Genomic DNA, 144,179 nt, shown 5'->3' on the forward strand with positions numbered 1-144,179 from the left:
ATATTAGATATCTGTAAATACTTAATATACAATCGTGACACTCAATCTAAACGTTGATGATATTGTATTCAGTTTCCCCTAGCATCTAATAGTGCTAATATTTCACATAATAAGCACATATTAGATACCAGTATATACTGAAAATTTTATTGCGTCTTTATTTCTAAATATTGGTGTTTTTTATACTCAGTTTCTCCTAGCATCTTATAGTGCTAATATTATATATAATAAGCACGTATTAGATACCAGCAAATACTGAAGTTTTAAATGTTGATAATATTGTAGTCAGTTTCCGCTAGCATCTTATAGTGCTAATATTTGATATAATAAGCACGTATAAGATACCAGTAAATACTGAATATTCAATCGTGACAAGCAATCTAAACATTGATGATATTGTAATCAGTTTCCCCTCTCATCTTCTAGTGCTAATATTCCATATAATAAGCACCAATTGTTACGAAAAAATATTGAATATTTAATGGTGTCACCGAATCTGAATGTTGATTATATTGTATTCAGTTTTTGCTAGCATTTACAGTGCTAATATTGTAAATAATAAAAATGTTAGATACCAGTAAATACTGAATATTTAATCGTGACACCCAGTCTACGTGTTGCTGATATTGTATTTAGTTTCTCTTATCACCTTATAGTGCTAATAAACATAATTAGATACACACAATAACTGAATATTCTATCGTAACACAAAACCGAACTGTTGATGATATTGTATTCAGTTTTCTACTAGCACCTGATAGTGCTAATACATATAATGGAATTTCGATCATGACTTTAACATCATTTTGAACAGTCAAATACTTACCCCGATTTTTTAGATTGTCACATTGCACGTATTTCTTTAAAAGCTTTCAGTAATTCGCCATGATTGTTTTCATTTTTCCTTCTCGTTATATATGGTCAGTTGACATGTTTTAACTTTGAATTCTCTGTCATCTTAAGAGTTATTGTTAATTGATTTGTTTTTACAATGTTTATTGTAGTGAAGTATGTCATTAACGAGTGTATTGTAATTCAATCACGGATAGTTTTTTTATCACTCACTGATGATGTACATTGCTTGCTAGTAAATGTGTCAGTATTCATTATCATGGCTTACCTAATACCATAGATAATTAGCTCGAAGTTTGTTATTTGAATTTGAACTACCATTTTAAAAAGTCATGTTTGATAATATATTTTAAACATTTAAAAACATTTCTTCCTAATTCTAATCAATATTTTCTCAACTTTTTATCGTACTTGTCATTAATAACATTTTGAAACAATATCTATAAAACCTCTTTTTATTGGCCTAGAAATACGACAACTAGATGAAGAGGTGCGCTAGAAAATCCTCATTCTAAAGAAGCAAAAAAGTGAATTTCGCAAAATATGCCAGATACGACCTTTTGACTCCCCACCGACGACATATTATATAATTTAATATTATAAAATATAAGGTAAAAAAACAAATCAGGGACCCACAAAACGATTAATTAATATTAATAGTGAATACAAATATGTTCAATATGTGTTTAAAAGAAAACATCTGGTAATGTTTGATATCATTTATTATGTATAAATTGTTCTTTTCTGTGCTGCTGCTGGCTCTACATTCTCTTTTTGATAGTGCACATTTGATAATGTTTGATATCATTTATTATGTATAAATTGTTCTTTTCTGTGCTGCTGCTGGCCCTACTTTCTCTACTTGTTTGATATCATTTACTATGTATAAATTGTTCTGCTCTGTGCTGCTGCTGGCCCTACTAACTCTTTTAGGCTAACCTTTAGTAGGGGAGAGTCATCCACAACAAGTAAAACTTTTAATGGACAACATACTGCATATGGAATGTTTACCCATATTCAAGTTATTAACATGTTTTAAGACTAAGATTCTGCCGAAAACTATAGCCTCTATCGCGTTCACAAGGTTTTCAGGGAAAAATGCATAACTCCGGTACGAAAATTTGCGGAACGCTGAATATCGATATGCCTCACACCAAATGATCCCTTGCCAGTTGGAATTCAATAAAAGTTTAGGCTGCAAAATTCTCTCTCATGATAATTCGAAAATATTGTATAAAACCGGCAATACTATATACCGGAAAACAACCGGAAAACACCATTTTATACTGAATACCGGAAAACACCGGAAAACCACTACATACCGGAAAACACCCTAAATAGGTAACCCGGAGCCTGGTCCTCTGTGTGCTCCGGGTTACCTATTTAGGGTGTTTTCCGGTATTTAGGATGTTTTCCGCTATTTAGTGTTTTTCCGGTGTTTTCCGGTATTCAGTATAAAATGGTGTTTTCCAGTTGTTTTCCGGTTGTTTTCCGGTGTTTTCCGGTATATAGTATGACCCGTATAAAACGTTTCTTGAAGGTTCGCGACTAATCTAGACTTTTGTTGATATCTTTGTGCAGTCTTTTTGGCCAGCGCAGCTGAACGCGCTTTCTTTACTTTGCCAGTCTTTGGATTGCAAATCGTGCAAACTTTTCTCTTATTATTAATTAAAGTCTATTCTTTTATTGAACCAATTTGATCGTGTTTTAACCTCTATTTATTAAAAATCGATGTAATGTTATAATACAGCAAACCCTTCATTGATGAATACAATACATAATATACTAAATCATTGATGAATACAATACATAATATACTAAATCATTGATGAATACAATACATAATATACTAAATCATTGATGAATACAATACATAATATACTAAATCATTGATGAATACAATACATAATATACTAAATCATTGATGAATACAATACATAATATATTAAATCTACAATCTATAACATATACATGTATATAGACAATTGGTGTTGGGTTCCGTCTTCCTTAGCTGAATTGGTGCACAACAGTAGGTCTATGTCTCCAAACTTATTTCATTTTTTTTTAAATGTCTTCACCCATTTCATGGGTGGAATTTTTATACGCCCACATTTCAGTGTGGGTGTATTATGTTGTCACCCTATCCGTCGGTTCTCAACAATTATCTTGCGAATGCGATAGAGGCTAGGGTTTTTGACGGATTCTTTTCAAATTTGGTGTGAAGCATATCGATATTCAGCCTTCAGCGAATTTTCGTACCGGGGTTATATCTTTTTCCCCGAAAAACTTGTGAACGCGATAGAGGCTATAGTTATCGACAGAATCTTCGTATTAAAACATGTTAATAACTTGAATATGGTTAAAAATTCCAAGACCTTTCAAACAGTTCATATCACTACATTGACGTTTAAACTACTGAGATGGTTCTGTATGTATAATATTATGCAATACTATGAACTATTGTTTCACACAATGCACCCAAACGCAAAAAATATCGTCCCGTGTGCACAAAAAAAAAATTGCACGAGATGCACATGAAAAACCCAATATTCACATGCAGCATTGTGTGTGAGCCCTTTAAAAGCCTGTTTTCAACTTAATTTGCAGTACATGAACTGTGAAACGTCAATCTGTCGTAATTTGTTATTGGACGTGTGAAGGAATCGAGCTAGATATGCCGAGACTTACTGAAAATCAATGGAATGAAGCCACGGGAAGGTCCCGGGCTGGCATGTCTACACATGCTATTGCCAAACACTTCAATTGTCATCAGTCCACTATTGTAAAGTTGGTGGAATGTGTTCGAGTTACTGGATCAACACGTGACCGTCAACGTCCTGGTCCACAACGCGTTACAACCCAGACTCTAGACCGCTACATCCGGGTCACTCATCTGCGTGACATATTCCGCCCAGCGACTCGAACAGATGCAGCAGTCGTCGGAAGACAAGGACCAGTAAGCGCCAACACCGTAAGGCGTCGTCTAAGAGAAGTAGGACTCCGTGCACGACGACCTTATGTTGGAGCTATCCTCAGGGACCATCACCGTCAGCGGCGTTTGATATGGGCTCAATGACACCAGACATGGAGAAGAGTAGACTGGCAAAGTGTGCTCTTCTTTGTCACGCTGATGGCCGTCAACGTGTGTGGAGACGTCTTGGGGAACGTCTTGCAGACTGCTGCGTCTTCGAAACGAATCGATTGGGTGGGGGAAGTGTAATGGTGTGAGGAGGCTTCACATTTCATCACCGGACCGCCCTACACATTTGCAGGGGTCGCGTTAATGCTGTAGCCTACCGTGATGATGTCTTGCAACCAATTGTTGTTCCGATGTTTCGAGCGCACCCACAACTTCAGCACTTCCAACAGGATAATGCACGTCCGCATACCGCCCGTTTTAGTATGGACTACCTGGCTGCTAACAACATCAATGTCTTGGACTGGCCAGCCATGTCTCCGGACATGGCACTGATAGAACATGTCTGGGATGAGATTGGACGCCGTCTGTATCGGAGACCACAGATGCACACCGTTGCTGTTCCGATGTTTCGAGCGCACCCACAACTTCAGCACTTCCAACAGGATAATGCACGTCCGCATACCGCCCGTTTTAGTATGGACTACCTGGCTGCTAACAACATCAATGTCTTGGACTGGCCAGCCATGTCTCCGGACATGGCACCGATAGAACATGTCTGGGATGAGATTGGACGCCGTCTGTATCGGAGACCACAGATGCACACCGTTGCTGCTTTAGAAGCTGCTTTTGTCCAAGAATGGAACAATTTGCCCCAGGCCTTCTTTCAAACATTGGTTAATTCCATGCAACGTCGCTGCACAGCGTGCGTAAGAGCCCGTAGAGGACACACGTCTTACTGACATCTGTGTCATACTTTTGGTTTTGACCCCTCTGAATTTGTACCGTTGATTACAGATTAAACATCCATAAGTGTGCAAATGTGTTGTTATTGATGTGTTCACATTTGAATATTGTTCACAATAAGAAGCAAAATAAATAAGATATGTTTACAGGATCATTTTGTTATACGAAAAACTAAGTGATGCGTTTTCAATGGCGCTCAGTATATATGCAGTATGTTGTCCATTAAAAGTTTTACTTGTTGTGGATGACTCTCCCCTACTAAAAGTAAAGTAAAAGTTAGCCGAAAAGAGTTAGTAGGGCCAGCAGCAGCACAGAGCAGAACAATTTATACATAATAAATGATTTCAAACATTATCAAATGTGCACTATCAATATTAATAAATGGTTGTGTGGGTCACTGTTTTGGTTTTTTTTACCTGATATTTTATGATATTAAATCATATCATATGTCCTTTTATAAGCCCCTTGTCATTTAGGCTTGTGTGATAATTTGTTTTGGCGCCAGTGAACCAAGTTGAATACTTGAAAATGCATGATTGACACATATCAACATTTTACACTCTTGGTGCAATTATAGCTGATTAACTCCTTGTTTAATCCAGGTATTAATCAGCCGTTAATAAATGTAGTTCAAATTTAAATAACAAACTTCCAGATAATTATCTATAATATTCGGTAAGTCATGATAATGAATATTGGGACATTTACTAGCAAGCAATGTACATCGGTGAGTGAAAAAAACCTATCCGTGATTGAATTACAATACACTCATTAATGACATACTTCACTACTATAAACATTGTAAAAACAAATCAATTAACAATAAATCTTAAGATAACACAGAATTCAAAGTTAAAACATGTCAACTGACCATATATAACGTGAAGAAAAAATGAAAACTATCATTCCATGGCGAATTACTGGTGACAACTATCCATGAAAGCTTTACAGAAGTACATGCAACGTGACAATCTAAAAAAATCGGGGTAAATATTTGACTGTTCAAAATGATGTTAAAGTCATGATCAAAATTCCGTTATATATATTAGCACTATCAGGTGCTAGTAGAGAACTGAATACAGTGACATTAATATCTAGAGTGTATCTAGAATATTCAACATTTTCTTGCATCTGATATGTACTTATTATATTGGCACGACACAATGCTAGAGGAAACTGAATACAGTATCATCAACAGTTAGATTTGGTGTTACGATAGAATATTCAGTTATTGCTGGTATCTAATGTTTATTAGCACTATAAGGTGATAAGGACAACTGAATACAATATCAGCAACACTTAGACTGGATGTCACAATTAAATATTCATTATTTACTGGTATCTAATACGTGTTTGTTGGTATCTAATAGTGCTTACTATATGAAATATTAGCACTATAAGATGCTAGCGGAAACTAACTACAATTTCATCAGCATTTAAAAATTCAGTATTTGCTGGTATCTAATATGTGCTTATTATATAAAATATTAGCACTATAAGATGCTAGGGGAAACTGGGTATAAAAAACAGTATTTATAAGTAAAGTTGCAATAAAATTTTCAGTATATACTGGTATCTAATATGTGCTTATTATTTGAAATATTAGCACTATTAGATGCTAGGGGAAACTGAATGCAATATCATCAAAGTTTAGATTGCTTGACACGAATGAATATTCAGTATTTACTGGTATCTAATATGTGCTTATTATATAAAATATTAGCACTATAAGATGCTAGGGGGAACTGAGTATAAAAAACACCAGTATTTAGAAGTAAAGACGCAATAAGATTTTCAGTATATACTGGTATCTAATATATGTGCTTATTATTTGAAATATTAGCACTATTAGATGCTAGGGGAAACTGAATACAATATCATAAACGTTTAGATTGCTTGTCACGATTGAATATTAAGTATTCACTAACTGACTACATTATCATCAACATTTAAATATTTAGTATTTGCTGGTATCTAATACGTGCTTATTATATAAAATATTAGCACTATAAGATGCTAGGGGAAACTGAGTATAAAATAAAGCACCAGTATTTAGAAGCAAAGTCGCAGTAAAAATTAGATATAATGTGTGCTTATTATTTGAAATAATAGCACTATTACATGCTAAAGGAAATTGAATACAATATCTTCAATGTTTAGATCGCTTGTCACGATTGAATATTCAGTATTTACTGTTTCCTTATACGTGTTTATTATATAAGATATTAGCACTATAATATGCTAGCTTATTATTTGAAATATTAGCACTATTAGATGCTAGGCGAAACTGAATGCAATATTATCAACGTTTAGATTGCTTGACACGAATGAATATTCAGTATTTACTGGTATCTAATATGGGCTTATTATATAAAATATTAGCACTATAAAATGCTAGGGGAAACTGAGTATAAAAAAATCATCAGTATTTAGAAGTAAGATCGCAGTAAAACTTAGTATCTAATGTGTGCTTATTATTTGAAATAATATCACTATTACATGCTAAAGGAAACTGAATACAATATCATCAATACACAAAAAACACATACTTATGGAAAAACAGCTACTTATTTATTTGGGCGACGTTTCGAAGAGTATTCTCTCAACAGAATTAAAACGTATAGAACCCTGGCGGCCAACCTACCGACAGAAAAAACCCGCAAAATTATTGAGGCCATACACATTAAAAGAAACAGTCCAGACCTCAACCGCGACACAGGGATATTCCTGCCTAGTGCTTATGATGAACTTATTAAATATACCTAAATTATGTGTTTTCCATCACCCCCACTCATTCTACAGTACAGTGGATAAGAAACCTTAGTGAATTTTTATGAGTTTTATTATTTTTCATTTTTCTAATATTATTATCAATTTATCAGTTATATCCACTCTATTTCTTAGAATTATTACACATATGGGTTACTCTAGTCTAATTGTACATTTAATCACACAAACATATAAAGTTAATTACCATTATCTAAACAAACCATGGTATATCATAATTGTATTGTAGGTACTATCCCATTCTGTCGGTAGTATTGTATCTATCATCATAGCTACCTAATTGCTTAACTATACTCAATGGCTACTCTTCACACTTAATTAGTTTTTGTAGAATAAACCCCTTTGATCTTGTTGTTGTCCTGTATGGTTTCATGAATTGTTGTTACAGTTTTCTGTATATATTGATCTCATTATTCTTGTATTACTGTATTAGCTTGATAACGTTGAGAGAATACTCTTCGAAACGTCGCCCAAATAAATAAGTAGCTGTTTTTCCATAAGTATGTGTTTTTTGTGTACTGCTCTACCCAGTTACTAAATGCCTCTTAAAGATTAATATCATCAATGTTTAGATCGCTTGTCACGATTGAATATTCAGTATTTACTGGTATCTTATACGTGCTTATTGTATAAAATATTAGCACTTTAAGATTCTAGCTTATTATTTGAAATATTAGCACTATTAGATGCTAGGGGAAAGTGAATGCAATATCATCAACGTTTAGATTGCTTGACACAGTATTTACTGGTATCTAATATGGGCTTATTATATAAAATATTAGCGGTTTGTTCTCACTTTCCCAGCAGATTAACCATACTAATTAAGCGGATTAGGGATTAGTTATAGATTAGTGAGTTATACTCTGTTTTAATTATTGCACGAAACAGTTCAATTTAACCTATGACATGTATGAACTATAAATCACTGTCTGATTTTTCGTTCATATGTCAAAGGGTCGAAGGTGTAGATATAAGTTTATGGAACCATTTCTACACTGAAGGTGCAAGAACAACCAAAAATATGTTGAAAGTTGGCATTCAAAGTTAAAGAAAGTAACGTCAAACCACCCGAATATTTTTAGATTCATAGAACTACGTCAGAACAGGTTTACACAGAGTTACAAATTTTACAATATGGAAATGGAGGCGTTTCAGTCCAAACAAAAGAAAATACATAGAATTAAACAGAAGAATACATGATGAAAAACAAAGATTATGAACAGGTTTGACGACTTTATATGAATATGGAAATTCGATATCACATTAAGTGTGATTTTAAATATACATGTACAATACTAAATTTGTTAATAAAATAACTTGTATGTAAAGTAGTTAATATTGATATGAAAAATATATATGTACATGCTAAATTTGTTAATAAAATAACTTTTATGTAAAGTGGTTAATATTGATATGAAAAAGACTATAGTTTTAACACCATTGTTACCCTAATTAGTACTGGATCAATGATTTTACCTGGAAAACAATAGCTGCTGGGAAAGTGAGAACACCCCATATTAGCACTATAAGATGTCAGAGGACACTGACTACAATATCATCAACCTTAAAAAAATTCAGTATTTGCTGGTATCTAATATGTGCTTATTATATAAACTATTAGCACTATAAGATGCTAGGGGAAACTGAGTATAAAAAACACCAGTATTTAGAAGTAAAGACGGAATAAAATTTTCAGTATATACTGGTATCTGATATGTGCTTATTATTTGAAATATTAGCACTATTAGATGCTAGGGGAAACTGAATACAATCTCATAAACTTTAAGATTGCTTGTCACGATTGAATATTAAGTATTTACTGGTATCTAATATGGGCTTATTATATGAAATATTAGCACTATTGAATTATAGTGAAAAATGACTACAATATCATCAACATTTAAATATTTAGTATTTTGCTGGTATCTAATATGTCCTTATTATATAAAATATTAGCACTATAGGATGCTTGGGAAAACTGAGTATAAAAACAGTATTTAGTGGCAAAGGGGCAAGCATTCATTCGTTGACTTCAGTGATTTGCATGTTTAGGAAAATATCAAATTTCTTAAGGTATAATCGGTGCTAATAGTTACTCAGATTGGTTATTTATCATTTATTTATGAAAACAAAATCGAAATATCCAGCGTTTGGTCAGATATAACAATTCATATTAAGTGTGCAAGTCAAAATGTTTTGTTCTGGGTAATGGACCCGGTCATGTATTTTTACAAGCAAAAAAAGCAGAATAACTATTTCTTTCATTGTCATTTAATTAACAAACCTTTTGAAAATATTAATTTACAAATATTATATAAATGATGTAAGTTGATCATCTTAATATATTATGCTTTTTATAAAATTATTTTCTATTGCTAAATGAACATGGATGAATATAATAATATGAATATTCAAATTACAAAACTACAACATTGCATAACATCCCTTTGTGTAGTGCTTTTAGCTTGCTCTGATTAAGGACAGGAACAATATTTTTACATTAAAATGAACAAATTATTTGTTATCACATAGAAAATATCTAACAGCCATAAAATTATTTATAGCATTTTTCTCATAATAAGCCACCACCATAAGTTAAACAAAAACAAACAAAACAGATCCCAAATGAACAACCTATAAAACATTTTGCAAAATAAAACTTTTTAATAATAACAACCTAAATCCGACAACAAAAATAGTTCATATATTTAATGATTGTATGAGACAGCATTATTTCAATTACTTGATATGGCGGAAATATTCTTCTTGTCTAAATACATTGCTAAAATAGATAACAGGGCTGGTTTATAATAAATCAAAGTTTTATGTACAATAAAAAAAACAACCAATACATACTTTTTTATAATTTTTAGCATTTAATACATCTTTTTGATTTTTAACAACTCAGTTTTCAAAAACGTTTAGAAATATATGGTAAAAATGAAGATGGTCTTTAGGAATGTGTGATCTAGTGACACCATTTACATCAATAGGTTATAATTTAGACAGTTCATCCATATAGGCACCCATTAGTTTGATCTGAAAACAGAATGTTCTATATAATATCAGCAAAAAGCAAATACTGGTTTAGTTCAATATGACAATTAAGTTTAATGTCGAACTTTGTTCTCGAGAGAATAAACATGAAACAATTACAGCTTTATTGCCCATCTTTAACCTAAGGAAAAGCGAAATCTGTTGTTGCATAATTATTCTTTTGTGGATAACTAAAAACCCATTAAGTAATTATCAGTAATTATCAATAGGTTTCTTCACATAAAAACTATGTTTTAATCTGAAATCAATTGCAAAATAACTTTAGCTACTAGAAGATCCACAATAGTTTTAAAGTGACCAAGGGCAATAACTTCGAAAGTACTTCTCGGATATAAGCACTTTATTATCTTGAGTATTCACCCATATTTTCAAAGAAATCAAAGTCAATAACTCTAGAAGCAATTCTTGGAAATTGTTGAACATCATGACCTGAAATACTGTATAAATTTCAATTGGATGATAATTTTACCATTTTGAACACACACCAGTTTTGTCAAAGACACCAAGGTTAATAACTTTGCAAAAAATGAATGGAAATGATTGAAACCTGCTGGCATTAATTCAATATATTTATTTTCTTCCTTACGCCATTAATTTAATTCATTCTATCAAATTTTTCATTCTGTGAATGAGCGCCATCATCACAGGCACCAACAGGAAGTAACATAACATTCTTTCCAGTAGCTTCCTGAAACCTCAAGTTCACTGGAATACTTCCTTATTTCCGGGTCAAATCTGTTTCAACACCAAATACTTAAATTGAAACAGAATTATTAAATGTTTGCCTAATATATACAGTAAATATATTTTAAATCATATTTTAAAGGATAATTTCAATTGACTATTTCTCGTAAAATAGTCATCATGGTTGGTACTTGGGACTCATGGTTATAAATAATCTCAATCTGCTTATTAAATGGACATGTTAAACTGGAATATAAAATGAATTAACCAATAGACAGTAAATTAATATCTAATATATTCAAGCAAATCCATAAAAAAACACATTTCAAGGAACTATTTCACACCCACAGCGATTACTTAGTGGAATTGCTAATAAATACGTCTCATAAATCGACGAATATCCACTGCTAAATATTTAAGGGAAATAACCCTTCCTATTTCTGGGTTCATTCTTCAGCTTGCATTATGTCAAATAATAAATTCCCAGAACGTTAGAAAACACCAAAATTATTAGAGCAATGATGGTGGCATGGATGGCAATTCTTCGAGCTGCTTTCACAGATATATATCTTCACCGTATGACTTATGTCATTGTTGTTTCAATACATTTTAAAACTTAATTGCCTAGGGTCACTTTATGCTCTCTATATCATAATTCTTTGGGAATCGTCTTCACAGAGTAATATCTAAATTAGGATCATTGAAATCACTGACCCAAGGTCGACCACCATGGGCATTATATATAAATTCAATTAAGATCCATATTTTTATTGTAACCTGACTGGCAATGTAAAAGTAGCATTATTGTTATTAATTTATAAAATCAAAGAAAGTTTATACTCAGTATCCCCTAGCATCTTCTAGTGCTAATATTTTATATAATAAGCACGTATTAGATACCAGGAAATACTGAATATTTAAATGTTGATTATATTGTAGTCAATTTCATCTAGCAAATACTAAATATTTAAATATTGATGATATTGTAATCAGTTTTATACTCAGTTTCCCCTAGCATCTTATAGTACTAATATATTTTATATAATAAGCACGTTTTAGATACCAGCAAATACTGAATATGTAAATGCTGATGATATTGTAATACGTTTCCGCTAGCATCTGATAGTGCTAATGTTTTATATAATAAGGACGTATTAGATACAAGTAAATATTAAATATTCAATTGTGACAAGCAATCTAAACGTTGATGACATTGTATTGAGTTTCCCCAAGCATCTAATAGTGCCAATATTTCAAATAATAAGCACATATTAGATATCAGTATATATTAGTGCGTGCTAATATTTGATATAATAAGCACGTATAAGATACCAGTAAATACTGAATATTCAATCGTGACAAGGAATCTAAACATTGATGATATTGTATTCAGTTTCCCCTAGCATGTAATAGTGCTAATATTTGAAATAATAAGCACACATTAGATACCAGTAAATACTGAATATTTGACTGGGACTTTACTTCTAAATACTGGTGATTTTTTATACTTAGTTTCCCCTAGCATCTTATAGTGCTAATATTTTATATAATAAGCACGTATAAGATACTAGTAAATACTGAATATTCAATCCTGACAAGCAATCTAAACATTGATGATATTGTGTTCAGTTTCCCCTAGCATGTAATAGTGCTAATATTTGAAATAATAAGCACACATTAGATACTAGTATATACTGAACATTTTACTGCGACTTTACTTCTAAATACTGGTGATTGTTTTATACTCAGTCTCCCCAAGCATCTTATAGTGCTAATAATTTATATAATAAGCACGTAATAGATACCAGCAAATACTGAATATTTTAATGTTGATTATAATGTAGTCAGTTTGTCCTCGCACCTTATAGTGCTAATATTTTATATCATAAACCCCGTTTACATTACAAATTTTAAGCGTGTCAGGAACGGTACCTGGCACGGAACGGTTATTTTTTTGTAGTGTAAACGGGTCAAACATAAGTGTGCCGTACTAAGTACCGTTGCAAATCTGGCCCACTGAAATGAGGTGGTCTCGGCACGGTGTAAAGGCTATCCGGTTTGGGCACGGTTTTAGTACAGATAACTCCGCATGTGCGAAACAAACTTTGACCCTTTTTCCCCGCTAACTATGACAGTTCTGTCATCAGTTCTGTCAAAATGACTACTCAAACTAAATCCACCATCATAACTGTTTTCATCTGGGTAATTTGTATAGGGACTGAAATTAACTTTTCTGCGAAGAGTTCCACATTTGACGTGCTTGGCATGGTTCTGAGAGTCATTTAAACGGGTCAATTTCTTGAAAATATCGCGGCTTGGTACCGTCCCCAGAACGGCACGCTTATCACCTCCAAGTGGAAATGGTCCTATAAAAACATACCAGTAAGTTCACAATATTCAATTGTGATACTATTTATAAATTCAAATGATACTGTATTCAAATTCCCCTAGCATCTTATAGTGCTAATATTTTATATAATGAGCACGTAATAGATATCAGTAAATACTAAATATTTTATGATGTTACCAATATAAATGTTAAAGATCTTGTATTCAGCTTCCCCTGACATCTTATAGTGCTAATATTTTATATCATAAGCCCATATAAGATACCTGTAAATACTTAATATTCAATCGTGAGAAGCAATCAACGTTGCTGATATTGTATTCAGTTTCCCCTAGCATCTAATAGTGCTAATACTTAACATAATAAGCACATATTAGATACCAGTATATACTGAAAATTTTATTGCGACTTTACTTTTAAAAATTAGTGTATCTTTATACTCAGTTTTCCTTAGCATCTTATAGTGCTAATATTTTATATAATAAGCACATATTTAATACCAACAAATACTAAATATTTAAATGTTGATGAAATTGTAGTCAGTTTCCTCTATAATTCTATAGTGCTAATATTTTATATAAGCCCATATTAGATACCAGTAAATACTGAATTTTCATTTGTGACAAGCAATCTAAACGTTGATGATTTTGCTTACAATTTCCGCTAGCATCTAATAGTGCTAATATTTCAAATAATAAGCACATATCAGATAACAGTATAAACTGAAAATTTTATTGCGTCTTTACTTCTAAATACTGGTGGTATTTTATACTCAGTTTCTCCTAGCATCTTATAGTGCTAATATTTTATATAATAAGCACGTATTAGATACCAGCAAATACTGAAATTTTAAATGTTGATGATATTGTAGTCAGTTTCCGCTAGTATCTTCTAGTGCTAATATTTTATATAATACGCACCGATTGTTAAGCAAAAATACCGAATGACACTGAATCTGAATGTTGATTTTATTGTATTCAGTTTCTCCTAGCATTTTACAGTGCTAATATTGTATATAATAAACCCGTATTAGATACCAGTAAATACTGACTATTTAATTGTGACATCCAGTCTAGTTTCTCTTGTCACCTTATAGTGCTAATAAACATATATTAGATACCAGTAATAACTGAATATTCTATCGTAACACCAAATATAACTGTTGGTGATATTGTATTCACTTTCCTCTAGCATTGTGTAGTGCCAATATAATAAGTACATATCAGATACAAGAAAATGTTGAATATTCTAGATACACTCTAGATATTAATGGCATTGTATTCAGTTTTCTGACATCTTATAGTGCTAATATTTTATGTAATAAGCCCATATTAGATATCTGTAAATACTTAATATTCAATTGCGCCAAGCAATCTAAACGTTGATGATATTGTATTCAGTTTCCCCTAGCATCTTATAGTGCTAATATTTCAAGTAATAAGCACATATTAGATACCGGTATATACTGAAAATTTTTATTGGGACTTTACTTTTAAATACTGGTGTTTTTTTATACCCAGTTTTACCTAGCATTTTATAGTGCTAATATTTTATATAATAAGCACATATTAGATACCAGCAAATACAAAATATTTAAATGTTGATGATATTGTAGTCAGTTTCCTCTATAAATTCTATAGTGCTAATATTTTATATTTTATATTATATACCAGTAAATACTGAATATTCAATCGTGACAATCAATCTAAAAGTTGATGATATTGCTTTCATTTTCCCCTACCATCTAATAGTCATAATATTTCAAATAATAAGCACATATCAGATACCAGTATATAATGAAAATTTTATTGCGTCTTTACTTGGTGGGTTTTTTATACTCAGTTTCTCCTAGCATCTTATAGTGCTAATATTTTATATAATAAGCACGTATTAGATACCAGCAAATACTGAAGTTTTAAATGTTGATGATATTGTAGTCAGTGTCCGCTAGCATCTTATAGTGCTAATATTTGATATAATAAGCACGTATAAGATACCAGTAAATACTGAATATTCAATCGTGACAAGCAATCTAAACATTGATGATATTGTATTCAGTTTCCTCTAGCATGTAATAGTGCGCTAATATTTGAAATAATAAGCACACATACTGAAAATTTTACTGCGACTTTACTTCTAAATACTCGGTTTCCCCTAGCATCTTATAGTGCTAATATTTTATATAATAAGCACGTATAAGATACCAGTAAATACGGAATATTCAATCGTGACAAGCAATCTAAATGATGGTGATATTTTAGTCAGTCCCCCCTTACATCTTATAGTACTAATATTTTATGTAATAAGCACATATCAGACACTAGCAAAATGCTGAATATTTAATTGTGACACTTATACAGTAAATACTGGGTACAGATCAGATACAAGCAAATGCCGAATATTTAATTGTGACACTTACTCTAGATACTGATGACAATGTAATCAATTTTCCCCTAGCATCTTCCAGTGCTAATATTTTATATAATAAGCACCGATTGTTACGAGAAAATACTGAATATTTAATGGGGGCACTGAATCTGAATGTTGAATATATTGTATTCAGTTTCTCCTAGCATTTTACAGTGCTAATATTGTATATAATATACACGTATATTTTAAATGTTGATGATATTGTAGTCAGTTTCCGCTAGCATCTTCTAGTGCTAATATTTTATATAATACGCACCGATTGTTACGCAAAAATACCGAATGACACTGAATCTGAATGTTGATTTTATTGTATTCAGTTTCTCCTAGCATTTTACAGTGCTAATATTGTATATAATAAACCCGTATTAGATACCAGTAAATACTGACTATTTAATTGTGACATCCAGTCTAGTGTTGCTGACATTGTATTCAGTTTCTCTTGTCACCTTATAGTGCTAATAAACATATATTAGATACCAATAATAACTGAATATTCTATCGTAACACCAAATCTAACTGTTGGTGATATTGTATTCACTTTCCTCTAGCATTGTGTAGTGCCAATATAATAAGTACATATCAGATACAAGAAAATGTTGAATATTCTAGATACACCCTAGATATTAATGACATTGTATTCAGTTTTCTGACATCTTATAGTGCTAATATTTTATATAATAAGCCCATATTAGATATTGTATATAATATACACGTATTAGATACCAGTATATACTGAATATTTATTTGTGACATCCAATCTAAGTGTTGCTGATATTGTATTCAGTTTCTCTTATCACCTTATAGTGCTAATAAACATATAATAGATACCAGCACCAGCAATAACTGAATATTCTATTCTAACACCAAATCTAACTGTTGATGAAATGGTATTCAGTTTCCTCTAGTATTGTGTAGTGCCAATATAATAAGTACATATCAGATCACCGTAATTTGCCATGGAATAGTTGTCACCAGTAATTCGCCATGGAATGATAGTTTTCATTTTTTCTTCTCGTTATATATGGTCAGTTGACATGTTTTAAATTTGAATACTGTGTCATCTTAAGAGTTATTGTTAATTGATTTGTTTTTACAATGTTTATGGTAGTGAAGTATGTCATTAATGAGTGTATTTAATTCAATCACGGTTGGCAAAGAGTTATAGTTAAAATTGATTTGTTTTTACAATGTTTAATGTAGTCAAGTATGTCATTAATGAGTGTATTGTAATTTAATCACGGATAGTTCTTTTTATCGCTCACTGATGATGTACATTGCTAGTAAATCTAAACGTTGATGGTATTGTATTCAGTTTACCCTGGCATCTAATAGTGCTAACATTTCAAATAATAAGCACATATTAAATACCAGTAAATACTGGAAATATTATTGCGACCTTACTTCTAAATACTGGTGATTTTTATATACTCGGTTTCCCCTAGCATCTTATAGTGCTAATATTTTATATAATAAGCACATATTAGATACCAGCAAATACTGAATATTTTAATGTTGATGATAATGTAGTGCTAATAGTTTATATCATAAAACGTACCAGTAAATTCAAAATATTCAATTCTGACACTATATATATAAACTATGTATTCAAATTCCCCTAGTATCTTTTAGTGCTAATATTTTATATAATAAGCAAATATTATATACCAGTAAATACTGAATATTTAATTGTTGCACGAATATAAATATTAAAGGTCTTGTATTCAGATTCCCCTGACATCTTATAGTGCTAATATTTTATATAATAAGCCCATATTAGATACCTGTAAATACATGTACTTAATATTCAATCGTGCCAAGCAATCTAAATGTTGACGATATTGTATTCAGTTTCCCCTAGCATCTAATAGTGATAATATTTCAAATAATAAGCACATAATATATACTAGTATACACTGAAAATTTTATTGCGACTTTACTTTTAAATGTTGATGATATTGTAGTCAGTTTCCTCTATAATTCTATAGTGCTAATATTTTATATAATAATCCCAGATTATATACCAGTAAATACCGAATATTCAATCGTGACAATCAATCTAAACGTTGATGATATTGCTTTCATTTTCCCCTAGCATCTAATAGTGCTAATATTTCAAATAATAATTCCAGATTATATACCAGTAAATACCGAATATTCAATCGTGACAAACAATCTAAACGTTGATGAGATTGCTTTCATGGTCCCCTAGCATCTAATAGTGCTAATATTTCAAATAATACGCAGATACCAGTATATACTGAAAATTTTATTGGGTCTTTACTTCTAAATATTGGTGTTTTTATACTCAGTTTCTCCTACCATCTTATAGTGCTAATATTTTATATAATAAGCACATATTAGATACCAGCTAATACTGAATTTTTAAATGTTGATAATATTGTAGTCAGTTTCCGCTAGCATCTTATAGTGCTAATATTTAATATAATAAGCACGTATAAGATACCAGTCAATACTGAATATTCAATCGTGACAAGCAATCTAAAAATTGATGATATTGTAATCAGTTTCCCCTAGCATCTTCTAGTGCTAATATTCCATATAATAAGCACCGATTGTTACGAAAAAATATTGAATATTTAATGGTGACACTGAATCTGAATGTTGATTATATTGTACTTAGTTTCTCCCAGCATTTTACAGTGCTATTATTGTATATAATAAAAACGTTAGATACCAGTAAATACTGAATATTTAGTCGTGACACCCGGTCTAAGTGTTGCTGATAATGTATTCAGTTTCTCTATCACCTTATAGTGCTAATAAACATAATTAGATACCAGCAATAACTGAATATTTTATCGTAACACAAAACCGAACTGTTGATGATATTGTATTCAGTTTTCTACTAGCACCTGATAGTGCTAATACATATAACGGAATTTTGATCATGAATTTAACATTATTTTGAACAGTCAAATACTTACCCCGATTTTTTTAGATTGTCACATTGCACGTATTTCTTTAAAAGCTTTCATGGATAGTTATCACCAGTAATTCGCCATGGAATGATTGTTTTCATTTTTCCTTCTCGTTATATATGGTCAGTTGACATGTTTTAACTTTGAATTCTCTGTCATCTTAAGAGTTATTGTTAATTGATTTGTTTTTACAATGTTTATTGTAGTGAAGTATGTCATTAACGAGTGTATTGTAATTCAATCACGGATAGTTTTTTTTATCACTCACTGATGATGTACATTGCTTGCTAGTTAATGTGCCAGTATTCATTATCATGGCTTACCTAATACTATAGATAATTAGCTCGAAGTTTGTTATTTGAATTTGAACTACCATTTTAAAAAGTCATGTTTGATAATATATTTTAAACATTTAAAAACATTTCTTCCTATTTCTAATCAATATTTTCTCAACTTTTTATCGTACTTGTCATTAATAACTTTCTTTCTCCAACAAGAACCTTTTTATCATTTGATTCTTTCACATCTATTTTACATTTACATCATAACTATTGTTTTAGGTTGTTTCAACCATTTTTAGTTTATTGTTAAATCAAATCACGAATGCACGTTTTGTAACCACAGTTGAATTTTGGCTTAACGGCTGATTAATACCTGGATTAAACAAGGAGATAATCATCTATAAGTGCACCAAGAGTTTAGAATGTAGATAGCTGGTGTCAATCATGCATTTTCAAGTATTCAACTTGGTTCACTGGCGTCAAAACAAATTATTACACAAGCGTCAAAGACAAGGGGCTTATAAAAGGACATATTAAATAATTTAATATTATAAATTATAAGGTAAAAAACCAAAACAGGGACCCACACATGATGTAAATGTAAAATAGATGTGAAAGAATCAAATGATAAAAAAGATTTTTGTTTAAGAAAGAAAGTTATTAATGACAAGTAAGATAAAATGTTGAGAAATGTTGATTAAAATTAGGAAGAAATGATGAAATGTTCATAAATGTTTTAAATTATCAAACATGACTTTTTAAAATGGTAGTTCAAATTTAAATAACAAACTTCGAGATAATTATCTATAACATTCGGTAAGCCATGATAATGAATATTGGGACATTTACTAGCAAGCAATGTACATCGGTGAGTGATAAAAAAAAAACCATCCGTGATTGAATTACAATACACTCATGAATGACAAACTTCACTACTATAAATATTGTAAAAACAAATCAATTAACAATAACTCTTAAGATGACACAGGATTCAATGTTAAAACATGTCAACTGACCATATATAACGAGAAGAAAAAATGAAAACTATCATTCCATGGCGAATTACTGGTGACAACTATCCATGAAAGCTTTAAAGAAATACATGCAACGTGACAATCTAAAAAATCGGGGTAAATATTTGACTGTTCAAAATGATGTTAAAGTCATGATCAAAATTCCGTTATATGTATTAGCACTATCAGGTGCTAGTAGAGAACTGAATACAGTGACATACATATCTAGAGTGTATCTAGAATATTCAACATTTTCTTGCATCTGATATGTACTTATTATATTGGCACTACACAATCCTAGAGGAAACTGAATACAGTATCATCAACAGTTACATTTGGTGTTACGATAGAATATTCAGTTATTACTGGTATCTAATATATGTTTATTAGCACTATAAGATGATAAGAGAAACTGAATGCAATATCAGATGCACGATTAAATATTCAGTATTTACTGGTATCTAATACGTGTTTGTTGGTATCTCTAATACGTGCTTACTATATAAAATATTAGCACTATACGATGCTAGCGGAAACTAACTACAATTTCATCAACATTTAAAAATTCAGTATTTGCTGGTATCTAATATCTGCTTATTATATAAAATATTAGCAATATAAGATGCTAGGGGAAACTGGGTATAAAAAACCCCCAGTATTTATAAGTAAAGTCGCAATAAAATTTTCAGTATATACTGGTATCTAATTTGTGCTTATTATTTGAAATATTAGCACTATTAGATGCTAGGGGAAACTGAATGCAATATCTTCAAAGTTTAGATTGCTTGACACGAATGAATATTCAGTATTTACTGGTATCTAATATCGGCTTATTATTTAAAATATTAGCACTATAAGATGCTAGAGGAAACTGAGTATATAAAAAATCACCATTATTTAGAAGTAAAGTCGCAGTAAAATTTAGTATCTAATGTCTGCTTATTATTTGAAATAATAGCACTATTATATGCTAAAGGAAACTGAATACAATATCATCAATGTTTAGATCGCTTGTCACGATTGAATATTCAATATTTACTGGTATCTTATACGTGCTTATTATATAAAATATTAGCACTATAAGATGCTAGCGGAAACTGACTACAATATCATCAACATTTAAAAATTCAGTATTTGCTGGTATCTAATATGGGCTTATTATATATATAAAATATTAGCACTATAAGATTGTAGGGGAAACTGGGTATAACAAACACCAGTATTTAGAAGTAAAGACGGAATAAAATTTTCAGTATATACTGGTATCTGATATGTGCTTATTATTTGAAATATTAGCACTATTAGATGCTAGGGGAAACTGAATACAATATCATAAAGATTTAGATTGCTTGTCACGATTGAATATTAAGTATTTACTGGTATCTAATATGGGCTTATTATATGAAATATTAGCACTATTGAATTATAGTGGAAACTGACTACATTATCATCAACATTTAAATATTTAGTATTTGCTGGTATCTAATATGCGCTTATTATATAAAATATTAGCACTATAAGATGCTAGGGGAAACTGAGTATATGAAAAAACCACCAGTATTTAGAAGTAAAGCCGGAATAAAATATTCAGTATATACTGGTATCTGATATGTTCTTATTATTTGAAATATTAGCACTATTAGATGCTAGGGGAAACTGAATACAATATCATCAACGTTTAGATTGTTTGTCACGATTGAATATTAAGTATTTACTGGTATCTAGTATGCGCTTATTATACATAAAATATTAGCACTATTGAATTATAGTGGATACTGACTACAATATCATCAACATTTAAATATTTAGTATTTGCTGGTATCTAATATGTGCTTATTATATAAGATATTAGCACTATAAGATGCTAGGGAAAACTGAGTATAAAAAACCCCAGTATTTAGTAGTAAAGTCACAATAAATTTTTCAGTATATACTGGTATCTAATATGTGCTTATTATTTAAAATATTAGCAGTAACATTTAAATATTCAGTATTTGCTGGTATATATTATGTGCTTATTATATAAAATATTAGCACTATAAGATGCTAGGGAAAACTGAGTATAAAAAACACCAGTATTTAGAAGTAAAGACGCAATAAGATTTTCAGTATATACTGGAATCTAATATGTGCTTAATATTTGAAATATTAGCACTATTAGATGCTAGGGGAAACTGAATATAATATCATCAACGTTAAGATTGCTTGTCACGATTGAATATTAAGTATTTACTGTTATCTATTATGGGCTTATTGTATAAAATATTAGCACTATAAGATGTCAGGTGAAGCTGAATACAAGATCTTTAACATTTATATTGGTGTCACAATTGAATATTTTGAATTTACTGGTACGTTTTTATGATATGAAATATTAGCACTATAAGGTGCGAGGAAAAACTGACTACATTATCATCAACATCAAAATATTCAGTATTTGCTGATATCTATATACGTGCTTAGTATATAAAAAATACTAGTATTTAGAAATAAAGTGTCAATAAAATTTTTAGTATATACTGGTATCTAATATGTGCTTATTATTTGAAGTATTAGCACTATTAGATGCTATAGCGGAAACTGAATGCAATATCATCAACGTTTAGATTGTTTGTCACAATTAAATGTTCAGTATTTACTGATATCTCATACATGCTTATTATATAGATTATTAGCACTATCAAATGCTAGCGGAAAATGACTACAATATCATCACCATTTGAATATGCAGTATTTGCTGGTATCTAATACGTGCTTATTATATAACCTATTAGCACAATAAGATGCTAGGGGAAACTGAGTATAAAAAACCCCCACCAGTATTTAGAAGTAAAGACGGAATAAAATTTTCAGTATGTACTAGTATCTAATGTGTGCTTATTAGTTGAAATATTAGCACTATTACATGCCAGGGGAAACATAATACCTTATCATCAATGTTTAGATTTCTTGTCACGATTGGATATTCAGTATTTACTGGTATCTTATACGGGCTTATTATATAAAATATTAGCACTATAAGATGCTAGCGGAAACTGACTACAATATCATCAACATTTAAAAATTCAGTATTTGCTGGTATCTAATATGTGCTTATTATATAAAGTATTAGCACTATAAGATGCTAGGGGAAACTGAGTATACCCCCACCCCCTCCCAAGTATTTAGAAGTGAAATCGCAATAAGATTTTCAGTATATACTGGTATCTAATATGTGCTTATTATTTGAAATATTAGCACTATTAGATGCTAGGGGAAACTGAATGCAATATCATCAACGTTTAGATTGCTTGTCACGAATGAATATTCAATATTTACTGGTATCTAATATGGGTTTATTAAATAAAATATTTGCACTATAGAATTATAGTGGAAACTGTCTATAATATCATCAACATTTGAATATTCAGTATTTGCTGGTATCTAATACGTGCTTATTATATAAAATATTAGCACTATAAGACGCTAGGGGAAACTGACTACAATATCATCAACATTTAAAAATTCAGTATTTGCTGGTATCTAATATGTGCTTATTATATAAAGTATTAGCACTATAAGATGCTAGGGGAAACTGAGTATACCCCCACCCCCTCCCAAGTATTTAGAAGTGAAATCGCAATAAGATTTTCAGTATATACTGGTATCTAATATGTGCTTATTATTTGAAATATTAGCACTATTAGATGCTAGGGGAAACTGAATGCAATATCATCAACGTTTAGATTGCTTGTCACGAATGAATATTCAGTATTTACTGGTATCTAATATGGGTTTATTAAATAAAATATTTGCACTATAGAATTATAGTGGAAACTGTCTATAATATCATTAGGTGTGTCACAATAAGACATTTTTTTTACAAATCATTTCAGGCCAGCAATTTCCAGAGGCGAAATTGCTAGCTGAACACGATTTTTAGAATTTTTTTTTATCTATGACGTCATTTTCGGTTGGGGTTTGTCTGATTTCCAAAATGGCCGCCAAAAGTTGACGTAAAATGAATTTCCAAATAGGATGGGTGATTTTCATGCAAGGTATGGCTTGTAATATATCATATATAAGGTTTTTGTTGTAATTGAACTGAAAAATAATCTCTAAAACTAGTTTCCCCAAATCCAAGATGGCGGAAATTCAAAATGGCGGCTAAAATTTACCTAAAATGGCCGATTTGTCAGATTAAAGTCATTTCACAGTTTGATTTGGTTTGTAATATGTAATCTAAAGGGTTTTCACTGTCACTGAACTTAAAATTAATCTAAAGAAAAAAAGAGTTTTCAAAATCCAAGATGGCGGAAATTCAAAATGTCGACCAAAATTTATCTAAAATGGCCGATTTGTCAGATAAAAGTCATTTCACTCTTTGATATGGTTTGTAATACGTAATTTAAAGGGTTTTGAATGTCATTGAACTTAAAATCAATCTAAAATAGAGTTTCTAAAATCCAAGATGGCGGAAATTAAAAAATGGCGGCCAGATTTTCTCTAAATTGGTCAATTTTTAAGATAATCGTCAATTTTCTGTTTGATATGGCTTGTAATATGTCCTCTATTAAGTTTTCAGTCACTGAATTTGATAATTGTAGATGATTGTTTCAGAAAAAAAAGGGACAATCACCAATCTTTCTATTGAATTGGTTTATAATAGCAAATTGTAATAGTTTTTTTAGGGCAACTGAATTTGATCTGACCCAGGAATCTACCTTAATCTAAAGAAAAAAAGAGTTTTCAAAATCCAAGATGGCGGAAATTCAAAATGTCAACCAAAATTTATCTAAAATGGCCGATTTGTCAGATAAAAGTCATTTCACTCTTTGATATGGTTTGTAACACGTAATTTAAAGGGTTTTCAATGTCATTGAACTTAAAATCAATCTAAAATAGAGTTTCCAAAATCCAAGATGGCGGAAATTAAAAAAATGGCGGCCAGATTTTCTCTAAATTGATCAATTTTTAAGATAATCGTCAATTTTCTGTTTTGATATGGCTTGTTATATGTCCTCTATTAAGTTTTCAGAGTCATTGAATTTGATAGGGGGGTTGGATGGCTGAATGGTTAGCATGCGCGTGCTGTATCATAAAGTCTGTCATTGAGTCGACTGGCGTGATTTTGAATCCCCGGTTGTATGTGGCAAGGAGTAGGGTCGCCTGTCCAACCTCGTGGGTTTTCTCCGGGTCCTCTGGTTTCCTCCCACTGCTAAAGACCCCTACGCACAAGCCAATTATGTAAATAAAATTAAACCATATGTTAGTCCCGAAATGACCTAGTTTGTGCCGAGTGGACGTTAAGCCCCATTTCTCTCTCTTTCTCTCTGAATTTGATAATTGAAGATGATTGTTTCAGAAAAAAAAGGGACAATCATCAATCTTTCTCTTGGATTGGTTTATAATAGCAAATTGTAATACTTTTTTAAGGGCAACTTAATTTGACCTGACCCAGGAATCTACCTGTCAATAAATAAACCATGTGCAGAACTTACCAGTCAGCTAATTAGAATTTCAAAGAATTTAACCTTAAGACACAATAAATGTAGCTTAATTGTTTTTATGCATAAAACCCCCATAACAATACAACGGGGCCAACTGACGCATTTTTAATTTCATCTCCTTTGTCTTTGCACCATTTTACCGGAGTGAGAATCATTTGTGGTATATCCAGTCGTTAAGAATTTAAGTTCTCCTATTCGTTCAGAAATGGTAATGTGGTCCGTTTTTGCATCGAAGACTCCGTGTCCAGTAACTTTTGTGGTATAGTCTAGATGTTGTATCCACAGGTCATTTTCGTCAGTTACGTATTTCACAACAAGTTCTACATGTAAGAACAACACATAAGAAAAGAGGAAATCGTGGGGGATGACTTTTGGGATACCTAGTCGTAAATGCATTTCCAATTATTTTCGTGATGATTATTTTTAACTTAGAACTTGGTGTGCATTACATTACAGACGAATATGATCTGTTGATACCATACCACACAAGTTGCGGACACAGAGACTTCGATGATTCATTTTACACTTTTCACTTTATGAAATACATGACTGACAAATATGAATTCATCTGTCTAGATGATACCACAAACGGTTTCCGGACATAAGTCTTCTGAACAAAAGTTAATAAATATTGATATTCGTCAAGCAGTGTGCTATGAGGAAAATTGGCCCAGACAGTGGTACTATGGTGTACTCTTATTTCGAATTCCAACTGTCTAGGGTTCTTGTATGCGCACGTCAACGTGTACATATAAACCTGGTTTCTCGAGAAGCCCCTGGTGCTGCATCCTGACAAGGAGAAACCACACTGGAAAATCCTAAGGTACTTTTTCAGCAAACATAGGGATCGAACCCCAGATCTCGTTCTTAGCGAGTCTTACTCACTGAACCACTATTTCGAACCATTTCTGAATAAACAATAGATAAATTCTTAACAACTGGATATATATACCTCACTGTTTTGCTGGAATAATATTAAATCTTGTTTATGTGAGATCCAGTATAACAGTTCCAGTTACCATCAAAATAACTACTACTCTTTGCTATTACAAGCCAATCCCATAGGAAAATTCACGATTGTCCTGTTGTATTTTTAAGCAATCATCTACCATCTTCAAAATTCATTTTTGATGTAATATTCATTTTCAAAATTCATTTTTGAGGTAATATTCATTTTCAAAATTCATTTTTGAGGTTATTTTCAAGTTCGTGGACTTTGAAAACCTAATAAAGGACATTATTACAAGCCATACAAAACCGAAAAAATGACGATTATCTGAAAAATCGTTCATTTTAGGAAATTCTGGTCGCCATTTTGGATTTTGGAAACTCTTCTTTTGAGGTTGTTGAGTGACACAGAAAACCCTTTAAATCGCATATCACTCGCCATATCAAACTTAAAAATGACGATTATCCGAAAAATCGACGATTTTAGGGAAATTCTGGCCGCCATTTTGAATTTCCGCCATCTTGGATTTTGGAACCCCGTTATATTTAGATTAATTTTAAGTTTAGTGACACTGAAAATCCTTTAAATTACATATTATAAATCATATCAAAGAGTGAAATGACTTTTATCTGACAAATCAGCCATTTTATATTTTTGTATTTATTGATGTCAGTAAGATGTTACTATGGAGAACGTAAATTTCAGATTATACATTCCAGACTTCGTAATTGTAAAAGTGCTCTAAACTTCCATAGATTTTTAATGCATATTTCACATAACCCGACATGCAGTTGTGGTCATACTCAAGAAGACAGCGACCATTATTTTCTGCACTGCCCAAATTATTCGTCTCAGCGTATCTCAACATTAAATACCCTCCCATTTAAATCCATAAATACAAAAGCGTTCCTATATGGCGATACCAACGAAAGTAACCCGTTCAACAAAGTGAGTTTTAGTAAAGTTCACAAGTATTTAAAACTAAACAAGCGCTTTGAATAGATAAGGTAATTGTCAGGCGACGATGATTGGTGTTAAATAGTGATGATGACGATGATGATGACCATGAAGATGATTTATTTATATATTTATTTATATACTAGAAGAATGCCCGGCTTCGCTCGGGGGTCATAACTCCGAAACCGGAAGTGGTAGACTAACGCCACCTGGCCTATGTTACTCCCCGGTATGAGCTACCCCTATACCCCAAATTTCAGACTCGGAAATGACAACGTGAATGATGGATCAGTCGAACGACAGAGTGAATGACAGGAGTTTTCCAGTCGAATAATAAAGATAATGGCAACGCTGGTCATAGCATATCTGTTTATAATATATTTCATATAAATGTTTATACACGTATTTGAAAAATACATTTAGGTCTACGTGTAATGTTGAATGTATAAATTCGGAAATGTTTTGATCTCTTGAACTGTATTATTTAAAATACACGATTAACGTATTAAATTGTAAATAATGAATCAAGCCAAGACATGTATTAAATGTTTTAAATGTTTTATTGAATTGGAATAGAAACTGAAAACAGATTAACACCCTGTGTGAGATATTTCATTCAAATATTGTGAAAGGGTTGGTAATAAAATTAAAATTGTCATTGTGTCATTTTAATAACATTGAATCGTCCTATTCTGTTACGTAGTCGTCTCAACATATTGTTGTCATGGGTTACTTCTGCTAAACAACTCAATAGAAACGAGTAAAGTATTATAAACGAAATTATGTCTAAAGAGTTCTTCATGACATGTATTGACTGTAAGACACAAAGCGTACAGGATCTAAGTGTGATGTTAAAGGTCAACACGTAACTAGTGAACTGATAAATATTGTACAATTTATCTAAAGAGTACATTTATGAAAACGTGGTACTTTTCTGATATCTAGTTAAATTAACACTTACCCAGATCTTGGCATAAGCATGACTTAAAATGATCACGGCTAAAACACTTCCTTGCGAATCAAGAATTCTTTATGTAAGAATAGAGCTTTATAAGACCGTAAATGCACCACACATTATGTCTCCATAAAATAGTAGCTATATCAAACTTAAAAATGACGATTATCCGAAAAATCGACCATTTTAGGGAAATTCTGGCCGCCATTTTGAATTTCCGCCATCTTGGATTTTCGAACCCCGTTATATTTAGATTAATTTTAAGTTTAGTGACACTGAAAATCCTTTAAATTACATATTATAAATCATATCAAAGAGTGAAATGACTTTTATCTGACAAATCAGCCATTTTAGGTAAATTTTGGCCGCCATTTTGAATTTCCGCCATCTTGGATTTGGGGAAACTAGTTTTAGAGATTATTTTTTCAGTTCAATTACTAAAAAACCTTATATATGATATATTACAAGCCATACCTTGCGTGATAATCACCCATACTATCTGGAAATTAATTTTTCGTCAAATTCTGGCGGCCATTTTGGAAATCAGAAAAACCCCCAACCGAAAATGACGTCACAGAAGTAAAATAATCTCATAATCGTCTTCAGTGACAAATTTTGCCTCAGAAACAACCCGACCCCAAATTTTGTTCCGATTGTGACACCCCTAATATCATCAACATTTGAATATTCAGTATTTGCTGGTATCTAATACGTGCTTATTATATAAAATATTAGCACTATAAGATGCTAGGGGAAACTGAGTATAAAAAACACCAGTATTTAGAAGTAAAGACGGAATAAAATTTTCAGTATATACTGGTATCTGATATGTGCTTATTATTTGAAATATTAGCACTATTAGATGCTAGGGGAAACTGAATACAATCTCATAAACGTTAAGATTGCTTGTCACGATTAAATATTAAGTATTTACTGGTATCTAATATGGGCTTATTATATGAAATATTAGCACTATTGAATTATAGTGAAAAATGACTTCAATATCATCAACATATAAATATTTAGTATTTGCTGATATCTAATATGTGCTTATTATATAAAATATTAGCACTATAACATGCTTGGGAAAACTTAGTATAAAAACAGGATTTAGTGGCAAAGGGGCAAGCTTCATTCGTTGACTTGAGTGATTTGCATTTTTAGGAAAATATCAAATTTCTCAAGGCTTAATCGGTGCTAATCCTACTCAGGTTGGTTATTTATCATTTAAAGTAGCTAAGTCTCTAACTCAATATCATCCTAAATCTTCAACATTTAAAACACGATTTATTTGTCAAATTAAATCAACATTGATGTTGTGATCTTACCGGAATAAGATGGGCTTTTGATATCCAATATTTAAGACAAAATAAACATTTTACCATTGGTACACGAATCGTGTACCATAATGCGCTTCAGCCCCAGTTGTAAAAAGAGACTCGAGGGACGAGGCTAGACACATTGCACACAAATCGAACGGCGTACGTAGACTGGAATAACTAGACGCTAGAAATTTGCACTCGATTGAGACTGCTGGCTTATTTCGCCGAACATAACTGATTTGAAATTGGAGTAAAAACGGAAACCATTCAATGTAAATCAGTTTATATACATTCATATTACAGTATTATATGCGTTGCGACCCACTTTTGTCAATTTCTAGGTCCCAAATGTTAGCGATTTAGCTCCTTTAATTATGAAAACAAAATCGAAATATCCAGCGTTTGGTCACAGATATAACAATTCATATTAACTGTGCTAGTCAAAATGTTTTGTTCTGGGTTATGGACCCGGTCATGTATTCTTACAAGCAAAAAAAAAAGCAGAATAACTATTTCTTTCATTGTCATTTAATTACCAAACCTTTTGAAAATATTAATTTACAAATATTATATAAATGATGTAAGTTGATCATCTTAATATATTATGCTTTTTATAAAATTATTTTTTCATTGCTAAATGAACATGGATGAATATAATAATATGAATATTCATATTACAAAACTACAAAAATTGCATAAAATCCCTTTGTATAGTGCTTTTAGCTTGCTCTGAATAAGGACAGGAAGAATATTTTTATATTAAAATGAACAAATTATTTTCTATCACATTAAACATCTAAGTTTCCTAACAATCCAGAAAATATCTAACAGCCATCAAGTTATTTATAATTTTTTTCTGATAATTTATTATTTTAATCCACCATTAGGTTTAACAAAAACAAATAAAACAGATCCCAAATGAACAATATCAACCTATAAAACATTTTGCAATACTAAAACCTTTTAATAATAACAACCTAAATCTGCACAACAAAAATAGTTTATATATTTAATGATTGTATGAGACAGTATAATTTCAATTACTTGATATGGCGGAAATATTCTTCTTGTCTAAATATATTGCTAAAATAGATAACAGGGCTGGTTTATAATAAATCATATCGTTATGTACAATAAAAAAAATACCAATCCAACCAATACATATTTTAGATGATTTTTAATATTTAATACATCTTTCTGATTTTTAAGAACTCAGTTTTCAAAAACGTTTACAAATATGTGGTAAAAATGAAGATGGTCTTTAGGAATGTGTGATCTAGTGACACCATTTACATCAATAGGTTATAATTTAGACAGCTCATCCATATAGGCACCCATTAGTTTGATCTGAAAACAGAAAGTTCTATATAATATCAGCAAGACAACAAATACTGGTTTATTTCAATATGACAATTAAGTTAAATGCCGAACTTTGTTCTCGAGAGAATAAACATGACACAATTACAGCTTTATTGCCCATCTTTAACCTAATGAAAAGCGCAAATTCTGTTGTTGCATATTTATTCTTTTGTGGATAACTAACAACCCATTAGGTAATTATTAGGAATAATTAGAAATTGAATGGATTTTAGCTGTTCCGAGTTATGGGAAATTGTTGAAAATCAATAGGTTTCTTTACATAAACACTATGTTTTAATCTGAAATCAATTGGAAAATAACTTTAGCTACTAGAAAATCCACAATATTTTTAAAGTGACCAATGGCAATAACTTCGAAAGTACTTCTCGGACATAAGCACTCAAAAGATGACTTTATTATCTTGAGCATTCACCCATATTTTTTCAAAGAACACAAAGTCAATAACATCAAGGTTAATAACTTTGAAAACAATGAATGGAGATGATTGAAAATATACTTTTGTAGAAAAAAACCAAAAACCTGTTGGCATTAATTCAATATATTTATTTTCTTCCTTACCCCATTAATGTAATTTATTCTATCAATTTTTTCATTCTGTGAATGAGCGCCATCATCACATGCACCAACAGGAAGTAACATAACATTCTTTCCAGTAGCTTCCTGAAACGTCAAGGTCACTGGAATACTTCCTCCTTCCCGGGTCAAATCTGGTTCAACACCAAATACTAAAATTGAAACCTAATTATTAAATGTTGGCCTAGTACACATGCAGTGAATATATTTTAAATTATATTTCAATTGACTATTTCTCATAAAAAAGAAACCATGGTTGGTACTTGGGACTCATGGTTATAACTAATCTCAATCTGCTTATTAAATGGACATGTTAAACTGGACTATAAAAATGAATTAACCAATAGACAGTAAATTAATATCTAATATATTTCAAGCAAATCCAATTGTATGTAGTTCATAAAAAAACACATTTCAAGGAACTCTTCCACACTCACAGATTACTTAATGGAATTGCTAACAAATATGCCTCATAAGTCGAGAAATACCCACTGCTAAATATTGAAGGGAAATAACAAATAACCCTTCCTATTTCTGGGTTCATTCTTTTGCTTGCATTATGTCCAAGAATAAATTCCTAGCATGTTAGAAAACACCAGAATTATGACTGATTCATTGTTGTTTCAATACATTTTAAAACTTAATTCCCTAGGATCACTTCAATTTTGTGCTATTTATATCACATTTCTTTGAGAACCGTCTTCAGAGAGTAATATCTAAATCTAAAAGTGATGGTCTATAGTATACTATACCTGTTTTCATGGCTTTACGTCCAGCTACATAATTGGGATCATTGAAATCACTGACCCAAGGTCGACCACCATGGGCATTAGTTAACCTGAAAAACATATATAAATTCAATTAAGATCCATATTTTTATCATAGCATGATTGGCAATGTAAAAGTAGCATTATTGTTATTAATTTATAAAACCAAACAAAGTTTTGGCATGGAGTCAAAACATGCTCTAGTGTGGTGTTCTATAATCTTTCACTTTTGTAAATTTCAATGTTTGGAAACTGATTCTTAAATTTGTTGGCCACCAAAATAATGTTTGTTTACAATAAGGGCTGTTGTAGAGAGATAAAGAATAGGCATTATCTAAGATTATGGCTAGTACGGTACCATAGCTTCAACTAAGAAGCTAGAATATCAAGCTCTTACAAAATTTCAACTATAAGTAACATAATAAGTGCTACCTGACTGGATTTGGACTGCTTGATTCTGTGTGTATTCTGTTGATATGTTCTCGGACCAATTTTTCTATTTCTGCTGGTTCTTGATCTGGTACCAAACGGATTGAAAATTTACCAATGACTTTTTTAGGTATGACAGTTTTACAACCACTTTCACTGAAAGCTCCTTCAATTCCTGGAGAAATATATAAAAAATGTAATGTTAATGAATCAGTAAAATTATCTATAAAACACTGAGTAACTGGGATGTTTATCGAGGCATTAGAAAACTGGTAGTGAACTAAACGATTATCAAACAGTTGGTGAACTGAACCATTAGCACATACAGTTGGTTTGAACTGTTAGCAAAGCGTGGGCGAACTGAACAATTACAAAACCATTGGTGAACTGAACCATTAGAAAACAGTTGGTTAACTGAACCATAAGCTAACAGTTGGTGAACTGAACCATAAGCAAACAGTTCTTGAACTGAACCATTAAGAGATAGTGAACTGAACCATTATTAGTAAACTGTTAGTGAACCATTAGTAAACTGTTGGTGAAATGAACCATTATCAAATAATTAGTGAACTGGGCCATTAGTAAACAGTTAATGAGCTGGATTATTAGTAAACAGTTGGAGCTGACCATTAGCAAACAGTTAGTGAACTGAACCATTGAACCATTAGTAAACTGTTAAGAAGCTGGGCCTTTAGCAAATTGTTAGTGAGCTAAGCCATTAGCAAACAGCTAACCACTGGCGAACTGGCTGACCATTAACAAATAGCTGATGAGATGAATGATTAGCAAACAGTTGGTAGGTAAAGTGAACAATCGGCAAAGAGTTGATAAGCTGAACCATTAGCAAATATTTGTAAATTAATTACCGTGAAGGGAGAGGGATGGATATCTCCAACGATGCATCAGTGTTTCAGCTTTCGTAGAATGAATCAATTTCGTGGCTCCAATATCTTTTTTATAATCATCCTGAATAAATTAATATACATTTAATTCCCCAAGACACCAGTATAAACGGTAATCATAGAGTTTAAGAGCATAGCAATTAAAAGTATTACCATAGTGAATTGATAATCCAGGTGATTACTTAGAACCATAACTCTTGACATAGAGGTCATAATAGCCAGTTGCGCCCTAAAATAGAGACTGGTCTTTTAAACTTCTACTTACTGGATCAAATTCAATAGGTTCGTATAACTGACTTTCTTCTGGAGTAAGCGCTTTCACACTATCACAAACACCAGGAATCAGTATTCTTCCATTTAAATCTACTAAAGAACCCATTAATTTGATTAAATCTGTCATTGCTTCATGGCTACAAAAACATAAAAAATTAAAACAGGTTAATATTTGTCTACATAAAGTTTTTAGTCTTTCAGTACAGGTTTATATAATATACCCTGTAAAAACCTTTTACTCACAGCCATGTGGTAATGATTCTCAAGCCCTTCTAATGTTCACTGGTTAACAACAACTAATTGCTGTACGATATATATTAAAGAAATTTTTACTTACACTGTTCCCCCAAATACACCAGAATGTAGATCTTTAGAAGCACACGTCACTTCTAACATAAAATAACAGATACCTCTAGAAAATAGATAAAGTATGGCATTATCGCTTATTTTAAAGCAGTATCTGAAGTACCTTACATACTACTTATGACATCATAAATTACCAAATGGCTTTATACTGATTGATTTGTGGAAATGGTTGTCATCATTAACTGACAATAACAGTAAATAGTGACCTTAGAAATACATATATACAGTGAGCTACATGTATGAAAACAGTTGAGTCCCAACTTAACTTGCTAGCTATTTAAAGCTTGGCAGAAAATTTGCATGTGCATTGTAAGTAGAGTAAGAAAAGATTATTACATAATTTTCTCAAGACTTATGCTTCCAAAATTGAGTAAACTTAACAGAAACATTTAAAGAATTTAATGCCGGACAGCCAGAACCTATTCCCATTCCCATCAGTCTAAACTATTATGGGCCTGACCAGCAGTCTATCACACTTGTTTCATTTATAAAAAACCTGAACAAACCTGGTACTAAGACTGTAAGCTACACGAATTGCAGCTGGCAGAAGTTTTGACCCTTTTCTCAATGAAGTAAAATACACATACAGACACATGCAACAGCCAAAATTTGTCTTTATGAGAATTAAATGTCAAACAGATATCTCCTCAGTTTTCGCAGTCTGTCCCATTGTCAGTTTTAAATTTTGTGATAGCCCTTACAAAATAAACATAATGTATATGGTTCAATATCTACAGTAATCGTGTAGAAGTTTTAAGCCCTTAAAAATATACTACATCTCTTCTAATGCAGCTGTCACTGATTTGAACTATAAATTTTCATAAATCTTGATCATTGACTGTTGTAAAAATGTACACCACAAGGTTTGGCAAAAGTAAAAAGTAAACCACCTGGGTGGGAAAGTAACAACTATTTTGATTAGTCGACAATGATTGTGGCATATCAACGAAAAAAAGGACCATTATTGTTACCGGATGTAAGAATGTTTGCCACTTATCACTGCTTTATGAATATGTTTTTTCCACCTTCTGTTAAAACTTAAATTAGTTTAAATCCAGTTACCTTAGACCATAAGTAATACATGGTTTCGTTTTTCCTAGCCAATAATTATCAGATATACAAACATAATCAGTTCCCTATAATAAAATAAAATGTAATCAGTTCTCTATAATAAAATAAAACATAATCAGTACCCTATAATAAAATAAAACATAATCGTTTCTCTATAATAAAACAGAACATAATCAGTTCCTTGTAATACAATAAAACATAATCAGTTCTGTGTAATAAAATAAAATATAATCAGTTGGCTAAAAGAACATAAAAAATAAACAGTCTGTAATAAGAATAAAATAAAACCAAGTACGAACAATCCAAACCATTAGACAAAATTCAAAGTCCTAAAAAAACGGTATAGGCAAAATAGTGTAATTAGGCAAAATAGTGTAATCAGCATATGGACTGTTCACCGTGTACAAAATACACGACAAACAGTGGTAACAGGTGTCCGGAAGAGTAAGCTTACCCTGCCTGCGCCACACCCGCCATAGCTGCATCCAAACTATTAGGCGAAATCTCGGTAAAATAGCGTGATTGGCCAATGAACTATCGGTATGCAAAATGCACGTGATGAACAGTGTTAACGATGTAGTAGACAGACATTATCAGGGAGATAGTATACGCGTCAATGAAATATATCTAGAATAATAGCCGAGAGAGACATTTTATATTTACCAATCAAGTCAATATGACGGCCATAAAACTTTTTAAAGGTTTTAATAAGTTTAGTTCGCAAGTATCCCTGTAGTTGAAGCTTAGATGACAAATGCCTTGATCTACTTAAAAATCAGAATAAAATGAACAAGCTCTCGCGTAACGAATTCCCTATTATAAAATAAAACCAAAATTACCACGAAATGAAAATAAACCCAGTGATCTGATGTGATAATTAAATCAGTGATGTAGCAAGCGCTATTTGATTACATTTTCAATTTGGCAGATAAAGTGGAAGTAGTTTTTTGTTTGTTTTTTTAATTTAGTTTTATTTTCTTGCCTAAATAATATTTTAAAAAATGTGACAAGGCTAAAAGTAAAATTTACCTTCAAGAATCCATCTGTTTGTGACATAACAAGTTCATCCAACCCTTCTGATCCGGATTCCTCCATGCCCTCTAACACAAACTGAAATATGAAACAAAATCAAATCATTATTAAAATTCTTGTTTGTCTTATGTACAGATGTTGGATAAACTGGCTGTTTTTTGTTCAGTTTATCATTTCTTTTTTGGCATTTTCTATGCAGCCGATTATCAGGTCTGTCAAAAGTTTTATCCCAGCATTGTTGACAGTTTAACTTCCATTTTCCTTCCAAGATTCTTATACGCAAAGATCCTACATGCAAATGAGCTATTGGAATTACCTAGTTTCTTGTTAAGTGGATAATAAACCTTATTTCTCTTTTTATTCATTACTGTTTTAGGACAATACTTTTACCTTAATATTAATGGGTACATCCATACCAATCTCTTGCATAGCTTCAATACAGTTAATCCAATCTAAGACTGGACCCTGTAAATCAAACATATTTTTATTAGAAATTAGCACAGCAGGAACACACATATACAAGTAATTACAAATACTGCTAAATTGGCACAACATGATCAAATATAAACAAATGATTAAAAGTACAGTTAAATTAGCATAATACGATCACATATATATATACAAGTTACGAGAAATACTGCTATATTGTTTGTTAGCTCAACATCTTAACTATACCTTTGAAAATGGTTAAATTGAGTCATTAATCCTTGACAAACTGAAGACTGTCAGGGATGGGAGAGATCTGTGAACATGATCTAGTAAATTATACCAACTGATTAAGAGAGTAAATATTTGATTTATAAAATCAATAATATAATCCTAATCTCCAGAACAAAATTAAAACCATAATATGTAAAATAAAAACATGTGGCAAGAGAATTAATGGTTTTTACCTTGTCATCTGTAGAACCTCTACCATATAATTTACCATTGACTTCAGTTAAAACAAACGGTTCGGTATCCCATCCATCTTCCTGTTAATATGTCAAAAAAAAAGTTATCCATGCTTAAAGATACATTATGTAAGGTTTAGATAAAGAGCAAGCCATTCTTGCTGTAATAGTTCGAAAATAGATCATGAAGAATGAATTTTTAGATTAAATCAAAATATGGCTGAACCGTTCTAATCTGCTTAATATTCGATGCCATAGAGAGTTGATTATGGCCTGGATCAGTTAATTAATGTCTAATTAATAATTGAGAAAACATTTCAGGCCTCAAGAAAGACCTGCAATAGACATATTTAGCTCTTGCATAATGCCTGTTTAACTATAATCACTATTTCACTGATTTAACCTTTATTCTGGCATACTAGGGGATTTAATTTTGAAGTTTATTTAAAATTCTGATTATAATTTCACTTCTTAACCACAACCTTATCCTCCTGCAATGTCTATTAATCCAAGTGTTAATCCATCCACAAATGCATGCTCTAGGCACGCACTAGGTACTCTATGGTCACTATTTACACACATATCTCGATCTACTCTAGCTAAAATGCTGAATGTTAATTTCAGGATCTGTACTAATACTGGAGCAAAAAATGATTTATATACTAAAAACACTTCATCCATAGTATGCTCTTAGACATTACTGCAGGACAGCTAATAAAGATTGGTCTTCAAAATTTAAATATTTGTACCGGAGAGGGACTAAAAGAACTGATGAAAAAATCCTGATGAACTTTCCCATCCAAGGAAGGCATAGAACACAGGACCTGTCAATAATAAATAATTACCTTTTTAGCTGGCTGAACATCAAGATGACCATATACCAACAGTGTTTTCTTTTTAGGATCACTACCAAGATGAGCAAATATAACTGGTGGTAGAGGTAGCTTAGTTCCATCTGGTAATGTCTGATCCCCTAACTCTTTTAGTTCATAACTAGCACCAATACCTTTTAATTTCTGACAGAAAAATTTAACAAGTATGAATGGTTTCGATAAACAAATATATGGTTGATTCTTGAGATTAAACAATGGGTATTGTTTGAGAATATTGCAAGTGTCGGCACTTAAACTGTTATAATTTTCAAATTAATAATCATCATTTTCTAGAGTGCTGAACATTCCGTCAGTTTGGTAAAATTTTTCTAATGTTGTACAGATCAAAGTTTGCTTTCTTGCAGATATATTGGGCACATATACTTTCATATTTAGCACAGAGTCAAAATATACACCAAGGTTTCTAACACCATCTGTTGGTGGAATATTTATGTTTTTCTTGTTGCCAGTGGTATATGCATATTCAACACTTAGTATGATTAATAAAAACTCATTACACTTTAAGAAATGGTCAAATTATATGGTCTGGGAATCAACAAAGTTTCCAGAAGAGATTATCACTAAAGAATCACATATTGATCCTGGTTAAAAATTGCTTAAAACAAATGTGGTCGATAATGTTTTGAGATATAAAGATTGTCTGAAGCTCCATTGAGTTTCAATTTTTTTTCAACAACTAAACTTTATCCCTAACACTTGCAACAGGTAATGTACATGCAGGGAGTGAACAGATTCGGGAATTATAAAGGCATACACTGTAACACTATATATATGTAAAGATTTTCATAATAAATGATTTACCTGGGCTGTCCATTCCACCATACGTCGAACCTCTCCACGTTTTTCTGGTTCTGCTGAGATACTCTGAATGGCAACGCTCTCTGCTAATAACTTAACATATTTCTCTTCGTTCTTGTCGATACATCTGTGAATAGAAATTAAAATAAATCAATATGCATCAAGTCATGTTCTTCAACAATTTTATGGAATTATTAAAAACCAGCGGCTGCCAGGCAGGATACGCCCACATTTTCGAGAGATGGATAGAGAACAAGCTAACAAGAAAGTGATTTTTCCTACAATCAAGGGCCATAATTCAGGAAATTACAATTCGATATGCGCATATATCGAAAGGAACTGAGATCTTTGTGTTATAAACTTACATTTCAAGTTTCAACAAAATCGGATAAAAATTGTGACCTCTATAGGGTCCACAACCTTGATATACCATATTTTTACGCTATTTGAGAACGAACGACGGCCATTTTGTCTGTCAATTTTGGGGCGATTTTCACAAAATTCAAACTTAACTGTCCTTAGGGTGGAACGGTAATATAATAATACGTTTTTTTAAATCGGATAAAAATTATGACCTCTAATGGGTCCACAAGCTAAAAACATGATTTTTCGTACAATCAGGGGCCATAATTCAGGAAATTACGGTCCGATATGCGCGAATATCGAAAGGAACCGAGATCTTTGGGTTATAGACTTACATTTCAAGTTTCAACAAAATCGGATAAAAATTGTGACCTCTATAGGGTCCACAACCTTGATATACCATTTTCTTACGCTATTTGAGAACGAACGGCGGCCATTTTGTCTGGCAATTTTGGGCCGATTTTCACGAAATTCGAATTCAGTCGTCCCTACGGTGTAACGATGATATAATAATACGTTTTTTTAAATCGGGTAAAAATTATGACTTCTATAGGGTCCACAAGCTAAAAACGCGATTTGCGTACAATCAGGGGCCATAATTCAGGAAATTACGGTCCGATGTGCGCGAATATCGAAAGGAACCGAGATCTTTGGGTTATAGACTTACATTTCAAGTTTCAACAAAATCGGATAAAAATTGTGACCTCTATAGGGTCCACAACCTTGATATACCATATTCTTACGCTATTTGGGAACAAACGGCGGCCATTTTGTCTGTCAATTTTGGGCCGAATTTCACGAAATTCGAATTCAGTCGTCCCTAGGGTGTAACGGTGATATAATAATACGTTTTTTTAAATCGGGTAAAAATTATGACTTCTATAGGGTCCACAAGCTAAAAACGTGATTTTTCGTACAATCAGGGGCCATAATTCAGGAAGTTACTGTCCGATATGCGCAAATATCGAAAGGAACTGAGATCTGTGGGTTTTAAACTTACATTTCAAGTTTCAACAAAATCGGATAAAAATTGTGACCTCTATAGGGTCCACAATCTAAAAACGTGATTTTTCGTACAAACAGGGGCCATAATCCATGAAGTTTCGATCCGATACATGCCAATATCGAAAGCAGCTGAGATCTTTTGGGGATAAACCTATATTTCAAGTTTCGTCAAAATCGGATAAGAATTGTGACCTGTAGAGCGTCCACAAACAATTGTGGACGGACGGACGGACAGGGGCGACGGCATAATACGTCCACATGAAAATGTGGGCGTATAAAAATGACAATTTTACCCTCAAAAGTAAAATGACAGTAAATGGATTTGAAAAGGGTTGATGATATGCAAATGGATGTAGGCCTATTGGTGAATGAATACTTCTTTAAAACTCTATTGAACACATAGTTATAACTGCCATTTTAGAGAACTGTTGTGGTTGTGAATAGAACATTACAGTATGGGCAGAAATATAAGTGAAATATCAGAACATGTAGTTGATAGCTGACCTGGCACTGGAACTGACAATCTGATAATTTCATATCCACAAACTAAATTTCAGAACTTTTTGAGGATTCATACCTGACAGCTATGCAGAATAATTCCATGTAATATGTGTATTAATAAATTTTATAATTGAATCAATTCCAATCATTCAATTAACCAAATTTCAGCCTACCATTAGTGCACATTAAAAAATAAAAGTTTTTATTCTATAATATGTGTAGTGCAATAGAAGACACATTCTCACAATCAGAATGTTTTCTGTCCAACTGTCAGGAGATCCTTAACACAGGTTCTTTCTACCCAATCCAAATGACGAGGGACATTCAAATAAACATATCTAAATATGATATGAGAAGCGGGGAGGAGAAACAGCAGTACTACCTTAAAAACATACCAGAGGATAGACAGAGTAGACAAGAATAGGTAATTCAAAAAGCAGATTTTAAGTTGAATAGATGAAATGAAGAAATAAAATGGGGTTTAATGTCCTACTGTTCTGCTCCTATACTTGGCTAATGAAGACGAGCATACGCCATACAGTGTGCAATGAGGAAAATTTTACCAGGGCAGCAGCACTATGGCCTACTCTTATAGAGCCAAGGGATCTTTTACGTGAACGGCAATGTGTACACAGGACCTCGGGTTTTTGGCACATCTGAACGACGAGACAGCTGTCCTTGTCAGGCCTTACGTCCTGCACTACTGACAAGGGGAAACCACGTCGGAAAATCTTGATGAACTTTCTCGGCCAATGCAGGGATTGAACACGCAACCTCCAGGCTAGCGAGCCAGCGTCTTACTCACTTAGGCACCATGGCTCCCAGAAAAAAAAGATGAATAGAGATACTTTATTCATCATAAGGTTTCAGGTTAAACGACCCGTTTTCAAAGAAATATAACTATGCAATGCTCATATTAATTATCATCAAAAAAATATTAAGACAGGTTTTTTTTTGTCTTTATTATTTGAACAATTTCAAAAACTGTGCTACATCATCTCACTGAATAAAAAATATTTGTTGACTTGAAATTTTGAAGTTTCAGGTCAGTGGCTAGTCATTTAGTTTCAGATGAATAAGCATTATAATAAGAATTTAAATACATATATCATTATAATACCAAATATAATTTCTACATTGTGTTGACCTAAATAACCCCACAAATCTTAAATGAACTTTGTAAGTGTGACCTATTGCTTATTTGTAATATGTTATCAGTATTTATATACTCTTAATGTCATTTGATAATTCCTTATCACATGATGGCAGAAATCTAAGTCAAGATACCTACTACACAATAAGATATATACATTAGCATTCAAGCTACCAACACACTACAAGATTTATACATTAACAGTCAAGATACCAACACTGCACTACATTACAAGACATATACATTAGCAGTCAAGCTACCAACACACTACAAGATTTAACAAGTCAAGATACCAACACTGCACTTTATTACAAGATTTATATACTCTTCAAAAAAAAAAATAGGGGATATTGAAATGCAAATACCTATGCAGGTTGTGATATGATAAATAGTCATGGACACTTGACATGCTTTGAGAGTATGTTCACAGATGAAGAACTTATCGCCCCAACAGAACCACTGAGATGCACATGCGACACGCAATAGCGCCATACATGTGGGATGGGTTCATTGTCAAATTTGACACTTCAAGGAAGGGTTGATGAAGACTGCCACGCGCTGTGTTAGCATTCCTATCGGTTCTTGCATAAGATTTACTGTTTAGCGTATCTTTGCTGGCCTGTTATTAACATACACTGGTTACCTCTAATAAAAACAGCAGTGCATTTCCACAGTTTTGTATTGTTTCTGAATATCCCCTACTTTTTTTTTAAGTGTATATATAAACAGTCAGCTGATTCAGTCTACCAACACTACTCTAGGAGATTTATACAGTCAAGATACCAATATTACACTACAAGATTAATACATCAGTTACATTTCTTGTAACACATACAGTTGGATGTTCTGGGTGATTTCAATCCAGTATTGCAGTTTGACTTTGTGCCCAGTTTGATTATTACCTTCTGTTTTTGGCACCGGTATCTTACCTTTCACATATACAGTATTCAAAAGCCATGAGATAATAAGTTAAAGATTTGTCAATAAAAACGAAAAGCCTTCTAGAAGAGAGAATATTTCATAAAGACAGAATAAAACAGACTTATAAAGTTTAAAAATAGATCCCATAAGAAAATAGTGAACCAAATAGATAGCAGTATTCTAAACAAGGAATTGTCAGGGAAATATAGCTGACATATTGAACTTTGTGTCAGACATGTTTTCATAAGATCAATAAAAATACATAGGAAAAAACAAATCTGTGCCAGAGAAAATGACAGGAACCATAAGAATCATGCCTGAATTTGTGTCTGTCAATGTCTGAGACAGATGTCTTATTTCCAGGAAAGAAACAGTGCCAAACTGCATCATCAGGATTGAGATATAGCAAATTACTAATACAATTTTTCGGAAAAAAGGATTCATGAAAATATGACTGCTGCAAACCTAGCAAACAATTTGTTCATCAGAAAAAGTCTTGTTTGTTAAAGTCACTGTTCTGACAAATTTATTTCAGACATAAGAACAACAAAACTAAACAAACTCAGCCACTATTTTGGGAGTTTTCTTGAATTTTTCATCATTTAAATTTTTTTTTACTAATTTATGCGTGCACTTATTGCTTTATTTCATCAGTCATATGATAGTGAATCATTAACAACAGGAGTTACTTTGATTGACTTATAGTCTATACCCACTTGACTTTACATACTGTAAGTACTCAAATCTACACAACTGATAAATAAACATATCTACACAACTGATAAATAAACATATCTAATTAAATAAGTTCTGATATTTTGCTTTCTTTTCTAGTGACAAAAATAAACCAAGAGCAATGTAACAAGCCACTCCTATCAAATAATTGTGTTCGCCTTGAAGACTGTCATTTTAGATTTAAAGGTGGCAAGTCTTTAACTCAATATCATCCACAGTCATCGACATTGCAAACAAGACTTATTGGTCAAAATATATCAACATTGATGTTGTTATCTTACCGTGAAAAGATGGGCTTCTGATATCCAATATTTAAGAGAAAATAATTTTTTTAAAATTGGTACACGAAACGTGTGCCGGAATGCTTTCAAGCGCCATTTGTAATGAAGTGACCCAAAGAACAAGCCCAAACATACCCCCCTTTGAGAATACTACCTCTGTAGATTGGAATAACCAGATGCCAATCAATTTGAAGTCTTTGCATATTTCAGCGAATATTTAACTGATTAGAAATTACAGTAAAAACAGAAAGGATTGTAAATTGGTTTATATATATTCATATTATATATATGCATTGCGATCCATTAGTGATTCTTTAAAGAATAGGGATGTAGCTCCTTTAAAATAAGTGTTGTCCGATTTACAATTTGAAGATGCATTATGTAAGATTTAGATAAAGACTAAAGAGCTGACAGTTCTCACACTAATAGTTAAAAAACATATAATAAAAAGGGCATATGCTGAATATGTCAGTCTGCTGGGCAGAGTTTGGCCGTTTTAAGAACAGTGTAGTCGCAACTGTCATTACTACACTTGTAATGATAATAAACAAAATCTTGATTATCCATTTTTTAATTAAATCATAAACTGGCATCCATGAATCGTGTTTAAATCCACCGACAATCAAAACCATCCAATGCTTTAGAGAGTAGATTATGGGCTTGGTATGTGAATAATAATGTCTAATTAATGTTTTATATAACAGTTAAAAGAAAATTATGTAAAAACAAAATTAGCCTATTGTTTAGGAAGAATAATTCACACAGGTAATGTGATTTAGCATCCATGACCAAGATCATTACATATGTATTATTCTATTTGTTATGGCCTCTGCGTCTTGTATAGCAAAACATTTGCTGTCAGAAATTTCAGCAGAGTCCAATAAATGGTCTTGTCTGGGTAGCATGAATTACCTAACTCAACCATTATTTCAACTTGTAAGCAAACCAGCGGCTGCCAGGCAGGATACGCCCACATTTTCGAGAGATGGATAGAGAACAAGCTAACAAGAAAGTGATTTTTCGTACTATCAAGGGCCATAATTCAGGAAATTACAATTCAATATGCGCGAATATCGAAAGGAACTGAAATCTTTGTGTTATAAACTTACATTTCAAGTTTCAACAAAATCGGATAAAAATTGTGACCTCTATAGGGTCCACAACCTTGATATACCATATTTTTACGCTATTTGAGAACGAACGGCGGCCATTTTGTCTTTCAATTTTGGGCCGATTTTCACGAAATTTCAACTCAACCTTCCTTAGGGTGTAACGGTGATATAATAATACGGTTTTTTAAATCGGATAAAAATTATGACCTCTACAGAGTCCACAAGCTAAAAACGCAACGCGATTTTTCGTACAATCAGGGGCCATAATTCAGGAAGTTAAGGTCCGATATGCGCGAAGATTGAAAGTAACTGAGATCTTTGGGTTATAAACTTACATTTCAAGTTTTAAAAAAATCGGATAAAAATTGTGACCTCCATAGGGTCCACAACCTTGATATACCATATTTTTACATTATTTGATAACGAACGGCGGCCATTTTGTCTGTCAATTTTGGGCCGATTTTCACGAAATTCGAACTCAACCTTCCTTAGGGTGTAACGGTGATATAATATGTTTTTTTAAATCGGGTAAAAATTATGACCTCTATAGGGTCCACAAGCTAAAAACGTGATTTTTCGTACAATCAGGGGCCATAATTCAGAAAGTTACAGTCCGATATGCGCGAATATCGAAAGGAACCAAAATCTCTGGGTTATAAACTTACATTTCAATTTTCAACAAAATCGGATAAAAATTGTGACCTCTATAGGGTCCCCAACCTTGATATACCATATTTTTACGCTATCTGAGAACGAACGGCGGCCATTTTGGGCCGATTTTCACGAAAATTAAAACTCAGTCGTCCTTAGGGTGTAACGGTGATATAATAATACGTTTTTTTAAATCGGATAAAAATTATGACCTCTATAGGGTCCACAAGCTAAAAACGCGATTTTTCGTACAATCAGGGGCCATAATTCAGGAAGTTACGGTCCGATATGCGCGAATATCGAAAGGAACCGAGATCTTTGGGTTATAAACTTATATTTCAAGTTTCAACAAAATCGGATAAAAATTGTTACCTCTATAGAGTCCACAAGCTAAAAACATGATTTTTCGTACAAATAGGGGCCATAATCCATGAAGTTTTGATCCGATACATGCCAATATCGAAAGCAGCCGAGATCTTTTGGAGATAAACCTATATTTCAAGTTTCGTCAAAATCGGATAAGAATTGTGACCTGTAGAGGGTCCACAAACAATTGTGGACGGACGGACGGACGGACGGACAGGGGCGACGGCATAATACGTCAACATGAAAATGTGTGTGTATAAAAATTTATATCGATATTTGATAATATACCGTTCTTTATGCCAAATTAACATCTTTAATTTAAAATCGGACGAATATAGTCATCGCCCCTGTCCGTCCTGACGTCTGTCCGTCTGTTCGTCCACAATTTGTTTGTGGACACTCCACAGGTCAAAGTTTTTATCCGATTTTGACTGAACTTGAAATATATGTCTATCTCCCACAGATCTCGGTTCCTTTTTAAATTGGGATGTATTGGTCCATAACTTCATGGATTGTGGCTTCTTATTGTACGTGAAATCACGCTTTTAGCTTGTGGATGCTCTTGAGGTCACAATTTTTATCCGATTTTGATGAAACTTGAAATGCAAGTTTTTATACATGTATATTGAGCATGGAGAGAGAGAGAAATGGGGTTTAACGTCCACTCGACACAAACTAGATCATATCGGGACTAACATATGGTTTAATTTTATTTACATAATTTGGTGTGATCTTACTGGGAAAAGTTGGGCTTCTGATATCCAATATTTAAGACAAAATAAACATTTTACCATTGGTACACGAGTCGTGTACCATAATACGGTTCAGCGTAATTTCTAATAAGGGAATCAAAAATCGAAGCTAGGTATATTTCACCAGTCATGTCAGACGGTGATGCCATATTCTTATCAGTTGAGCACTGAGCCACGGTGACTAGGTGGTTAAGGCGCTGGCTCGCTAGCCTGGAGGTCGGGTGTTCGATCCCTGCATTGGTTGAGAAAGTTCATCTGGATTTTCCGACGTGGTTTCCTCTTGTCAGTGGTGCAGAACGGAGGGCCTGACAAGGACAGCTGTCTAGTCATTCGGATGAGACGAAAAACCGAGGTCCCGTGTATACATTAGAATGCACGTAAAAGATCCCTTGGCAGTTGGAATTCGATATAAGAGTAGGCGATAGTGCCGCTGCCCGGGCAAAATTTCCCTCATAGCACACTGTATGGCGTATATGCCCGTCTTCATTAGCCCAGTATAGGAGCAGAACAGTAGAACGTTAAACCCCATTTCATTTCATTTCATTTCGCAATAAATACTATCGGTGTAGACTGGAATAACCAGACACTAGAGATCGCCTTTCGATTGAGACTTCGGGCGTATTTCGCCGAACATAACCAATTAAAAATTGCAGTAGAAACAGAAACCATTGAATGTAAATTAGTTTATATTAAATTATATACATTCATATTAATTACATTATTAAAAATTATATGCGTAGCAACCGATTTGTGTCAATTTCCGCAGGTCCCAAATATTAGCGATTTAGCCCCTTTAACAACCATAGGGCCTATACTTACTTAAATAGCTTATCCATTGCTGTCACTCGATGCATGTAACGTAACGTTAAACGATATAAACTGGGAGTACCTCTACGTACGAGTACAACGGCAGATTTGATTACAGCAGGAGCGGTGAATGAAATCTTCAACATACGGAAACCGAAACTAGCGATAGAAGACTTTTATATCCAGTCCCAAATTATTGCAGAAAATAGTATGGGCTTCGCGCACCTGCTAATCTGTACAAATATAGCGTCCCAATGAGTGACGTGTGCAAAACATCTATTTTTAGAATAACACTTGTTTGTATTTTTATTGAGATATTAGCGTTCTAGGTCAGTAAAAGTAATATTCTGGTGCCACGATAAAGATAATACCACTGTTAATTTGATAATAAAGCATTATCCTGAAATAAATTTAAGATACGCAAGTAAAATATTGACAGCTGTCTAAACATCCGGGCATTAACTCGAAAAAAAAAACATGGCGGATTTCTAGAATGGCAAAATTTGCGATATTTTATTTAATTATTTACAATATATAATGTAGATATTTTTGGATATATTTGTATTTGATCATTACTATATTGTGTAAGGGAAATTATTTATTCTGGTTCAAGCTTGATCCTAAACTGTAGGGTTGCAGGAACCAATGTAACGTTTGGACATTTTTGCTGAGTGAGTGAAAAAGCCCAAGCCAAAGGCTGGCAAAGGGAGAGTTAAGAGTAGAAAGGGGTTGAACACAGTACCAGTCCAAGCAGAGACAAATTTTTTACTGTACCGTACAGATATACATGTAGGCATGTTTGCTAAATCTAAACTCATGTAAATTTCCGAAGTGTATTAGATGTACTTCTGAGAAGTACATCTGGCCTGGAGTGTAAGAAGGATGATTATGATTGCTTGGCCTCTCCACAAATAATTTAATAAGAAATGGAACTTCATTCAATAAGAAAATGAAGTTCTTGTCGGTTTATGCCGCAGATTCTGCTATATTTGTATCTTTTAATTTGCATGTTTAATTACAAAACCGTTATTAAATTGTCATGTTTCCTTGACCTACGGGAACGGCACAGCAAACCATAGTCTTCCATAGGCCTAGTGCTGGGTATCGATAGTGATTTTTCGATAATTGGCATTGAAATGTTAATCCATAATCGATAGTATCGAAACAAACTTATTTTCACGGTCGTAATCAAGACGATTACATGTTTAAAAATCAAAACCATACGATGTTGCGATAGATGTTTTTTGTTCGGCTAATTGATAATAAACTTTCTCATCACATATATATATTGTTGTTTATTTTTGAAATAATGTAGCCTTGGTACCGAATTAAGAAACACCGTTGATTTGGAGGAAACAAAATAAAATGAACACGCATTCATTGAAAACATTGTGTACACGAGCGCGACAAATACTGATATGGCAGACAATTCATTGTTGATTCACATACCAAAAGTAGAGAAAGATTAATAAAAAGCTAGTTGTCACAAATTCGTAAATTGTTTATTATTATTAAAATAATGTAGCCTTGATTTCGAATGAAGAAATACAAGCGTTTTGTCATCCATGAGTGCTATGTCATTTGTACTTTCTTATAATTATGAGCAGACGAATTGTGAAACAAAAAACTCTGAATTAATTACACGTCCGGGTATCTCCGATTTGGTGAATTGCAGGATATGGCGATTCAACAAAAAATTTTTCAAAGTCAAAATATTGTTTAAATTACGGAAAAATTTTTTTCACATTTTTTTTATAATGTTACCAATCTGATTAAAATACAGATCTATATTTCATTTCGTTATTTTATACTTTCCATGGCCTACACTACATTGAGATCTGACCGGTTGTATTGGAAGGTCGCGTCAGATGTTGATGTTTCGAGTGGGTTGTCCACAGTTCCGTGCACCTCACGCCAAAAACTCACCGTAACAGACCGTTTCATTGGGTAATTAATCCCTCACATCATCCAGAATGCGGGTTATAAACCAACTCTTTTGGATCCTGTGGTAAAGACAAGTAAAAAAATGAAATTAAATAGGATCTTTGTTCAAATCAGATTGAAATGCTACATTGATACCGGTACTTTGAAGTGACCAATATATTGTATTATTATATAAAGGAGGGATTAACTCACAGAAAACATCGAGTCAACTCCTATGCACAAAACATAGACAAAGAAAACGATAATGATAGTAACATACCGATAGTGCATTTTTGGCAGTCTAATCGATACTATTGATTTGTATTGATATTTTACCCAGCTCTATTCTTCCATAGACATATTCTAAGTTTACAATAAATTACACTAAGTCCTATCTGTATTTTAATTTCAGGATTTATTAGTTGGAAGAAAATATATTTATGTTGAACTAAAGTGACATTAACAGTTGTCAGAAAGACCGAACAAAGAAAGAATGGAAGTCAATGACATAGATCTTGAAAACATCCAACAAAACCCCACAAGTGAAGGGGAAATGGAAACGGAAAAGGATGCTGTTAATGTAGAAAATACTGATGTTAAAATTACTGAAGGTGTTAATGATGAAGATGAGGAGGAAGAGAGTGTAGACGATGATGAAGAAGAAGATGATAGTGAGGAAGAAGGTTTGTAAATTATAAGCATTTGTTTATAAAAATGTACATGTATCTGTTTAATGTCTGAAGTAGAATTACAAAATATGTTGTAATTTGTCTCTTTCAGTAAAGTCATATGTTAAACTTGTGTTCAAATTTTACTGCTAAATTGACTTATTTAGGCAATATTATACAAGCCATATTTTATTTCCTCAGTTTTAAGATCTTAGCCAAGTATTTCATCTCTTCCATGATTTTAAATTTTCAGGCCAAAATAAAATTTTGGAAGTTTAGTCATTGTACAGTATATATATTGCATTATGGACAAGGGTATGATTCTGTAATTCTTTCGGAAGTTCATAATTATACAAAATCTGATGGTTGGGATGGTAGATGTCATTACTGAAATACTTTAAGATTTAATCTGAAATGCTGGATATATTTTAGATTGGGATTCTGAAGAAGATGGACAAGAAGGGGATGATAATGAAGAGGAGGGTGATGATGATGATGATGAGGAAGAGGATGATGATGATGATGATGATGAAAGCAGCGAGGAGGAGGATGAGGATGGTGAAGATGCTTCTCAAGTTTTAAGTGATTCTGGTGGAGAAGGAGAGGAAAGTTGTCCAATCTGTTTGGGACGATTTAAAGAACAAGATATCGGAACACCAGAATCATGTGATCATAATTTCTGTTTAGAATGTATTCAGGAATGGTCTAAGGTAGGTGAAATTGTACTGGACGGAAACGTGCTATTTTATATTCCATCAAATACGACCATTGATCATCGAACGCCATCATTTTAAATGTACATGATGGTGTAAATTACATCTATAAACCTTCAGTCTGTATATAATGAAACAATAGGCACTATAGCACAATTTATATTCAATTTGACACACAGTTAAGAGCTGTAATTATTTGTAAACTACAGAAATATAGATACATGCATAAAGCCTTAATTTATATTGCTAAAGCCCTGACCATGGTATTCTATTCTCAGTTGTTTGGGATACATGAATTGTAAGATTAGGGTAGAGAATTGCTTTGATCTTTCCAATGCCATATTGTATATTTTCCCAAGAACTTTAAATTTTCTCGGATTTAGACAATGTACATTTCTGGTATAAATGTATATTTCTGGCTTGTAATTAGACAATGTATATTTGTTATATTTATTTAGATATGTGTACATGTATATCTGGTATTTGGATATATGTAGTATATTTCTGGTATTTAGATATGTATAAATATGTATTTCAGAATGTAAACACATGCCCTGTTGATCGTCAAGTCTATCATTTGATTATTGTGAAGAAACCAGGAGAAAATAAAGTTCATTCAAGGGTATGAATAACAAATATTTTGTAAAATAAATAATTTATTCTATCATAAAACCGTTAAATTTTTAAAACTTACGTATAAATAAACATTATACAGTAATCAAATTTATTTCACAATTATAACCACATACATTTGTAAGCTCATACAATACGGATGCTTATGAAGACAGACATCTACATGTAATGGTAAAAAGATGATCGTTTTAAATCCCCTCTTATAGTGCTTTCTGATGAAGACATGCACTAGCCATAAATATCTCTGCATTTGTGACTTTTAAGCTTTATACCTTGCTCATAATTTATATCTGGTCCAAAAGAGTTATTTTCAAGATAGTACATATAGAATTCATAATTTTTTTTGTTAATTTGATAAGATACCTGTCGAAGATAGTAACGCACTAAAAGATGAGGAAGATGAAGAAGAAGATGAAACGGTCTGTGAAGTATGTGGTCGAAGTGATCATGAAGATCGTTTACTACTCTGTGATGGCTGTGATCTGGGGTAATCTAGTCTACACTTTATATTTTGTTATCAAGCGTTGAATTAAGTTATTGAGGAATATTGAAATGAGCCCCATTGACAATTGATTTGGCTGTTGAATTGTCCCGATTTAGTTCCGAAGCATATCATAAATCTTTTAAAAGATAATTATGAAATTTTGCACACATATCACCCTATTATGGTAGTTGTGACTTTCGATAATTTATACAGGCACATTTCACGTTCACTGGCGTAAATTATTATATAAATTGAAATTAAGAGATTTTTATGAAATTTTGCAGAATTTCTTTTCCTGTCGGCAAAACCATGTAAACATTCTATAAGGAAGATGGTTGTACATAGCACTATCTTATGATGTATTTGTTTATACCTCGAATCGTTAAGCAAAGTTATTTGATTATTGTATGATTTATTATAGATATCATTGTGAATGTTTAACACCACGATTGACAGATATCCCAGTAGAAGAATGGTTTTGTCCTGATTGTGCTAATAGACAAGGTGAGTTTTTTCAATCTCAATAATGATTGAATATCAGAGAAAATGGATGCATATATGGAAAAACATTAAAAAATGTAACAGTAACTGAGCAAAAAGGTTCCAGTCATTGTTTTTTGAGGCGCGTGATCGTTTGCGAACGCCTGTTGCACACCCGAATGTCACCCAAGGGGAGGTTTTTCTCTCTTGCCTTAAAATGGAAAATTGCTCTCCTGATTTATAAAACATGTTTTTTTTTTAAATAGAGTGTGAAAGACATTCCAATTGCCGCCATGCTGTCATTGTGAACATTTATTTGGGATATTCGATTAGTGTATAATGTGATTGCACATGGTAATAAAATTCTGATGAATATGTTGCTAAAAATAGATGGCATCTATGCATCATTGATTAATTTAACTGAAATGTAAAGTAGAACTCTGGCGAGACGTGAGAAATTACAAGAGATTGCATGTTGAAATTCTCAATGAAAATAATTCAGGAAGAAATAGATTCTATTTTGATGGAATTTTCGAGCATTTATGATTATATTTAGAATAGGGCTTATGTTTTTAAACAAAATTTATACAAGCTATTTATATTAAGAAATGTCGACAAGTTGAAATACTGTAAGTAGTTTTAGACGATAGCAAAAGTTTGACATGACCCAGGGCTCGAATTAGCGGGCGACGTGGGCGAAATAGTCGCCTAACCCATTGATGACTTCGCCCTAAAAGGCAATAGGGCGAAGTTGAAGTCGCCCTCACTTCGCCGTACATTTGTGCAAGGGCGAAGTAGGTAACAGGCATCGATATCAACGGTAAACAAAGCATTTTCAAAACAACACAACACGTGTTCGCATTGTGAGCTTCGAAAGGAAAACTGAAAATTAAACAAGTTGTGAAAAGCAAAACATGTATTAATATTTTGTTTTTCGACTTTGTCTGTGTTGGCTGTGATAATGTTTAATAGTTTCAATGATAAACATTGTATTTGATGTCAACAGGAAATACAATTCTTTCAAATAAAGCGAAGGAATCGAATCATAAATCTCCGTTACAACCTCTGGCTTCGTCCAGAAATAACAGCCAATCAAAAGCTGCGATGGCCAATATGGCGGCGGATACGATATTTTTCATGTATTTCTGTCTAAGAATAGACACAGTAGCCTACTGAATTGGTCCTCTTTCTTTGAAATAATTTAATAATAAAAAGAATAATAAACATAAAACTTGTGATTGAAAGGTAACGAAAGGTGTACATTGTTGTGTCAACATGGTACAGTCAATAAAGAACAACACATGTGACGAGTGAAAATAGCGTTGACGTACATTTCTGTAGACGAATGGAGATATTAAAACAATTGTTATCAGAATGATTACAACATGTATTTAGAATGTGTTGATAGGTATAATGTCGGGTCGATAATTAAATCTACGTCAATTGTATTAGTTCCACTAATCTAAACACATAAACGTAAAACAAAGAAGGTAAGTGAGTGGTGTGTCAAAAGAATAATTTCATACATAACATTGTCGTACTACGTAACAATATGACTATCCTATTGAAGGCTATTGTGAAAGGTGCTAAAACAATCACACAATAGACCCAGGACTAGTAATTAAATGTATTTAGGCACGAAAGGGTATAAATATTGATGTATTTGATAGAGGGGTATCACAAATCTTATTTGTATTGCTAAAGTCAAGTCTGTCTTAGTACTAGTACATAGTATATGTAATTATTATCACAGTAATTTTGATACCAGTAAGAGTATGATGACATGTACTGAAATAAATATACGTGTGCAGCTAAACGATGTTTGTTTATTTATTTAGCATATTGACTGTGTAACGACTTGGTAAGATTGGTTGCAGCAATGCATGAAATATGACCTCTCCTTCAAGTCTCCCTATGTCTCCCTCACTTCTCCCTATTCTGTCTGTAGGGAGAAGTCACTTCTCCCTAAAATTTGTCCCTAGTTTGAGCCCTGACATGACCATATGAGTGCCATTATTTAGCAGACAATGTTTATTATCATTTATGTAACCAGGAATGACCCCTAACATGCAATTATTGATCTTCAGAACCATTTCTCATACATCCAACTAATCACTCTCCTTAATATCAGATCACTCTCCTTAAATTCTAAATGGGAGATCTCTTTTAGGGGAGTGATTTTTTCAATTTGGTCATTAAGGGGAGCTTTTTTCTGCTCTCCTCTAAAATACAAACAACAATGACTGTGGATCTGCAAAGATGATTTTAGATTATCAATAAAATATTTCTTTGAAAGACCAGTCTTTCTTTATCAAATTTAGTGTGGCATCTATCAATCCAGTTTTTCAACATAAGACAAAAGCAAGTAATAATCATGTCCTGCATTATAGTTGATGAGATTCTTATTTATTCAGTAATTTGAATTGCACTACTGTATAAAATATTGCATAATTAATGACATTTTGTCTTGCCAGATGCTGAAGTTGCTGATGAATTAACAACTCAGCGAAGATTACGATATCAACGTCGTATCGCTAGAACGCGTGCTAGTGAAGTTGTCCGAGCAAGAATACAGCGCCACCGAGCTGAGCGAAATGGACTCTGGACGTCATCAGAGGTAAGTTATGTATCCAAACATTGTTTCGTTTCATGGATATGTGTCTTTGTAGTCAGGGGTTCGACAACAGTTTCTTGGAATTGAAAGCTAGAAAAAGTTTGAATTAAAAGCTAGAAAATGAATATATCATTAAACAGAGTTCAATTTCCGAGCTTCACCCTTCGTACTGCCTCAGGTGTTGTGTTGTGTGATCCAGTGTGATTTCAGTTCAATAAGGAATAATAATATCATTTGTAAATTTTGGATTCAATATGCTAAAGCTCCTGTTGCCATTACATCAAATATGGTATATTTTGGATTGATAATTTCAGGAGGAGGAAGATGATGAGGAGGAAGAAGAAGACGAAGAAAAAGAAGAACAAATAATGGAGGGAGATGCTGCAGAAGGTTCTAGCACATCCATACTGAGCAAATCCCAAACAGAAGCCACTGCATCCACCACCACATCACCAGTGAAAAAAAGGAAAACGCCAACCAAGAAACGCAAAACCAAGAGAAAAACAACAAAGAGAAAAACTAAGTCAACCAAAACAACCAAGAGAAGGAAGAAACGCAAAACAACAAAACGTAAAACAGGAAAAGGAAAGAAAAGAAAATATAAAAGGAAAACTAAGAAGAAAACTAAAAAGGTTGAAAATCTATAATTCTTCTTTGAAATAGATTCAGTAATTTTATTTGCTTGATATCAATGCACACCAAAGATAAATTATCTAAATTCTTTATTCAGTGAAATTTATATATTTTATTGGAACAAACCATGGTGCATTGGGCTACTGAAATTTATTGTCTCCATCGGTTTCAAACTAATTTCTGAACCTCTGGAATATTTTTTTGATATCCGTTCTTACTTCTCAGTGAATCAATATAACCAATTAACATCACTGTAGTACAGGTAATACTTTCATCAACTTTTTCATTGGGTAATGAAATAGATAATTGTGTCAATCATCTGGCACATGTCTTCATAATGTAATCTAAGAGACTGGACATTCTTGTGTATAGCTACTTCCTTTATAATATCTTATATGCCAGATGTTGAGTTCCCCATGGGTTCCCAAGCACTGGGCCACCAAGCACTTTTTGTGGGGTTGTGGTGGACTATGAAACATTTGAAAAAAGGCTGTTTTTAATGAAAAACATAAATCTCTGATCTATACATCTCTTGCCACATTGCCAATCGTCTTTCCTCAATTTTTAAAAAAGTGTAAAAAGTTGTAAAATAAGTAAATCGATAATAAATGTAAATAATGATGACGTTTTATAGTAAAAAATGACTGTTCTTTGAGGGGTTGTGATCAGATGGTGGTTTCTGGAATGGGGTCGCAGACAACAAAAGGTTGGGAACCACCTTGGTTATATTTGGTTTATTCAGACTGAAGATAACTATATATGATTTTACTATAAGAAACAAGTTTGAATTCAAAATATTTTGTATTTTCTTTGCTAGACAACCTCTGTTAGTACACCAGATTCGGCAGGAAATTATCAGGTAAGTCTTATTTCTACCAAAATCATGATTCAGCTTAAAATAAGATTATTGCTTTTCTCTTTCCCTTAGATTATTTTATAAAGCATGAATTTATATTTATAAATTTGAGTCGAGTTTGCTCTTTTACTTCCTTGAAATAAAGATTTTTATGATTTAAAACAATAATTTTTGAACAAGAAGAATAAGTTAGTAGTTAAACCGTATGAAAATATATTCTGGTTCTTAGATAAAGTAGAGTTATATAGAGGACCACATGACCCGTGGATTGCGAAGACAAAACTGCCAATCATTTTATTATTTTTTGTTTTAGTAATAGTATAGTCTGTTGATTTTATTGCAAGTGATTTTATTTGTTCTGTTTAGTATAGTTTATTAAATGATAAATGAGCCGTATTAAATGATAAATGAGCCGTATTAAATGATAAATGAGCCATATTACGTGATAAATGAGCCATATTAAATGATAAATGAGCCTTATAGTTTATAAATTGATGAATGAGCACTATAATGTATCCATACATGTAATCATTATCAAAACATAATAACGAAACGCAGACATAGTAAATGCAAGGCCAATGTAAAGATCCAGGGAGATATGGTCATGCAGTCCTTAAATGAACACTCTCATTCTAGTGACCCATGACGTGAAAAATACCATAAAGATACAGGTAACTGGAACTCTAGAAAGTGTACAACAAATTGTCACTGCTGCGATCGTTAATCTACCTAAAGGCACAGTTGCACAGCTTCCACCAATTAGAAGACACCTCAACTGTGCTATAAGACGTTTCAGGAATACTGTAGGAAAACCACTAACTCCGCCACCAATTCCACAGGCCATCATGTCGTTGGCAGTTGTCCGCAATCAGATGTCCCGCAGGCAAAGGTCCTGTTCCCATGACCCGTGTTTATTTTTTTAAAAGCACACAAGATTATGGATTATATGTGTTCCCATTTCTTTTGTGAAGGGATGCAACTCTTTTTAATGTTTCCTGTTGAAATCAGTGTTGACCATAGGCTCAATTTTGAGCCAATTGACCATTTTCAATTTAATTAATTGTTATTGACAATCATAAATCGTCAGTTGATTTAAGACAATTTTTATACAGCTACATTTATATTTATTTTTATTCAGGTTCGAAGGGCAAGTGATCTGAAAAGGTTTACTACAACGTCTGCAAGTGTGAAAGGTCGAATTGCCCACACTTTGGGATTATCTAAACCCCCTGTTGGTCGTACCATACCTCTACAGAAAAAAACAGGCGATAAATCTTTTGACGAAAAGAGACCAGAAACTGGCGCATCAAATTTATCTATATTAGGACATAAAGATGATTTGATAGAATTTCCGGAGTAAGTTGACATCACAAGTAGCACTAGTCTGAGATTTTCTTGAAAAAAACCTAAAATATATTTTATTTTTGTGGGGCAATTCATCAATCTGTTGATTTTTCAAAGTTAATTAAATAGAAACTCTTTAAAATGCTGAGTAATAAAAATGTATTAATTCTTTAAAAATTAATGATATTTTCTGTATGTTTTTTTCCAGTGATGACATGAATGAAGTTCCTACTGTCGGAGCTGTACCTAGTGCCTCAACTACTTCAACATCTCAACCCAAATATTCTAAATCGGCGTTATTATCCCATCGTCCAGTTCGACTTCCAACTTCAGTTCTTAGGCGGTTAGTTTAAATCCATTTGATAGAGCAACGTGTCAATTTTTTAATGATAATTCTGGTTTTAAAGTAGCTAAGTCTCTAACTCAATATCATCCAAAATCTTCAACATTGAAAACACGAATTATTTGTCAATTTAAATCAACATTGATGCTGTGATCTTACCGGAAAAAGATGGGGTTCTGATATCCAATATTTAAGACAAAATAAACATTTTACCATTGGTACACGAATCGTGTACCATAATGCGTTTCAGCGCCATTTGTAACAAGAGACTCGACACATTGCACCAAATCAACCGGGGCCGCCATATTCTTATGTAGACTGGAATAACCAGACGCTAGAAATTTGCATTCGATTGAGACTGCTGGCTTATTTCGCCAAACATAACTGATTTGAAATTAGAGTAAAAACGGAAACCATTGAATGTAAATCAGTTTATATACATTCATATTACAGTATTATATGCGTTGCGACCCAATTGTGTCAATTTCTAGGTCCCAAATGTTAGCGATTTAGCTCCTTTAAGTAGATTTCAAGTCTTGCTGCCAGTCAATTTACTAGTTTAACCCCAACAATTTTACATTACACATGAACTTGGTCCCACAAATAATTTAATTTAAGAGGTGTTGATCACAAGAAAATCAATTTGTACTTATTTGTCATGAATTGTCTACGCAGTTGTTTCAGCTTCCGAAACCTAAACAGTTCACAATGTCAACAAAGATCTGTTCTTTTGTATATCATACAATTTAGTCATTGATTAGTTTTGAAATTTATTTATTGATTACAGAAAACCCATTCCAAATCAGCAGCCGGCAGTTGTGCCACCAGCACCAAGTAAACCAGCTTTAGGATTACATCGTGGTGCACCTTTTGATATTCTCGGTTCCATTATGCAGGATCAGGGCAAGCTTCATTTACATAGTAAAGATGTAACTATAAATAGAGATGGTAAGTTATCTTTGCTTATTTTCACCAGAATATTAATAATTTTATATATACATCTCAAGTGTATTGACCATCTCCATCGACCAAAGAAATGTTTCAGTTCATGAACCATCTTTCGTGGAACATGTGACAAAACAATTTTATTCAGTGAGCTATTAGATCAGTGTTAACTTGACTATTTATTTCCTCACATGATTTGCTGAATGGGATCTAACATAAGACAACTTCTATTTATTCATACTGTTGATACTTGATCTGTCGTTCCAGAATTGAACTGTTGCAATTGAAGCTAAATAAAATTCTGCCTCTGCCAATCACCATGGCAGATAAAGCTTGATAATGTCATACTCTAACCACACCACATCTGTTATTTGGACAGACAAAACTCTGCCAGAACTCATTTTTTTGTCAAGTCTTGTGTAATTTTATTGCAATTTACATCAATTCTAACCGTTACAGAAATGAAATAAAATGGGGTTTAAATGCCCTACTGTTCTGCTCCTATACTGGGGTAATGAAGACGGGCATAACGCCATACAGTGTGCTATGAGTAAAATTTTGCCCAGGCAGCAGCACTGTGGCCTACTCTTAGATCTTTTACGTGCACGCCAGTGTATACATGGGATCTCAGTTTTTTGTCCCAACCGAACAACTAGACAGTTGTCCTTGTCCAACCCTCCGTCCTGCACCAATGACAAGGGGAAACCACATCGGAAAATCCTGATGCACTTTCTCGGCCAATGCAGGGATCCCACACGCGACCTCCAAGCTAGTGAGCCAGCGTTTTACCCACTTAGCCAACGTGGCTCCCTGACCGTTCCAGACTATTGTTCGAGCTCCCTAGGTATTTTCATCAGATCGAAAAATGGCTTTACTTAACCTTACTGAATGCACAGTGATCATATTGTCATTTTGACAAAAACAAATGTTTAGTGCAGAAGATTATTACAATACAATTTCCTAACATAGAGCAATGTTGTCGTAACAAATAGTTTCTGACTTTATCTCAGTTCTACACTTTTGTCATTCTAGGAACTCTAAGCACCACCAAAGTGGTTAAACCTCCAACATTGAGCAGTAGTGTTGAGAGAATAGGAAGGATAACTCTGAGTATGCCAGGTGGAGCTGTTGACCAAGATGAACCTGTGAAACAACCAGATAACAAGCCTGTGGAAGATAAAGAAAGCAACCCCAAAGCTTTTTCTGAAAAAAACAGTCTTGAGATTAAAGATACAAAGAATGACAGTGATATCGATATTAAAAAGAAGACAGAAGATCTACTGATTAAAATTATGGACAGGAAAGCCAAAGATATGTCACCTACAGATGGAGATGTGCGAATTGTTATGAAAGATAGTGATAAATTAACAAAAGAAAAGGACAACATTTCCAAAATCGATCATCAGAGATATGCAAATGAAAGAGATGATCCTTACACTGACAGTGAAACTGAGTTCGATTCGGAAATAATGAATGTGTGGACAGGAAATAGAAAATCTAAAAAAAGCAATGATAAAGAAAAGATAAAGTTAGACAAGGACAAAATAGAATCTGAGGAAGAAAATGGAGAATTTGAGAAAGAAAAAGGAGAATCTGAGAAAGAAACAGAGCAACTGAAATCTGCACCTGAGAAATGTGAAGACTCTGAAGACTCAATGACTGGAATGGAAGTGGTTGATGAAATTGGAGAAAATGAAAATTCAGATCTGGATTTAGAAGATATAGATTCAATGTATGGTTCACCGTGTGCAGAACTCAATTACGCTGAATTTTCGGAAACTGAAAACAATGAAGAAGAGCTACAGGCTGATTTTGAATTGATTAAAACAGTTGCTAAACCGGTCGAACAAGAAGAAGTTGTAACATCAATTCAGTTCGATGCACGTCAAGTAATAAGGGAATTAATGAAAGAAAAGGAAAAAGCTGAGATGGAGAAAAGGAATAAGGAGTCAAGTCCTAGTCATCGGAAAGACAAGACGATATCAATCGGTGAAATGTTGGATCGTGATAAAAAAGCCAAACGTGTTTATCGTAAACATCGTGAAAATAGTGATAGTGATTCTAGTAGTAGTTCTAGTAGTTCTGACACTGGGGAAGAGGGTGAAGTGCGATCTCGCGATGGTAAGTCCAAGCGTAGAAGACACAGACATCGTGAATCTAGCCATGAATTTAGAGCAAAAGACTCAGAACGACGTCATCGCCACCGGGAAAGAAGCTATGAAGAAAGAGTAAGAGACTCCGATCGGAGTCATCGTCGCGAAGCAAGCAATGACGAGCGAGTGAGAGATTCCGAACATCGGCGACGACGTGAACATAGTACAGAGCGACGAGAAAAAGATTCTAGAAAATCTTCAAACCATAAATCCCCGCGAAAACAAAATAAACCTTACAACTCAGGTGAATATTCACGTTCAGTTTTATCTCGTTTGGATATGTTGGATGGCAAAAAGTCGCGTAGTGAAAAGGATAGATATAGTGAACCCTCTAAACATAGTAGACGAGACAGTCGACGGAGTGATAGGGAGGAAAGACATGAAAAAACCCATAGTCGACATGAAGAGCGATCTCGTTCAGAACGTGATTCCTCGCGACGGAAACATAGACACAGATCTCCCACTGCATCTCGTTCACGAAGTCGTTCGAACTCTAAATCTCATAGACGACATGTACAATCTAGTTCCAAGGATCATCACAGATCTAGATCACGAGATAGACATGAACGATCAAAGCGCAAAAGACGTGAGAAATCAGTGTCAAAGGAACAATCACCATTTTGGGATCATAGGAAGAGATCGCCTATAGTTGAACTCGATTGGAACAGATCTGTTGTTGATTATGATGGATCTCCTGTGAGGGAAGAGGAAAGTGAAACATCCCCCCTCAGAGAAGAATCCCCTATTCAAGAGAGAAGGAGAGACAAATCTACAAAGGAAAAAGCACGTGGAAGAGAAGAGGACACAGAGAGGTCTCGATCCAATAAATCCAAGAAACGGCGGCGGGAAAAGAGCAAGGAACGTGACGTTAGTACAGAAAGAAGCAAGAAAGATAGAAGAGTTGTTGAAAACAGATCATGGTCTCGTTCACCTATACCCGTTCCAGCTGTTGATGATGAACGGGACAAAGAAAATCACGATGAAATGGTGGTTGAAAAATCAGCAAGTAAAAAGAAGAGCAATGAAACCGTAACAAAGAAAAAGGGCAAAGGTAAGGGTAAAGGCAAAGGAAAGGGTAAGAAAAGTAAAAAAGTAAAAGGACCCCCTGTTCCTCCTGGAATGACTTTTAAAAGTGTAGAGGGTGATTCTCTTCTTGTTGGTGAATTTGAACCAGTTGAAATCGAAATAGATGATGAAGATGATGATGAAGAGCCTGAGGTGCCTGAGGTTCCTGAAGTTCCTGAAGTTCCTGATCTATCTGCAGCAGTTTCACCTGGTGCTTCACCAACACCTTTGAGTATTAATGAACCAGCTATCCCATCATCACCCCCATCTCCATCTTCTGAAAATGAAAGCATTGGTTTAGGAAATATTTCGGATGATCCATCTGATTATGACCCTGCACATCCAACCGACGATGAGTTCAAGTTAGCAAAATCACCCGAGGCTTCACCAGCATTGTCTCCAAGTCCAGTTCGCATATCTCCTCTCTATATGTCACCAATACGTCCACCATCTCCAAAACAGACTGATGCTTCGCCTGTACCAGATAAAACAGTTGATTCAGCTGAAGAAGTATCATCGCCAAAATCCACTCTATCTGATTCAGTTAGTAAATCCAAATCCCCACCTGAACCAACCACATCCATTCTTTTAGTTAACCCGACCAAACCAGTATCTAAATCCATAACAGATCCAGAACCAGTTGTTATCACCTCTGTCGAAAAATCACCCATTGCCATCGTTAAGCCTAGTGAAACAAAAATACAGCCAGTACCACCAGTACCACCCCCTGCAATTTCTCAATCCACAAGTCTATTAAATCCGCTAATTCTAAGTCAGCCCCCTCCTCCAGTTGGGCAAGTTTTCCCCACAGTTCAATCTCCAGATCTTTCCTTCCCATTCCGAACAGGAGTTCCTCCAAGTGTTAACCAAAGGCTTTCTAATACTAGTAGTGACTTTTTAAATGGATCCCGATTTGATTCCAAAAGACCATCTTCATCCACCAGCTTAATTTCTTCACTGCCCTTTCCTCCCCTTTCCCAGAATAGTTCATCGCTGATGCCGCCCCCTGGATCCATAGGAAGTAAACCAAGATTCAACCAACTTGCAGAAATTAATCGTCTACTCAACACCCAAGCTCGCCTTGCTGGTATACGACCAGATCCTAAAACTGGAGGAATATTCAAGATTCCTGATCCACCAGACAGTAAATCAGAAACATTGGAAGTCGTTGATATGGATATTGATATGGACAGCAGTGATGTATCATCTCCATCTGATGATGAATGTGAGCTTCAACTACCTCCTTCACCCAAGACCAAGAAACGACATGATGCTTCAAGAAGAGGATTTGACGAATTTCCTTCGTCAGCTATGGACTTGGTTAAGAAGCAAAAGGTGATATTAAAATCTATTTATGAAGTTGATTCTGTAATAATTATTCAAAACCACATACAGCTAGTAAAAAAAATACATGTAATATTAAAAAAATTGATTATTTGCTAACTTGTTTGGTAGTGTTGAAAAGGTTACCAGAGTAGGCTACCCATTGAAGGTTAATTTGATCAAAATATGTTTTGATACCCGGGTACCCTTTGATAGTCGACTGTCAGTGTCTTGCAAAATAACTTTATGCCTTGTCCACTGGGATATATTTGAATCAACATTAACTACAAATGAGTAACAATTGCTGTTAATATTTTGAAAAATAAGTACCATACAAAGTCTTCTCATTCAACTCTCAGCTATAAACATGCTGCAAGATGCAAAAGTTACTTAAGTATTCCCCAGGTTAAGTCCAGTGGTACTTGGGTAGCAAATGCCACAAACCATTTCAACTCTACTGTTTGGTGTACATGTACATTGTATTTCCAGTTATAGCTATTTGAGTATATTGAAGCATGTATACTATGTAAGCTTACAACATTTCGCAGACTGTTTGTTATATTATGTTTGTTTCCCATCCTTTATTCTTTACTAAACAGTGCAGATATCCAGCTTGTCACAGTGAACATTGTGTTGCGTTTACCACTTAAGACCAGTCTACACTACAGTACATGTATGTTACAAACGTACATATGAAAACTTGTGTAGACTGACCTTAATTATTGGTCCATTTTTAAACTGTTTTTAAGTATGTTGTAGTATTGTGTGGTTTGTGTGTGGTGTTTGATTCACCTGGTAAGATTAGTATTAATATAACCAGCTTCTCTTTCGCTTTTAATTTGTGTTAGATTTTAAACTTTCAATTTGTATTAGATTTTAAACCTTTAATTTGTATTAGTAGATTTTAAACTTTCAATTAGATTTACCACTTTTCAATATATACTAGATTTTCCACTGCTAATTTGTTTTCGGTTTAATGTTAAACTTTGTCTTCTTCAATTTATAATAGTAGAGCTAGGTTTTTTCACTCTTAACTTAAGGGTGTTGAGTACTCTAAAATGCACATTTTAAAGTTTTGTTCATAAGATATGAAAAATTATAGAGTGTCTACTTAGTCGGAGCAGAACAATAGGACGTTAAACCACATTTCATTTCATTTAGACTACTCAATGCCCTTAAATTATATTAAACTATTCTACTTTCAATTACAGGTAATAACAATTTATATTAAACCTTTTCCATCCTTTCATTTGATATTTGACTAGGCCTTTACTTCTTTCAATTAAGGGTGTGACAACTAAGCAAAACTTGAACCGGTTAGTCGGCGGCTAAAAAACCGAACCGATTCGGTTTAGTTGGTAATAAAAACTAACTGAAAAATATTAGTCTTCCATAGTCTACAATATACGCTAATATACTGGCCTTTATTAGTTTATATACGGAGCTTAAAACTGTGATGGCGACATACATACAGTTCTATGTTTTATGTGTCCAGTACATTAAAAAAATTTGGTTTTGTTTGTACTATGTAGTTTGTTCAAATCTCCTGTTTAACCTTTTTAATAAAAGTAATAAATACAACATATAAAAAACTTCAAACAATAACGTATTGATCAATATTAGTGATAAACCTACGAGAAAGCGTATCTGGGCATCAGCTCAGTGCGCATGCCTATTGACCTAACCTGGAGGATTGCTTGTTTCTGATTGGGCACTTCAACCATTGACCTTAGCGACGGACCAATCAAATAACGTATTCTTAAAATAACTTCATTAGGTATGCAAAAACACACTCGCTTGTAATCGCGAGAATATCCACGACCGATTACTGAATATAGTATATACTGTCTCGTTATTATTATTGTCGACCATTTATCAATGATGAAGCTTATTGCATATTCGCCCCCATAAATGTCGATCGTTAATACATGTATCTTTTTAAAAAAAAAAAACGTTATAATATTCGGGCGACAGGTTTATATCATGCTGTATTTTTTAGAAGACTATCGATTTCCCGAAACTTGAACCGGTTTGTAGGTAAAACCGAACCGACTCCGACTAAACCGACTAATCGTCACACCCTTACTTTCAATTTAAATTCATGTAGATATTTTGTACATGAAATTTCAATTTTGCGTTAGATTATCTTTAAAGTTGCCTTAAAATTTAGATTTGCTATATTCTGAAGATTTAGATTTATCATACCGGTATTCTTAAAATTTAGATTTCACATATTTTTAAAATTTAGATTTTACATATTTTAAAATTTAGATTTTACATATTTTTAAAATTTAGATTTTACATTATTCTTATAATTTATTCTTAAAATTTAGATTTTACATATTCTTAAAATTTAGATTTTACATATTCTTAAAATTTAGATTTTACATATTCTTAAAATTTAGATTTTACATATTCTTAAAATTTAGATTTTACATATTCTTAAAATTTAGATTTTACATATTCTTAAAGTTACATGTACAAACTAGGTGATTTGATGATATATTTGTCCGAAAATATATTCTAAATAATTTAACAAAAATTTGTTTCAAATCCCTCTTAAAACATTGTATTCGAAAGGAAATATCCTAAGATATAAAAAAATCTATTTTTAGAAGCTATGGTTATCAAGTAACTTGATTGAGGGATGGCCCATTTTCATAATGTATTTGTCGTTACTTACTCTCAATTTACCATACAAATTGAAGCCTAAGTAAATTCTTGGAATATCTTCTGTCAACTGCTCTCTCTGCCATTTAATTGCAGAGTCTATTGTACATTTAAACCCCTCAATGTTCACAAAACCGCTTAATCATTCGATCTAGAAATAACCGCTCCCTAAGTCAAACTGGCAGACAATAAGCCGATGTATCTTTAAATGCACAGTAATAAACAGACTTTCAGACCATAAATATTAGAAAGTATGTGTGTGTTTATGAGAAAGTATAATTATTCAAAAGTTTATAAAATTGATCGACCAAGACTTATAACTCAATTCTATCTGAACATCTAGGTCAAGTGGGCATCTAACCTATATTTTTTTTTATTTAATCCTTTAGATTGCTATCTAAAAAAAAAAAAAAAAAAGAATTTCAACTCTTATTTTAGTTAAATTTAAATTAAGAAAATGGCACTGTCTTCTGGTGCAATTAACCTTCAGAAAAAATACACATGTATCATCTTCATCTTCGCCTGTCCAACCTCGTGGGTTTCCTCGCACTGCTAAAGACCCCTACGCGCAAGCGAATTATGTAAATAAAATTAAACCATATGTTAGTCCCGAAATGACATAGTTTGTGGCGAGTGGACGTTAAACCCCATTTCTCTCTCTCCACTTAATTCCAATACACATGCTCCAATTGAATGAAATACACTTACTTAATGTTCCACCTAAATAAAATACACATGCCCAATGTTCCACTTAAATTATATACGTATGCATGCTTAATGGTCCACTTAAATAAAATACACATGCTTAATGGTCCACTTAATTACGTTTTCTTAAACATGTATTAGGTATTTGAGAATCTTTGTACCATGTTGACATTTCAGAAGTTAATGCCACTTCTAAACTTAACAGAACACAATTTTTATGGGAAACAATCACTGGTTTTATTGAAGTATCATCTTATCATTATCAAGCACAATAGTGATAAGAGTATACATATACTTGTCGAAACATTGTGCTTTTAGAATAAAACCAGTAATTGTTTCCCATAAAAATTGTGTAATATTTATGTGTTTCCCAATCGCTAAATGCCACTTAAAGACACAAACAAAATTATCAACCGATACATGTAGGTACCTAATAATATATGATTATTATCTTTCTAAATAAATCAGAACTGGTTTGTTAACTTGTCTCTTCATTGAGTGTCATTGAGGTCAATGAATTGCATGCATGTTAAATGTAGACCAGTCAAGACTATTGTCATAGTCTATACTGTTTACCATATTTAATCTGAATTACTGTGGAATGATCTCCTTTTACATGTACTTTAGAAATCTTTTGCTTGGCTTTGTTTGTCTCATGTTTTGCTGTGCTTTGGTTGCCTGGTCATAATTGCTCGGCTTTGTTTGGCTTTGCTTGTTGTTGTTTGTTGCTTTCTCTATCTGCATGTTTTCTTTGTTCTTTAGTCAACTTACCAGGTTGTTTCAAACCATTTTCTTTCAGAAATCCAATTCGAAAAAATCTCTTGACCCCAGAACTATGTCTTTACAGTATGTTCGTAAATTACATCTACAAGAACGGGTTGTGGAGGAGGTTAAACTCGCTATAAAACCATTTTATAGCAGTAAGAAGATCTCTAAAGAAGAATATAAAGAAATTTTGCGCAAAGCTGTGCCAAAGGTAATAATAGACACCCAAAAATATGTACACAAACATTTTGTATATCCGAAAATATATAGTATACATATTTACAAGTATGCACCAGTCCCATTGTCGATATACTACATGTATATAAGTTTTGATGTAGCCTAATATATAAGAATTTGACATTTTAGCTCACTATGGCGTAATGTCTTGTCTGTACAAAGCTCACATGCGGTTAGTCATAGCGACTACCTATGGTAAAAAAATGGGTTGAACAGTAGTGATGGCACGATATATTGTTGAATTGATGTATCACAATTGACCGTCGCACATTGGATCGCAAGACACTGAATCGATTTTTCATGATTCTTTTTTATGTTTTTTGTCACTTCAGTAAGTAACCTGTCACTTTTAATTATCCATGCAACACATTATCCATAGGAACACAAATACTCTTAAATTCTTTTGGTCCTTATTTTGATCCACATCAATATCATGATATAAAACAGTTTAATTTCTACGACATCGGTCAGACAAAAAATATCGATTATTCATCTATCCTGTCGTTTTCTTGTTAAATATTGACCTGGTTATGAATCATGATACGAATCGTATTGTAGCACCTGAATCGCAATATCTATCGTATTGTGACTGCAGTGGCAATACCCAGCACTGTTAAACAGTGGATATTGATAATAATGTTCTGGAGGCGGCCCCATTGTCATAGCGCGGAGGAATTGGAATGACCAGATTCACTGTGAGACCAGTTTGGGTATGGGCGTGTGCTTGAAACCAATCTGATAACTACATTCTAAGCATTGATATCAGGCCACGATTTCATAAAGCATTCTAAAATTAAGGTTAAGAATTTACTCAACTTTCAATCACTTGTTGTGAGGAATATCCTTGATCCAGAAACACAAATATTTGAACATAGTTTCTAATTGATGTGGAGCCACGTTATTGCACTATCCTGGAAGTCCCGTGTTCGATCCCTGCATTGGCCGAAAAAGTTTCTTGGGATTTTCTGGCATGGTTTTCCCTCGTCAGTGGTGCAGGAAGGAGTGTCTGGCAAGGGACAACGACAAAAAACTGAGGTACTGTGTACACATTGGCGTGCCAGTAAAAGTTAGAATTCGATACAAGAGTAGGCTGCAGCGTCACTGTCCAGGAAAAATTTCCCTTATAGCACATTGTGTGGTGTATGCCCGTCTTAATCATTCCAGTCGGAGCAGTACAGTAGGACGTTAATTAAACCTCATTTCATTTCATTTCCTATTGATACATTAAAACAACAAATATTTTTGTAAAGGGCTATTTTTTAGTTTAAATAAGGCAACGATTTTGAGTAAATTCTTAACTTAAGTCTGAGAATGTTTTGTGAAACCGGGGCCAAGGCCCACACTGGCTTTTAAGTTTTTTCACCCAAAACTAACATGATTCTTTCACTTTTTCTGAAAAGAAAAAAAAAAAATCAGTGATTGAATTAATTAATTTCTTGATAAAATATCCGCACAACTTTGTCTGTCTAGTAATCAGAATTATCCTATATATTTCAAATTTGTTTGCTTTGTGCACATTAAATTTCAATGATTTCTGATCATCACATCCAGAATTTCTGCCCTAGACCACTTTGTGGAATCTTGTGAATCTCCTGAAAATTGAAGTGTCAGTCCGCCCGTCAATCGAGGTTACAAGAATCCAACTATCTTTTTGAAAGTTTTATCTTAATTTTTGTTTGTTTACCTTTATTATCAGATCTGTCACAGTAAAGCAAAGGATGTGAACCCAATGAAAGTGAAACTTTTAGTGGAGGGATACGTTAATAAATTCCAAGTCAAACATAAAAAGAAACTTGACAAAGCTAATAAAAAGCTAATTACATCACGGTGATGTTAGTAAATTTAGGATTACGGCCTATTATTTATTATAAAAAAAGAAGACAGAAAGAACGGGGCCCAGTGGTTGTTCCTGTAAGACCCAAGTGTGGTTAGTGATGTCATTAAAGAAATATGGAATGAAATACAGCCGGAATTCTCAAACCATAGCCATTTATTCATACATTGTACATGTACCTAAAATGTATATCGGGAAAATACTGAAGAATTCATGTGTGGAAATGAAAAGGTTTTCCCAATCACTTGGTCTAAAACTTTGTTTTTAGATATAAGTACGATTCAGTGGAGGAATAACAAGACTAGTCAGCAGTTGTAACCTGCTTAATGCTACTTACCATTGATGAGTTTTATAAAACTGTTTTTATATTTGAAGATATTCATACCTGTATGTACACAGTCGTGCAACATATAAGTGACTAAAAGAATAGGTTCAACAGTTGAAAGTTATAAGATTATAAAAATGGACAAGGAGATTTACATCACGAAATTTTATTAGAGTATGCACTGTACTGCTGAAGATGATTGTCTAATAATCACAATATCCATGCACATATTAATATATATTCACGATAGTAGTGTTTTAGGTTAGATATATGTGATGTACATACCTGTAAATTATGTGTTTAATGAATCCATGTAATATAAGAATCCAAAAGTTTAATTTGTATCCCATACATTATGGAGACTAATTAATTCTGATACAGATTAACCGATGGTTGATCGACATGTAAACTCATTTATGCATCATCTACAGATTCTTAGCTGTCCATCAACCAAATTTCATTTACATAGGATTAGTTCTGTCTGATTGGTTAATATTTGAAATCGTGTAGCCACAATTGATTTGAATTTTGTTTATCTAGATATACAATTAATGTCTGTTAATGAATTGAAATTGTATTTCTGAATTCATGGATGTACACATATTAAAAAATAATTGAAGATTGGGTCAAATATTGTTCCTTTAAATTTCCAGAAAGCAATTTTATGTACATTTACTATTTTAGAAATGTGTTGGAATTTAAATGCATTGTTATTTTTATTTATCTATAAAATTTGGTAAATAAAACTTGAATACATGTATATTGACATGTATGAACTTTTCATACAGTAATTGATGGATGAATGAAATGAAAACAAAAGACATGACTAAATTTTGTGGAAATTAAAAATTTGATAACAAAAGATTGAGCAAAAATTTCTTTAGAATTAATGTAAGAGTGCTGTTTGTTTTTAGAAAGAGGGATGAATGTACATGATGAATATAGAACTTTTTATACTGTATTTATACCATTAAATATATGAAATGTTTTCTAACCTTACCTCGACTCTAAAAATGAATCAAATTATAAAGAAAGAATTTAGCTATGTTTAGCATTTAAATCCAGTGAGATATAAACATCATTTTTTCAGAATTAACCATTATCGTTCCTACAATTTGTTCATTATATTATAGCCATATATTATCAGGTGCTTGGATGATCATTGTTTAACAATGTTATTAAATATCAATGTCCTGATATACAGACCCAGTATAGGGTAGTACAGCTGTGTTGAGTTCTTACATGTAGATGTAAAGCTTTAATGAAATGCAGGTAGTGTAATCAAACATGTAAGTAATGAAATCAGGACAGTGTTCCCACTTGCAGTTGATTTGCTACGTAAGTGTAAGTGTTAATAAAATGGAAAACACTAAATTATTTTGATCAAAAATAATGTTAGTAGTGTTATTGTTTTCAGTTGGTGTTTAACATGCCCACTGAATCTATTCTTATAATATATATTCTGTATATATGCTATTTTTTGAATAAGCAAGGGATGTTTTGTTTTATTTTATTTCCATTTTGTTTTGTTTTCATATGAAGTACACCTCTAGCACTGTAATAATATTTGATGCCATTAATTAATGCTATACCGGTTATATTGCTAGGTGGTCTCATACCAAGTTTCTTTTTTTAAACTTATTGATCAAATAGGAGAGAAAATAGATAAAGAAAGCATGGTGTGTTTTTTTCTCAATTTTAAAAATTGTAATTATTTTAAACTGCTTCAACAAATTGATCAACATGAATGAGAGAGGACATTATTTTCTTGGTATGTTCTAACATTAATTTCCCCTTAAAGTTGTTGATCGTCTTTTGCATACATGTATTTGGAAAGGATCCAAGTTTTATGTTCATTATGTCTTAGTAAATACTGAACTGAATTGAACAATATTTGGACTGATAGTACTTTAAAGGGACAATAACACTCTTGCTGGCTTGACAGCTCCAGTAAATAAATATTAGCCTTATTCTAAGTATTAAATGTTTAAGTGTCCTACCTGTTGTGTAAATTATCCATTACATCCTATTTTACTTGTCCAGAGGGTTCGAAAATATTTTTAAATCCAAGTCACATTTGAAAAGGTTTACGTTAGGCTTTTAAAATCATTTAGTTGAATTTTTCCATTTTTTTAAATTAGGCGTGTTAAGATGAAATTTGTATCATCAATTAATTGGAATACTGTAAAATAGTACAATTTGTTGACCAGAATAAAGATTGGGACATATTATTCTGTTACAACAAGAGTGGTATTGAGCCTTTAAGATATTTAACTATCACAGTAAATGTAGTGTAATTTGCAAAAGATTTAAAATTCCTTAAATAATGATTCACCACTTTAGCTATAGAATAAATTCAACATTATTTGGCAAGGTACTTATATTACAGAAATAAGATCAACAATATGTGATTATTGTGCTGCCTTGAAGAATATGGGAGTTGTCTATCAAGCCAACATGCTTATTAAAACAAGCAAAGCTAAGTTGGTAATAGAGACATTTTTTTCCTTAATTTAATGTAATTTATGAAATGAATTACTCTTTTTTACTATCATTTTTATTTAGTCTGTGTGTGTGCAGCCTTATTCGTAGTTTATATCATGTAAATAGTATTTAAATATTATGATCAACTATCACCATCAAGTGTGATTATTATGTAGAATAATGTACATAAACTCTAGATATAACTTACAACAGTTGTTTTTCTTTTTCATATCTACAAATATGAATATGGTTTGCTCAGAAGTGATGTTACAGGTGTTCTTTCACTTTCATGCCATATAAAAAAAATATTGTGTTTCTCAGATAATTTCACATCACTTATAAAGGTACACATGACCCATATTTATTAAAAAGAGAAAAAATAGAAACAGTTTCATTCATTATGGCAGGTAAATGTTTTACCCACGTTACAGGAAGTAACTCTATAATAAAAATGAAGTCTGCAACCTTGATAAATATTACTGACAATCAAAAATGATACTGAATAAGTGTCACTGCAAAAAATCCATTTCTGACAGCAATACAAATTCTGTAGACAAAAGCCTTTTAACTTCCATTCAGTTTGAATGCATATGGTATGTAGCTTTATCACCCATCATTAAAGCTGAAATGATGGGTCTTGGGAATTTTCAGTTTGGTTTCCACTTGTCGGTGGTGCAGTATAGTGTATATGCCTGTTTTCATCAGCCAGTTAGTAGTTTGTATGGGATGATAAACCGAGGTTCTGTGTACACATAAAAGATTCCTTGGCAGTTGGAATTCGATATAAGAGTAGGCAGTTGTACCACTGTTTGGGCAAAATTTCCCTCATAGCACACTGTATGGCATATGCTGGTCTTCATTAGCCCCTTCAGAGCAGAACAGTAGGACGTTAAACCTCATTTCATTTCATCAGCCTTGGTGTAAGATGTTAACCCCATTTCATTTCATTTCAAGTGTCTTATTTCTCTGTTATTTACATGTATTTGTCAGCCAAATGACTATTTTGCTTAACAATCAGAATGTCTGGGCTTTTTAATTAAGTAAGAGAAATGGGTTTTAAAATCCACTCAACACCGGCTTAGTTCTTTATTTCAATCGCTGGGCCATATGAGTCTATAGCAGTGGGAGGACAAGAGAAAACCAACAAGGTTAGACAGGCAACCTCGGATCCAAACTACAACAACTGTCCCTAAGCAGACACCCCAATTTGTAATGAAATCGATATTCAAATATTTATAAAACACAACACCCAAAATAATTCAGTTTGCCAAAATGCACCTCGAAACAACAAAACATCAATTTAATTTTTATTGGCCACTTTATTTCAACTAATCTTTTCTAAAAGCACAGATTACATATGGCTAGGATAAAAATATATAAATAAGATGATGTGTGTAGTAAATATATCCTGCTAAATTCTCAATGTGAGTGATATACATACATGTGTTGATCAAACGATAAAAAATATTTTCAATCATGCTAAATGTTTATAAATAACCAAACAAGCACATACAACAATTGTGTACCAAAACATAACTGTTCTAGAGCCCAATCAAGTTAATGGAGAAAATGTGTATATTGATTAAATAAATACCTTTATAACGGGCAAAAAATCATATAAACAACAATATTAAGGTTTGAACATACTTGTTATCTAAATCGATTTTTCGTTAAAATTAAAATTTTAACATGTACATTGCTAAGAACTTAAGTTGGGGTATCCTGTGAAAAAAACTGGATCATGTTAAAAATGAATAAATGCAGAAAGAAGAAATTATACTATGTAGGTAGATTTTTATATTAAAATAAATATGTATAAGAATAAAGATTAAACATACATTATGCAAGAGCTAATTCTGCCTATTGCAGGTCTTTCTTTAGGCCTGAAATGTTATCTAAATTATTAATTAGACATTAATTAAATTATCCAGACCATAATCAACTCTCGATGTCCTCGCTAGCATGTAATGTTTATTGGATTAGGTTCCGATTTGCTGTTCGACTTCCATTCATGATTTAATCATGAAATGGATAATCGAGACTATGTTTTTTATCGTACCGACTTTAGTAATGATGATCAAAACTAGGCCGAAAATTCAATCGCTAAAATCTTGGTTCAGAGTGGATCAATTTGACTGAAATTTTCAGCAAATTCCCTTTACATTATCTAGTTTTTAACTATTATAGTGAGAACTGCCAGATCTTTATCTCACATATTGTATCTTTAAACAAGAATAAGAAGACAGTGAGACTAAATGGCACATAGTAATAGGGAGAAAATATATCTATGTTAAAATAAAATAGATAGATCTAGATTACAGTAAGTGATTTTATAAATGATAATATAATCTATATCAAATAGTAAATAATATACAAATGGAACAAAAAAATCTACATACAATTTAAATGAAATTAAAACAGATGCACATATTTCAGTCTTATTTACAAATGGCAATTTACTGATAAATATATGGGATAAAAATATTGAGAAACATAGTCCTTAGATAAATGCATGGTTTCACTGGCAGTGTTTATTAAATGCAATATTTATGAAATGACACTCTTGAGACTAATAAGGTTATTTTTTCATGAAAAATTGGAAATACCACAATAAACTCTGAACTTGATTTTATTGAAGTGATAACTGATCATTAACATGTAGCTGCTTTAGGTTTTATGTACAAGAGATAGTTCCTGAACGATAGGCAGTCATTAATTACAAAATATATTAAACATTTTATAAATAATTTGAGTATATAGTGATAAAGATACACAATACAAAATAGTATTAAAAAATAAAATGTTAAGAAATTGGTGAATGATACTTATTTACAGCTAACTGATAAAAAGATAGCACTAGAAGAAAATGGTAATAATAGTTATTTACAGTTGAATGACAAAAAGCACTAGAAGAATATAGTAATGGTAGAGATAGCACAAGAAGAATACTGTAGTAATAATGTTTATTTACAGTTGAATGACAAAAAGAGATAGCACTAGAAGAGAATAATTATAATACTTATTTACAGTCCTTGCATAATAAATACAATATTGTACTTCAAATTGAAATTCATTTGTCCATATCACTAGGAATTTTATATACATGATCTAAAACTAGATAATTTGAAAAAAAAAGCATAAATATATGCAACTTTAAAAGATATACTGTATACTAATAATATGTATCTTTCTATGAAACTCAGAAGATACATGTATATCAGAGATTAAGAAATGATAAAAAGAGACAATAAGGATGACAACAATAAATCTTATGTACATAATATATACAATATTTTTTAAAGACTTTTTTTAATTTTTGAAAACAAAACTATGTATTGGTATTTTTGCTGCCTTTAAGAACTCCACATAACAAATGAAACTAATTTGTATAATATTTAATTCCAAATCTTGGTTTAAATGTTTTATACATCTAAACAGAATATCCACAAATTTCGATAACAAGTTTTTTCGATTTATTTTATAAAATATATAAATGTATAGGGTAATATCTACCGTATCACCCCTACTTCAATAAATGTTTTATTTGCCCTTTTGTTTTTTGAAATAAGATAGCTAATAACTTAAGAAATAATATCATAACAATAATGAACAGATTCCTGGTTTAATGGAACTGTAATAAATAAAGATAATTTAATTACGAAAGAAAAACAATTTCCCAATCCTGTACATGAGTACGACAGACGGGACATGGTGCATCCATGAAATGAGGAGCACAATTTGTACAACAACAAACATGTTTACATGGTCGAAATAAAACAACACGAGTTTCAGATAAACAAATCAGACATCTATCGGGATTTACAACTTCAGGGTCGGGTTGATTTATAGCTACAGGGTCAGGTTGATTTTCTCGGTTATTAACTGAAACATGAAATAATCAATAATTAATTTTATTCCTACTTTTAATAAAAACAATGTCTAGAATTTGTGATATTAAAGATGTTCATGTCCTTGTTGTTCTTAGTGTTTAGCGTCAGCTTCCACCAAAGGTGATATCGCAGACAAGTTTATTTTTCATTTTTATTATCTTAGCGCACGCGCAGGGGTCTTTCCTGTGGGAGGAAACTGAAGTAACTGGAGTAAACCCACAAGGTTGAGAAGGCATCCCTATCTCCAAGGTGCATACGCTCACACCAGGGATCGAAACCACAACTGCAAGCCAGAGGTGACCGACCAGCTAGATGTCGAAGCGCAGCACTCTTGACCACTAGGCCATCCCAACCCCCGTATTCATGTCGATGTAGTAATGTTAATCAATTATAACATGGCCTTGACAAAATGAATAAAACATTGGTAAGTGTACATTCTATTGTTGTCATATATTCATGGCCAGATTAAGGTTGGATCTGACCGGGCTGCAGGCCCAATATTAAAGAGATCCCCCCAGATTAGTTATAAAAAAAAATTTGTACCATACCATAGTTTGTGCCAAATAAATCTATCTACATGTACCATACCGATATACAAATTGCAATTGCGTGAGTGTGACTGACAATGATAAGAATATGCCCCCTTTTCACTATTTGTGCAAGGGCCCCAGTGATATTTTTGATGCAGGACCCCCTTGAGAGCTTATTTTTCTCTTATATAAAGAATGACCCTTCGATGTACAGTGTGTTTATAATTATTGATATTTTTGCGTGAAAATGAAATAAAGCCATGTTTACCAGGAAGTTATTAAGAGATCTAAATCGGGGATTTAACTTGATAATAATGCTGTAGGGTTACATCTAACAGAAACATAACGTTCTTAGATTTTAGCAAAACCCAACCCAAACGGTTACATTACCTGTAGATCTCAATCTGGTGAATTCAGTAACTAAATTAGATAACTCTTCCTCATATTTCTGTATTTCAGCCTGTAATTGAGCTGTTCGTGTATCTAGTTCTGTTTGATGTCTATATATCTGTGTCTGTATTTGTTGTTGTAAAGTAAATTGTACTTGTTGTAAGTTATCTTCCCTTGCTTTATGTCTGTCAACAGCTGTCTGTAGTCTGTTTGACAAGTTCTCAATATGGTCATCTTTTTCTCTTATGTGTTGTCTCAGTTGACGTTTGGTGCAGCGATAATGGTTCAGTTGTTGATCTTTATGGTTCAGTTGTTGATCTTTATGGTTCAGTTGTTGACTGGCTTGGTTCAGTTGTTGACTGGCTTGGTTCAGTTGTTGACTGGCTTGGTTCAGTTGTTGATCTTTATGGTTCAGTTGTTGACTGGCTTGGTTCAGTTGTTGACTGGCTTGGTTCAGTTGTTGGGTGTACTGTTGTTCTTTACCATCAATGATAATATTATGATGCTGGTTAAGAGAAGCTACAGTAGCCTTGTAATGCTGGTCTTTAACAGTCATCACCTGATCTAAGTTGTCTAGCTGTTTGTCTTTAGTCTGTAGCTGTTCATCTTTTAGATCTATGATGTCAACATGTTTCTTTAATTCACCATCAGCTAAAACAGCAGCTTTTAACATGTCAACACTTGGATATCTTCCACCTATAAATATAACATAATCATTACATCACAAATATTCTATATTTTATCAAAATTCCTCATCATATGGAGGTCAGGACAGGAGTGACCATTAACAGAATGATGTAAACTGTTTATATCTATCTTTTGTTATCTATAGATGTCTCCCATAATTCCATACACACTTTGCAAATAGCTTGACTAAACTGACCATTTCCTTGGCTAATCGTCCACATCTAACAGAATACGGTTTATTAAAAAAAATTGTCTACATGCTTTTGACGTGACGATTGTAAAACTGATTCAACAATATGTATATCAGATACTAACTAATAAATAGTTGTTGTCTCAATGTAACATATAACTGAATGATGAGAAATTATTCTATTGGTGAACAAATGGTCATTAGAATGTCTAATATTCCTTGAATATTACGTTGAAGACAAGGAGGTTCTGGATGACCTAGACTAATCTACACCCTTTTTAATGGGTAAGATTTCTATACACACCAAACATGAGTTCTCTCTGAATGTGCACCAAGCTCTACTGACAGTCACTTTTTATACAATTGAGATTGATAGTAGCCATGTTAGATATGAGCTTTGTAACAATTTACTAGTTTTTGCACTGCCTTGTGTTTTTGCGGCCCCCTCTCAAATAAAAAAAAATCATGTTGTTTTCAACACTATAGGGAGAGCACCCTCTCAAATAAAAAATCCTTATTGCAATTAAACCTTTTACACTCATTTTTGATTGTACCACCATTAGAGTCAATTAGAATAAAGATGTCCTCCATGTATATTTTGGGTGAAATCAGGAATTTTTAATCAGTTTTCTTTCTCTCGTAATAGTGTAGGAATCAATCAACTTCGCCATTATTTTGGTTTTGTTTGAAACATTAGAGTGTATTGTGCCTGTAATTATGTTACAAAATAAATGTGACTTAAGTTGAAATTTTAGCTTGAATTAACTTCATTCACACAATAATTTTAAGACTTACAGCAATACCAGAAGTCTCAAGTAGTTTATTTAACAAACAAATTATTTGTTGAAGTAGATAATCAAAACTATCATATCATGAAAAGATATATAACAAGTTGTATTTAAAATAAAATTATGAATAGTTGTACATTGGTAACACTGGAAGCTGGTTACTAGTTAGTTTTAAACAAAAAAATTATTACAATACACCCTAAATGATGTACTCAAAAACACTTTTAAACCAGAAGCTTGTCATTAAAACTAAATGGTTGTTTTTAATCTAGACAGTGGTAATAACCACACACTTTTTTTAAATTCTAAACAATTTTAAACAACTTTATAAACATTCGGGCAGTATATATGGCTATTAGATTCTAGACAGTAAGTTTAGAAACATTATTTTTTCCTTAAAATTAACCATGGGTGTTATTGTCATGTTCTAGTCAGTGCGAGTTTTAAAAAATTAAAGTTGGCTGTTATATTCTAGACTGTAAGTTATAAAACATTATTTTTTATCTAAAATTAACTAATAACCAGTCTCCAGTATAAAGTAAGTTCATATTACTCAGTCCCCAGTAATAAGTGAGTTTTTATTATTACTCAGTCCCCAGTATAAAATGAGTTTATACTACTCAGTCCCCAGTATAAAGTGAGTTTATACTACTCAGTCCCCAGTATAAAGTGAGTTTATATTACTCAGTCCCCAGTATAAAGTGAGTTAATCAGTCCCCAGTATAAAGTGAGTTTATATTACTCACAGGTATGTATAAAGAATTGTTGTATAAGATGAAGTAATTTTGTAGGAGATATGTTGTACCCACATGTACTATAAGCTGCCAGTAGAGTTGTATTAAGTGTTGGAGGGTACGGATCAGGTATAATTAATTCTCCTATTGATGTTACTGGCTCTGTAAAACATAAAACAAACAGTATGTAAATAAAATTCATAATCAAACCACAGCATTTGAAAACATTTATAAATATTCTGTGTTATTATATGTAAATGTATCTTCTTCCTTGGTGATCAGTAAAGTTTACTGACTATGATATAGGCTCAAAGATTATAATTTTAATATCTTATGAGAAATTTCATGGAGCCCAATCCCAACCATGTTCCTGAAGCAACGAGCGAGAGTTTTACAACATAACAAAGTTCAAGCAAGATCAAGCCTTCTATTTAAGATGCCTCCCCACAAAATCTTCAAAGGTTTAATTATATCTATACATGTAAATATTGAAAACATATTTTGGGAGATTTCCATTTTAATAGAAACACTCAGGGATTCTGATCTCACAACTAGAATGTGGGCTTTAGAGAGGTGATGCCAGAAAGATTCAAATGGAAAGTACTCGTATGCAGAATCTTTAGCACAGGACAAAAAACTAAGGTCCACATGTGCACATATTGGTGTGCACGTAAACGAAGTATGAAATGGGGTTTAACGTCCTACTGTTCTGCTCCGACTGGGCTAATGAAGATGGGGCACATAAAAGAACCCTTGACAGTTGCAAATCAAAGAAGAGTAGACAGAAACATTACTGTCTGGGCAAAATTTTCAGTCCTCACTTTGCACACATATGGTAATGATTGAAAAGATAATTATCGCGCTATTCCCAAATGACCACATGGCACAGTATCTTGGTCAACAAGTTTTTATTTTATTGGTTGTAAGAGAACATAAAGTTACAAACCTGTTACTAATGAATCAACTTCAACCAGTTGCTGAAATATATTTTCAAAAAGTATATTATAACATATGTAGCAATATTATGTTAAATTGAATTATATGAAAATTAAAACTGGTGTTGTTCTACTTATTTTCCATACAAGACTAAGTCAAAGGGAGGCAACTACATTTTTGTATTAACACAAATGTATAGTCGGTAGTCGGCACAATCCTCTCTGATGATTATCTGTGGTTGTCAATTTATTGTTATGATGTGGTCATGTGGGGTTGATTTTATCAAATCAAACCTTCTGTTTATATGGGGTTTTTTATTTTATTTTTTAAGTTTATATACCACGTAGGCCTAACGGAGAATGTTAATAATTTTATAAAAGAGAACACTCAAGGCAGATGTAAAAAATTACCTGTATTGCTGCCATTTGTTGAATAAATTCTTCTCCTTTTATAAGTTTTATATATGAACATGTTGGTGATATTAAAGCATGTTGCTGCCATGTGTCTGCTGCTGGTTCCCAATCTCTAACAGATATTCCACAACAAAAACATACAACTTTTGTTACTACCCCTGAAAACAGTATTAATATCAAAAATTAAAATTTTAAATCTATTTGTATAGTACCGGTACTTAACCTACTTTTTGTTGTATAGATACCTACATGTAAGCCTATATAGGCCTATAGAAAAGGTAGGCTTATTTCTACATCTATTTCATTTTTTTCAAGACAATTGACAGTGTATGAAGTTTAAGAATCTGATTAAAACACAGATCCTATTTCGTTTCGTTTTTTATTGTTAAAAATTTTGTTTTACCTGTCTTTACTACACTAGGATCTGGAAGATAAAAGTAAGCGCTTATTTATTACAAAATTAGCTGCGACAATATCACAGAAGATGTTTAATTTTTTACCTGTATGGAAAAATCCTGACTCTACTAACTGTAATTTGGTTGGTTTGTATTGTTTTGGCCAATGCTCAAACGATGCCAATCTTTCTTTTGTCTTTCTAAACTGCGGATGCAGAACAGGGAAATTGTTTTTCATATTTTTAGGTCTGTTATTTTTATCAATCAACTTCTTTCTGACTAACTCTTCTAATTTTCTTGACACATTTCCAATGTCAATTCCACTGACCATTGGACAATAATAACGACCTTTTGGTGAGATTTTTTCATGGACATCTCTGATGTTTAATTGTTCTTGATATGATGTCACTGCTGCACAATAAACACATTGAACATTATTGTTGCCGATGTGAACAAAACCATTGACAGACCATTCTTCAGCTTTTGCATCTTGGGGATTAGGAAATGTAAGAATACGAAATGATTCATAAGCATTGAAAACCGTGTCACCAATTCTTGGATACATAATTCCTCCTGTATATTCTTCAACATGATCAGACCATCGAGACCTAGATCTGATATTATTATGATATGTTGATTCATTTATTTGGTTGCTTGAATTGTCATCAACGTTTACATTAGATTGGTTACTGGTAGGACTTGTTGAGAATAAATTTCTGCGAATGCTATTCATTGACTGAGGTGTTGTATTCTCATTAGTGCTAGCATTTGGAGGTGTTTCACCTGGTCGAATGAGATTTGGAACATCATTTGATTCACCTCTAGAATCACTGGGTTCCTGCAACTGTGTAGGATTATCTGGCTGTTGACTATTTGTACAACAATGATTAGATATGAGACCATCAGTTGTTGGTGATTGTATGGTGGTAGAATTATTGCAAATGTTATTTTCACTTGAACAAAAAGATGATTCCGATTTAAGAAATGGACAGCATGGATTCAATATTCGATGGACTGCAACTGGAGATTCGTTATGCCAATTGTTGTATCTTGCTTTCGATTTACAAACAAAACATTGAATACCTTCAACAGTTCCAGCATAATAGAATCCAGCTCTTGCTAACTTTATAAACGATGTTCTAGCACTTATAGAAACAGTTTGTTTTTTATTATTTCCAACGCGTGTTTGTTGACAGCCGCTGTCACTCGCTTGGTTATCATTTATTAGTCCTTGGAACGATGCTAAACGCACAAAATATTGTGACAACAGTTCACCGATATCCCCCATTGTGGAAACAATAACGCAAATAGCACAAATAGTACGAATACACAACAAAAATCTAATAAAAACAAACAATAATATTCCGAAATTCAATAACAGTAAGTCGCCATTTTGTAACCTCTTCAATTGACCCGCTAACGGGAGTACGGTAAAAATAGCAACGGGCACTTGCTTCCGGTTTATTGACATATTGACCTACTTCCAAAACCAAACTAAAAGTAGATAAACATCACATTGGTAAACCGGTAAAGAGACCACGTGTTGACAATAAATTTAATACAAACACTTTTTTTTTACTGTTTTCGTTGGAAGCCTATTAAGATATTTATATTATCAAAAATACTAAAAAAAAGTCCTGTGGCCCGGATCCAGGAGAGGGCCCCCTCTAAATAACAGTAAAAAAAAAAAGGCACATACAATTATGTGGCTGTGAACATGTTCTACATTTTGATTCTGCACCTTGTATGTCATTTCAGTAAATGGATTGGGGGTGGGGTGGGGGGAGGGGCTCAACATGTGCACCCATTGAATTATATTTAAAATCAGGTCAAAATTTGATTTGGAAACAAACTTAAACAACCATGTCATTGCAGAACTAATTCATACAGGCTATATGTAATACTATTCATAAATACTGTTCAGCTAGATTACTGTGATCTGGTTACCATTGCTTAGGTTCCATAAACTATTCCAAAGAATAATATGAAGATGTACCTTTCGCAGCAGATCATTTGCCTATAATGCAGCACATTCGTGGAACCATCTGCATCTACGGACAGCCCCATGTCTCAGTGTCTTTAAACAAAAGTTCAAAACCTACCTGTTTCGATGTTCATATTTATCATTATTTCCTTGGGCATACAATACTGTTTGGAGTCTAGCGCTTTATAAGAACCCTTATCAATATTAGCAGTTTATCGTAACCAAAGAACCAAGTGAAAATCCACAAAGATCGACAGATGATCCTACTCCAGCTGTTAATAATACATTATTAAACTCTGACCACATCTTGCCCAGATGATTGCCTATTACCCACAGTCAAAACACAACACTTTAAGTCTAGTTGTTTATGAAGTTTATTTATTATGTAATTAGTATACATACATGTAATCATAAATAAAAGAGTTCTCACCTCCCTCTTTGGATTTTTAAACAAAATTTAATAATTTCAACATGTTGGATTTAAATAATTTTCTCACAATTTCTACATATTTCTAGTATAGTAAAACCTAATTATAAAATATTTAAAATTGAAAAATCAAAACCCCATGGCAATATTTTGACCCTATAATTCCACCATTCCAGTGAAACTGAGTGGGGTGGGATATATATTATATTGTCATGGATAATTTTTGACCAGTGAACACAAATTTACCCAAATAATCACTCCACAGATAAGAAAATTCCTCAACAAAATATTGCATAGCCTTTTTTTCTTTTTAAATGTCTAAGCCAGAAGATTTGGTAATCAAATTTTACAAGTGGTATTTAACTGTATATTCTCCATTTACATTTACTTCTGATAACTCACAGTGTAAATTAACTCTCTTTCAAATCCTGCATCCACTGGGCATGTTAACCATGCAGGTTTACTGGGGTTTTTTTTAAAATTCAAATTACCTTTTTTATGGAAGCAGGATTTTAAAAAAACCTATCTAAAGAGACTGAATTGAACATAAATATGGCTTCAAAATACAGTATTTAAAAGCTGCAACTTTTTGTTGATAAATTTCTATCTTGTGAAATACACATAGCTTGAAAGCATTGTTCTGATCTTCTCTATTTCAAAACCATGCCATAAAAGAGTATTAAATGCAAGAAAATACAAACTAAATAATGTATAGATAGCATTCAATTTAATTTTACAAGCTGTTTTTTTTTATCATACTCTACATCATATTTCTGTGCAAGCTAATCTCATGATACCCAGGCCGTGCAGGATAACAAAAAAAAAAAGCTGAACAAAACAGCCAGTGAATATTAAGTTTACTAATAACTATCTCCAATTATCTTAAATAATTTCTTGTTGCTAGAGCAAAACTATAGAATATTAAAATTAATCTACAGTTGCTTTTCCCATATAGCAACTTGCCTCTGAAGAGATGAACACATTCACAAACAACCTTTACCATGTATCATAAAGCCAAGAAAATAAAACACCTGTGTTTACAATTACTTCCCCCCCCCCCCCCACCATTATCTATTTCCTAGCATTTCTCAATACCAATAATACCAAAATCTCAGTGTCGGAAATGTCTAGAGAAAATCTCACCCAGACCGAATTATAAGGCCTGGGAAATGAGAATTTAGGGTTGGCAATTTTTGCTAAAAAAAAAAAAGAGAGCTTAGTCAAGTAACTGGTAAACACAAGTATTTTTTTATTTGGCCTATTAATGTGCAGGACCACCAACTATATAATTCTAAATTCAATATATAGTGTTATGATATAAAACAATGCTTGTGTGCTTTAATAAAATTAATTAATCTAATAAATATACTACTTATTAACGAACAACAACCTACTTATAAGCTTAATCCTAAAATAAATTAGTGGAGAACATATCCTTAATAAAATCCCTGTCACATTAAATACTACACCACTGCCAGGGTCGTATGCATCATTCTTACTTTCTCAATTTTAATTATACATTATGGTTTGTAACTACTGTAGGTTCCAGTTAACTTAAAAAAAAAAAACCCACTGAATCAAGTCCCATTTTAACACTTTTTAACTGTTAAAAGCTCTGTCAAATTTAAGGAAACGGTTAAATTGCATCTAATCTCAATAAGATTTATTAAACCATGCATATGTGAAACATCTAACCATTAGTGACACACAAGTATGGTGCTTTTATAAAACTCCCACACAACACAATATTCAAAGATTAGATATGAAAGTATCCTTTGACACAACATTGAAAACATTTTTGGGGGGACGTTGCTGACGTCTAAAAAGTTGACCAGAAGCCATAACAGTTTAGAAATACAAGTACAGTTTTGATTTGGATTCATTTTCTGTAAAATTTTCTTTTCAATTTACTATCAAATTTGAAACTCAATAAGAAATTATTTTTTTACTGTCACAATTGATACTCAATAATAGTTAAGTATTTAATGTCAATTTACTGTCAAAATTGATACTAAATAATAAAGTATAACTTCAGCTAAGGGACTTTTGCAAAATTTTTAAACTTGCAGAAGACACACCCACCTGCCGACGAAGTAAGAATATATTGATATATTTACATTCATAATTCAATATTAAATAATCAACATTTAATTTATCATTTGCAACCCATCCACCCAGTTCCGTGGGGTTATGCCTTTGGACACAAGTGTTGTAGTTTGAGACAGTATCTAAAGTAAAAATGATGCAAATGACCCAAATTCTATTCTAAAATAAAACAGCTACTATAGAATTTACATAAAATAGTTCATTAACAATATCCTAATAATTTTAGGCCACCAAAATTAAACTTAAATTTCAGTTAATTATTGAAAATCAAAATGCCTTAATGGACTAAAAATAACAACAAATGATCTAAAAAAATCATAAAATGTTTGGTAATTTCAATATGGGGAAAATATTTGATATCATGGATTAACAACATCCGTTTTACTCTTGTGTAATTCCATAATCCGTTCTTAATCCTTTCATTTGTTTCATCCTACCTCTATACTAGTTAAAACAACAAAACCAACACAAAAATAAATAATTATGCTACAAAATAATAACCATGATTGCAGCAAATGCAACAAAACAATAACAACCATGATTGTAGCAAATGTAACAAAATAATGAAAATGCAATAAAATAGGCACTGGTTGGCTTGTGTACAAATCGAATTAAAACATTAACATTATACGCTTGCACTAATTAATTAAAGCATTATTAAATATATGCATTACATTATGTGTGAGCCCTAACTAACATTATCATCAATGCATTACATTTGCATAATTCATGGCGACGTAGGTAGACTATGGTTTCACTAGAATTTAATGGGTTCAGTGGAATCACTGTTTACTGCCAATGGTAATGCCCCTGCGTGTAGGCCTAATTTCTTAAGTCTGTGTACTTCTCTAGCTATGACTACAAGTCTAATAAATAGAACGCCTGGGGTATATAACACCCATTTAGTCTGGTGACCAGAACACCGGGTGTATATGTATTGTTTCAATAATTACATAAAATAAATGCATAATTATCAATATATCAGTAATTCAACATCTTCATAATATCAAAGAACTGCTACATGCACATACATTGACTGCATTAGCTTATCTGTTATTGACAATGCAGAGAAACATATTTTTGAAATAGTTAAATAGTATAATTTAAGAGCACATAAACGTATGTCACACATCAAAGTCTGGTAAGTACACATATTTAAATACCTTGACATAGTGACAATGTTAATTCAGTTGCTGTCTTGGAATGAACATGATTTATTTCTTAAAGCAGAAAACAAAAAATAGATAATATTCAAAATTTATTAACTGATATGTCAATGATAGAATTTCGTTGGTTAAGGGAAACCATGCAAATAAAACACAAATTTACATTATGTTCTTTTTTCTTTAAAATTTTCTTTGCTTGTAAATGTATTATGTATAACGTAACTTGATACAGAACAATTGTTAAATCATGAAATAATCCAAAGGGGGATCAAACTAATCACTCTTTCTGAAATGAATAATGTCAATTATCTGTATCATATTCTATATAAATAAAAAAGATTCAGCTTGAAACAGACATAAAGGGGAACATTTTACACTTAACAATAACCAATAGCTTTGTTCAACCAGTTTTACACTCAACTTTAAAAATGAAATAAGATCACTGGGCTAGATTATTTCTAAAATCTTAAACTCCCTTATCACAATTACTTTCGATTATTGACACAGCTAGTAAAAACCTGACAAATTAAATTAATGGAAGTAGTCACAACAACCTAGAATATTTACATTATCTGGTTTTGTAAAGTTGAAAGCAATACTAATTGAACTGTGCTATACTTAAAGAAGCATCATCCCTCTCACCAAGAAAATAAATGTACTTAATTTTGAATAATTTCACATTTAAAATATCCTTTGATTCGCCTAATTGTTGAAATCCAAGAGCAGACATACATACAGCAAATTTCACAAACGTAAATTCAAGTGAAAACATCAATAATTAAGTTATAGCTTGGCAGATATATGTCAAAATCTTGCATACAATATAATTCGAACAGCCACAATGTAACTACATTTTTATGACCCGAAGACGACTCCCAAGCTGCTAATGCCTCTTTAAGTTTGAACTGAGAATATTGTCAGTCAACTGGCTGCAATGTTGAATACTGGATATGTAATATTGTACCATATCCTATTATTACCGGTATAAACATACTAAAATAATATAACACATAAAAACTCATCGTCTCCTACACCTAAACTTAGTGAGTATACAACTTTCCAAATAAACAAAAGTACAACCTATAGAACAACAACAGTCTACACACGTATTTTATGTATGACGGTTCAGATTCAAATATAATACTGTATAACTAATATGTTAAAAGCACCTTTCATCAGTCAAATTAATTTCTTAGATTTGTTCTCTTAACATAAAAACAACTACATGTAGTTATCCAAAGGTTCAAATCACAAACTCGTTTGAAACTTTGAAAGTGATACTGACATACAGGTATTTTATACTGTATTATTTGAAATTTTAGGATATTACAGTTATAAATTACATGTAGTTGCCATGATCAAGAGTGAGAGACAGATTAGAGATTAAAACATTCATCAACCACAACTAGTTTATTTTGGGACTAACATACAGAATATCTATATTTCATTACTTTTTCGTGCACGCAGGGCTCTATAGCAATGTTGACAGGGCTGGATTAAGACCAATTGAGGTCCTAAGCACATAATAGATTTTGGTGCCCCTATATATAGGCCTATATAAATTCCAAATACAAACAATAATAAACCATAAAATAAATTTGTAAGGAAGGAGAAAAAAAATGTAAAGCTCATTAAAAGTTCTTAATTCATTTTTAAATTACATATTTTAAAAAGATAGGTTGCCAGGCAACGAAACATACGCCCACAGCAGCTATATCGTCTGGGCAGTCAACAAAAGTTGTCGCATATTTTTACTTTTTTGGTAATGAAACATTTATACATTAAAATCTGATTAAGAGTAACAACTCATTAAGTAATTATCAGAAAACCATTAGAATTTGTTTGGTTTTTATAAAGTTCTACCCCATGCTAATGTTTAGTATACAAAACATTAAACATCATGGATTTAGCTGTTCAAGTCATAAAGATTCATTGAAAATCAATATACTTGTTCGTCTCAAGACCTTAAACTCTGTGTACCAATCTGAAGTCAATCGGATGATAACTTTAGCCTCTAGAGCGTCACAAGATTTTTCAAAGTAATCAAGGGCCATAACTCTGGCAGTAGTTATCCGAAATCGTTGAAAATCAATATGATTCTTCATCTCATGACCTCAAACACTGTATAAATTTAAAGTCAATCGGATATTAACTTTAGCCTCTACAGCATCCACAAGATTTTTCAAAGTGATCAAGGGCCATAACTCTGGCAGTAATTATCGGAAATCGCTGAAAAGCAATAGGCTTCTTCGTCTCATGACCTTTAACACTGTGTATAAATTTGAAGTCAATCGGATATTAACTTTGACCTCTAGAGCGTCCACAAGATTTTTTGAAGTGATCAAGGGCCATAACTCTGGCAGTAATTATCGGAAATCGCTGAAAATCAATAGGCTTCTTCGTCTCATGACCTTAAACACTGTGTATAAATTTAAAGTCAATCAGATATTAACTTTAGCCTCTAGAGCGTCCACAAGCAATTGTGGACGCCGGACCGCCGGACGGGGGCGACGACAATATACAACCACATTTCAATGTGGGCGTATAAAAATGAAAAGCTCATTAAAAGTCCTTAATTCATTTTAAATTTGTTACACAACAAAGTGGGAGGCGCCCCCACCTTCCCATGATGCCCAAAGCACGTATTTATTTTGCTTAATGGTTAATCCAGCCCTGATGGCAGGAAACTCAGAGAACCAGAATAAATACTCATAAAGTAATGTAAAATGACCAATGAAAATTTGGCCATGTCAATATTATCATGTATAAAATATCAGTGTGGACTATTGTTATTCTATATAACATAATATATTTTGGTTAGAATGATTTCAGTTGGATTTGTTTTTTCCATTTCTTCCTGTATTATCAGGTCGAGGTTTACTGGTGATCGTAAAACAATAAATATTTAAATAATCGCAGATTTCATTACAAACATTGGTGGAATATTTTATTAAATCAAACAAACACCATATCTGAAATAAAAATATTATCACAATTATTTACCATTTAAAAACTAAATCAGAAAATAATCATTCATGGGAGATAGAGAAATGAAGATTAATGTCCACTCAACAAAAACTAGGTAACTTTGGGACTAATACATGGTTCAAAGTTATTTCAATACTGTGCTTGTGCGTTGGGGTCTTAAGCAGTGGGAGGAAACCCGATGATCTGGAGAAAAACCCACTAGATTGAACAGATGACCTTACTCTTGTCACATCCAAGCGGAGAATCGAAGAAACCACACCACTTGACTCAATGACGGACCTTATAATCTAAAGCTCACACATTAAACCAAGCGACCACTCAACCGCCATATTCTTTCATAAATGCGAAGTTGAACAAAATTAAATACAGACAATTTTTCATAAAGGGAAAAGTTAAAAAAAATATATAATAAAGACAATTTTTCATTAATGCAAAGATCTGTAGGCAAACATCTCGATGGGGATTTATGATATGCTTTTATGCTCAGGCTTACAAGAGGTATGTAATTTGATTTGTCAATGATTTGAAACATAACTTTGATTCTAATAAAGCAAGAGTCGTTTATTACATTGACACCATGACTAAGTTTGATAATGAACATTTTTTGCTCAGTTAAGCATAGTAATATGTAATTTTAAAGGTACAAGCTTTATAAAAAGATAAATGTAATTAATGAGTGTCATCTATAAATTTTGGTATTAAGATGGGAGAAGCCAGCTTTATTGTTGGATTGTTTCTTACAGATTTATGGCAAGATCTGGTGGATTCAATTCGCAAATTTGTGATGGCAATTTTTGTGGTTTAATATGAAATACTTACAAAACACAGCCACAAGACAATATCTTCTCTTATTATACAATTAAAATATTGGTTTAAAAACAACATTCCAGGCCCAATTAGACCTAAATCAAATAATTCCATCTCACTTTTTGTCATGTGAGCCACCTGAAAAAATACAGAAGAGACAATAATTTGCATGACAAATCTTTACATTAGAAAAGGAACATTATTGGAAATAGTCAGTGAAAAATATGCTAACCTGTCGATGATAGGACACAGAGGCCAGGATATTTTTAACAGTCTCTGTCCACCACACTCAAACAATTACATAAAGCCGTGGACACACTAGCTGAATCAATCGGCGCTGAAGTGCAGCCAAATTCATTCGGCCAAATGAGTAGACAAACTAGGGGACTTCTACACCCAATTCACCAGTTGATTGCATCACCTTTCACGTCACATGAATAAACATGTCAGCGACCATGTCTTCAAACAATCATGTGACTTCTAGATATCAGTGGTGATTGATTGGCTAATGAATTCTACAATTGGGTTGAATGCTTCGGCGAACCGGACACACTAGGTGAATATATCAAACATGTTTGATTCAGGCGAATGGCACTTTGGCGGCATCTGATTCAGCTTTAGACAAACCTATAGACAGGACACAATTAACACAGACACCTCAAACAACAAAGGCCCACATCAGATCAAGTGAATGGATCCGGAGGGCTAGCCGTGCATGCGTCCACTGCACTGTTAAGTCCTGTACAATTTCATACCCACATTACCACAGTTGCCCCCTCAGCCTAACGGAATGTAATGGAGGTTAATCAACATCTTGCTGAGAACTGACAGCCACTTGAAAAAACCCGAAGGTTCTTTTCTGTCCATAAGAAATCAATCCCATAACATTCTGGTTATTAGTCCATGGAGGAGCCGCGGTGTCTCAATGAGTAAGAAATGGGCTCGCTAACCTGGAGGTCCCGAGTTTGATCCCTGTGTAGGCTGAGAAAGTTCATTAGGATTTTCCGAATTGGTTCCCGCTTGTCAGTGGTGCAGGATAGAAGGCCTGGCAAGGGACAATGTATAGTTGTTCAGGATGGGATAAAAACCATGGTCCTGTGTACAAATTGGCGTGCACGTAAAAGAACCCATGAGAGATGGACTTCGAAATAATAGTAGGCCGTAGTGCCGCTGCCCGGGCAAAATTTTCCTCATAGCACACTGCATGGCCTATGCTCAAGTTCATCAGCCTAGTCTGTGCAGAACAGTAGGATGTTAAACCCCTCATTGATTTTCTTTTATTAGTCCATTGACATAACCGATGGATTAACGTTACGGCTATCTGTTAGGTGTTTGTACTTACCACTAATTTATTTGTTACTTTTGCTGCCAGCAGACCAAAACTAAGTGCATACAAACATGGATTATTATAAAATACATTTGATGGAGATTTATACGATATTATCACCTCTAATATTAACACCAATGATAAAGGAAATGCAGGAAATATTGTACTTGTTCCCTAAAATAAAAAAAAAATTGAACATCAGTATGTATCAAAAATCAATAGAGTACAATATAACTGTAAGCATATATTTAATAGGGTTCCCCACCTGAAAACGTCTCATTAAATCTTACCACTCTAGTTAATAGTATGGTGCAAGTGGCACAATTTGTTACTAAATTAAGTTACGGTCCAAAATGCTTAAAAAATACACTAAGACTCAAGGAAATTGAAACTTCTGGAGAGGGGGGGGGGGGGCTTAAACACTCTTATAAGCTGGTGAAAATTGAAAAGTGGAAGGCTGTCCCACAAAATAACCTAGTCAAGATCATCAAATAGACTTACTGCTACAGTAGAACCATTTCTACCGATTCCACCTTTCATAAAAATAATGGAGAAATTATTGTTGATTTGAAGCAAGGCGCCACCAATACTAACATAAATTGGTAACATTTTAAAACTTCCGATAAGTGGAACCTACAAATAAAAATATACATCAAAATTAATGCAACAAGCATTTGAATTAAAACACGGGTTCCAGAAAGATTAAGCATATCCTGCTTTATGCCTGACACCTGACAGCAGTCACTAATTATAATCCATTCTTTCGACTTCAATTTGTGATGTCAAGGTAGAGAAATGGGGTTTAAACATAACACTGGGGAGGAGAACTTTGTCAGATTGTGGGGTCTCTACTCTATGCACTGCCCTTTTTCAAACAAATAAACTACAACCTGTCTACAAATTGTGTAATTCTGGTAAAATATATGGAGAGGTAACATGGAGAAATAAGCAATTAGTTAACTTCATCAATTTAAGTAAAATTAATCAACAGCTAGATACTCCAATAAGCCAACTGAAATTAACGACCATTTCAACCAAACTGTATTACAATGCAGTCTACAGATTTAGTCGAGCTGTTCAATAAGTATGAACATGTCTAACATTTCCCCCAACATATAAAAATCAAATACTTACCTCTAATTCCCAAATACCCTCCCCAAAAACACCAGTTATGAAATAAATAGCAATAATAGCAATTTGACCCTCCGTCACATCAATTCTGAAAAAAATAAGAAACCGAACTGACCATTTAAAAATCAACAAGAAACATTTGTTTTGGTCCAACAGAAAATTACATCAGGTGTTCTTGGAAAAGTAAGCATGTTATGCCTCAAACAAGACACCTGCTATTTATACAGCAAGAACCTTCCGACATCACCAATCAAGGTGAAACGGTATGGTCCAAGGAGAAGGATAAATTCAATCAAATTAAACAAAGTGTGTCAAGGATCAAATAGAAAATATGTTTAATATAGAATTGGCTCAAGGGGCAAACAGTATTGTTCAAGGAAACTGTCAAAGGAAAAGGTCACTATTTCTAGTAAATTCAATTTTCTAACGTTTAAATCATAAACAGTGTCAAGGACCAAATAGAAAATATGTATTATAGTACATGTAATTGGCCGTGCATTCACTGTAACAGCTGGTTCAATCAAGATCATTGAATACAAATTTGATCTCATTAACATAATCAATCAATAAAATAGCTTTGGTTTATATATTGGGATTTTAAATAATTATCTTTTGTTAGCAATATCTGATTATAATAAATCTGATTGAAAACAACTTTCATTTTTAGATGTGGCTCTCACAGCCATCTTCAATCTTCATTAGCTTAGTCAGAGCAGAACAATAAGATGTTAAACCTCATTTTATTTTACAGCCATCTTGCATTAAAAGTGACATCAAGTGTTCCAGAAAAAGAAAGTCGGCAAACACGATACAAAAAAAAACAAACAAAAAACAACAAAAACACTTACTTGCTAAATCTCAATGTTCCAGAGACATATGTCTGCCAATGTGCACAATAAAATAAAAATGAAGCAGAGACTAGTTCAAACAAAAGCCAATTTGGCTCATGTCCTAATTTTAATGCAATACAACTTCCCAACATAACAAATGCTGAAAAAAACAGAAGTGGCTTTAAATATGTAATTCACAAAACAAAATATGAAGAATTACTTGTCTTAAATTATCAAATATTAAGCCATCCACAACTGATTGCTAGATTTGCCCACTCGAGTTACGTATCACATCTTTAGAATTTTATTGTTCATTTACATGATGAGTGGCATGATCATCTCATTGCTAACTGAACATTTAACATCAGCAAAGAATGACATGGTTATCAAGGCACTTGTGAAATAAAGAGGACTTCTGGCCAACCACACGTGAATAGACACTAAAAGTCAGCATTTCTTGAAAAGTATCAGAGCTTTGGATAGTTGCACATCATGACTATAGTAAAGGCAGGGATCGAATTTGACGGACGCAAACACGCAAAATGCGTGTTGATATTGATGTCATTTACGATATTTTATTGCTTAATGATGCATAAATACTGTTATCTGAGTATTCTTTCCACGAAGTTTGCAAATGCCGATAAGGAGCTTTGTTTACATCATGTGAGTTCTCGCTCACTTTTCCACCCGTTAGCATTATCCCTGTTTCTGTTCAATTTCTATACATCTTGACAAATTGTTTATACCGATACTTTGATTTTCTAAAGGAATCATTGATTTTCAGATTGAAATTAATTTTAATAATGCAGAAATATAAATAATGCCAACATTGCCAACTACATATTTTGACAGTTCCGGTAGACTGATTATCATTCAGCTTCGGACGTGTCATGCAATGCATAGCGGTCCGTGATCCGAAAAATCGCTATTTGACTAAATCAATGGACACTCTTTGACATAGTACTTATGTTTTATAGTTTAATTTACTATCCTTGTATTATATAATGCATCTTCAAGAAGGTATACGCTTGAGTGAGAAAAAACAAGTTTTCAAGGGTAGCTATAAAAATAAATATGCATGGCCGAAAGAACACAAACTTTTTTTTATGTTTTTTTGTGCCTCCGTCATTTAAATAAAATATTATAATTAATATTTTGAAAATTAAAACTGTAATAAACAACAATTTTTGCAAGTTTAAAAATTTTGTTTGTAAATTCAGTACTGTATGCTGAAAATAGGGTCAAGTGAATATTCCAGGGGTATTTCCAACTTAATGCATCTTTATTTACATTTAAAAAAATGATAAACTGAAAGTATTGACATTTCATAAAATATCACAATATAGTGATTATATAGTGAGGGCAGTTTTGGGTGTTCATTCTTGTGTTTTATTAGCCATTAGCTTTTTAAAGAAATTGTAAGGAATATATGTACACTCCAATGTATAACATAGCTTGTACATGTAATCCAAAGATAATAAAAGTATTTTCATTAAAGAAAAAATTGCCCCTTGAATTTCTTCAAAATCCTAGTTTTGCTTGTAGCCTACATTTGAAAACAACAAGCAAAATTTTGCTTGTGTGTTTTCAAATAAAGTTCTATCCCTGGTAAAGGTTTCTAAGAGGCATTCACACAAAATGTACCAGTTTGTTTTTTACTCAAATATAATGGAAAGACTTCTTTAGGCTTCAGGTTTTTTTTTATAATCTTTTTGTTGTCTATACAAAATCATAACGTTAACCACATCAGTCATGCACTAAATATTGAATTATACTATACTGCTTATCTTTTGATAAATCTACATCTATACCGTACATGTTCATGAACAAGAATACACATAAGTCTGAGTTTTTCTTAATGAGATATATAGAATCTTGGTGCTTCCTTACTACACTGTACAGGCATTACACTGAGTCTCTACCTATAGTAGCTTATAAGTGACCCTCACACTATAGCCAAGGGGGGTTAAAGAAGTCTTCAACACAATACTTTGGTTATTTTGAGACTAACACTTGACAAAATTATTTTTTTCTATAACTTCATATAATGTGCAATACATGTTTAAAAATTTTGCCATCATAGAATATCTGTAGGACAATGCTTTTTAATTCACCACACTTGTTATCTATACATGGATTAATTCAGACATAGTAATGACATGTATGATAGGATAGGTCAATATTGGAAAGGGGGTCATTGAGTCAACTTACCTGTAGAAACAGAATCACAGCCATGATCAAAGAGTTCACCTAAAGGTGAATTAGTTTTAGTTCTTCTAGCTTGTTTACCATCAATAGCATCTAATGATTGATAGGCAAACAATCCCAGACCACATAAAATGTACGCCCATCCAGGAACCTAAAAATAAAACAAACAAGAGGACTCAGTCATCAACATCCTACGCTCAAATTTGTTTCCATGGAAACACATCATTAAATCCCAAAAAAAAAGTTTCATTAACAGAAGTCACAACTATTATATAGGTTATGTGTTGAACAAAGTTTCATAACAACTGACAGTTTATGAAATATGCTCTGTAAACAGAATTGGAACAGAAGGACCTACAGAGTCAATTTCAATATCATTCTGTTAACTTTGTTTGGTATGAGATAATACGTTCTATAAGAGATTTTCACACAAAATTTACCAGATTAAACTAAAAATTGATTGATCTTTAAAATTAAAACAACTTAAAAATATTTGAACATTCTCATTTGAATATTGTATCAATTAAGAGTTACAATATATTGGCACTGATGTTTGGGTTGTCCTTCGATGTAAATTAAAACTTAAGGTGATTACATGTAGGTCAGCTTTTCTCATAATCCTGTCCTATAAGACAGTAGGCCTATGTACAATGTTGAAAATTAAACAAACAAACAAGGAAAATATATTGCTTTAAAAGATTCACAATTTTTAAAAATCCAAAAACTGATCATTCACAATGAATCGAACATTTGACCGATCTAATTAAAACACAGATCCTATTTCGTTTCGTTTTTATAGTTCAAAATTGTCTTTACTACACTAGGATCTGGAAGAGTTGTTATCTTTGACGGTTTCTGAATGGTGTGAGGTAATTAGCCAATGAAACGGTCTGTTACGAGCTTTAGGCGTGTTTTACACGGAACCGTGGGTAATCCACTAGTAACATCAATGCTGATTGGTTAATCAAATGTCTGACGTCATAGGGCCAAAGGCTGCTCGTATGACCTCTGACGTGGCCTATCGCAACAACCGGTCAGATCTTTATGTAGTGTAGGCCATCGAAAGTAAAAGAAACAAAACGAAATATTGATCTGTATTTTAATCAGATTGCCTGTTGAATAGTAAAATTAGCATTTGATAAGAGTATGTGACCACTAGAATGCTGACTTTTTATAAGACAATTACGACTTGGGATTGATTTATAAATCTTACGCGTTTTATAATATTAATATCACTGCAATAGCCTACAAACTAAAGGTATAGATTCCCACCCAAATCTCAAAGACTAGGTTTAGTTTAGTTTAGATCGGGTTAACCAAAATATTTTTGTTTCGGTTCCTATTGAAGTTGGAGGTTTTTTTTCACTTGTTTGAACTATTTGAAGTGTAATTGACAGATTAGCAGTAACAACAAAATATATATTTCTGTTAAAGTGTAACTGTGTTCGACCATTTTGGAGCGAGATAATCTCTCTAATCAAATGATGTTAAATGACATTTATACAAGTTTCAAGTAGCCTAGTAATCAGCAACTGGTAGTAGCCTGACAGTAAATTTATCACATTAAAGTCTACATTAATTAAGATACCATTAGAGCATTTATTTGAATGACCAACCTTTGTATTAGGATGTGATAAGGAGGTCCACACATACTGACATATCATCACTGTTAGTAATGTTGAATCATAACAGTGTGTAATATTAAGTACAATAATTTGTATAACATTTCTTGTTTGCAATTAAATAGACTGCAAACAACACAACGACCTAACATGTAGTAGAAAAATTTAGTTAAGGGTGTGTATATAATATGAAGACCAAAGACCTATGACAATGAAGAGCCACTTTTTTTCATTAATGATGGGTTCCAACCACAGGCACTTGAAGGGATTAAAATAAAACTTCTTACTACTGCTTGACTATATATATTATAGTATATACTATAATATTGCTTGACTATATATATTATAGTATATACTATAATATATATAGTCAAGCAGTAGTAAGAAGTTTTATTTTAATCCCTTCAAGTGCCGGTGGTTCCAACTCGGCCATCCTAAAATTGACTAAAAATATTAGAGACCCATCTGTCAATTTTCATGCCTTAACACTAGCTGTATATAGATAGTGCATGTTAGCTCATGATCAGTTATATAAAATAGTAATCATATACCCAGTCGTTAACAGAGGATTATATTGAGTGTTCTATTGATAATTAATGATGAATGTCTGACATTAGAACAATAAAGGTTAATTGTTATGTGAGAACCTTATGGAACGACTGCAGTAGGTCCATTGTTCGTCATTCTCTATTCAAGAGTTCTTGTACTGTCCATGTGTCAAAAGAATTTACTAGAAAAAAGATGTTAAAGCAATCTTATCACAGTCATACACAATGTAAAACTAAAAGACATGAAATAATGTCAATCAAAGATGTTTTTCGAATGAAACTCTATTATAAAAAAATGAATGCATTATCTAAACATACATTAAGCAAGAGCTAAATATGCATATTGCATGTCTTCTGAAATGTTATCTAAATTATCAATTAGATATTAATTAACTTTTTAAGACCATTTATAATCAACTCTAGCCTGCTATATTTACTGGATTACGATCAGATTTGATGCTCAACTTTCATTCATGATTTAATCATGAAAAGGATGATTGAGACTGTTTTTTATTGTACCGACTTTAGTAATGATCTTTCTACGGCCATTTAAGTTCTTTATTTTTCTTTAACGAAAGAACTGTACCGCAAATAATGATAATAAGAATGTGTTATGTATTTATTATAATTCACCAGTAAGAGTAAAGCTCAAGGCGAAACATGATTATTACGCCCAGGCTACTGGTACAGTCTGTTTACCTGCCTTGTGTTCTTTAAATCTGAGAAAGAAACCAAACTTTAATGACTTCAATGTTACTATGAGTATACTATGAAACACAATTATTACTTCGGGCTACTGGTACAGTCTGATTACCTCCCTGGAAGTTCATTGAGTTCTCAAATCTGAGAAAGAGCCTTTAGTTACTGTCGACTGAATGTTGTGTAATTGTATTTATACACCAGTCCTACTGATACCCATACAGCTGGGTAGATTGAAATATGGGTATTAAATTTTGTATTAAATTTCAATGAGACTTGTTTATAAATATAAGAACATGATGCCTCACTAATCTATTTTGAACCTATAACTGTTTGTTCAGAGATCATTTTACTTTTAAAAGAAGAATAAATATCAAAGCCCAATTATTAGTTTGTACTTGTAGTCGTAAAAATCCATTTATTTACGTGGCCAATTTAAGATTATATGGTATTACCATTACTGGAAAATCTTGCATTCTCTATCACCAGTGTCCTCCACAGAGACAGAAATCGGACAGAAATAGGAGACCCTGCTGTTGTTTTTTCTTTATACATATTATGTGTGAATGTGTGATGGTTGCAATAAGAAATTTGTAAACATAATTATGACTCACGTCTTGTTTGGCGTCAGGACTGTATAAAACTAATATCATAGTTGTAAGGATATTTATGGCTAAACCAATACTTGTAATTGTATTCGGGGCCAGCCATAACGGTACTTTTTCCACCAACCATCGCCAAAAAACTTGAAACCCTGGCTCTAAAACTGAACTGCCTTCAGCACTGTATTTATGATTAGATAGTTTTTGTAGTTGATGTGTAGTTAGGACAACTGCCATTTTCACTATGAAGTCAATTAAAAATTCACTGCTTTAACTACGAGTTTACCATCACCTCAATTTACAACCATTTATAATTAATGTCGACCCAAGTCCACTTCACAGACGTTATCAGCTGTTGGACATTTCGGACTCCGCTTCGTTTCCTAATATTAAACGGAAATTATGTAATGGGCATGCGTAAACATTTATTGTTTATAAAAATCATCTTTTTTGACAATCGAGACTACACCAATCAATCTTAGGACAATCGCGACTAGATGTGATTGAGCTGGACGATTAAAGGGAAATAACCATCATTTTGGAAAGGGTTGACTGGTTTCAGACTGGTAATTCTCAACCCATTGACACCAATTTTAATCTATCACATTTCTTGTCTTTTTACACTTTTTAAACATTCCAATGCCCTTAATCATTATAAGTTCTACAACGAACCCAACAATATTGCAAGTTTTTTTTTCTACGCCATGTCAAAGCAATCCCTGAGACGTAATTTGTTGAGTGATTATTTTAAATTCATGCTTATTTGCCTACGGAGCTCTGCACTTAAAAATCACCAATGTTCAACAAAATGAGCCAGAAAATGTAAATTCAATAGTCTCCTTCGACAAACGCATAAGATACATTTGCCAACTAATAGATTTTTTTTAAAGTAAAAATTGAGCTAATCGGCTATGGCTTCTGTATGAACAAGAGCATCAGCACCGCTGCAATATTCTTGGGGGCCGTGGCATGCACCAAAATAAATAATTGCTGGCTTTACGATATAAGGAATAAATATGGAAAGTTCCAAGATTATTCATTCAGAATTGCAGTCTGTAGACGATAAACACAAAAATTGGGCGTGGCTCGGCCCCTGGGGGTTGGATATGGAGCAATATAAATAAGTACAACCCTATGTTAGATCATGCTGAATTGGATCCAAAAATGTTAATAATTGCAACCTGTAGATTATTTACACACAAAATATTTTTTTTTTTAAAAAGTGGGTGTGGCACCGCCCAAGCGGAGCGGATCATGCACCAAAATCAATAGGTGCCGTCCTTGGGGTATAACGAAAAGTTCCAAGATCATCCACTTAGGATTGTGGCCTTCAGGTGCTACACACAAAAAATGGTTTTGCCTCTGCCCCTGGGGGTCGGGGCATGGACCAAAATGAATACTCGTCGTCCCTCGGCTATAAGGAATACATGTGCCCAGTTCCAAGATGATCCGAAATGAAATAAAATGAAATGGGGTTTAACGTCCTACTGTTCTGCTCCGAACTGGGCTAATGGAGACGGGCTTACGCCATGTGCTATGAGGGTAATTTTGCCCGAACAGCGACACTACAGCCTACTCTCATATCGAATTCCAACTGTCAAGGGATCTTTTACGTGCACGCCAATGTGTATACGGGGCCTCGTTTTTTGTCCCATTCGAACGACTAGACGACAGTTACTGTCCTTGTCAGGCCCTCCGTCCTGCGTCACTGAAAAGAGGGAACCACGCCGGAAAATCTGGATGAACCTCCTCGGCCAATGCAGGGACTGAACACCCGACCTCCAGGGTAGCCAGCCAGCGTCTTACCCACTTAGCCACCGTGACCCCTCCAAGACGATCCCTTCAGAATTGCGGCCTGTATACGATAAACAAAAGAAAAATGGGCGTGGCTCTGCCCCTGGACGTACGGACATGCACCAAAATCAAAAGTTGCCATCCTTAGGCTATAAGGAATACAATTGCATAGCTTCAAGATGATCCGTTAAGAAATGCGGCCTGCAGGCGACAGACAATCAAATACAAAATATGGGCATGGCTCTGCCCCTGGGCTCGGGTCATCCTTGGGGGATAAGGAATAAGTGTGCAGAGTTTCAAGACAATCAGTTAAGAATTGCGCCCCGCGGGCAACTCGCAGACACACACATACAGGGACGAACGGCAGTAACGTCCACAATGGAGTTACATTCTTTTAAAGAAAAAAGCAAAACCGTTATAATGGGCACGTTTGCTAAACTTGTTCCCAGTGATTTGGGTACTGGGGTAGCTTTACTGTAGATAATTTAATACAGATCGATTGTTGTGCCTGTAAGATTTTAACGGGGGCTTCTGGTATGTTGAATCTCTGTGCAAGCTGCTGTGATCACCCAGCTTTCGTTTTGCAGAAATGCATCCTCAAACTTTCATCGACTTATTAATCGAAATATGTGTGACAATATGCACACAAGCAATCTTTATTTCCTAACTTTGCCTGTGATATCGGTGGTATATTATTTTGGATAAACCCTCTACATAAAAGCCAAAGGAACGTATAGCAAAGTGTTCTAGAAATCGTATAACATTTCATTTCATCGTCACTATATTTCTCTAGAAAAGGAACTCGGATATCGGAAGCCATGACACAGTTGACTTGTACTTTCAGCTTTTTCATTTGTCTTCAAATTACGAGGCTTACGACTTCAATTCCCATACTAAAATAGTTACATTATAAAACAACAGTAGACAGTTGAAATATTTTTTGTCAGCATTTTTTAACTCCATCTTTTATATAAAAAATGATTTTAAGGAATAATATAATGTGAAGATCATTTAAAGAAAAAACTGTAAAATTAATGGGGAATTTTTTTTAATTATAATAAAAATATACCAAAACCACATATAGAAAAATACAAGAAAAAACTGTAAAATTAATGGGGAAATTTGTTTTACTTATATATATAAAAACAACATATAGAAAAATACGAACTGTCTTACACCATCGTCAAAATAAAAACCATTATTAATTTTACAGTATAAATATGTATACTGGCTTATATGTTTATCCGTTAAAATCATTATATATTAACTTGTTTAAATTAAAAACACACATTTCTAAGATGTATATTTAAGTAGCTAAGTTTCTTAACTCAATATAATCCAAAGATGAGCTTCTCGTATCCAGTATTTAAGACAAAATAAACATTTTACCATTGGTACACAAATCGTGTACCATAATGCGTTTCAGGGCAATTTCTAACAAGGAACTCTAAGAACGAGCCTAGACATAATTCAACAAGTCATGTCAAACGGTGACCTCATATTCTTATCTGGAGAGCATGCTCAATAAATACTATCGGTGTGGACTGGAGAATAACCAGATGCTAGAGATTGCCATTGCCATTAGATTGAGACTTCTGGCATATTTCGCCGAACATAACTGATTAGAAATTAGAGTAAAAACAAAAACGATTGCTACCCATTTGTGTCAATTTCTAGGTCCCCAAAATTAACGATTTAGCTCCTTTAAAACCGTAATATTTCAATTTTCATAAGTTTATAATATGGAAAATAAAAATACAATTAACAAAGTAAAAATAATATTTCATAAATGATGGACAACTCGACGGTATTATATTTTGCGTTTGCCATAATATTATCATGATTGTAAGGAATGTACGGAAGCCCAACGGATACAAATATTAATATACGTTTTTGTAGAATAAAATATATCATAGACTAATAAATATTGTCTTACACCAAAAACTAACATAAAAATCATTATTAATTTTACAGAATAAAATTACAATGAATTACATCAGTTTGTTTAATTTAAACATCATTATTAATTTTATAGAATAAAATTACAATGAATTACATCAGTTTGTTTAATTTAAATTAAAAATAAGTATTTCGAAGACGTATTTCAAACTGCAATATTTTCTTGATTTTGTGATATAAAATCGACGGTACGTAATATATTTTATTCGAATACGTTTTTTTTTAAAAAGAATATGCTACCACCGCAAACAACAATACAAAAATTATTAACTAGTACCACCATTTTTTGTCTGGAATCACAGGATATCAAGGGAGAAAACTCCACTATGATACACGACACAGACCACCTATAATTTCTTTGGGCTGAACGTTTTTCAGCGCAACAACTGGTCATGTCTTTGCTCCAATGTTTGAAGTAGCATACTATTACTATAAACATGTAAATGCCCTTCTTTTTCTTGGAGGGGGTTGGGCGTCCGAATGGTTAACGCATGCGCGTGGGATTAGACGTCTGTCATTGAGTCAGGTAACGTGGTTTCGATTCCCCGCTTTTACGTGACAAGGAGTAGTCTCGCCCGTTCAACCTCGTGGATTTTCTGCTGTTTCCCCCCACTGCTAGAGACCCCAACGCACAAGCGAATTATTTAAATAAAATTGAACCATATGTTAGTCCCGGTATGACCTAGTCTGTGTCTCTCTTCTTCTTGGTTGTTTAACGCATGCTTCCACACATCTAAATTTTCCGCCGTATGTCCATATATATATCACTGTAACCAACCTCTTAACTCTGTCATACTTCCTCCTCTTAACCAGGAATATTTACCAAAACCGGATAGAAAATGTAAATTCAAACACTCTTCTTCGATTATAGACCAAAAAATCAACACAATGGCCATGCAAAACGGAGGAGGAGGAGGAGGAGGAGAGATAATTGCCATTATGGACGCACTGCAAGTCGTATAGACACGGTTAAAGTTAATGGCGACCTACCTCCTATACCGGGAACTAGGAGACAGTCACCATGATCCCACCAAGGAAGCTAGTTTTAAATAACTTCACTATAACCGTTATTCTTACAGGAAATTTAATGGTGCTATTTATTTTGTATTTGTAATGACAATTGACAGTTAATGATTACTGCGTTATTATAGATGTTGAGATGTGGATATAAACTCTACCCATACAACCCCAGGTAATACAGGGGGGTCGGATGGCCGAATGGATAGCACGTGCGCGCTGCGCTGTATCATACGGTCTGTCATTGAGTCAACTGGTGGGGTTTCGATTCCTCGGTTGTACGTGAGGTTTCTCCGGGTCCTCCGGTTTCCACCCACTGCTAAAGACCCCTACGCGCAAGCGAATTATTGAAATAAAATTTAACCATGTGTTAGTTCCGAAATGACCTAATTTGTGTCGAGTGGACGTTAAACCCCATTTCTCTAGAAAGAAAAACTAAATTTCACTTCAGTGCCGATTGATACTTAATGCAATATTTATAATTCATTTTAATATTAACATTTTCTGTGGTTTCAGACACATAAAAACAACCAAATGTTTCGACAATCAAAGCCTTTCAATGGATTTCGCAGAATGTTTTGTATCACGGGTTTTGGTTGATATGGTATCTAGCAATCACAATCCGCGCGTCACTGAACGCGCTCTATAGTGTTTATGGACCAAAATGACATGGAATAACATTCCAACCAAGTAATATAACTGACAGAAATGTTGGCATAATTTGATGTTTGATGCTGACTGGCTTACAGGTATTTAACGTCAATCCGAAGATGTAGAAGTTTAATCTAAGAGTTTGACATAATGCAGGATCTATATTATTTTATTTTATTTCAAAGTATATTGTCATATCCCATGTTCATCGTCACCCCGTTAACGTTTCACATTTTATTCATCAGATCCACTAGTCATACAACCAGATTCCTGAAACCGGGTGCTGTCGCCCCCGCCCCCATTACGGGGAAAGACAATCTTCTGTGGAAACCCCGAAACAATTACTTCCCCTGATAATTCATGTTTACGTCTTGTTAATTTCTATTGTAAATATTTCAGTTACTATTGTGATGAATGTATTGTCAGAGTGTTTCAGTTATTGATTATCAAAATTATAATATATATATATATATATATATATATATATGTGTGTGTGTGTGTGTGTGTTTCTTTTTAAAATAGACAACAAAACAAGGCTGATAGTATCATGCACCATTTTCTGGTTGATTACATTTAAGAATAATAAATGCATACACCATGTTTTGGTTGATTACGAGAATATAAAAGGCACTTATTGGTGTCATTTATAACAAAATGTCTTCAACTTCCTAAGGGACAATTCTGTTCTAACTAAACTTCAGTGTGTCTTTTGGCATGGGGATTCTAGTGTTAACCAACTTGTGAAGTCATTGACCAGAGATTCTGCACGATAGCAGTGTTCTGTGACATAAGTAAAGCTTTTGACAGGGTCTGGCATGCTGGACTCTTGTCACAAGCTTGAAGCTGTGGGGACACGAGGAGACATCCTTCAATGGTTTCACATCTATCTAGAGCGACGAAAACAATCTGTTATTACTAAGACCCCCCCCCCCCCCACGCCACAAAACATTCCACCGGGCGTGTCACAGTGCTCCGTCCTCGTGGTAAAATAGTGACCTTGGTCGCTACATTTAGATCTCGGTTAGTGACTGAGAAACCATGAATGATTTTACATATTGAGTAGATTTTATGAGCAAGTGGTTCTTGTCACTTACATATTGACATATATTTTACGATTTAATTTTGTAAGATGGCTTTCAGGGGTACCTGGTGTTTTTATAAAAGATTCTTGAGGTCTTATGGACACTTCACGCTTTTATGGCACTATAATTGCGGAGAGAAGTGCTTTACTTACGAATTCCTAATGTTTGTTGACCCTATTATATTAATAGGGGTTGATTACATCCGAATGTCTCGGTACCCTTTATAAGGACAGACATTTTGGAATCAGCACCGAACTACCATTCAAGGTATTCACACCCGCTGACGACTTAAGATCTAGAGGACCAAGACCGTACGACCAAAATACACAACGTGAAGCGCCGTAAGACGACACGCCATCTTCGAAATAATTGCTGTATAACTTTATAATCAATGAAACCTGTAGCTATAAGTACGAAATAACCTCTTGTTAATTACCTCTCCGTGTTACATTGGACCGCCTCCTTTTCTCATTTATATACATGACATATATTGACGTCAGACAATGATTAATCAATCAGCGTTGGCGTTTCTGGGGATTACCCACAGTTCCGTGCAGAGCACGCCAAGAACTCGCCGTAACAGACCGCTTCATTGGCTAATTTTGAACCAAGTGGTTTCTGTCCCCAAAATTACACCCCCTCCCCCCGCCCCATACAATGGGAATCTTACACCCATATATACAGGTGTGCAGCGGAATTAAAAAGTAATGATTTTACCAAGCTCTAAGAAAATCATCATTTCCTGCCAATTTTACCCCCCCCCCCACACACCCTCCATACACGCTCACCTGCTACCCACCTCCCCACAAATCAAAATAACAGTTGTCCAAGGGCATCATTCACACTTCTTTAAAGATGGACAGTCCTGGAAGTTTATGTTTTATTAATATATAACATGATAATCATTTATGTCAACATAATGACATTGCCCCCCCCCCCCAATTGTAGACATCGGACCCTCCATATTTCGAAAAAGCCCCCTCAAACGCCCGATCACCACTCAGATTCGGAATCTACGCAAAAAACTGGTCTAGAAAAACTTGGTCTCATAAATTCACAGCTCGGGTGGCGATCCCACCCCCCTCCTTCGGCCACCGGACTATTATGTTATAAAGGAAACAGGAAACACCTCGTGGAGTCCAGTGTGAAGTCACAGTACTGTACTGTTACACAGGGTTAAAGTGTCACATCTGTTATTTACTGTCGTAACGAAGGATAGTTACAACATGACACGATATAATGTCACAATGCTGTGTCCACTTTATATATCTGACTTTGTTTTATTAATAATCCGCATATTTTTCGGTTACCACTTTTATTAGAATTTCTGCTTTTGGGGTGGTCGCGTGGCCATATTTTATTCAATAATACTTATACTTATATAAGTTTCACTTTTCAAAATAAAGTTTATTCTAAGTATAGAAACATAATTGTGCACTCATTTAGTACTTGATAATAACGTTCTTTCCCTGCAGTATCATACCGGGAGCCGCCATATTGATTATTATAAACATACAGATAAACATCGATAGTTTCAAACATATTTAACCTCAATTTTTAAAAATATCTTCTTTGTCAATTTTCTTTTCTTGAAGTTTTTCTAGACAGCATTGTTCTTTGTGTAGTTAGTAATTACTAACGAAAAGGGACCCATTTTATGGACAATTCTAGACAATTGCTCGGGGATAACACGAATTCGACAATACAAGACATCGGTATTCAATTTATTTGATACTGATAAAATTGATTTAGCAAAGTAGATAATGTACATGTGGAGTTGAAGAAGTTAGTATTATTAATGCCTCATGGGCCCTTCAACATAATGTGTTTCACACTTGTGAAAAAAAACGCAGCATTAGGGCTAATTAAAATGGCGTAGGGCTTTATTCTTTGGAACCTTAAAATAGACGAAAATTATTGTAATTTCTAATCAATTATGTTACGTATAAACTCTAAATTGAACGGTAGTGAAACCATATAAACTGCAGTTTTAAACAGATTTATTTTCCTTTTTTTGTTGTGAAGCATTGTGGTCACGATGGAACGAACCCTATAAATATTCAGCGTGGCCTATGTTAAGGTTTTAATGGCGAAGCACGGTTTCCGGTGTTTTGGAGATCGGTGACAATTTCCAGAATTTGACTTCCGATAACACGATATGACGCTTACACTTTTATAACCAAAATGTAACAGAATTAAAATTCATTAACAGTCCAAAGAAAGAGAGAGAGAGAAATGGGGTTTAACGTCCACTCGACACAAACTAGGTCATTTCGGGTCTAACATATAGTTTAATTTTATTTCAATAATTCGCTTGCGCGTAGGGGTCTTTAGCAGTGTGAGAAAACCGGAAGACCCGGAGAAAAACCACGAGGTTGGACAGCCGACCCTACTCCTTGTCACGCACAACCGGGGATTCGAAACCACGCCAGTTGACTCAATGACAGGCCGTATGATACAGCACGCACGTGCTAACCATTCGGCCATCCAACCCCCCAGTCCAAAGAAACATCCAAAGTCAACACAAAAGCAAACGAACCTTCACTGACACCTGCTCCTAGCGATGTTCTGCAGTGTAATTTTCGTGCTTTGGGTTGTGAGTTTAGTTTAAACATATTTTATTGACAAATATCAAAAGGATTGAGCACAAGTTTCAAAAACTTAGAAAAGCCCTTTCCATACATAGAAATGATAGACATTATTTAATACTAACAAGATTTCGAAATAGTATATACAATAATAAATAATTTATAAGTAATATAAGTAAAGTCAGATGAATTATATCTCAAAGCTCTATATAAAATAAGTGAAGAGGTGATAAAGAGAATATAAAATTATATTTAAAACATTGAAAAATAAAGTTTAATAAATGGGATATAAATGAACTGATGCATGTATAAAATGATAAAAAGAAATAATAAAAAAAAAAAAAAAAAAATGGGGGGTGGGGGGTGCGGAAAATCATTTTGCAACGAACTACACCCATGCCGTATTCTAGTGTGAATAATATTTTCATGTCTATTACCTTTACAGTAGTAGATTGGCGCTTTATGTATTAAGGAACGTAATTTTTGTTTGTATAGATATTTGAAGGATTTAAGAGTGGTTGATTGCTTTATGGGGTCCTCTAATAATTCCCAATCTCGAATTGTTGTGGGGAAGTACGAAGTTTGGTGTAATGCTGTTCTACAATAAGGATATCTATATTCGCTAATGTTTCTTAAATTGTATTTTTGTGGTGTTTGTTGATAATATTCTAGAATGTCATATAAGTATGCTGGGTTTCTCTGATTTTTAATTTGAAAAAATGTGGTTAGTCGCTTTTGTGTACGTCTGTCTGACAATTTATTCCATCCGGTTTCAAAATAAAGCGCTTCACGAGAACAAGTTTTAGTTAGTCCAGTCACAATCCTGGCAGCTTCTAGCTGTACCTTTTCAAGTTTTTCGGTATTGGAAACGTTACACCCATCCCACACTTCACATGCGTATTCCAATTTTGGCCTTATGAATATCAAATATACGTTATTTAGAGTTTGTCTATTAAAGGTGAATTTTAGTTTACGCAAAATATTTAATAATTTTGAGGTGGACGAGATAATAGTTTCTATATGGATGGTCCATTTGGCGTCATTTGAAAGGGTAATGCCCAAGTGTTTGTGACATTTAACCACAAATAGCTTTTGTTTTGTTTGGATTAAAGTTTATAAGCCAATTATTCGCCCAAATGTTGAGATTTGTCAGATCGTAGTTTAGGGACTGTTCTATCTCTGAAACTGACTGTTTGCTACACCCAAGTGCCGTGTCGTCTGCAAATAATCTAGCCACATTATGGAGTACATCTTGTACATCATTGATGTAAGTCAAAAACAAAAAGGGGCCCAAAACTGATCCCTGGGGAACTCCTGATTGAAGAGTAATTTCTTATGACACAGAGCCATTTACGAATACCCGTTGAGTCCGGTCTTGGACATAACTAGACAACCACGTAATTAGCATGCCTGAAACCCCATATTGACTTAATTTGTGTATCAAACCAGGTAAATATACGCGGTCAAACGCTTTAGACATATCGCAAAAAACATAGCAGGAATATAGTTGCTTATCTATTGCAGATGAGATATCATGATACACTTCTAAAAGTTGATGAACAGTAGAGTAGTTCGGTCGAAACCCTGATTGGTATTTGTGAGTGATGAGAATACGTCAACAATACAAAACTTTTGAAACAGAAATCGGAAGTGGTCCATGATCATAATGATAGCTAAGTTTCCCCATACAAATCAAAGCACGGATTTCAGATTTTCAAAACACGAATTATTTTTTATCCAGAGGCACGTTAAAATAGGCCCTGACGTTCTGTGGCTTTCCGTTTCGGAGTTACCCCTCTGTTCCGAAAACCTTGTAAATTCGATTGAGGCTACCGTTTTTAACTTATTTCTGTCAATTTTGGTGTGAAACATTCGGACTGAGACGGGGCAGACTTTATTTGTTTACAAATTTGGTGTGAAGCATTAAGATTGGATAAGATGATTTGCAGCATTCTGGGACTTTCTCCCCGGCTGTGTTTGCTGTATGTTTTCCGTGGCTATCTTTCTAATTCAGGCATCATTAAAAGAATACATCACTTTGTATTTACTTCCTTTCATTTTAGTTTGGAGGATCAAAGCGGGTGGGTGGGTGGGGGGTCCATTAAATGGGCACAAAACCAGACGCTACTTTTTATAGTATTTTTTTGCGATGCTGGTAATCAGTCCGCCGCTGGGGCGTTTTCGAGATATTCGTTGTCGAAGGTAAAATGAAGTGATTTGCATTCAAAATGAATACGCAGCCATTCTTGTATCATGAAATCATGCTAAAAATGATCGAAACTAATCACTTTTACAATAAAAAATGTAAACTTGTTAAATTCACCTTTGTTCTTTGTTATCCTTGAGGTCACTAGGAAGATTTAACACAATACACGTCGGCGTAAAATATAAAAACTAAAGAGAAACCTGTTCTAATTGATAATATAGGAACATTTGAAATTTATCTATAGGGTGTCTTAGCACCGTACGTTTACTTTGGACTTTCGAAAAACATCTTGCATAACAGGACCAAAACACTTCGAACACCGTTTCAAAAATATGTAAAAACTGTCAAATGGAAATCTCTCCAATTTAACTTTATTACGGCAATTGCTATATGCATAATGAAACTAGTTGGCCGAATAACAATTGAATAGTTTCATACTTGGAGTCCAGCCTTGGAAGTTTATAATAAACATTACAAACAATTTACAATGGGGATCTCTATTCTCAGATTACGAGGTTGCAGGTCCTGATATAATCACGGTAGCCGCGCAGTTGCATCGACAATTACTTTGCTATCAGGTTTACACCCCAAATTGCCCGCTTCATTATTTCATCGTGCCTTTTGGCTGCTGTACTGTTTCTCTAATAACTTTACATGCGTCCATCGTTTGGGATTCGCGGAAATCCATGCGACCTGCAGGCTGGAGTGCAACCTTGAAACTATTCAATTGTTTTTCGGCCAACTAGTTTCATTGTGAATGTAGCAATCGTCGTACAAACTAAATCGGGAAGATTTCGATTTGACTGTTTTTACGTTTTTTTAAAACGGGTTTGGAAGTGTTTGGGTCCTGTTATGCAAGGTCTTTTTCGACATTGCAAAGTCAACGTACGGTTGTAAGACCGTCTAAAGATAAATTTCAATACGCTGGCGTGTATTGCGTTAAATATTTCTAGTGCAAAAACGAAAAATTGGCCTTTTGACCTCCGGGGTCACAAAGAACAAAGGTGAATTTAGAAAGAGTGATTTGTTTCCACCGTTTTCAGCATGTTTTCATGATACCATAATGGTTGAATATTCACGTACAGTGTAAATGACCTCATTGGACCTTTGACCCCGAATATTTCGAAAACGCCTCAACGGCGGATTTATTACCACTCGGCATCGTATTCTATGCAAAATTTTACTATATAAAAGTTGGGTCTGGTTTTGTGCCAGTTGATGGACTCCCCTCCCATCCCCTCCCCTCCCCCCCCCCTCCCCTCCCCAGACACTGAGCCGCCAGTCTATTTGCAAAAATTTACCTTTTTAACACTCAGTTTATAGTTTAGTATTTTAGGTATCAAATATATATCACTTTAAATTAGAGAGCGTGAGAGAATAGCATATCAGAAGTACTTTTAAAAATTGTTTACCCTTATCAATATATTCCCAATAAATAAACCGCATATATGCACAATGGTAATCAATGTGTTATAAGTACAAACTGATTCAAACATCTTAGATGCACACTTGGTTTAATTTTAAAGTTAAAATATATAGCATTGTATTGTTTTTAAGTATGGTATATAGTTATTTTAGTTGGGTAAATAATGTTTAATCAATCCTAGATAATACCGGTTTTTCGAGAGAGGTTCACTAGCTTGCGGGTGCACTAGTCCGCCGCTCTAAAAAAAAAATACTATAAATATCGGTGTCAAAAACCAAAAGCTGGTATGGTGGCTGATTGGTATCATGTCGTGATGTCGTTGTGTCGTCCTTCATAAGGCGACAACCTGATATCACAACATTTTAACCCGACACTACGACAACCCGACATCACAACATTTTAACCCGTCAATACGACATTTTTTCCCGACACCACGACATTAAAAATGTCGTAATGTCGCGTAAAAATGTATTGTCCCGTAAAATGTCGGGTTGTCGGCCATCTTCCTTTCAATATACAGTTTGATTATGTACACTGATCCTGATGTTGGTCAAGTAAGTTCCCCGGGATTTTTCAGCCTAGCTGGTCTCTCCCTTTCGGTAGTGCAGGACGAAGGGCCTGGCAAAGAACAGTGTCTAGTTGTGTAGATGGGAAAAAACAAGCCCTTGTGTACACAATGGTGTGCATATAAAAGAACCCTTCATTGTTGAAATTCGATGGAGAAATGCCAGTCCCTAAAAAACTTCCTTCATAGCACTCTGCATAGCGTATGCCTATCTTAAATAGTCCGATTTGCGCAGAAAAGTAGGAAATGTTAAATAAAATGGGGTTCAACGTCCTACTGTTCTGCTGTTCTGGGCTAATGGATACGGGCATGCGCTATACAGTGTACTATGGGGGAAACTTCGCTCGGATAGCGGCGCTGCCGGTCTACTTTTATAATGAATTCAATCATTTTTTGGAAAAATGGTTACGTACCATTGTCAGTGTGGGTGTGTTGCGTACATACTATTTTCGGGGTTTGAAATACAAAAATGTCAGAAAGTAGTAAATGTATTAATTTTAGAATAACTAAGAAACAATTTGAATTAGATGACTGAATGTTAAATCTGCCCGCAATAAAATTATGACAAATTTGGTATATATGGACAGTATAATAGACACCCAGAGTTACTGAATTCCGTGAGAAAAAAAAAAACATCAATGAGGCGCAATCTGTCCGCCTGTTGTGTTTGGCTATTTTATGAGAGAAAAGTGATAGCCTTAAATTAGATATGTATGGTAAATGGACTGTAAATAACGACAAATTGGTCAAGCTTGAAATGGACCCTTAATAAAGTCAGGTGACAAACCAGTGTGCTATCAGATTGGGGTAGTTTTCTTTCTATTAAAACAATTTGAGAGGGGTTTGAAGCAAATGCTAGATAAATTAGTTTTTAGTCCAAATACATCATCAACCCACACAAATTGTGCGTGGGAAAGTATGTTTAAGGAAATTAATATAAATGTTTATAATGGGTACGTATGGACTAATGTATTTTACACTGTAGAATTGATATTGATTTTTATTTTGACAGCCATTAAGAACAATTCCTATCCATCTATGACATATTTCGTGACATTTCTGTTACTATTGTTCTATCCGGTGAGCTTACTATTTAATGCGTGTTTTGATGGGTTTCTTACAATCGATGTATACACAAAACAATCAGTTTTAGTATGGAATTGATTCCTTAAAATCATAATGATATGGTTAGCCCAAATATAAACAATTAATACCTTTTAGAAAGTAAGATATTGGCAACCATTATAGCTTAACAAATAAACGATTAAAGGCCATTTTTATAAATCATAATACATCTTATAATGGAAACCCTGTTGCCTGCTAGAAGAACTTCGGATTTACGTGAGCTGGGGAAAAAATCCAAAACAAATGATTTTTGCTTTTTATCAAAGGTCTGTTTGAGTACAACTTCAGGAAAATAATCCACCAAAATCGGCATTGGGCAACAAAAGTTACAAACGTTCGACTTATAAAATCTACCTTTTGGCGGCATGCTGAGAATATATCACAAATACTTTTCCACTATTAGATCATCATTAAATTCCTATTTTGGGAAATTCTAATTGTAATAACGTCCATAACCGCCCCACCCCAAACAGTTCAATTTATCTGAAGTTCAGCGTCACCAGGTCGCCTCCACAGTACCGTTTGATACATATAACATTCTTCGCAACAGATTGATGTCAATGCCAAACTATACATCCTTGTGAAATGCAACCATACCAATATGATCGACCAACTGAAACTCAACCTAAGCACCTGTTAAAACCTCTCAGAATGAATATATTACTAAAACTGTTATCAAGCTTAGCCTCCTCACATGTGACAACCCAACAACCACACCAATACAGAACACGAAGCCCCCGAAGAACTTCAGAAAGACAGGGCCATCACCACAGTACCTGCGGACAAAGAGGCGGTAGCTGTAAAAATCGATACACTTGACACGTCAGCAATGTTAACACTCTTCAAGACCAATCAAACTACACACGGGTAAGACCCCATTTCTGCTCATCAAACCAAACCCCCGAAACACCTCTGCCACCATCAAAATCCACCCAAAGTCAGGTTACATGCGTGTTCCCGAGATCCTGTCTACTACAAAACAGCCCAATACCTTTCGAAATTTTTATTGTCACTTGATTCCAAAGACTTTTGTATTAGCATCAAATGTTGTCGTTTTGGTCAACAAATGTAGCAATGTGGATGATACCCGTATGATTTCAATGTGTGGAATATATTAACAGGGTGGCCAACCGTCTGCATAACAGGCGTCCATGGATATAAGGTTGAGAAAGGCCGTTTTAATGTTATAAATGAATTCGAGTTTGATCTTCTGCGCCTCTTTTATCGTAATAAAACCGGTTTCTTCATATAACAGTCTATGGCTGGTACCCCCTACCTTACAGCAAAACATATGGACCTAAGTGCATCCAGTTGTTAGCTAGTTGGTCCATGCAGTTGCCCCAGATGATGTACGTTACAATAAACAAAATGAGGTAGAATGAAAGAAGTATAGATGGTTTTTAACGATTTGCGGTTTAGTCTGTATTTAAGGGACTTAAACAATTGACAGATTTGCTTGTAAGGAAGGTTGAGTTCGAATTTCGTGAAAATCGGACCAAAATTGCCAGACAAAATGGCCGCCGCTTGTACGCGAATAGTGTAAAAATATGGTATACCAAGGTTGTGGACCCTATAGAGGTCACAATTTTTATCCGATTTTGTCGTAACTTCCTGAATTATGGCCCATGATTGTACGAAAAATCGCGTTTTTAGCTTGTGGCCCCCTATAGAGGTCATAATTTTTTATCCTATTTAAAAAAAAAAACGTTTTAGTATATCACCGTTATACCCTAAGGCTGGTTGAGTTCGAATTTCGTGAAAATCAGCCCAAAACTGACAGACAAAAATGGCCGTCCCTCGTTCTCAAATAGCGGAAAAATATTGTATATCAAGGTTGTGGACCCTATAGAGGTCACAATTTTATCCGATTTTGTTTAAACTTGAAATGTAATTTTATTACCCAAAGATCTTGGTTCCTTTTGATATTCACGCATATCGGATAGTAACTTCCTGAATTATGGCGCATTTCAGACCATAACTTTCTGGATTATGGCCCTTGATTGTACAAAAAATTCCGTTTATTTTTAGCTTGTTCTCTATCCATCTCTTGCAAAACGTGGGCGTATCCTGCCTGGCAGCCGCTGGTTGTTCGATCTTAAAATCCGTTCGAGTATATCATAGTTACACCATAATTACGCTTCAAGTTCCCTTTACACAAATAATGTAAAAGTATGTACTGCACGGCTTGTTGACCCTCGAGAGGTCATAATTTTTAACTGAGTTTGATGAAACTTAAAAAATATGTTTATATGCCAAAGATGAAACTTAACATGTATGTTAAAGATGAAAAGGTTTTAGATGAGTTCCATTTAAGTGCGAATCGGGTCTTCGTTTTGAAGTTATGCCCCCCACACCCGCTTTTACGCAAAAAGTGAAATACATATGAGAGAAAAACGGGGTTTAACGTCCACTCGACACAAACTAGGTCATTTTGGGATTAACATATGATTCAATTTTAGGTCTTTGACACAATGAAAGACCTGATCCAACGCACACGCCTTTTACGCAGAAAGTGAAATACGTACGAGATAGAACCAGCGGCTGCCAGGCAGGATACGCCCACATTTTCGAGAGATGGATAGAAAACAAGCTAAAACAAAAGTGATTTTTCCTACAATCAAGGGCCATAATTCAGGAAAATACGATTCGATATGCGCAAATATCGAAAGGAACCAAGATCTTTGGGTTATAAACTTACATTTCAAGTTTCAACAAAATCGGATAAAAATTGTGACCTCTATAGGGTCAACAACCTTGATATACCATATTTTTACGCAATTTGAGAACGAGGGGCGGCCATTTCACGAAATTCGAACCCAGTTGTCCTAAGTGTGTAACGGTGATATAATAATACGTTTTTTTTTAAATCGGATAAAAATTATGACCTCTATATAGGGTCCACAAGCTAAAAACGCAATTTTCCGTACAATCAGGGGCCATAATTCAATAAGTTACGGTCCGATATGCGCGAATAGGAACCAAGATCTTTGGGTTATAAACTTACATTTCAAGTTTCAACAAAATCGGATAAAAATTGTGACCTCTATAGGGTCCACAACCTTGATATACCATATTTTTACGCTATTTGAGAACGAAGGGCGGCCATTTTGTCTGTCAGTTTTGGGCCGATTTTCACGAAATTCGAACTCAGTCGGCCTTAGGGTGTAACGGTGATATAATAATACGTTTTTTTTCAATCGGAGAAAAATTATGACCTCTATAGGGTCCACAAGCTAAAAACATGATTTTTCGTACATTCAGGGGCCATAATTTAGGAAGTTACGTTCCGATATGCACGAATATCGAAAGGAACCGAGATCTTTGGGTTATAAGCACACAGTTCAAGTTTAAACCAAATCGGATAAAAATTGTGACCTCTACAGTGTTCACAAGCCAAAAACGTGATTTTTCGTACAATCAGGGGCCATAATCCATGAAGTTACGGTCCGATACATGCCAATATCGAAAGGAACCGAGATCTTAGGGTGATAAACCTATATTTCAAGTTTCATTGAAATCGGACGGACAGGGACGGCGACAATATACGTCCACATGAAAATGTGGGCGTATAAAAATGGGGTTTAACGTCCACTCGACACAAACTATGTCATTTTGGGATTAACATATGATTCAATTTTAGGTCATTGACACAATGAAAGACCTGATCCAACGCACACGCGTTAACCATTTGGCCACCCAAACCCCGAAATATGTATGAAGTTTGGGGACCCTCCATCGACTGCAATCCTTTTCCTACACAGAAGAAACTTAACAGATGTGTTAAGGATAAAAAGATCTGGATCTAGTTCGCTTTTGGTGCGCATAAAAATTCAACTTTTTGTTTGCTACAGTCTGGGTTGTTAAAGGAGGCAAGTCTTTAATTCAATATCATCCACAGTCTTTGACATTCCAAATAAGACTTATTGATCAATTTAAATCAACATTGATGCTGTTATCTTACGGTAAAAAAGGTGGGCTTCTGATATACAATATTTGATACAAAATCAAAATGGTAAAATTGCTACACGAATCGCGTGCCAGAATGCTTTCGAGCGTCATTTGTAATGAAGCTAATCGATGAACGAGGCTAAACATAGCCCACAGGAGAATACTACAGGTGTAGAGTGAAATAACCAGACGTCAAATACTGCGGTTCAATTTAGACTCTTCGCGTATTTCGCCGAACATAATGGGTTGGAAATTACAGTAAAAACAGAAACGATTGCATGTAAAACAGATTATATACATTCATATTACACTATTCATAGGGAACACTATTGAAACACTGTATCTTACATGACTATATTCACTGTGAGATAACTTGTTAATGGCAGTAGACTGGAGAATATTGAGGATATAATCAACATTGTATATTTTGGTCATTGTTCCTTGTCCTCAATTTGGGCTAGTTGCCTAAAACTGTGCAATAGCCTTCCTTGGTCAATAGCTAAGAACACTATTTTTAAAACTAGGCCTTTGGCAACATGTGTATAACAATACATACTAAAACTTCTAACCAATTAATCTTTTTTTTTTCAAATTCGATGTGAAGAGTGAAGCATTTATTGGCCAATGAGAGGATGGGCTCTTTTCATTTTCTTTATTCCCCGTCCATCGCATTCAAAATGTGTGTGTATCTTGCATGGCAACCGCTTGTTAAATTTTGGTGTGAAGCATTTTGGTCATGAGAGGATATTCAGCGTTCTGGAATTATGCCCCCTTGTGTCGCGATAGAGGCTATAGTTTTTAATGGCTGTTTCTTCAAATGGGGTTTGAATCAATGAGTTCATGAGAGGGTGAGCCCTTTTAGTATTCAGCGTTCTGCAACTATTTTATGGTTATCGTTTTTGCACACATAGCTGATGTGGGGCCATATTTCCATGCTTTGCATTACTATCTCTTCAAATTGTATTTTCACTTTCAAGCTATTTGTTCTGTTAACTGATGCCTAATACAATTTCATATATGGATTAATATACAGGAATGTCTTCTATTTCAGTGTCATTAATCATAACAATCATTGTTGTTACTGGTATTTTAAGTCCACCAAAATATTTATGGCCATTGAGCGGTGAATCATTTACGTTCGAAGTTCAAAATGGAGGCGATGGTCAGTTTCCAGGAAATGACGATTGTTTTGCGGTTGGACCAGGATACCCGACTCTATCATTCAGCGCCATGTATTTTGACCGATCGACGAATTCGTATGCCGATGTATTAATACCTTCAGTTCAAATTTACAATTTCGGGTTTTCTGCCCTTTTCTATCCTATGGACGGTGATGGCGTTATTTTCCATTACAGATCGGATAATCAATATCCCGCGAATTATGTTACAGAGATGAGGGTACGATACCCAAAAATATGGGGTTCAAAGACTAGATTTCCCACCTTGGACTGTATCTGGTAATGTGTGGTCTATGGTAACGTTTACAAACTCTTACTTGGGTACATCAAGTGTATATATAAATACATACACAAAAAGCATACATCATGGTTATTATTTTCCTTTATCTACTCCTGGAAAGTTACGATTTGGTGCATCTCTTAGCAGTTCCTGGCCATTATCACCATTTAAAGGTTTCATCACATGTGGTGCTCTGTATACTGTTGCATCTGGATTTGATCATTCACAGGATATCTTACTGCACTGCGCAAGATCAAACTGGCCAAACGCAGCACCAAGTAAGTGTCTTTTACTGACATACATGCCTGAAATTCACAATCTTGCATAGGGTTTGGGTGAATATAATCTGTATATGTTCACACAAGTAAGGTATTTGTATTTGATATATAATATCAGCCAGTGAAGCAGTCCAAACTTATCGTTCGCATTACAACACATTTCTTTTTCAGATGTGTGATAAAATGGATCTATTCCAACCGATGAACACGCGACTCGCACTGCGTGGATTGCATTCGCACGCATATTCGTCTTAGATCTCTGATAGCAGGTCCAAGAGTTCCGGGAATTAAATCGGGGTTTGGAAAAAAATTAAACGCGAGGGTTCAACGACGTGCAACCACGATAACTGTAACATAACAGTAACACGAAAGTGCATTACATTAGTTAAACCCTGTAATGAACCAAATAATTTGACAGTCGCAAGTAAGAATGTGCTAGGATACTTACTATTGTTATTTTTTTTTATTGCTAGTTCCAGCTTGTCAAATATGGTTTGAGGAAACGACTACAGTGCCTGCCATTACCGAACCACCTGAACACAAACCAACAGCTTTACATATCTGGCCCATGGATGATGCAACTGGTGGATATAATGTTGTTACTATGGTGAATTCAAGAAATGGCAATTGTCCAAGATTCGGTGAAACCCATCCTGATTTTCCCCACAACTCCACTCATTTTGATGGTTCGGTTATGTCAGGCTTGCAAGCAACAATCAAATTTAACGAACTTGTGGGTAGCTTCACTTTGGCTGGCCACATCCTGCCCCGTAGTTCAACATCGGGTGTCGTTTTTCATGTAGTATTTGGAAGCACCCTTACAACTTTGTTTCGAGTGGATGTTAACCAGGACAATTTGCTGTTTAAATCATTTAACCCAGTTGGTGGTGCTTGCTCCAGTGTTTTACTACCTGGTGCCATCACTACCAACCAGTGGCAGCTACTGGCCATTGAGAAGGATATTGTTACAAAGAACTGGTCTATTTTAATCGGTTCCACTCGTTTTTCCGCTAATAGCATCTGTGGAGATTTGACGATGAGTAATCAAGACGCTGCTGTCAGTATTGGTGCTACGGTAGCTGATGTCTTGGGTTTCTACGGCGATATGCACTGTCTCATTATGTTTGATGGAATCTTTGATGCAGATGATGTTGACGAGGGAATGGAGGATATTTGTCTTGGAAACACCATTTCCGGTAAATATACAATAACAGCTTGAGGTATATACTAACTAGTGTTTATACGCCCACATTTTCATGTAGACGTATTATGTCGTTGCCCCTGTCCGTCCGTTCAATTTTGACGAAACTTTAAATATATATAGGTTTATATCCCAAAGATCTTGGTTGCTTTCAATATTGGTATGTATCGGACTGTAACTTAATGGATTATGACCCCTGATTGTACGAATTATCACGTTATTTGCTTGTGGACCCTCGAAATATATATATATATATATATATATATATATATATATATATATATATGTGTGTATAACCCTAAGATCTCGATTTCTCTATTAAACTGGCGCATATCGGACAGCAACTTCGTGGATTATGATCCCTTATTGTACGAATATCGCTTTTTTTAGCGTGATCTCTGTCCATGCCTTGTTGATTTAAATAGACTATAGGTCGTGTTTCCGATGTCGAAGAATTTGAATGATATTGAGTTAAAGACTTGCCTCCTTTAAAGTAGCCTTAGAGGCTATACTGTGATGTCTGGTTATTGTATGACACAATACATTAAACAATGTCTACTTTGTCGGGTTTATACGCTCGTATTTCAAATCCATTGTATTGGTTTGAAAATGCCAGACATTTTGCGATATTTCTATATTATTGCCCACAGATCCGATATTTTCATATATGCATGTAACAAAACAAGTCCTTTGGCCATTCTAAGAAAGGGTTTCACTAGTCTGCCGCTGAACAAAATACAATACACACTGGCGTCAAAAGAACCAACGGGATCCACTGAAGGTTTTAGAGATCGTGTCAAGAGACGGTTAAACCAACACATTACCGTTTGCCCATGGACTAATAAGTATTGGGTTAGTTCTGTAATGGGGACCAAGGTGAAACATCTAGTTAGAAATAGAGCTAGACTATCTTCACGCACCATCACTAACATTATTAGATGTATATTCTTTCTAATTCCAGGACCAACATTAAACTCGTCATCTTCTAAACTTAGAAGTCGCAGCCACATCCTCTTGAAAACTGACTACAAACACCCAGTTCATATTCAATCAATCGCGTCCTTGATAACAAAATCGTTGACATATTGTGCTGTACAGTGTTACTCTTCAGTCTATTGTAGATCATTTTCTAGGAACCAAAATGGAGGCTGTTTATTGTACGATTTTGTAACTGTCAAAGGCACCAATTATTACGCAATACGGAATTAACATTTGACGGACGGCAGATTTATATTTACCTACGAAATCTATCAATTTCGCTAAATAATGTTTGTAGTGTATTTGCCATTAATTCACCTATTTTAAATCTCTATAAAATAATACATATTTCTTTATGTATTGTACTATAGTGTTTCATTCATAAACATCTACGCCCGTAGCATATATGTGATGATAAGTATAGACCGTGACATCTTTTATTTTTTGTTTCTCTTAAATACTTTCATAAATGTCGTGGTAATCTTACTGTTCTGTTCCATCTAGGCTAATGTAGTGTGCGGTGAGGAATATGCTTCCAGGGTAGTGGCCCAGCTGCCTACACTTACTTCGAATTCCAATTGTTCTTGAAATGAGTACACATGACCTTAGTTTTTCGTACACCCTTCTAGGCGCTCTTTCCTTGACAAGACGTCCATCCTGTACCACTGACCACGCCGGAGCTTTCTCGGCAAACACCGGGATCGAGCACGGGACGTCCAGTTAGCGAGCCAAATGGTTTTTTCTTGGGAAATATACAACACGGGCGTGTCAATAACCTCCCAAACAATTAAATTCTATTTGTTCCATGTACACGCAAATATCTCTGCTTTCTAGTTCATATCAAGGTTTTAACCTTATGAAAACCAGTGGTGAAGTTTTGTGCTGTTCTTTTCAATTTTTAATACGGCATAGGCTAGACTCCAGTGTCTCACACTAGTTATTACTATATATCGATAGTAGCACCTTTCTGAAATTCCGTCGGAAAGTGTGGTTGAATGGGACTGACCATTTGTTTAGGCAGCGTGTAAATATATTGCAGTGTACTTGAATGACAATCACACCATTTTCAAATTTCACCAAGCTTTTAACAAACATCGATGTATCAATACAGATTACATGTAATAACTTGTAAAACTACACTTTTATTGTTAATTTACCAATCTTTTACAGTAATCCCAGGTTACCTCACTAATACAGTAAATTTATAGTATAAAACATGCAGTTGTGTTATTACAGCGTTATGTTAAAAAATGACATATTTTTTTTACTGTAATTTTACATTTATTTTTAACAGTGTATACCATAATCCGTACAGCTGGAAGTTGCGCGGATGAATTCGCGTGACGCCATCACCATTTTTTCCTAAGATCGCTATAATTCGCTTGCGCGTAGGGGTCTTTAGCAGTGGGAGGAAACCAACGTACCCGGAGAAATCCAAAGAGGTTGGACAGACGACCCCACCCCTTGTCAGTTCAAGCGGGGAATCAAAACCACGCCAATGACAGACATTGTGATTCCACTAGACAATCCAGCCCCCGCCTACTTTTTAACCACCTAAGTTAAAACTGAGCATCAAACAATTCTAAAACTCCTACCACTAAACTTATAATTTATTCCACAAAACCAATCTGATTTTTGTTATTACCAAACATCATTTTTCGCGACATGGAGGCCAGTTCCATTGCTGTGAAATACAATATTTATAAAACCAGGTTCGAATCTAAGAAAGTTTAAGGCACTCACCTAATAGACATATACCCCAAGTTTAAATATTCTACCGTATTAGAAGGATAGTAATTGTGTTCTAAAGTCTCGAACAACCAAATTGCTTATCGCTTTGCTTACCCTGAGCAGAAACGGCTCATATTCGAACTCCATCAAGGCGTGCACCTTGTTCGAACATTCTAGCTAAATACCCAACCGGATTGGGAATACTGGGCAGTGATCTTATTAAATTCAGTTAAGGTGCAAGATCATATTTTTGTTCAAAACAAAAGTAAAAGTAGTTATTAATTTCTCAATTTTGCAAGCAGTCGATCTATTATAGCAAGAATGGCTAGCTCTTTATCTAAATCTTGCATAATGTATCTTTAATTACTTGCACATGTAACATAATTGGACCACATTGGAAATAAGCAACGGATGTTATATACGTCAGGCTTTATGGGCTATCCTAAGTAAAGGTCTCTTCATGACACCATACCTATCATATTTCTCTATGCTTGTCTCATTTGGCATCCCAATTACACAATGTAGCACATAGTTCTTATTTTCATATACATATCTGTATTTATTGTTGTCACTTTCCCAGTCGTGCAATGCGGCACTAGTTCTTATTATAATACATTAATTTATTGTCATGTTGTAACCGTTACTTGAAGAATAAATAAATAAAATAATTGTAAAGCATTTAGTATTAAAAAAGTTCATCACTCTGTGTAACCTAAGCAAAAATTCTCATTGCAGAGTCGTGCTTGGCAGTTAGTCAATCATAAATGCAAAAACAAAAGAAACTTGGAAATGGTTGATAACGCTCAGTTCGATGAGATTTCCTACCTGGGTATAGTGGAGAGGGGGGGGGGGTGGCTGTGCCCTCGAATTTCGACAAGAGTTACCTTAAATATTCAAAGAACTGCCCACCCTAACGAAAAAACATTGCGCCCCTTTTTCTGCTGCCCTGCCAATGTTCCAACACAATCCAGAGATACTAAAAACCAATCGCATTAATTGTACGTACAGAATATGTCCGTTTTTCATGATTATGTAAGGGCCCCATACAAAATCTATCAGACCCTAATTTCCACGGATGACTTCCAGAATAGATTTCACAGCCGGATTAATATTCCCATAATATTCAGAATCTTAGTTTTATTTATTTATCAAAATGAATTTAGGGAAATTGCAACACGGGCGTCGGGGCCTGGCTTAAAGTGTATCTTGAACGTTTTCTTGTTCTTTGGGTTGTTAATCTACTTTCAATTCTACTCACACACCCCCCCCCCCCCCTCATTAGAATCGAATGAAACCTTTATGCTTGTCCTTTGTAAGGAGTATCGGTCCCTTTCTCACTGCTCACAGGTCATGGTTCACATAGATGTCAAATCGAATCTACCATCCTGACTCCTCCTCTCCTATTTCAAGTGCTCTAACTATGGTCTGACTACCCTCATTCGGAGGCATGATCAGTTTCCGCGGTAACCCGGGAAAGGCCCCAGTTCGCAATTTTAGTACCACGGACCGTCTAGACTTGATACAGGCTCTTCCACTTCAATTTCGTTACAACAGTTTGCCATATTGATTGCCTCAATATCGTGTGGTAAATATCTTGTGTGTGTGTGAAATAGCTTTATTTAACGTCCACTTCCAGATATGCTACGTATCACCGACAAGCACATTCATTGGTCTTTTCAAATAATGTTTTAGCACATTCATAGTTTCATTGAGGGGGGGGGGGGTAAAGGTGAGGGGCCTAATGCAAAATTCCATATATCTATACTAAAAATGTATAGTCATTCCTCTATTTAAGAGGAGGGGGGGGGGCGAATGTTTTAAATGTCAAAATACGGCTCTTAATACAAAGTTTCAGTTATCGTGTTTTGTATCACTGGAAAGTATGTTTCTTTGAATCTATCAATTATGAGAAGGAAAAATCCTAACGAAATTTTGTTGCAGTCACGGTAATACAGCGAATTTCATATAGTGTGTCAGCTTGATTTCCTCTTAGTGTGTGGTGAATACCCTTATACTGGGCCAGGTTGATCTCGGCATCGTTTTGGTTAATAAGTCACGTGATATACATTTCCATAATATCAAAGACAGTGCCGTGCGTAAGATGCTATGTAGAAAGCGTAAAGGACAAATGAGATCAGCCCGAGCCCAAATCTAAAATGTAATGTCATAATGTAAAATGTTGACACGTCAAAAAAAGAATTTTCGAATAAGACATTTGACGTTTTACATTTAATTTTGGCGTTAGAGGTATTTTTACTTTATCATTACCGGTATTACGACTTTGGACATTGTACTTTTTCATATAGTCAATCGAAGAGACATTTTTATCAGAGCTTTAAATATTGGCAGCGATATCTTTCCATATTATAGAACTTTCTATTATTTTTTCTGTCTGTCAATGTTATGAAGACTAATTATTGTTGAATCGGTACACTAATTTTTATTTTCAGTATTATGAGAAACTATACCTTTCAAACAATAGCAAATACAATATGTTATCAAAATTTAGGATCAAACAAGAGAACCGAAAAAAAAGCATGTTAACAAGTAGTTTGTGTGTAAAATGTAACCAGACGAAGGTTATATTTTTAAATAGTTGCGGACTGTATCCTACATTATCTGTTTCTATATTATTGATTTTAAAAATGTCAAAGCTTTGTGTAACGATATGTAACATTTCAAAAATCAATCATCTCTCGTACCTGGTCTCCAAGTCGCATTGACAAGAGTTAACTTTTTAATGTACTAGTATTTGTTTTCTAAAATTATAACATAGACGTGGGGTGGTTGTGAAATTTGCCAAACAGTTATTTTCGTTCCATAGTTCTTTTCATTCCATATTGAAAACTGAAAACAAGGATTGTCAGGCATACTCCAACGGCTGTTACTTTGCTATAGTAAAGGGTTTACTTCGAGTATGGTACAAATTACGAGCGTTGGTTGCAACTTCCGTATACGTTCTTTTCCGGCGTTAGTTAAAACTCTCTAATACGTACTGTATGGCTCGTAAAAATACCAGCGATGACAAGGCGTATATGTCTCAAATTTTGTATACAAATGCACAACAAAAAAGCATCAGCTGTCACGGATCTACTAAAGAACCATATGCAAACGAGGGCTCTTTTTCAACATTCCATTAAAGCTATCGGAACAAAAAACAGCAATGGTTTGTGCTAAGTACACATTTTGTTACAAATTTCAGAAAAATAATTTAGAGATAAGTAACCAAATATGAAATAAAGCTTGTCCGATATCGGTCTGCAGTAAGCTGGATCGGGGCCTATCAAATATCAAATTCAGCAAACAAACAAAACTGTGATATAATTGTCGATTCTACCGTGTTTTGTTTTTTCCGACCCGCCATCGATCGACCCGGTATTGCATACAATGAAAACCATATGATATGCTAGCCACACTTCGAACGCGGCTCAGTAGGCCTACTGGCACGAGCTAAATCCAAGATGTTTAAAAGTACTATATGATTGGTTAAAGTGAATTAATTTTTATCACGAATGATGATGTACGTTTCAACCATATTCTGTAAGTTTTTTTCTTCTCTTTTGCTCTCAATCTAATTTAAACTAGATAACAGTTTCGTTTCTTCCTGGCTGCAGTATTACATCGTATCATAACCAACTTTCAATTAACAGGGTGTTTAAACACCCAGCATAGGCTCCGTGAAAAGTAGACTGAACAAGGTTTTATTTTTAATTTATCTGCAAATTTTGTGGTTTATAAGATTCAAGAACAAGGGAATATTGTTACGGGTATGCTTTGCTGGGATTTTTTATAATTATTTTAGCCCAGTTTGTTTTTAATTTCCCACAAAATTGTTAGAAGTAACTTGATTGGTCAGTTAAATCAGGTAATCTCGATAAAAACACCTGTAAATTATCATGTAGTGTTTGGGTCATTTTTATTTATCATATGCATTCATAGTGATGCGCACAAAATAAGAAAGGTCACCAGTAGTGAAAGAGGTAATATTAAAAATAATCGTACAACATGAATGTGCCTTTCAACCTTGTCACTTTAACGGTACATTTTTTTGTTAACCGATTTTAAAATAGATTTCATTTATGCAATAATACCAAACGATATTTTATTTTCAGTGGTGATAACAACCACTGTTGTTAATGGTGTCTTAAATCCACCAAAATATTTATGGCCATTGAGTGGTGAAACATTTACGTTCGAGGTTCAAAATGGCGGAAACGTTCAGTCACCAGATAATGGTGAATGTCTTGTAGTAGGTCCTGGACACCCGACTCTATCGTTCAACGCCATGTATTTTGATCGAGGACTCAATTCGCATGTTGAAATCACTATTCCTTCAGATACAATCGACGACATTGGATTTTCTGCTTTGTTCTACCCTATGGACGGAGACGGGGTTATTTTTCACTACAAATCAGACAATCAGTATCCCGCAGATTATGTATCAGAGATGATTGTAGAAGTGGAAGGAGGGTGGTTAAAGGCAGCAATAGATTCCCGTGCTACCAATATTGCTAGATTGGAGATGCCGAGAAATACACCACCATATAATATACCCGTGAAAGAATGGACTATGGTGACATTTACTAACTCCTATAGCCCAGGCGTAACAAGACTATATATCAATACATTCATAGAAGGCTTCCCGCATCCTTTCAATTTGCGTTTGAGGACTCCTGGTAAATTACGATTTGGCGCAGCCCTGAGCAGTACCGGACTTATATCACCATTTAAAGGCTTTATCACGTGTGCTGCTATGTATACTGCTGCTACTGGTTTTGATAACAAACAGGATATATTACAACATTGCTCAAGGATCAACTGGCCAAATCCAGCACCAAGTAGGTGCCAATTTTATTTACGCTCATTTAATATGGTGTTCATTGCCCCTGCCCCCACCCTTTGCAACGAAAGCAGGGTACTAATAAAATGGGTATGTTTCTTCGTCTCGGAACACAAAATCGGCGACACTAACCATGTTTTCCCATGGGGTCCTCGGTGTGGTTTTCTGCACAGAAATTTCGGTATATGAATGGGCCGTATTCCCTTTAACCTTCCTCTTTAAATTAATTAGAATTATAATAAACGCAATTTGTTTCAGTTCTCTCGACGTTGAAGAAATATATGTTTTGTAATACGATATTCATATGAATCAGTATTACTTATTGATAATATCAGGGCCGAAGTAAAAGGGATTGCAATAAAGAATGTTAATTTTAATTTCATTAATAACGTTGCATATGTTTGTGCAAACTAAATTTATCTATCAACATAGTGACATACAAAATGCATTTGTGTGAGTGAGATTGATAATGGCCAGAATATGCTCCGTGTTCACTGTTGGGGCAAAGGCCCCAGTGATGTTAAGCCAGGGGCTCCATGCAAGCTTAATTCGACCTTGGATAATATGTGGCGGGATTTGTCTTAGATAATCAACAAGCGGTTACCATGCAAGATGCGCCCACATTTTGCAAGAGATGGACAGAGAACAAGCTAAATAAAACTTTGATTTTTTTTGTACAAGCAAGGGCCATAAGGCAGTAAGTTACGGTCCGATATATGCACGAGTATAGAAAGGAGGGTCCACAACCTTAGTATTACATACTTTTACACTATTTGCGTACAATCAGTAGCCATTTGTCGGACTCAACCATCAATAGGGTGTAACGGTGACATATTAAAACGGGGTTTTAAATCGGACCTCGAGAGGGACAAGCCAAAAAAGCGATTTTTCGTACAATCAGGGTCCATAATCCAGGAAGTGACGATCCGGTACGCGCGAATATCGAAAGGTTATAAACATTTTTAAGTTTTATTAAAACCTGATAACCATCGGTTACTATGCAAGATACGCCCATATTTTGCTAGAGATGGATAGTGAATAAGCTAAAAAAACCCGCGATTTTTTATACAATCCGGGGCAATAATCCAGTTATGGTCTGCAATGCGCGAATATCGAGAGTAACTGACACCTTTGGGATACAAACAAATATTTTAAGTGTCATCAAAATCGGACAAAAATTTTCCCGAAATTCGAACCGAACCTTCATTATGGTGTAACGATGATATATTTTGCTAGATTTTGGCAGTCTGTCGGCTTCACTATAGCCCCATGCACAGTTTTAACATATAAAGATGACATAACTGCTATATTTTGATCGAAGAGAGAGAGCGAGAGAGAGAGAGAGAGAGAGAGATGGGGTTTAACGTCCACTCGACACAAACTAGGTCATTTCGGGACTAACATGGTTTTAATTTTATTTCAATAATTCGCTTGCGCGTAGGGTTCTTTAGCTGTGGGAGGAAACCGGAGGACCCGGAGAAAACCCATGAGGTTGGACAGGCGACCCTACTCCTTGTCACGTACAACCACGGATTCGAAACCACGCCAGTTGATTCATTGTTTTGATGGAGACCAGCCCTTCTCGCCTCGTTGACATCGCTGCTGGCTTGGTAATATAAAAAAAAATGACACGTGCTTCCTGGTTTATTGTTGGTGCTATTCGTACACCCCCAAACAACGCAACTGGCCATATTTATACTTTCTGTATGTCAAAATGACGGGAAGCAGGGACTCAGTTGCAATAGCCTTCTATAGGGAAATTCACAACGTCTGACGTCACTCACGGAAATAATTTCTATTCGTTTTTTTGTTTTCTTTTACTATATTTTTCCTTTGTAAAAATATTCAGAAAGACTTTTAAAATTTCGCAGATCTAAACATGTTCTAATATTAACGTTATTTTTCATATTAAAACAACTTTATGCGGTGGTATTCTCCTTTAAGGAAGGAGGGATTATTCAATTGGATATCAATGGATATTTACCTTTTTTCGAACTGTTAATTTAATATTATAAATGGATAAATTTAAAATATGATGCGATGCAATGGGTTCATGAGTGGGCGCCACCTATCATTCAGTGTTGCGCCAGCTATCAGTGTTCCACGACCATTCGTTCCAAAGTCCCCATCCCTTGTAAACGCAATATCTGTTAGTTATTGATGGATTTTTTTATCAAGCTTGTGAACGCAATAGAGATTTCTTGAACATGTCCTTATCAGATTTAGTCAACATCGAAGTTTTCCGTCAGGTAAGCTGCTGTCTGTGGCTATCGTTCTTTCGACTCATATCTGCGTATGTCCACGTTATGGTTATATTTTTTCTACATTCTGTGTCAGTATTGTTATCATTCCTGCACATTGTTAAATGCTTTTGAATAAATAAGGTCTTTGTAATTTTAAGTACACGTTATATGTAATATGCAGTTTTGGTGTCATCCAGCTAAACAATCACAGTATTTTATGTATATGGGAGTAAACCGCCCACTTCCATGTCTGAGAATATGTAAATCGATATATGTGTCTCGTAATTTTGGGCTTTTTAGTATAAAGATTATTTAACAACTAGAATATTAACTACATGTATATGCATTTCTTACAGCTCCACCCTGTCAAATATGGTTCGAAGAAACGACTACCGCAGTTGTCTCTACTGAACCACCAGATCACAAACCAGCAGCTTTATATATCTGGTCCATGGGTGATGCAACTGAAGAATACAATGTTGCTACAATGGAGAATACTAGTTACGTCGATTGTCCTAGATTCGGAGAACCACATCCTGATTTTTCTCACAATTCAGTCCACTTTGATGGTTCAGTTATGTCAGGCTTACAAACAACAATCACCTTTGATAAACTTATAGAAGGCTTCACTATGGCTGGTTATATATTTCCCCGTAGTTCAACATCTGGTGTCGTTTTTCAGCTAACAATGGAAAGCAGTCTTACTCCGTTGTTTCGAATTGATGTTATTGGGGGTGATTTATTATTGAAATCATTTGATCAATTTGGCAGTGAATGCTCCAGTGTTCTACTTTCTGGTGTGATCACTACCGATCAGTGGCAGCTGTTGGCCATTGAGAAGAATAATGTTACCAATAATTGGACTATTTTAATTGATTCTACTCGTTATCCCACTGATAGCTTCTGTGAAGATTGGACGATGAGTAATTCGAAAGTTGTTGTCAGTATCGGCACTATGGCAAAGGAGGTCGTTGGTTTCTATGGTGAAATGCGTTGTCTCGTATTGTTTGATGGGATCTTTGAGGAAGAAGATGATCTTGAAGAGCAACTGTGGCATATTTGTCTTGGAAACACCACTTCAGGTAAATATTATCCAACTTGAAATATACACGAACTGGTATTTTCATCATTTAGTCACTATCCTTTGCAATGAAATTTGTATTCCTCTTAATGCGTGGACGGCCGAGATAATATTTGACTTTGAAAATTCAGCTGTTTCATGTTACAGCGGATATATAACAAACTTTTTGCACACATGTATAAGGGAAATCAAATTAATAAATGTTAGTATTACGTAGAGTTGATGATGTTTTTTGGCGTATGCTTATTCTAGAACATAATAGTAAATTGTATAGCAGATTACTTTTAGTATATTGTCACCTGTCAGTCATAGTTTTTGTAAAGGTTGCTTTCTTTTAGATTTTCCCGGAATTAAAATAAAAATGGTCTCATAATTTAAATACGGATTTCAAACTTACGCAGTGGTTTATATTGTCACCGAATGTATATAAACTGATTTACATTCATTCGTTTCTGTTTTTACTGTAATGTCTAATCAGTTACGTTCGGCGAAATACGCCAAAGTCTCCGTCGAATGGCAATCTCTATCGTCTAGTTATTCCAGTCTACACCGATAGTATTTATTGCGCATGCTCTCCAGATAAGAATATGGCGTCACCGTTAGACATGAATTGCAGAATGTCTAGCCTCGTTCTTTGAATATCTTGTTACAAATGGCGCTGAAATGCATTATGGTACAGGATTCGTGTAACAATGGTAATATTTATTTGTCTGAAATATTGGATATCAGAAGTCCATCTTTTCCTGGTAAGATCACATCAACGTTGATTTGATTTGACAAATAATTCGTGTTTTCAATGTCGCACTGTCTAATTAATTAAGGGGCAGTTTTTCTAACTGCTTATCGATTTGTTTAATATTATACACTCATGAATACGCAATTATAAATACTATTTTTAGTTTAAAAAAAAAATTTTTTCTTTATTATTAAATTCTTTGAATGTCTAATTGCAGGATCAATTTTAAACTGTTCCTCCTCGACAAAAACCGGAAGTCGCTACCATATCCGCTTGAAAACCGCTTATAAAGTTCAAGATGATATTCAACCAATCACGTCCATGATAACAAAATCATTGACATATTGTGCTGTGCAGTGTTACTCTTCACTCTATTGTAGATCATTTTCTTGGAACCAACATGGTAGCTGTTTATTGTATGATTTTGTAACTGTAAAGGGATTGGTCACGTCAATAGGCACAAATTATTATGCGATACGGAATTAACATTTAATGGACAACAGATTTGTTTTTATGTAGGAAACCCATCAATTGTACTGAATAATGTTATTCTGAGGTGTATTCGACAGCAATGACACGGTTGCACGTGGTTGCGTATGTTTAAAATAAATTCACCTATTTTAAGTCACTTAAATTAAAATTTATTGCTTTATAGTCCAGACATTTAACTCAATTTCGCACCATTTAAGGCAGTTGCTGCAATAGAAATGCCGACCACGGTCTATGTTCGGTCTAGACGTATATCATCACCAAAGAAAGGGCCAGTCCGAAATCCGTGCTCAAATGGGTAAAATTGGCCAAAATCTAGATGGAAAATGCCGATTTTCATCCAATTATCATAATATGACTGAGTTTGGTAGAAAATTATATCCTTTCGGGGTAGCTGAACCCATTTCAATAGAAATGATTAGTTTTACCCCGAAGTCAATATTGGGAAATAATTCCAGATGGCGGTCAGTTTTGGCGGGAAAATTCGAATTTTACAAAATGATCACATTTGGTGTTAAAATATACGTTTTGTAGGCAGCTGGTTCCAGTTTCGACACATTTTATCATCTTGGTAAATTAGCTGGTTCCCCTGGTTCAAAATACGTGGAAATGCCATTGGAGATTTGGGGATTAAGAGTAGTCGAGTCTGCCTCAGAATTAATACGATGACATTCATGAAGCGTTAACTAAATTTCATTTACACCCTCGGGCAGATCACTCCTCACTTCGAAAGCAGCGTAGTAGACATGACGAAAGGGTCGCCGTGCCCGATTTAGATCACCAACCTCGGAAGATTGAACCAAGAGCCCAAACCTATTGACACCCCATCCCTCAACGTCATTCAGTAAATCGCGGAAAGATAACGAGTATTGGAGACCGACAATAATGAGCCGATTAAGATCAATAATGAGCGGAGATACCTATTTCAATGGCAGAGAATTTAGGACAGAATAAAACTTGGTGTAACGTCATGACTAAATTCGACAATGGGCCAAGGGCGTGATAGGGCCTCCGAATTAGGGTAGGCAAACCAATATTAGAGCACTTTAGGAGAAGGGGCAGTATCGGGAAAATTTCAGTTCTGTGGCACATGGTAGAATCGATTTGACGTCTATGTGAGCCATGACATGCAGCTATGGCGGGTGTGGCGCCAGGCAGGGTAAGCTTACTCTTCCGGACACCTGTTACCACTGTTTGTCGTGTATTTTGCTGATTACACTATTTTGCTTTAATACACTATTTTGCCTATAACGTTTTTTAGGACTTCGTATTCTGTCTTTTGGATTGGATTGTTCGTACTTGGTTTTATTTTATTGACACTTAATTTGGGGATTATGATCTGGGCATGAACATAATTAGCTGCAATCAAGAACTAAACAACCTGTGAGTAAAGAGAACAAACATCAAAAGGGACTGGTATTCCTTACAAGGGGCACCTATCAAGTTTCATTCGATTCTGTTACCTGATGAGGGGAGAGGTAGGGGGTAGAATTGAAAGTAGACTGACAACCCCAAGAACGAGAAGACGATCAAAATACACATTAAACCAGGCCAAGGAAGTAACTAGTGACAGTTTAATTAATTGATTCTGAATATTATGGAAATATCAATCTGGCTGTGAAATCTATTCTAGAAGTCATCCGTGGAAATCAAGGTCTGTGTGGGGCCCTTACATCATCAATGAAAACGGACATATTCTGTACGTAAATTGAGTGCTATTGGTTTTAAGTATCTCTTGGAATAAGGGAAGGGCAACAGAAACGGGGGCACAATGTTTTCATTAGAGTGGGCATTTCCTTCAGTATTTCCAGTCACTCGAAATGCGAGGGCACATTTTGTGAAGGGAGGGCACATAGCCGCTCCCTCCGCTATACCCTGATAGGAAATCTCATCGGATTCGAGCGTGAACCATTTCCAGTTTTTTTTTTATATTTTGCATTTATGAGAACAGGGTAGGAGATTGTCTACCTGCCAAGCACGTTTCTGCAATAAGGTTTTTTGCTTAGGTTACACAGAGTGGTGAACAATTTCTGCAATGAGGTTTTTTGCTTAGGTTAAACAGAGTGGTGAACAATTTCAATGCTAGATGCTTTATAAATATGTTAGATGTGCAATTAATTAATGAGTGTCATCTATTTAGGGACACCAGTTTCAATGTTGATTTGTTAAATATCACTAGATAAATGTCTAGTCGTCATTTGGCATGTCCAAAAAATAGGTGTTGCGAGTTCTACTATTTACAGAGGTCACTCTAACCATCTATGTCTCAACATTTGAATCATTTTGTGAAATAAATTCGCCACGTGCTTCAATAGGCATGATCAGCCTCCGCAGTGGCCTGGGAGTGTCCCCAGTCGAAAATCCCCTGCGCCGCTACCGGAGTGAGCTTGATGACTCTCCAAATTAAATTTAATTGATACTGGATGAATGTCATTGTATTAGGTCTAAGGTAGGAATATCATTAATCTCAAATCCCTAATCGGAAATCTAAATCCCTTATCGGAATTTCTCCTATGTTGGCAGGAAAATCACTAAAATATGTACAAAAATTGATTAGGCTACATCCAAAACGTATATTTGACACCAAACTTGATCCTTATGTAAAATTCGAATTTTCCCGCCATCTTGAATACACCCCATACTGACTCAAGGGTAACACTTATCACAACAATGTGTATAGAAATGGATTTAGTTACCCCAAAAACGTAGATTTTGATACCAAACTCGATCATATTATGATAATTGGGTGGAATTTGGAATTTACAAGCCAAAATCGATGGCCTTTTTGGATTTTGGTTAATTTCACATATTTGGGCAGGGATTTAGGACTGGGACTTTTTGGGGGGATAATATACATCTAGACCGACCATAAACCGTGGTTGGCATTTCTATTCTAGATACTGCCCGCATTTATGCTATCTTGCCTGGACTATTATAGACAGTACAATATTGCTGTTTTCTTTAGCATCTACGCTCATAGCATATATGTGATGAAATGTAAAGGCAGTGACATCTTTGATTACTTGTCGTTTTCATAAGCCCACATTTTCATATGGACGTGTATTTTCGTCGCCCCGGTTTGTGGACATTCGACAGGTCACATTTTTATCCGATTTTGATGAAACTTGAAATATGGGTTTATCTCTCAAAGATCTTCGTTCCTTTCATCGGGCCGTAACTTATTGTACTGATTGTACGAAAAATCGTTTTTTTTTTTTTAGTTTGTTGGCTTTCTAGAGGACACAGTTTGTATCCGATTAGAGGGTCAACTACCTTGGTATTACACACCTTTAAACTATTTGCGCACAAGGGGCCGTCTTTTTGTCGGGCAGTTTCGATCAGAATTTCACGAAACCACCATTATGGTGCAACGGTGATATATTGAAAAGATTAAAAATTGTGACCTCTAGAGGGTCCACAAGCTAAAATCGTGATTTCTTCCGTACAACCAGGCGCCATAATCTAGGAAATTACACTCCGATATGCGCGAATTTTTATCCGATGAAATTTAAAATGTTTATATCCCATAGATCTTGGATCCATTTAATATTGTCGCATATCGGCGTAACATCCTGGATTATGTCCCGGCTACGAAAAATCGCTTTTATAGTTTGTTCTTTGTCCATCTCTGGAAAAATGTGGGCGTATCTTGCATGACGGCCGCTTGTTTTTTTAATACTTTCACATCTTTCTTCCATCGTGGTGGTAATCGTTATACTGGTGAGAGCTTTGGAAATCTATCTTGATAAATTTTGTAAATATTTTTACTTAACAGTGTAGTGAAATGGGGTTTGACGTCCTAGTGTTTTGCTTTAGACGATATATTACAACTATTATTGTATACCGCCGTACGACTCGGAATTCCCAGAAAACCCATGTCTGGATATTTTGATTTTTCTGTCTGACTTGTGCGCTTAGATTGACAAGTAGTACTGTTATTTTGGGAGGTATGGACATAGGGAATCGGATGTGTATGGTGTAGTGGGAGGTTTACTCCCATATACATAAAATACTGTGATTGTTCAGCTGGATGACACCAAAACTGCATATTGCATATAACGTGTACTTAAAATTACAAAGACCTTATTTATTCAAAAGCATTTAACAATGTACAGGACTGATAACAATACTGACACAGAATGTAGAAAAAATATAACCATAACGTGGACATACGCAGATATGAGTCGAAAGAACGATAGCCACAGACAGCACCTTACCTGACGGAAAACTTCGATGTTGACTAAATCTGATAAGGACATGTTCAAGAAATCTCTATTGCGTTCACAAGCTTGATAAAAAAAATCCATCAATAACTAACAGATATTGCGTTTACAAGGGATGGGGACTTTGGAACGAATGGTCGTGGAACACTGAATGATAGGTCGTGGAACACTGATAGGTGGCGCAACACTGAATGATAGGTGGCGCCCACTCATGAACCCATTGCATCGCATCATATTTTAAACTTATCCATTTATAATATTAAATTAACAGTTCGAAAAAAGGTAAATATCCATTGATATCCAATTGAATAATCCCTCCTTCCTTAAAGGAGAATACCACCGCATAAAGTTGTTTTAATATGAAAAATAACGTTCATATTAGAACATGTTTAGATCTGCGAAATTTTAAAAGTCTTTCTGAATATTTTTACAAAGGAAAAATATAGTAAAAGAAAAAAAAAAAAACGAATAGAAATTATTTCCGTGAGTGACGTCAGACGTTGTGAATTTCCCTATAGAAGGCTATTGCAACTGAGCCCTGCATCCCGTCATTTTGACATACAGGAAGCATAAATATGGCCAGTTGCGTTGTTTGGGGTTGTACGAATAGCACCAACAATATTACCAAGCCAGCAGCGATGTCAACGAGGCGAGAAGGGCTGGTCTCCATCAAAACACAATGAATCAACTGGCGTGGTTTCGAATCCGTGGTTGTACGTGACAAGGAGTAGGGTCGCCTGTCCCACCTCGTGGGTTTTCACCGGGTCCTCCGGTTTCCTCCCACAGCTAAAGACCCCTACGCGCAAGCGAATTATTGAAATAAAATTAAAACCATGTTAGTCCCGAAATGACCTAGTTTGTGTCGAGTGGACGTTAAACCACATCTGTCTCTCTCTCTCTCTCTCTTCGATCAAAATATAGCAGTTATGTCATCTTTATATGTTAAAACTGTGCATGGGGCTATAGTGAAGCCGACAGACTGCCAAAATCTAGCAAAATATATCATCGTTACACCATAATGAAGGTTCGGTTCGAATTTCGGGAAAATTTTTGTCCGATTTTGATGACACTTAAAATATTTGTTTGTATCCCAAAGGTCTCAGTTCTTCTCGATATTCGCGCATTGCAGACCATAACTGGATTATTGCCCCGGATTGTACAAAAAATCGCGTTTTTTTTAGCTTATTCACTATCCATCTCTAGCAAAATGTGGGCGTATCTTGCATAGTAACCGATGGTTATCAGGTTTTAATAAAACTTAAAAATGTTTATAACCTTTCGATATTCGCGCGTACCGGATCGTCACTTCCTGGATTATGGACCCTGATTGTACGAAAAATCGCTTTTTTGGCTTGTCCCTCTCGAGGTCCGATTTAAAACCCCGTTTTAATATGTCACCGTTACACCCTATTGATGGTTGAGTCCGACAAATAGCTACTGATTGTACGCAAATAGTGTAAAAGTATGTAATACTAAGGTTGTGGACCCTCCTTTCTATACTCGTGCATATATCGGACCGTAACTTACTGGCTTATGGCCCTTGTTTGTACAAAAAAAATCAAAGTTTTATTTAGCTTGTTCTCTGTCCATCTCTTGCAAAATGTGGGCGCATCTTGCATGGTAACCGCTTGTTGATTATCTAAGACAAATCCCGCCACATATTATCCAAGGTCGAATTAAGCTTGCATGGAGCCCCTGGCTTAACATCACTGGGGCCTTTGCCCCAACAGTGAACACGGAGCATATTCTGGCCATTATCAATCTCACTCACACAAATGCATTTTGTATGTCACTATGTTGATAGATAAATTTAGTTTGCACAAACATATGCAACGTTATTAATGAAATTAAAATTAACATTCTTTATTGCAATCCCTTTTACTTCGGCCCTGATATTATCAATAAGTAATACTGATTCATATGAATATCGTATTACAAAACATATATTTCTTCAACGTCGAGAGAACTGAAACAAATTGCGTTTATTATAATTCTAATTAATTTAAAGAGGAAGGTTAAAGGGAATACGGCCCATTCATATACCGAAATTTCTGTGCAGAAAACCACACCGAGGACCCCATGGGAAAACATGGTTGGTGTCGCCGATTTTGTGTTCCGAGACGAAGAAACATACCCATTTTATTAGTACCCTGCTTTCGTTGCAAAGGGTGAGGGCAGGGGCAATGAACACCATATTAAATGAGCGTAAATAAAATTGGCACCTACTTGGTGCTGGATTTGGCCAGTTGATCCTTGAGCAATGTTGTAATATATCCTGTTTGTTATCAAAACCAGTAGCAACAGTATACATAGCAGCACACGTGATAAAGCCTTTAAATGGTGATATAAGTTCGGTACTGCTCAGGGCTGCGCCAAATCGTAATTTACCAGGAGTCCTTAAACGCAAATTGAGAGGATGCGGGAAGCCTTCTATGAATGTATTGATATATAGTCTTGTTACGCCTGGGCTATAGGAGTTAGTAAATGTCACCATAGTCCATTCTTTCACGGGTATATTATATGGTGGTGTATTTCTCGGCATCTCCAATCTACCAATATTGATAGCACGGGAATCTATTGCTGCCTTTAACCACCCTCCTTCCACTTCTACAATCATCTCTGATACATAATCTGCGGGATCCTGATTGTCTGATTTGTAGTGAAAAATAACCCCGTCTCCGTCCATAGGGTAGAACAAAGCAGAAAATCCAATGTCGTTGATTGTATCTGAAGGAATAGTGATTTCAACATGCGAATTGAGTCCTCGATCAAAATACATGGCGTTGAACGATAGAGTCGGGTGTCCAGGACCTACTACAAGACATTCACCATTATCTGGTGACTGAACGTTTCAGCCATTTTGAACCTCGAACGTAAATGTTTCACCACTCAATGGCCATAAATATTTTGGTGGATTTAAGACAACATTAACAACAGTGGTTGTTATCACCACTGAAAATAAAATATCGTTTGGTATTATTGCATAAATGAAATCTATTTTAAAATCGGTTAACAAAAAAATGTACCGTTAAAGTGACAAGGTTGAAAGGCACATTCTTGTGTTGTACGATTATTTTTAATATTACCTCTGTCACTACTGATGACCTTTCTTATTTTGTGCGCATCACTATGAATGCATATGATAAATAAAAATGATCCATACTCTTCATGATAATTTACAGGTGTTTTTATCGAGATTACCTGATTTAACTGACCAATCAAGTTACTTCTAACAATTTTGTGGGAAATTAAAAACAAACTGGGCTAAAATAATTATAAAAACTCCCAGCAAAGCATACCCGTAACAATATTCCCTTGTTCTTGAATCTTATAAACCACAAAATTTGCAGATAAATTAAAAATAAAACCTTGTTCAAAGTCTACTTTTCACGGAGCCTATGCTGGGTGTTTAAACACCCCGTTAATTGAAAGTTGGTTATGATACGATATAATATTGCAGCCAGGAAGAAACGAAACTGTTATCTAGTTTAAATTAGATTGAGAGCAAAAGAGAAGAAAAAAACTTACAGAATATGGTTGAAACGTACATCATCATTCGTGATAAAAATTAATTCACTTTAACCAATCATATCGTACTTTTAAACATCTTGGATTTAGCTCGTGCCAGTAGGCCTACTGAGCCGCGTTCGAAGTGTGGCTATGGTTTTCATTGTATGCAATACCGGTAGAATCGACAATTATATCACATTTTTGTTTGTTTGCTGAATTTGATATTTGATAGGCCCCGATCCAGCTTACTGCAGACCGATATCGGACAAGCTTTATTCCATATTTGGTTACTTATCTCTAAATTATTTTTCTGAAATTTGTAACAAACCATTGCTGTTTTTTGTTCCGATAGCTTTAATGGAATGTTGAAAAAGAGCCCTCGTTTGCATATGGTTCTTTAGTAGATCCGTGACAGCTGATTCTTTTTTGTTGTGCATTTGTATACAAAATCTGAGACATATACGCCTTGTCATCGCTGGTATTTTAACGAGCCATACAGTACGTATTAGGGAGTTTTAACTAACGCCGTAAAAGAACCTATACGGAAGTTGCAACCAACGCTCGTAATTTGTACCATACTCGAAGTAAACCCTTTACTATAGCAAAGTAACAGCCGTTGGAGTATGCCTGACAATCCTTGTTTTTTTAGTTTTCAATATGGAATGAAAATAACTATGGAACGAAAATAACTGTTTGGCATATTTCACAACCACCCCACGTCTATGTTATAATTTTAGAAAACAAATACTAGTACATCAAAAAGTTACTTAACTCTTGTCAATGCGACGTGGAGACAAGGTACGAGAGATGATTGATTTTTGAAATGTTACTATCGTTACACAAAGCTTTGACATTTTTAAAATCAATAATATAGAAACAGATAATGTAGGATACAGTGTATTTATTTTAAGTCCACATGTATTTAAAAATATAACCTTCGTCTGATTACATTTTTCACACAAACTACTTGTTAACATGCTTTTTTTCTCATAATATTGAAAATAAAAATTAGTGTACCGATTCAACAATAATTAGTCTTCATAACATTGACAGACAGAAAAAATGATAGGTTAACTAAAACAGAAAGCTCTATAATATGGAAAGGTATCGCTGCCAATATTAAAAGCTCTGATAAAAATGTCTCTTCGATTGACTATATGCAAAAGTACAATGTACAAAGTCGTATACCAGTAATGATAAAGTCAAAATACCCCTAACGCCAAAATTAAATGTAAAACGTCAAATGTCTTATTCGAAAATTCGGTTTTTTGACGTGTCAACATTTTACATTCTGACATTACATTTTAGATTTGGGCTCTGGCTGATCTCATTTGTCCTTTACGCTTTCTACATAGCATCTTACGCACGGCACTGTCTTTGATATTATGGAAATGTATATAACGTGACTTATTAACCGAAACGATGCCGATACCAACCTGGCCCAGTATAAGGGTATTCACTTCACACTAAGAGGAAATCAAGCTGACACACTATAAGAAATTCACTGTATTACCGTGACTGCAACAAAATTTCGTGAGGATTTTTCTTTCTCATCTAAAGTACGTAATCACGAATTTACCAGGAAATAACTGATAGATTCAAAGAAACATACTTTCCAGTGATACAAAACACGATAACTGAAACTTTGTATTAAGAGCCGTATTTTGAAATTTAAAACACCCCCCCCCCCTCTTAAAGAGAAGAATGACTACATTTTCAGTATTGATATATGGAATTTTGCATTACGCCCCGCATCTTTAGCCCCCCCCCCTCAATGAAACTATGAATGTGCTAAAACATTACTTGAAAAGACCAATGAATGTGCTTGTCGGTGATACGTAGCATATCTGGAAGTGGACGTTAAATAAAGCTATTTCACACACACACAAGATATTTACCACACGATATTGAGGCAATCAATATGGCAAACTGTTGTAACGAAATTGAAGTGGAAGAGCCTGTATCAAGTCTAGACGGTCCGTGGTACTAAAATTGCGGACTTGGGTCTTTCCCGGGTCACCGCGGAAACTGATCATGCCTCCGAATGAGGGTAGGCAGACCATAGTTAGAGCACTTGAAATAGGAACCATGTGAACCATGACATACCATACATTGACACTTGGTTATGAGATTATGATTAAGTCCTGAAGATAGTAAGCTGCTATCAAGAACTAAACGACCTGTGAGCAGTGAGAAAGGGACCGATACTCCTTACAAAGGACAACCATAAAGGTTTCATTCGATTCTAATGAGGGGGGGGGGTGAGTAGAATTGAAAGTAGACGAACAACCCAAAGAACAAGAAAACGTTCAAGATACACTTCACTTTAAGCCAGGCCCCGTCGCCCGTGTTGCAATTTTCCTAAATTCATTTTGATAAATAAATAAAACTAAGATTCTGAATATTATGGGAATATCAATCCGGCTGTGAAATCTATTCTGGAAGTCATCTGTGGAAATTAGGGTCTGATAGAGCTTGTATGGGGC

The 144,179-nt window shown here is 34.1% G+C and overlaps 4 protein-coding genes across 7 annotated transcripts; 1 reads left to right on the forward strand and 3 right to left on the reverse strand.

Annotated features, from left to right (window-relative positions):
- Positions 1 to 30,211: 30,211 nt before the first annotated feature.
- Positions 30,212 to 48,147, reverse strand: LOC126823732 (cytosolic non-specific dipeptidase). The gene is made up of 14 exons (XM_050552701.2): positions 47,982 to 48,147; positions 39,326 to 39,449; positions 38,477 to 38,647; positions 37,632 to 37,712; positions 37,129 to 37,203; positions 36,736 to 36,816; positions 35,698 to 35,771; positions 34,607 to 34,681; positions 34,262 to 34,406; positions 33,961 to 34,060; positions 33,098 to 33,269; positions 32,651 to 32,736; positions 31,884 to 32,050; positions 30,212 to 31,292 (listed from the first exon to the last, which is right to left on the reverse strand). The coding sequence occupies exons 1-14, from the start codon at positions 48,113 to 48,115 to the stop codon at positions 31,248 to 31,250; spliced, it is 1,530 nt and encodes a 509-aa protein (XP_050408658.1). The 5' UTR covers positions 48,116 to 48,147; the 3' UTR covers positions 30,212 to 31,247.
- Positions 48,148 to 48,430: 283 nt separating this feature from the next.
- LOC126823415 (PHD and RING finger domain-containing protein 1) lies at positions 48,431 to 73,376 on the forward strand. 3 transcript variants are annotated; one of them, XM_050552247.2, is made up of 15 exons: positions 48,431 to 48,553; positions 50,305 to 50,575; positions 50,993 to 51,270; positions 51,812 to 51,895; positions 52,266 to 52,393; positions 52,812 to 52,894; positions 55,345 to 55,487; positions 55,799 to 56,116; positions 56,935 to 56,976; positions 58,112 to 58,329; positions 58,526 to 58,660; positions 59,448 to 59,608; positions 60,638 to 64,158; positions 68,321 to 68,497; positions 70,220 to 73,376. In XM_050552247.2, the coding sequence occupies exons 2-15, from the start codon at positions 50,386 to 50,388 to the stop codon at positions 70,352 to 70,354; spliced, it is 5,613 nt and encodes a 1,870-aa protein (XP_050408204.1). In that variant the 5' UTR covers positions 48,431 to 48,553; positions 50,305 to 50,385; the 3' UTR covers positions 70,355 to 73,376. The 3 variants fall into 3 exon arrangements, with proteins under 3 accessions (XP_050408204.1, XP_050408203.1, XP_050408205.1); XM_050552246.2 differs by having other exon boundaries at positions 48,446 to 48,758; XM_050552248.2 differs by having other exon boundaries at positions 48,446 to 48,758; positions 68,369 to 68,497.
- A 3,075-nt stretch (positions 73,377 to 76,451) lies between these two features.
- LOC126824592 (uncharacterized) lies at positions 76,452 to 83,511 on the reverse strand. Of its 2 annotated transcripts, none has more exons than XM_050553843.2 (6): positions 82,225 to 83,511; positions 81,722 to 81,882; positions 81,322 to 81,352; positions 80,451 to 80,537; positions 77,977 to 78,672; positions 76,452 to 77,048 (listed from the first exon to the last, which is right to left on the reverse strand). In XM_050553843.2, exons 1-6 carry the CDS (start codon positions 83,405 to 83,407, stop codon positions 76,822 to 76,824), a joined length of 2,385 nt encoding a protein of 794 aa, XP_050409800.1. In that variant the 5' UTR covers positions 83,408 to 83,511; the 3' UTR covers positions 76,452 to 76,821. The 2 variants fall into 2 exon arrangements, with proteins under 2 accessions (XP_050409800.1, XP_050409797.1); XM_050553840.2 differs by having other exon boundaries at positions 80,388 to 80,537.
- A 6,920-nt stretch (positions 83,512 to 90,431) lies between these two features.
- LOC126823839 (cholinephosphotransferase 1) lies at positions 90,432 to 100,944 on the reverse strand. Its single transcript, XM_050552863.2, has 8 exons — positions 100,577 to 100,944; positions 97,097 to 97,244; positions 94,904 to 95,045; positions 94,059 to 94,143; positions 93,426 to 93,557; positions 92,940 to 93,098; positions 91,610 to 91,735; positions 90,432 to 90,774 (listed from the first exon to the last, which is right to left on the reverse strand). Exons 1-8 carry the CDS (start codon positions 100,799 to 100,801, stop codon positions 90,631 to 90,633), a joined length of 1,161 nt encoding a protein of 386 aa, XP_050408820.1. The 5' UTR covers positions 100,802 to 100,944; the 3' UTR covers positions 90,432 to 90,630.
- Positions 100,945 to 144,179: the final 43,235 nt, after the last annotated feature.

This window comes from Patella vulgata, chromosome 6 (assembly GCF_932274485.2).
Source record: "Patella vulgata chromosome 6, xgPatVulg1.2, whole genome shotgun sequence".
Lineage (NCBI taxonomy): Eukaryota > Metazoa > Mollusca > Gastropoda > Patellidae > Patella > Patella vulgata.

Excerpts from the sequence above, each read along its gene's own strand:
- LOC126823732 (XM_050552701.2), bottom strand. The coding sequence starts at position 48,115 with ATGTTGAAGATTTCATTCACCGCTCCTGCTGTAATCAAATCTGCCGTT. Across the intron at positions 32,737-33,097 it reads AGCAGTCCAAATCCAGTCAG|GTTAACTAATGCCCATGGTG; the intron begins GTAGCACTTATT and ends TATGTTTTTCAG. Across the intron at positions 31,293-31,883 it reads GAATAAATTACATTAATGGG|ATCAAACTAATGGGTGCCTA; the intron begins GTAAGGAAGAAA and ends TTCTGTTTTCAG.
- LOC126823839 (XM_050552863.2), bottom strand. The coding sequence starts at position 100,801 with ATGGCAGTTGTCCTAACTACACATCAACTACAAAAACTATCTAATCAT. Across the intron at positions 97,245-100,576 it reads GTCCTGACGCCAAACAAGAC|GTTCCTGGATGGGCGTACAT; the intron begins GTGAGTCATAAT and ends TTTTATTTTTAG. Across the intron at positions 94,144-94,903 it reads GGAACATTGAGATTTAGCAA|AATTGATGTGACGGAGGGTC; the intron begins GTAAGTGTTTTT and ends TATTTTTTTCAG.
- LOC126824592 (XM_050553840.2), bottom strand. The coding sequence starts at position 83,407 with ATGGGGGATATCGGTGAACTGTTGTCACAATATTTTGTGCGTTTAGCA. Across the intron at positions 81,883-82,224 it reads GTCAGGATTTTTCCATACAG|GGGTAGTAACAAAAGTTGTA; the intron begins GTAAAAAATTAA and ends TACTGTTTTCAG. Across the intron at positions 81,353-81,721 it reads AACAAATGGCAGCAATACAG|CAACTGGTTGAAGTTGATTC; the intron begins GTAATTTTTTAC and ends AATATATTTCAG.
- LOC126823415 (XM_050552247.2), top strand. The coding sequence starts at position 50,386 with ATGGAAGTCAATGACATAGATCTTGAAAACATCCAACAAAACCCCACA. Across the intron at positions 50,576-50,992 it reads AGATGATAGTGAGGAAGAAG|ATTGGGATTCTGAAGAAGAT; the intron begins GTTTGTAAATTA and ends GATATATTTTAG. Across the intron at positions 51,271-51,811 it reads GTATTCAGGAATGGTCTAAG|AATGTAAACACATGCCCTGT; the intron begins GTAGGTGAAATT and ends TATGTATTTCAG.